The sequence below is a fragment of the Heterodontus francisci genome, chromosome 3 (genome assembly GCF_036365525.1).
Source record: "Heterodontus francisci isolate sHetFra1 chromosome 3, sHetFra1.hap1, whole genome shotgun sequence".
NCBI classification, from domain to species: domain Eukaryota; kingdom Metazoa; phylum Chordata; class Chondrichthyes; order Heterodontiformes; family Heterodontidae; genus Heterodontus; species Heterodontus francisci.
In genome coordinates this window covers 92,086,671-92,194,423 of record NC_090373.1, presented here as the reverse complement: position 1 = coordinate 92,194,423, position 107,753 = coordinate 92,086,671, and the positions used below count along the sequence as shown (strand labels likewise).

General features: G+C 43.9%; 1 protein-coding gene across 1 annotated transcript; it reads right to left on the bottom strand.

The window, feature by feature from the left end:
• Positions 1 to 19,290: 19,290 nt before the first annotated feature.
• Positions 19,291 to 97,829, bottom strand: mmut (methylmalonyl CoA mutase). Its single transcript, XM_068024395.1, has 12 exons — positions 97,335 to 97,829; positions 85,737 to 86,104; positions 83,776 to 83,933; positions 80,917 to 81,088; positions 75,247 to 75,495; positions 70,503 to 70,614; positions 51,058 to 51,173; positions 45,726 to 45,841; positions 34,255 to 34,386; positions 33,499 to 33,646; positions 23,961 to 24,128; positions 19,291 to 19,799 (listed from the first exon to the last, which is right to left on the bottom strand). Exons 1-12 carry the CDS (start codon positions 97,687 to 97,689, stop codon positions 19,671 to 19,673), a joined length of 2,223 nt encoding a protein of 740 aa, XP_067880496.1. The 5' UTR covers positions 97,690 to 97,829; the 3' UTR covers positions 19,291 to 19,670.
• Between the last annotated feature and the right edge of the window lie 9,924 nt (positions 97,830 to 107,753).

The window sequence follows — 107,753 nt, the reverse complement described above, 5'->3', positions numbered from 1 at the left end:
GATTTGCGTGCAAAATTAAAGCACATGGCATTGGGGGTAAGGTACTGACATGGATAGAGAACTGGTTGGCAGACAGGAAACAAAGAGTAGGAATAAACGGGTCTTTTTCCAAGTGGCAGGCAGTGACTAGTGCAGTACCGCAGGGAGCAGTGCTAGGACCCCAGCTAATCGCAACATATATGAATGATATAGATGAGGGAATTAAATGTAATATATCCAAGTTTGCAGATGACACAAAGCTGGGTGGGAGTGCGAGCTGTGAGGAGGATGCAGAGAAGCTCCAGTGTGATTTGGACAGGTTGAGTGAATGGGCAAATACATGGCAGATGCAGGATAAAGTGGATAAATGTGAGGTTATCCACTTTGGTGGCAAAAACAGAAAGGCAGATTATTATCTGAATGGTGATAGATTGGGAAAGGGGGAGGTGCAGCGAGACCTGGGTGGCTTTGTCCACCAGTCGCTGAAAGTAAGCATGCAGGTGCAGCAGGCAGTTAAGAAGGCAAATGGTATGTTGGCCTTCGTAGCGAGAGGATTCGAGTGCAGGAGCAAGGATGTCTTGCTGCAATTATACAAGGCCTTGGTGAGACCACATCTGGAGTATTGTGTGCAGTTTTGGTCTCCTTATCTGAGGAAGGATGTTTTTGCTGTGGAGGGAGTGCAGCAAAGGTTCATCAGATTGATTCCTGGGATGGCAGCACTGAAGTATGAAGAAAGATTGGGTCGATTAGGCTTGTATTCGCTCGAGTTTAGAAGAATGAGAGGGGATCTCATAGAAACCTACAAATTCTAACAGGACTGGACAGACTAGATGCAGGAAGGATGTTCCCGATGGCGGGGGAGTCCAGGACCAGGGGTCACAGTCTAAGGATAAGGGGTAAGCCATTTAGGACTGAGATGAGGAGGGATTTCTTCACCCAGAGAGTGATGAACCTGTGGAATTCCCTACCACAGAAAGCAGTTGAGGCCAAATCATTAAATATATTCAAGAAAGAGTTGGATATATTTCTTAGGGATCAAGGGATACGGGGAGAAAGCGGGAACAGGTTACTGAGTTTGGATGATCAGCCATGATTGTATTGAATGGCGGTGCAGGATCGAAGGGCCGAATGGCGTACTTCAGCTCCTATTTTTCTATGTTTCTAAATCTCAGAAAGGTATTAAAAATAATAGGGCAATAATAGTAGGGGATTTCAACTGCCCCAATATTAACTGGGATAATCTTAGTGCATAAGACTTAAAGGAGGCGGAATTCTTAAAGTGCATCCAGCAGAGCTTTTTGATCCAGCACGTAGAAAGTCCGACAAGAGAAGGGGCGGTACTGGACCTAATCTTAGGGAATGAAGCCAGACAAGTGGTAGAAGTGTCAGTGGGGGAGCATTTCAGGGATAGTGACCATAATTCTGTAAGATTTAAGGTTGTTATGGAAAAGGACAAAGATGACCGAAAATAAAGGTACTGAATTGGGGGGAAGGCCGATTTCAATATGATAAAACAGGATCTGGTCAAAGTGGACTGGGAGTAGCTACTTGTAGGAAAGTCTACATCAGACCAGTGGGAGTCATTCAAAAAGGAAATAGTTCAGGGCCAACATGTTCCTGTAAAGGCGAAGAGTAGGACCAATAAGTCCAGGGAACCCTGGACATCAAGGGATATAAGAGGATTGGATAAGGAAAAAAAAGTCGGCTTATGGCAGATTCAGAGGGTTGAAAACAGCGGAGGCCCTAGAGGAGTATAGAAAGTGTAAGGGTTAAAAAAGTAATTCGGAGAGCAAAGAGGGGACATGAAAAAACACTGGTGGGCAAGATAAAGGAAAATCCCAAGGCATTTTATAAGTATATTAAGTAGGGTCCATTAAGGACCAAAGTGGCAATCTGTGTGTGGAGCCGGAGGATGTAGGTGAGGTTTTAAATGATTACTTTTCATCTGTGTTCACTATGGAGAAGGACGATGTAGGTGTAGGGATCAGGGAGGGGGATTGTGGTATACTTGAACATATTAGCATTGAAAGGGAGGAGGTTTTAGCGGGCTTAAAAGTGGATAAATCCCCAGGCCCAGATGAGATGTATCCCAGGCTGCTATGTGAGGCAAGGGAGGAGATTGCAGGGGCTCTGACACAAATTTTCAAAGCCTCTCTGGCCACAGGAGAAGTGCCAGAGGACTGGAGCACAGCAAATGTGGTACCATTATTCAAGAAGGGTATTCGGGATAAACCAGGTAATTACAGGCCAGTGAGTCTAATATCAGTAGTAGGGACAGGATTAATCTCCACTTGGAGAGGCAGGGATTAATTAAGGATAGTCAGCATAGCTTTGTCAAGGGGAGATCAAGTCTAACAAATTAGAATTTTTCAAGGAGGTGACTAGGTGTGTAGATGAGGGTAAGGCAGTTGATGTAGTCTACATGGACTTCAGTAAGGCTTTTGATAAGGTCCTGCATGGTAGATTGGTCAAGAAGGTAAGAGTCCATGGGATCCAGGGCAATTTGGCAAACTGGATCCAAAATTGACTTAGTGGCAGGAGGCAGAGTGTGATGGTCGAGGGTTGTTTTTGTGATTGAAAGCCTGTGACCAGTGGGGTACCGCAGGGATCAGTGCTGGGACCCTTGCTGTTTGTAGTATACATTAATGATTTAGACGTGAATGTAGGAGGTATGATCAGTAAGTTCGCAGATTACACAAAAACTAGTGGTGTCGTAAATAGTGAGGAGGAAAGCCTTAGATTACAGGACGATATAAGTGGGCTGGTAAGATGGGCAGAGCAGTGGCAAATGGAATTTAATCCTGAGAAGTGTGAGGTGATGCATTTTGGGAGGACTAACAAGGCAAGGGAATATGCAATGGATGGTAGGACCCTAAGAAGTACAGAGGATCAGAGGGACCTTGGTGTACTTATCCATAGATAAGTAGATAAGGTGGTTAGGAAAGCATATGGGATACTTGCCTTTATTAGCCGAGGCATAGAATATAAGAGCAGGGAGGTTATGATGGAGCTGTATAAAATGCTAGTTAGGTCACAGCTGGAGTACTGTGTACAGTTCTGGTCACCACACTATAGGAAGGATGTGATTGCACTGGAGAGGGTGCAGAGGAGATTCACCAGGATGTTGCCTGCGCTGGAGCATTTCAGCTATGAAGAGAGACTGGATAGGCTAGGGTTGTTTTCCTTAGAGCAGAGAAGGCTGAGGGGGGGTGGGCTGTGGGGACATGATTGAGGTATACAAAATTATGAGGGGCACAGATAGGGTAGATAGGAAGAAACTTTTTCCATTAGCGGAGGGGTCAATAACCAGGGGGCTTGGTTTAAGGTAAGGGGCAAGAGGTTTAGGGGGGATTTGAGGAAACATTTTTCACCCAGAGGGTGGTTGGAATCTGGAATGCACTGCTTGAAGAGTGGGTAGAGGCAGGAACCATTACAACATTTAAGAAGTATTTAGATGAGCACTTGAAATGCCATAGCATACAAGGCTACGGGCCAAGTGCTGGAAAATGGGAATAGAATAGATGGCCGGCACGGACACGATGGGCCGAAGGGCCTATTTCTGTGCTGTATAACTCTATGATGCCATGACTCTACGTCAAAGCAGCCCGCTTGATTGACAACCCATCCACAAACATTCACTCCCTCCACCACTGACGTACAGTGGCAACAGTGTGTATCATCTACAAGATGAACTGCAGCAACGCACCGAGGCTCCTTAGACAGCACCTTCCAAACCTGCGACCTCTACCACCTCGAAGGACAAAGGCAGCAAATACATGGGAACACCACCACCTGCAAGTTCCCCTCCAAACCACACACCATCCTGACTTCGAACTATATTGCCGTACCTTCACTGTCGCTGGGTCAAAATCCTGGAACTCCCTTCCTAACTGCACTGTGGGTGTACCTACCCCACATGGACTGCAGTGGTTCAAGAAGGCAGCTCACCACCACATTCTCAAGGGCAATTAGGGATGGGCAATAAATGCTGGCATCGCCAGCGATGCCCACATCCCATGAATGAATAAAAAAGATAACAGTCTAATTTCCTTTTGAATGCCTCGATTGAACCTCCCTGCACCACACTCTCAGGCAGTATATTCCAGCCCTTAAGCATTCCCTGTGTGAAAAAGTTTTTCCTCATGCCACTTTTGCTTCTTTTGCCAATTACTTTAAATTTGTGTTCTCTCGTTCTCCTTTCGTAAGTGGGAATAGTTTTTCCCTATCTACTCTGTCCAGATCCCCATGATTTTGAACACCTTTGTCAAATCTCCTCTCAGCCTTTTCTAAGGAAAACAGTCCCAACTTCTCCAATCTATCTTCATAACGGAGGTTCCTAACCCTGGAACCATTCTCGTGAATTTTTTTTGCACTGTCTCCAATGCCTTCACATCTTTCCTGAAGTGCGATGCCCAGAACTGAATGCAATACTCCAGCTGAGGCTGAACTAGTGTCTTATCCAAGTTCAACATAACCTTGCTCTTGTACTCTATGCCCCTATTAATAAAGCCTAGGATATTGTATGCTTTATTAAACACTCTCTCAACCTGGCCTGCCACCTTTAATGACATATGCACATATACACCCAAGTCCCTCTGTTCCTGCACACCCTTTAGAGTTGTACCCTATTGTCTCTCCATGTTCTTACCAAAATGAATCACTTCACATTTCTCCGCATCTGTCACATGTCTACCCATTCCACTAACTTGTCTAGGTCCTTTTGAAGTTCTATACTATCCTCCTCACAGTCATTTTCACTTCAGTGTTTTCTGGTCTTGAAATTATTAATGTGGCCAATGTATTTTCAGTGATTGTAATTTTTGTATTATTGAGAAACCAAGGTCCTTAGTTCAGAAATAAAAACAAAGTACTGGAAATACTCAGCCAGTCTGGCAGCATCTGTGGTCCGAGAAATAGAGTTAACTATTTCAGGTCTGTTTCCTTTCATCAGAACTGGCAAAAGTTAGAAATGTAATAGGATTTTGAGCAAGTGAAAGGTGGGGGTGGGGTGGGGGGAGAAGAAGAAAGAGGAAGGTGTGTGATAAGGTGGAGGGCAGGAGAAATTAAATGACAGAGATGTCATGGAAGAAAAGACAAAGGGATTGCTAATAGTTGTAGTAAAAAACAAAGCATTCGTCCAGAGAGAGTGTTAATGGCAGAATAATGAACGACTCTGAAAACATGAAAAACAAGTTTAAGACAGAAATATGGTTAAAATAAATAAATAAATAAAAATGGCCGTCATGCCCTGAAATTGTTGAACTCAATGTTGAGTCCAGAAGACTTTAGTGTGCCCAATCAGAAGATGAGATCCTGTTCCTCGAGCTTGCGTTAATGTTCACTGGAACACTGCAGCAGGCCAAGGACGAAAATGTGAGGATGAGAGCAGGATGGTGAATTAAAATGATAAGCAACCAGAAGCTCAGGGTTATGCTTGCGGACTGAGCAGAGGTGTTAGGCAAAGCAGTCACCCAATCTGCGTTTGGTCTCCCCAGTGTAGAGGATACGGCATTGTGAGCAGCAAATACAGTAAACTAAATTGAAAGAAGTACAAGTAAATCACTGCTTCACCTGGAAGGAGTGTTTGGGGCTTTGGAGGGTAAGGAGAGAGGAGATTCAGATTTCCAGCATCTGCAGTATTTTGCTTTTATTTTCCTTAGTTCAGAACATTATCAAGATTGAAAAGGGTAGAAGCGAATGTGTGATAAATCAAGAGGTGTTGATGAGGTGATGCAAATCTTTGATTTTAAAAGGCTGTAGATTGTAAGAGAATAGGAGGACTTAGGAGTGTAATTTCACTTTGACATTGTGGGAAACAGCAAATTAGAGAGGGGAATGCTGCAACAGGATTTTTGATTTCACAGAGGAGTAACAGCAGGTAGAATGGTGTATTTGGAGATTTGAAAGAAGATACAAATATTTTTAAAAATCAATTGTCTTTATATATATATAAATATATATATATATAAAAAATATTAAGTTGAAATATCTCAAACCTGCCAAACAATTCATGACACTAACTGCTGTTATGTCAGCAAGCACAGTGGCCATTTTGTGCCAGCAGCAAAGCACAGGCAAGCAGAAAAGTTATGTTAAACATATTAATTAACATTGGTTAGATCAGATTTGGAGTACTTTTTATATTTGTGGTCACCATATTGAAAAAAGGATATAGATGCACTGGAGAAAGTGAAATAAAGGTTTACAAGTTGATAACGGAACTGTGAGGATGCAACTATCAGCAAAAGTTAAATAGGTGAGGGCTTTTTACTTTAGAAAAGAGAAGACTGAAAAGTGGTCTAATAGAGATCTTTAAAATTATGAAGGGGTTTGGTAGCATTGACGTGGAGATGTTTCCACTTGTGGGGGAATCCAAATTAGGGACCATAAATATACAAGAGTTAGCAGTAAATCCAATAAGGAATTCAGGAGGAACTTCACTCAGAATGTGGAATTTGCTGCCAAATGGAGTGGTTGAGACAATTGGCATAGATGCTTTTAAAGGAAAGCTAGGTAAGTATATGAGAAAGGAATAGAAGGATATGATGATAGGGCAAGATGAAATAAGATTGGGAGGAGGCTGAATGACCAGTTCCTGTGCTGTAAAATTCTATGTAATTCTGTGTCAGATTATTGACCAATGAATCTTTTTTTTTGGTAATGTTGGTTGAGGGAGGAATGCTGACTGGGACCTCAGGATAAGACTGCTCTTCAGATAGTGCTTAGGGATCTTTTACATCCACTTGACACAGCAGACTAGTCAATGAGATCTTCATTTGTAGGATGGCACCTGTACCAATGCAGCACTACCACAGTACCTTACATGATAAAGAAAGGCAATTGTACCTTTATTACTAGTGAAGATTGAAACCAATCTAATATAATACCCCTCTTGTTTTCAATTGAGACTACTAGTATTTCTGGTATGTGGAAAACTGTTGTACAGTTGGTAAGATTAACAATGTACATTTATATAGTACCCATGATATAAGAAAACATCCCAAGGTGCTTCACAGGGGCACAAAGAGGAAATGCCTCTGAGCAAGCCAAAGAATGAGCTATTCGAAGGAATGAGTAAAAGCTTAGTCAAAACAATGAGGTCTTAAAGGAGGAGAGCGAGGTAGAGACATATTGGTTTAAGAACATTCCAAAATGTTGGGCCTAGTCAGTTGAAGGCAAAGCTGCCAATGATGGGGGTTGCATAAAATGCTGGAGTTAAAATGGAGTATTGAGAGCCTTGCTTCACTGGAGCAGGATATGGAGATAGAAAGAGCAGAGATTTGAATACCAAGATAAAAATTTAAAATTTGAGGCATTGGGGGAGCAGGAGCTAATGTAGGTCATTGAAGTTAGAACAAGTAATGGGTGCCCGTGGATTTGTATGGAATTGGATGCAAGTTGCAGAGTTTTAGATGCGCTGACATTTATAGAGGATGGAGGATAGGAAGCTATCTAGAAGAACACTGGAATAGTTGACTCTGAAAATTACAAAAGCATGGATGAGGGTTTCAGTAGATGATAAGGAGATCGAATTAGGTGGTGTTTGTGATGCTTAGCTGGGGCTACAACAATCTGGCTCAGCTTAAAACAGTGTTAAAAGGGAATGGAGTTTGTGACGGGATGAAGATGAAGGCTTTAGTTTTGCCATAGTTTAGCTGGAGGAAGTTAAATATATCCAAAATTGGATGTAGGAGAAATAATGTGACACACAGAGACAATGAAAATGTGGAGTTGAGTGCCAGGATAAAAATGAAAGCTTACCACATGTCTGGATGACTTGTCAAGGGGTGGTATGTAAATTTGGAAGAGGAATGGAACCTATTGGGACTCCAAAGAATACTGCATAGGAATGGGAAATGAAACCATTGTTAGAGATACTCTGGCTACAATCAAATAGGTAAAAGTGCAAACAAGGAAGAGAAGTTTCAGCAAGCTGGACAATGGAAGAAAATGAAAAAGAATATCCAAAATGTATAAATATCCAGCAAAATACAAATAATGCATAGAACAAAAGGCAACAGATAGAACATGAAAAAGAATACTTTGAGAAATCTACCCTTTAGGAAGCCTGTTTCAACACGTGCCTGAACTCTAGTATTTATGGGGAAGCTTTTGACTGGACAGAGTCTCAGTCAAAGATGGCATGAGGTCTTGGCCAAATGATTTAAAACATATATATGAAGTTTGTAGCTGCAAGCAGCATGCCACTCTTTTCTGGTGCTTAAATCTCCCAACCAAAAATCAGACACACAAGGTCAGGGCTTGATTTTCCAACCAGCACATGCAACCCATGAGGCCTGGTATTAATTCACAAAATTACCCCACTGGAGCTTATATTATAAGATTTAATTATTAAGCAATCGGGGGGGGGGTTGGTGGGGGGGAAACACAATTATCGGGGTCACTCATTATGGATTTCTAAAAAGTAACTGTGTTTTTCCAACCATATGGAGCTTTTCAAAGAAATAAAAGTGGTATTTTACACAGATTTGAAAAACTATTTGATAAACTACTACTTAAAGGACTTATGGCAATGATAATGGCACTTGGAATAGAGGAAAATATGGTCATATTGATAGTGAGATGATTAAAGGGCAGAAAGCAAATAGTAGGTGCAAAAAGAAGTTTCTCAGATTGGAAAGATGAGCCAAATGGTATGAGTTGGGGCTACTCTTATTTACTCTGTACTAAGTGATCTGGACTTACAAATGGAGATTTACTGATGATATCAAATTGAGGGAATGGCAGATTGTGCAAGGGTTGTGAAATATTGCAAATGGACATAGATGGACTAGCAGGATTGTTCAATATGTGCAATTCAGAGAAAAATGGGAACTTATATAGTTTGGAAGAATACGTAAGATTTTAAATGGAGTTACCAAGCCCAGTTATCGTTCTTGATGTTAGCAGTTAATCTATCAAATCACACATTTCCTTGTGCTTGAATCCTTTCTTCAGAGCTTGAATGAGTGCTTGATAGCTTATGTTTTACAAGATATCTCATGCCCCTACATCTGACTGCACTGATTTTAGTGTTGATTAATTTCAAAGGTTTCATTTACAACATGTAATCATCTCACAGAGTACATGCCTCTTTGGCCGATGTTTGCATGATTTTGGTATTAAACACTATTTTATAGCTCTTAGGAACAACAATCTTTTTTTAACCTATTCTTGGGATGTAAGTGATACCTACAAGGCAGCATTTATTGCCCATTTCTAGTTGCTTTGAGGGCATTAAGAGCCAACCACACAGTGTGGAATTGGAGTCACATATTGGCCAGACCGAGTAGGAACAGCAGACTCCCCTAAAGGAACCAATTAGATTTCTACAATAGTCAAATATGGCTTTATTGGTCATTTTTATAGCCCACAAATTACCAGATTTATTTAATTCAATTTCATATTTTATTGGAGACAAAGCATTTGCTTACCATGTTTCCCTTTTTATACAGAATACAGTATACATACATATCAAACACATTGACATGTATGCCCTTAATAGAAACTGTCATGCTTTTTAGGGAATATCATTTTGTGGACTTTTCTGCTGTCAACTTGCTTTCCTATCCATTAGAATGAATGAATGGAAGGAATTATGAGCTGGCATGTATACAAGAAGAAAACTGATCCCATGTCTAATCTAACAGGTAGCCTTGACAAAGACAATAAGGTGATAAGATAACAGATAGGAAGTGGTTTTTCTCTAGCTACAGCCTCAATAAAGGAAAGAAAGGGATTCTATTTTGAAGTTTCAGGTGAGCATCCATTAATTACAGTTTCTTGTAATCAGCAAACCATGACTAATATCCCACAAGTAGTTAATTACTTATTTCATCTATTCCTTCCTTGTTTATATTTTTCATATAATTTTCTCCACTTATTTTCAAGTTAAGTGACATTGGGTTTTTGGATAGCTGCCTAATAATGCAGCTGAATCTCTTAGGATCCCGGTAATACATTTGATATATGAAATGCACAACTGCACTTGCTTTTGATGTAATCTGGGCAGTTTATTACATAGTTTAAACTAGTTATTTCCTTAAAACTTTTCATTGAAATTAACATGATGTTTGAATGGTAGATTAAATACAAGGACTATCTCCGTAACAAGATAAATGTATTATTTATAAGCTATAATGCTTTAAATGGCACAAATTCTATACATCAAATTCTGTGAAATAATTCCAGGAAGGGTGTCAAAATAGTACTATAGGCCTGTATGGCGAGCCCTTTGATGGCATTGCTAACATTAAGAAAGAGCATGTATTTAAATAGTGCGTTTTTTGACCTGAACATGCCTCAAAGTGCTTGTACAGCCAAGGAAATATTTTTGGGAAGTGTAGTCACTGTTGTAATGTAGGGAAACATGGCAGGCAATATATGTAAAAAGAATAAGGTTCCACAAACAGCAAATGACCAGATAATCTGCTTTAATGATATTGATATTGGTCAGTAAACGGGAACACCTTTGCTTGTCTTTAAATCAAGCCCTGGGATCTTTTACATCCACCTAAGAGGGGGAAAAGATGGGACCTCAAAAGATCTAAAAGATGAAAACTATGTTCAAATACATAAGTGCATAGGTTAATCCCTCCACGACTAACAAATCCAACAGAATATTAAAAGTTTGCATTACTTTAGCAGAATTAGGACAATTTCAATTTTAAAAAGTTTTTATGGCTTAGTACCACAATTTCAATGAATTTCTGGAGAATCCTTCTATTGAGAAGTCATGTCCCAGTTCACTGTGGGTCTACCTACCTCACACGGACTGCAGCGGTTCAAGAAGGCAGCTCACCACCACCTTCTCGAGGGCAATTAGGAATGGCAATAAATGCTGGCCTGGCCAGTGACGCCCACATCCCATGAATGAATAAAAAAAAACATTAAAACTACCTAACTTGCTGATTAATCTCTACAGTAATAGCTATCTATGATAGCAAATGACTACTGGTAACACCTATGCAGTCATATTCAGCTGGCCTCAGACACCGGAAACATCAGAGGAATGTATGATGGCATTAAGAGAGCTTTTGGGCCAACCATCAAGAAGATCGCCCCCCACAAATCTAAATCAGGGGACATAATCACTGACTAACACAAACAAATGGACCGCTGGGTTGAGCACCACCTAGAACTGTACTCCAGGGAGAATGTTGTCACTGAGACTGCCCTCAATGCAGCCCAGCCTCTACCAGTCATGGATGAGCTGGACATACAGCCAACAAAATCGGAACTCAGTGATGCCATTGATTCTCTAGCCAGCGGAAAAGCCCCTGGGAAGGACAGCATTACCCCTGAAATAATCAAGAGTGCCAAGCCTGCTATACTCTCAGCACTACATGAACTGCTATGCCTGTGCTGGGACGAGGGAGCAGTACCCCAGGACATGCGCGATGCCGATATCATCACCCTCTATAAAAACAAAGGTGACCGCGGTGACTGCAACAACTACCGTGGAATCTCCCTGCTCAGCATAGTGGGGAAAGTCTTTGCTCGAGTTGCGCTGAACAGGCTCCAGAAGCTGGCCGAGCGCGTCTACCCTGAGGCACAGTGTGGCTTTCGTGCAGAGAGATCGACCGTTGACATGCTGTTCTCCCTTTGTCAGATACAGGAAAAATGCCGCTAACAACAGATGCCCCTCTACATTGCTTTCATTGATCTCACCAAAGCCTTTGACCTTGTCAGCAGACGTGGTCTCTTCAGACTACTAGAAAAGATTGGATGTCCACCAAAGCTACTAAGTATCATCACCTCATTCCATGACAATATGAAAGGCACAATTCAACATGGCGGCACCTCATCAGACCCCTTTCCTATCCTGAGTGGCGTGAAACAGGGCTGTGTTCTCGTACCCATACTTTTTGGGATTTTCTTCTCCCTGCTGCTTTCACGTTCAAGTCTTCTGAAGAAGGAATTTTCCTCCACACAAGATCAGGGGGCAGGTTGTTCAACCTTGCCCGTCTAAGAGCGAAGTCCAAAGTACGGAAAGTCCTCATCAGGGAACTCCTCTTTGCTGACGATGCTGCTTTAACATCTCACACTGAAGAGTGCATGCAGAGTCTCATCGACAGTTTTGCGGCTGCCTGCAATGAATTTGGCCTAACCATCAGCCTCAAGAAAACGAACATCATGGGGCAGGACGTCAGAAATGCTCCATCCATCAATATTGGCGACCACGCTCTGGAAGTGGTTCAAGAGTTCACCTACCTAGGCTCAACTATCACCAGTAACCTGTCTCTAGATGCAGAAATCAACAAGCGCATGGGAAAGGCTTCCACTGCTATGTCCAGACTGGCCAAGAGAGTGTGGGAAAATGGCGCACTGACACGGAACACAAAAGTCCGAGTGTATCAAGCCTGTGTCCTCAGTACCTTGCTCTATGGCAGCGAGGCCTGGACAACGTATGTCAGCCAAGAGCGACGTCTCAATTCATTCCATCTTTGCTGCCTCCGGAGAATACTTGGCATCAGGTGGCAGGACCGTATCTCCAACACAGAAGTCCTCGAGGCGGCCAACATCCCCAGCATATACACCCTACTGAGTCAGCGGCACTTGAGATGGCTTGGCCATGTGAGCCGCATGGAAGATGGCAGGATCCCCAAGGACACATTGTACAGCGAGCTCGCCACTGGTATCAGACCCACCGGCCGTCCATGTCTACGCTTTAAAGACGTCTGCAAACGCGACATGAAGTCCTGTGACATTGATCACAAGTCGTGGGAGTCAGTTGCCAGCGTTCGCCAGAGCTGGTGGGCAGCCATAAAGGCGGGGCTAAAGTGTGGCGAGTTGAAGAGACTTAGCAGTTGGCAGGAAAAAAGACAAAAGCGCAAGGGGAGAGCCAACTGTGTAACAGCCCCGACAGACAAATTTTTCTGCAGCACCTGTGGAAGAACCTGTCACTCTAGAATTGGCCTTTATAGCCACTCCAGGCGCTGCTTCACACACCACTGACTACCTCCAGGCGCTTACCCATTGTCTCTCGTGATAAGGCGGCCAAAGAATAGCTATCTAGAAGATACCCCTGAGCCTGAGAGATTGGAGAATGTCTGGTTTTGATTCACTAAAGACACTATAGGGCCAATGACTTATTGCTCAGAGGGCTGGGGCTGCTGTTCTTGGCTTGGTGTTCACACACTTGTCTTTGAGTTAGGAGGTTGTGGGCTCAAGTCCTATTGCAGAGCTTGAGAGCATAATCTAGGCTGATACTTTACTGCAGTACTGATGGAGGGACTGCCTTGTTAGAGGATAAGTATTTTGGATGGGATATTAAATTGAAGCCCTATCCATCTGGATGTAAAAGATCATGGGACTAGCTTTGCCCAACATTTATCCCTCAACTAACACCACCAGAACAGAAACTCATTACTACTTGTGGGTCCATGCTATGTGCAAATTGGCTGCTGTATTTGATTATGTAGTAACAGTAACTACACTACAAAAGTAATATTGGCTATGAAATGTTTGGGTCATCTTGAGGACATGAAAGATCCTATAATCAATGCAAATACATTTTTTAATAAATACAAGGCTAGCTAATCTAAAAAAAAAATTCTCGGCCCACTTCCCTGACACTGTGCTAGGGGATGTTATGATTTATAATACGTTGCCTGAAAGGAAGTGCAAGCAGGTTCAATAACAGCTTTCGAAAGGGTATTGATATGCAGTTGAAAAGGAAAGGTTTACACGGATATGGGGATAGAGTGAGGGGCGTGGGACTAATTAGTAAGTTTTCAAAAAGCGGGTGTCCAAAATACACAATGGGCTGAATTTTATGTGGCCCTTGGACATGGGAACAGTGGTGGTGGCACATAAAATTGGGATGGGAGACATCAGGCCAGAAGCCCGACATCATGACATCCCATCCTGATTTTATCGATGGTGGCAAACATGGAGGGTGGAGAGTAGACACTGACATGGCAGGCAGGCAATTAAGGTAGCTAAGAGGCCTATTGAAAGAGATTTTATTCTCAGTTATAAATTTTAATAACAGCGCTCGGGGATCATGGGGCTTCGTCTAGTTGAGGGAGGCGATATGAAGGTGGGAGCTCATTGTTGGCTGCAAAGGGAGGCAGCATCAATTGCCAGACAGGATGGAGAAGGGAGGACATCGGGCACCATCTGAGGAGTGGGAGCAAAGGTGCCATCACTGCAGGCAGTCATACCAGAGAGGCAACAGGCAATTGCCATCTTCTTAGTGGTGTCAGGTTGAGGGGGGGTTGCCGTTGGCAGTGAAGGTTTTGGACTTGGGAGAGGCCATCTACCAAGGGCTTCAGTCATTCAGGCCTCTGCGACCTCATTGAAGAGGAGGTGCAGCAGAGGAGGAGGAGGGAGGTCCAAGCACCAGCAGTGGCACCACAATGACCAGTGAGCCCACAGGACGGTCCAGAGAGTGGAGATGGGTGCAGAGGGGAAAGCCAGCAGTCTCCTCTATGCAGAAAAAGCTACCGTCCAGAGAGGGTTTACTGGTTGAAACTCAACTACCTACCGACGTCTGAGAGCAGTGCCAATGAAGACTCTGCCTCTCCAGGGAGGCTGTCGCTGACCTAGGCGCTATGATGCAGGACAAGTTGAGCCCCAGAGGACTTGGTGGAAATCCAATCATGAGGGTCTAGACAGAGTAAATAGGGAGAAACTGTTCCCGTTGGTGGAAGGATCAAGCACCAGAAGACATCGATTTAAAGTGATTAGCAAAAGAAGCAACAGCAACATGAGGAAAATTTATAAATGAGTTGAGGGTTTTTGCCTCTACCACCCTTTCAGGAAGTGAGTTCCAGACACCCACCACCCTTTGGGTGAAAAATTTTTTTCCTCATCACCCCTCTAATCCTTCTACCAATCACTTTAAATCTATACCCTCTTAATCACTGACCCCTTTGTTAAGGTAAATAGGCCCTCCCATCCACTCTATTTAGGCCCCTCGCAATTTTGTACATCTCCTTCAAATCTCCCCTCAGCTTCTTCTATTCCAAGGAGAACAACCCCAGCCTATCCAATCTCTCCTCATAGCTGCATTTTTCCAGTCCTGACAACATCCATAACACGAGCAACCATAGAGCAAGCCATTGGTCTGTTCAAGATGAGAGTCTGGTGCTTAGTTCGGTATGGCAGAGCCTTTCAGTATGCCCCAGCGAGGGTCTCGCATATCGTGTGGTCTGCTATGCACTGCTCAACCTGTCGCTACAAAGTGGGGAGGCAATGAACAATGAGGATATCGAGGAGCATGATGCCCCCTCAGACGATGAGGATGCAGAGGAGGAAGCTGGCAAGCATCGCCATCTGAAGGACCCCAGGGACAAGGAAAGACGCCATCAGAAACGTGCTCGGGAGGCTCATGATGCCCTTATACATTCGTACTTCCTTTGACCTTTACTGCCAGTTGTAGTTTAACCAATAAAGATTTACCTTCATGCAGCCCCTGTTGTCGCCTTCCTTCAGGAAGCATTCCCTCAGTGACCTGGTGCACAGCGCTCAGCTGTTAAGGTTCCAGACTTGACCCCTTGCAGCATGATCCCTGGCTGGGAGCATGCGGTGTCTGCCGGTATGCTTGAGGCCTTCCGCAACCGGTGGGCACCACAGGGACTGGAGTGCATTGTCGACGCAGAGAATGACATTTTGAGTTTTATGTTTATTTATCTGTCTTTAATAAAATTTAAAAATATAAATATGTATATAAAGGGGGCCTGAGGAATAAAGGCCCCCTCGACATAAAATATATAAAAGGGGCCTGGGGTATAAAGGCCACCTGATAAAAAAAAAAGCGGAAAAAAAAATTATCCCTGGCTGCGAGCCCCTAGACAGAGGCAGTGTTAACATGAAGCCTCAAAGACAATAAATAAGAGGAAGGAGATCTTGTGAGTAGAAGCTTGTCTTTATTATCGCTTTCAACAAATGCTAGCCTATTTACATTAGACATTCACCTGTGAATCCCGAGTGCTATCAAGTGCTCTTTTATTCCTTTGCACGTGCTCCAACGTGGTGTTCAGCCTGCACGTCAACTGAGGTGGAGGCAGGCTGCTGACCTTGCTGCCCCTTGGCTAGGGATAACCTTGGTGGTCGGCCTCTGGATGCCTTAGGCCTGGAGGGCCCTGGAATACTGAAGGCTTCATGCACAGAAGCAGTACCACCCTCTGTCATCGGGGATGAAGGAGCCACTGCCGCACCAGGGGTACCCTGAGAGGCGCCCGCAGCTGCGGAAGGCACATGTGCCTTCCTGCTGACCAGAGAGGGTAGAGGACCTGGTGTTGACTCCAGACCCTTGACCCCCCTCTTGCCTTGTCACTACTGCCTTGAGCTCATGGTCAAGCTGAGGGTATGCAGGTCTGCACGAATCTCCTGCAGACACTCAGTGCTCTGTTGGATGTGCCTCTCCAAGAGAGCCATCAATCTCTCAATGCCAGAGACAGTGCAGCATTCAAGGCCTGGATGTACTCTTCCATTGTCTGCACGGGCACACGTAGCACCTGGCATGTGTCACATTTCCTGACCTCTCGCTGCAGCATTTCCCATGATGCTGGCGACACCAGAGGCACATCATGAAGCTGAGGCTCATCATGGCCTGGACTCCCACAGTCCTCTGACTGCCAGTGGCCTGGGCTGTCATAGCCTCTGTCAGCTCCTAGGGTGCATCTGTGCTGCGTTCACCCGGGTTGTGTGCCTGTATCTAACCATGAGGCATACCTGAAGACTTATGCTGGTGGTAGTCCAGCAGTTACTGATGGGGGCACACAGATACTTCCTGCATATGGTCCCTTTCCAGGGACTTTGTGAGGGTCTCCAATGACAAATGACTGTCTTTCAACACCATTTTGCCCTGCCTTAGGCAGCTTGTCTGTATGCCCTGCCCCTTTGCTCACATCTGGGTGGGCACTCCCTCTTCACCCAACACACCCTTCTCCTCTGACAAATGCAAGGTCCAAGAGCTAAATGCTTTAAGAGGTACTCACTTTCACTGCTGAATGAGGTCATCGAGCTGCTTGTGGCACTGAGGTTCTTGGGATGATGCCACAACCGCTGACCTCCACTCTCTGCAGCCAGGCTTGCTTGGTCAGGTGCCTAGGTTGCCTCCTCCCGTCCCCTGGGAAGAGGATCTCCCACTTTTCCCTCGCAACGTATAGGAGAACCTGGAGGGAAGCATCACTGAAGCATGGGGCCACCTGGCATCTTCCTTCTGCTACTGTTGCGCAGCCTCCATCTCCTGAAGAAATCCTTGCAGCTGCAGATCATGCACTGAATGCAGGACTGGCAGCCCTTTAAATATGGCACCAGCATCTGACGCAGTTTCAGCTGATGCTGGCGAATCCGCCATCATCCACTTCATTGGACAGCCCCCACACCTCATTCATCTTAATTGGCTAACCATCATTTGATCACATGTGGCCTGCCGCTCACAGCCCCGAAGGAAGCTGTTAGGATCTGCAGCTTCCAACTAAAATCCGGCCCAATGCCTCTTTTGCTGTAAGATTTTATGATTGAGTCTAGCTATTGTAAATTAGCCTTCATATAAAAAAAGCTACACCCTTTCCAGTTTACTTTTCCTATTTCTGGGGAGCTATTTATACCTCTTTAAATTCAACCTTTATACACATTATTTGGACAATACTACTTCATAATACTTGTAACATAGTAGCTTCCCCTCACTAATGTAAACCTCTAGATGCCCCTTTAAAACAGATTCCTAGTATTTGTGCACAGAATTTTGAGCATCTGTTACTATCCTCATTCTTTTGCCCAACTGTTTAATTCTGTCATATCCTTATATAACTGTCCATTTTCTTCCATTACTAACTACATTCTGCATCCACCATCCTCTCCTCAGCTCAGTTGGTAGGATTTTTGCCTCAGAGCAAAGCTGTAGGTTTAAGTTCAACTACAGGATTTAAACATATGAAACTAAGCTGACACTGAAGTGCAGCTCTGATCAGATGTTAAAATTGGGCTCCTTTGCAAGTTTCTGTGATTCAGCTGGACGTTGAAGATACCATGACAGTACTTAAACAGGACGTTTTCACAATATCCTGACCAACTTCCTTCCCTCACCCTACATCACCAAAAACAGATCTCATTGTTGTTTGTAGGACAATGTGCTCAAATTGGCTGCACATTTGTCTGCATTACAATGGTAACCATACTAAAAAGCAACTCATTGCTCTCACAGCACTTTAGGATTTCCTCAGAAAATTCAGGTTCTTCATTTATAACACCTGGCCTCTATCTTTTCTAGTGTCAGTGTTTATTTTCCTTGCTTTCAGTCTACTCTTCCCTCACCCTCCCACTTACGAGGTATAAACTTCAACATTGCACCCTCTTTGCAACAACACTAATACCAGCCCAATTCAAATAAAGTGCATCCTATTCAACAGATTCCTTTTGGCCAAGAATTTGTCTAAATGTCCTTAGAACCTACATCAGTCTCCAATTTATGCTGTACCACTTTTTGTGCTAGGTTGCTGGTGAAGTGATTATATATGACATAAAGACCGGTTACTTTTTACACACTTGCCCTGAAAGCATTATGTAGTAATTTCTCCTTGGGTCACTGAAGAAACCTGAAAATGAAATGCAGAAGCCCAGAGAAATTAGACAAATAACAGATTGTTTGATGCTTTCAATTGGTCTAATCTCACCTATTTCTGTAGAGTTATTGAAGACTCTATCTCAAACTTTTAACAATGAGAGATCTGATACAAGAAACAAAGGCACTAACTGGGGGAAAAAATGAAGTGGGATAATAGTGCAAGTCCAAGTACTTCATGCACATTGGCAGGAGATCATGCGCAATAGTACCCATCTACAACATCATGATGCCAATTGCATGCACTTACTCAGCATGTAGTTTCTCAGAACTAATAAATTAATCTATATTCCAGTGGTGTATGGAGAATGCAGAAAGGAATGTTCATAAATTTTTTGTTGGCCAGCAGACACAATGGAATGAATGGCCTCCTTCTGTGCTGCCAAATTTTCTATGTCTCTGTGAAACAGTTCACATTCAGACTACAACAAATCTGTTCCTCTAACTGTAGTTTTTGGACACATCCCTACTCGCCGACAATTATTTGCAGCCAGGTCTTCAGCGCTAAGTTCTACTCTGTGGAATTCCCTCCCTAGACTCATTTCTCCAACTCCCTCTGATCCTTTAAGATCCTCCTCAAATCCTAACTCTGAACAAGCTATTCTCCAATTCTCCTAATCTCGCCTCCTTTGGATATGTGCCAGTTTTCCTCATGCCTCTGTGAAATGACTTTTTAATGTTAAAAGATGCTTTAAAACACACAAAGTAGAAATAGAAATTTAGCCCAAAAATAATTAAAATATTTTCATAATTTTATTTGTCTGGCCGGAAATGAAGCTGTAACTGTTCACAATCGTTAATCATGTAGATACAATTGAATTCCAAAAATATATCGATGCTGGGCATTTAGCTTAAATTACTTATGTTTAATTACCAGCATGCCATTTACACGAGAGGATATATAATTTTCATAAAAGCTTTCAATGTGTGATCATAGTTTTTCCCAAGAAGCAAATTGATACAAATAGTTTCAGTATATGGATAAACTACACACTTTCCCAGAAAGTACAGAAGACAAATGTATTTCAAATTATTTTTGATCAACATCACTGAAAACAAGTTTCATAACATATCTGTAAAATACAAACGTATTCATTAGCAGCCACAATGACATTCACATTGATTGCTGCCGCTTGACTAAATTTCTTTCAATGTCAGCAAGCACCTGGACAGCTGCAACTGGAATTCTGGTACCTGGGCCAAAGATGCTGCAAACACCTGCCTTGTACAAGATGTCATAATCCTAGAGGAGTTAAAGAATTAAATGTTAGCACATAACGGTCACCAATACCAAATTTGAAAATGACAATCCTGTATTTGAGAATTTTCCTTTGTGGGTGTGCAGCATTGCTGTGCTTTCACCAATATATCGAATATTCCACATTACAACTGGAAATTATATTAAACATGGAAAAAGTGAAATTTTCAGGTTCAAAAAAAATAATATTTATTTGCTGAGCAGGACAGATTGGATGATCGCGAGGTCCACTCTCAAAGTTTTACTGAGCTTTGAGTTTCAGGCATCCAATATAAGTCAGAAAAGCTGTTCTTTTCCCTTAGTGGGATAAGGCTGTACTAAGTACCAAGAGATGTCTCTAATGACAGAGTTGTTTCTCCAATTTGGTTAAACTTGCTAAATCACTAGCCCAGTGGTTTTCAAACATTAGTGCATGCCTCACAAAGCAGCATTCATTAGGATTTTCTTTCTTTTTGTAGTTTTCTCACCTGTCTTTCCCCTACCATCACCATATTCATCTTGTGCACATTTCCTTGATTCCCTCTTCATTCAATTCCTGACAACTTCTGTTTCTGCTTCCATCCCCCACCCCCCCACACTTGCTACCATCATCAATGGTTCCCTTTCCTCAGACACCATTCCTCTCCTCTTTAGAACATCAGTCATCACCCCATTAAAAAAATCCACCCTTCCACTCTCAAGTCCACTCTATCTCTAACCTCTGCTTTCTCTCTAAAGCCCTTCAATACGTTTACATCGATCTCTCAGAAACTGGTCAAATACCTCCAATCCGGGTTTTGCTCTTTTCAGCACTAAAACACAAGCTATAAATGAAATCCTTTGTGACCATTGCCATGGTGCACTATCCATCCTCAAGCTTTCTTCAGTTTTCAATACAATTAATCTACCATGTCATTATCCTCCAATGCTTCTCCTCCATCATCCAGCTCCAAGGGACTGCTTGTGCATTGTTCTACACTTACCTAAAAGCACTTCATTGGTTGTAAAGTGCTTTGAGACGTCTGGTGGTCATGAAAAGCACGAGATAAATGCAATTCTTTCTTTATATTTCCTTCTAAATGTCCCGTTCCTCTTATTGTACCTCCCCTACATCTTTCCCCCCACCACTGGTGGTGCAGCTTTCAGCTGATTGTGCCATACTCAATCGAATCCTTGCCGAGAAATTTGCTGGGAGTTCTCCTAATCAGCCACTGTACCTTCAGCGGTAACCCCATAAACATGATTTCCACTAAGAGATCTGCTGAAACTCTGAGGCAATATCTCTGTGCCTCTACACTTCAAGATCCTTCAACTCCTATTCTTTGCTTTCTGACTCAATGGGCTTGATATTAACCTTCACATGACAGATGGGAGGAGATCAGTGGGAGGTGAGTTAAATGCTTAAAAAGGCAAAATGTAACCTAAACCAGTCATTGTTACAGCAGTGGGTACCATGGTGTGAGAGTATGCCATCTTTGCGAGAAGGGACACTTCATTGACAATTTACATCAGGCTCCCACAGCGCACAGTAAAGAAACAAAAGGAAATGAGAGTGCTGCAGTGCTGCTAATCAATACAAGTACACCAACGTTAAATCTCCAATTAAATAACTGTTACAGAATCAGGATTGCTGGAATGTCATGATTTCTGGATGTACAGTAAATCTTTCTTCATAATTATAACCTTAATTCTTGGCTGCATTCAAATAAATCAGGATTCCATTTTCCATGGCTTTAATATTATTCCTATAATTGGATGCCTCGAACTGTATGCAATAGTTCAACTGTAGCCTAACCAATGTCTGTACAAAGTTATCAATTACTCATTTTTGTATTCAATGTCTCGATGTTTAAAACTCAGAAACCTATTTATATTTTATGGTCCTTCTCACATCCCCACCTTTAAAGACTAACTTATTTGCATTCATAGAACTTGTCTTCCACTTGTTTAATAATCTTACCATTTACTATTTCACTGTTCAGATTTCTTGCATTGAACTGCACCTCAACCTGATCTGCCCTCACCATTAACCTGTCCATGTCCTCTAGCATTCATCCTCAGTTTCTCTTATTCCCTAATTTGGTTTCATCAAACTACACGGTCATACATCTTGCGCATATGCGGAGATGGAAAACAAGAGGTGCCAGCACAGGTCCCTGTAACATGCGCTTATCCACATCCTACCTATCTCTAAAATATCCGCTAATATGACGCCCCTATTCAAGAAGGGAGGGAGACAAAAAGCAGGAAACTATAGGCTAGTCAGCCTAACATCGGTTGTTGGGAAAATGCTAGAGTCCATTATTAAGAAATAGCAGGACATTTAGAAAAGCTTAACGCAATCAAACAGAGTCAACACGGTTTTGTGAAAGGGAAATCATGTTTGACAAATTTGCTAGAGTTCTTTGAGGATATAACAAGCAGAGTTGATAAAGGGGAACTGGTAAATGTAGTGTATTTGGATTTCCAGAAGGCCTTCGATAAGGTGCCACATAAAAGATTATTGCACAAGACAGGAGCTCACAGTATTGGGGGTAATGTATTAGCATGGATTGAGGATTGGTTAACTCACAGAAGACAGAGAGTAGGGATTAATGGTTCTTTTTTAGGTTGGAAAGACATAACTAGTGGAGTGCCACAAGGATCAGTCTGAGGGATTCAAGTATTTATTATCTATATTAATGACTCGGAGGAGGGGGGCAAAGTGTAATATATCCAAATTTGCTGACAATACAAAAATAGGTGAGAGGGCATGTTGTGATGAGGACATAAGGTTGAGTGATGGGCAAAAACTTGGCAGATGGAGTTTAATGTAGGAAAGTGTGAGATTATGCACTTTGGTAGGAAGAATCAAAAGGCAGACTATTATTTAGATGAAGAGAGACTTCAAAAAAGTACAGCACAGAGGGATCTGGGTGTTCTTGTGCATGAAACACAAAAAGTTAGCATGCAGGTGCTGCAACTAATTAAGGCGGCAAATGGAATTTTGGCCTTTATTGCTAGGGGGTTGGAGTTTAAAAATAGGGAAGTCTTGTTACAACTGTACAGGGTGTTGGTGAGGCCACACCTGGAGTACGGTGTACAGTTTTGGTCCCCATATTTAAGAAAGGATATACTAGCATTGGAAGCAGTTCAAAAGAGATTCACTAGGCTGATTCTTGGGATGAAGGGGTTGACTTATCAACAACGGCTAAACAGGTCAGTCCTTTATTCATTAGAATTTAGAAGAATGAGGGGTGATCTTAGTGAAACGGACAAGATCTTTAGGGGTCTTAACAGGGTAGATGTTGAGAAGATGTTTCCACTAGTGGGGGAATCTCAAACTAAGGGACATAGTAACAGAATAAGGTGACACTCATTTAAAACTGAGGTGCAAAGGAATTTCTTCAGAGGGTAGTGAATGTCTGGAATTCTCTACCCCAGAGAGTTGTGGAGACTAGATCACTGAAAGTATTTCAAAAGGAGGTAGAAAGATTTTTGAAATATCGGGAAGTTGAGGGCTATGTGGAGCTGGCATGAAAGAGGAGTGAGGTCTGGGGCAGATCAGCCATGATCTTATTGAATGGCGGGGCAGGCTTGAGGGGCCTACTCCTGCTCCTATTTCTCATGTTCTTTATTAAGTCTAATCTGATTTCTGACCCTGCATAAAAGCCCTGTTGAGGTACAAATACTAGAAGTTGATGCACATTTATTCTCCTGTCCCCTCCCCTCTAGTCAGAATACCTCAAAGCACTATCAAAATTGGCCAAATCCTCAACAGCTCTTCACGTGTCAACTAAAGCAGACTGAACAAATAAAAATGTCTTTCATGCAGTGATAACATTAAAAAAAAAATGAGAACCAGTAAGACTGTTCTTCCTGTTATAGGACACAGTATTTCAAATGAAACATCATTCCCTTTTCCATGGCAGAGATAGATTAGTATATAACTGTTTCATTTTGCAGGTTGTTTTCATAGCCACCCTCCCCCCCCCCCCCCCACCCATTCCTTTATGTCTGAATGATATTACAAGCAAAAGAATAGCATGCATCATGTATTTTTCTCCAACTGCCACTAAAGATCCTGACAAAAGAAGTGTGATTAAGGAAGCACCCACTCAACATCAGCATATGTATCATTATTCACAGTACAAGACAAACCCTGAAATTACATCTTAAATGTAGTACCTGAGGAGGAATTACACCACCACAGATGACCAAAATATCAGGGCGCCGAAGATTACAGAGCTCTTTAATCAGTTCTGGCACAAGAGTTTTATGCCCAGCAGCCAACGAACTGACACCCACACAGTGAACATCTGCATCTACTGCTTGCTGAGCCACCTCCCGAGGAGTCTAGAAGTAAAACAGCAGTAGTTTGGTAGAGTTCTGACGAGACTATACAATGATTGATTAAGATTTGAAATGCCTATATTTCACCAGGATAATATTTCCATTTTCTACTTTAAAACAAGCAGATTCTGAGATGACCTTACCAATTAATATCCTTCTGGCTACTTTCCAATCTGTAATGTCATAATATTTGCGGTGGAATCTTATATAGCCTGTTCACATGGCACCTGATCTCACTGAATAGCCAACCCCTTTTAACTTGTCTGTTGAGTGGTTAAAATCAACATGCTGCATGTACATGAGACAAATGGGGGAGGTCTTGATAAATGGATAATTTGTTTTAGTATGGAAATCCAGGATGGTATGTTGCCTCCCTGCTGCCAGGATCAAGGATGTCACTGAGCAGCTGCATAGCACTTTGAGGGGTCGGGTGAACAGCCAGAGGTTATGGTCCACATCGGTATCAACAACATAAGTAGAACAAGGGATGAGGCCCTGCAGGATTAGCAAGCTAGGAAAGAAACCAACAAGCAGGACCCCAAAAGATAGTAATCTCCGGGTTACTCCCAGCACCACGTGCAAATGAGCATAGAAATAGGAGGATAGAACAGATGAATGCGTGGCTGAACAGATGGTGCAGGACGGAGGGCTTTTGATTCCTGAGACGTTGGAACCGGTTCAGGGAGAGATGGAACCTGTACAGGCTGGGACCTGAAGGCACTGCATACTGCAAAAGCTATGGGCCCTGACAATATTCCGTCAACAGTACTGAAGATTTGTGCTCCAGAACTTGCCGTGCCCCTAGCCAAGCTGTTCCAATGCAGCTACAACACTGGCATCTACCCTGCAATGTGGAAAATTGCCCAGGTATGTCCTGTACACAAAAAGCAGGACAAGTCCAACCCAGCCAATTACCGCCCCATCAGCCTACTCTCAATCATCAGTAAAGTGATGGAAGGTGTCATCAAGCAGCACTTGCTCAGCAACAACCTGCTCAGTGATGCTCAGTTTGGGTTCTGCCAGGGCCACTCAGCTCCTGACCTCATTACAGCCTTGGTTCAAACATGAACAAAAGAGCTGAACTCAAGAGATGAGGTGAGAGTGACTGCCCTTGACATCAAGGCAGCATTTGACCGAGTATGGTATCAAGGAGCCCTAGCAAAACTAAGGTCAATGGGAATCAGGGGGAAAACCTTCCGCTGGCTGGAGTCATACCTAGTGCAAAGGAAGATGGTTGTGGTTGTTGGAGATCAATCATCTGAGCTCCAGGACATCACTGCAGGAGTCCCTCAGGGTAGTGTCCTAGGCCCAACCATCTTCAGCTGCTTCATCAATAACCTTCCTTCAATCATAAGGTCAGAAATGGGGATGTTTGCTGATGATTGCACAATGTTCAGCACCAGTCGTGACTCCTCAGATACTGAAGCAGTCCGTGTAGAAATGCAGCAAGACCTGGACAATATCCAGGCTTGGGCTGATAAGTGGCAAGTAACATTCGTGCCACACAAGTGCCAGGCAATGACCATCTCCAACAAGAGAGAATCTAACCATCTCCCCTTGACATTCAATGGCATTACCATCGCTGAATCCCCAACTATCAACATCCTAGGGGCTACCATTGACCAGAAACTGAACTGGAGTAGCCATATAAATACCGTGGCTACAAGCGCAGGTCAGAGGCTAGGAATCCTGAGGCGAGTAACTCACCTCCTGACTCCCCAAAGCCTGTCCACCATCTATAAGGCACAAGTCAGGAGTGTGATGCAATACTCTCCACTTGCCTGGATGGGTGCAGCTCCAACAACACTCAAGAAGCTCGACACCATCCAGGCCAAAGCAGCCCGCTTGATTGGCACCCCATCGACAAACACTCACTCCCTCCACCACCGATGTACAGTGGCCGCAGTGTGTACCATCTACAAGATGCACTGCAGCAATGCACCAAGGCTCCTTAGACAGCACTTTCCAAGCCCGCGCCCTCTACCAACTGGAAGGACAAGGGCAGCAAATACATGGGAACACCACCACCTGCAAGTTCCCCTCCAAGTCACACACCATCCTGACTCGGAACTATATTGCCGTTCCTTCACTGTCGCTGGGTCAAAATCCTGGAACTCCCTTCCTAACAGCACTGTGGGTATACCTACCCCAAATGGACTGCAGCGGTTCAAGAAGGCAGCTCACCACCACTTTCTCAAGGGCAATTAGGGATGGGCAATAAATGCTGGCTTGGCCATTGACGCCCACATTCCATGAAATAATTAAAAAAAAAAAAATTGCTAGTGCTATTGGGGAGGGGTTAAATTAACTTGTCAGGGATGTGGTAACCAGGTGGTAATATGAGAGAGGTAAACTAAGCTGCACAGAGAATTGGAGAGACAGATAGCAATAGAGTAGGAAATATTAAGGCATTAGATGGGGTCAGAGCAAGAAGGAATGTAATAAGGTCTAAATTAGGTTTACTGTGCATGTATGTGAATGCAAAGAGTACGATAAATAAGGTTGATGAGCTGCAGGCGTGGATAGCCACGTGGAAATATGATTAGAGATACAGCACTGAAACAGGCCCTTCGGCCCACCGAGTCTGTGCCGACCATCAACCACCCATTTATACTAATCCTACACTAATCCCATATTCCTACCAAACATCCCCACCTGTCCCTATATTTCCCTACCACCTACCTATACTAGTGACAATTTATAATGGCCAATTTACCTATCAACCTGCAAGTCTTTTGGCTTGTGGGAGGAAACCGGAGCACCCGGAGAAAACCCACGCAGACACAGGGAGAACTTGCAAACTCCACACAGGCAGTACCCAGAATCGAACCCGGGTCCCTGGAGCTGTGAGGCTGCAGTGCTAACCACTGTGCCACTGTGCCGCCCTTGCCACCCTTGTGGTGATAACTGAGACCTAGCTCAGAATAGGGCAGGAATGGATGCTAAATATTCCTGGATACAAGGTGTTTAGAAAAGATGGGGAAGGAGGAAGGGTAGCAGTACTGATTAAAGAGAACACTGAAGTGCTGGAGAGAGTGCATAATCTAGACCAGTCAAGGACAGAATCTATTTGGTTAGAGCTTAGAAACAATAGAGGTACTAGGTGTATTCTATAGGTCTAACTGGTGGGAAAGACATAGAGGAAAACATTTGCAAGGAAATTACAGAGAAGTACAAGAATTATAGAGTAGGTATAATGGCGGATTTTAATTATCCTAATATAGACTGGAATAGTAATAGTGTAAAGGGCAGAGAGGGGCAACAGTTTTTAAACAGTGTTCTGGAGAATTTTCTATACCAGCATATTTCCAGAGCACGAGGAAGGAGGCATTACTGGATCTGGTTCTCGAGAATGAGGTGGGTCATGCGAATCAGGTATCTGTGAGCGACCACTTAATGGACAGTGACCATAGCATCATAGGTTTAGGTTAGCTATAGAAAAGACAAGCAGCAATCCAGAGTAAAAATAATTAAGTGGGGGAGGGCCAACTTCAATGGGGTGAGAACGGATTGAGCCCAGTTAAATTGGAATCAAGGATTAGAAGGCAATCTTGTAATTGAACAATAGGCTGCCTTTAAAGAGGAGATAGCTCAAGTATAGTCAAGGTGCGATCCCATGAGGGGGAAAGATAAGGCAAACAAATCCAGAGCTCCCTGGTTGACGAAAGAGAGAGAGAAAGATGAAGCAGAAAAAGGGTACATGAGACAAATGTGAGGTGGATAATACAATTGGGAACCAGGCTGAATATAGAAGGTTCAGAGGGGGAGTGAAAAAAAACAAATAAGAGAAGCAAAGAGAGAATATGTGACGAGACTTGGCAGCTAATATAAAAGGGAATCCAAAAGTCTTCAATAGGTATAGAAATAATAAGAGTGGTAAAAGGAGGAGTGGGGCCGATTTGAGGAATGCAGGCAGGGGTCATGGCTGAGTACTAAATGAGTACTTTGCAAGTGTCTTTACCAAGGAAGAAGGTGCTCCCAAGTCATAGTGAAAGAAGAGCTAGTCGAGATACTGGATGGGCTAAAAATTGATACAAGAGGAGCTATTAGATAGGCTGGCTGTACTTAAAGTTTATAAGTCACCAAGACCAGATGAGATGCATCCAAGGATACTGAGGGAAGTAAGTGAGGAAATTGCAGAGGTACTAGCCATAATCTTCCAATCCTCCTTAGATACAGAGGTGGTGCCAGAGGCCTGGAGAATTGTAAATGTTACACCCTTGTTCAAAAACGGATGCAAGGATAAGCCCAGCAACAACAGGCCAGTCAGTTTAACCTCAATGATGGGAAAGCTTTTGGAAACAATAATTCAGGACAACATTAACAGTCACTTGGACAAATATGGATTAATTATGGGAAGCCAACACAGATTTATTAACAAATCGTATTTAACTAACTTGCATTAGTTTTTTGATGAAGTAACAGAGAGGGTTGATGAGGACAATGTGGCTGATGTGGTGTACATGGACTTCCAAAAAGCATTTGATAAAGTGCCACAAAACAGACTTGTCAGCAAAGTTACAGCCCATGGAAAAAGCGACAGTTGCAATGTGGATACAAACTTGGCTGAGGGACAGGAAACAGAGAGTAGTTGTGAATGGTTGTTTTTTGGACTAGAGGAAGGTATATAGTGGGTTTCCTTAGGGGTCAGTGTTAGGACTCCTGGTTTTCGTGATCCATATTTATGACCTAGACTTGAGTGTACAGGGCACAATTTCAAAATTTGTGCATGACACAAAACTTGGAAGTATTGTGAACCGTGAGGAGGATAGTGATAGACTTCAAGAAGACATAGGTGGTGGAATGGACAGACAAGCGGTAGATGAAATTTAATGCAGAGAAGTGTGAAGTGATTCATTTTGGTAGGAAGAACGAGAAAGGCAATATAAATTCAAGGGTACAATTCTAAAGTGGGTACAGGAGCAGAGGAACTTGGGGGGGTATATGTGCACAAATCATTAAAGGTTGCAGGGAAGGCTGAGAAAACTGTTAATAAAGCATGCGGGATCCTGAGCTTTCTAAACAGCCGCATAGAGAACAAAAACAAGGAAGTTATGATAAACCTGTATAAAATACTGGTTCAGTCTCAATTGCAGTATAGTGTCCAGCTCTAGGCACCACACTTTAGGAAGGATGTGAAGGCATTAGAGAGGGTGCAGAGAAGATTCACGAGAATGGTTCCAGGGACGAAGAACTTCAGGTACATGGATAGATTGGAGAAGCTGGGGTGATTCTTGGAGAAGAGAAGATTAAGAGGAGATTTGATAGAGGTGTTAAAAATCATGAGGGGTCTGGGCAGAGTAGATGGGGAGAAACAGTTTTCATTGGTGGAAGGATCCAGAACCAGAGGACACCGGTTTAAGGTGAGTGGCAAAAGAAGCAAAAGTGACATGAGGAAAAGCTTTTTTTTTTTACACAGTGAGTGGTTAGGAGCTGAAATATACTACCTAAGAGTGTGGTGCAGGCAGATTCAACTGATGGCTTCAAAAGAGAATTGGATAATTATCTAAAGAGAAAAAACTTGCGCGGCCAAGGGGGCTGAGGGTGGAGGGGGGGGGGGGGGTGGGGGGGAAGGTGGGAACGTGGGACTAAGTGAGTTGCGCTTGCAGAAAGCCAGCACGGACATGATGGGTTGAATGGCCTCCTTCTGTGCTGTAACCATTCTATCATTCTATGTACACCACTTAGGCAGAGGCCTTCAGGCAATCATACTTAGCTCCATTTAGTTTCTTGTCTTTATTAAAAACTGTAGTCTTCTCCTTGGTTAATATAAATCTTTCAAAAAAATGCTGTTAAAGAATAAAACTCCAGAGTATTTTTGTACAAAGTACTCCCCTGTCTGCAGAATTCTTGAAAATAATTACTGACAATTTTTAGTTGACTGCACTCTCAGGGAAGGCTCCCATTTTGAATTCTGTCAGCACTCAGCGTTGCTCGAATAAAATGGTTTCTTGTCTGATACCTATGCCTCTGAAAATGAAATAAAGTGCTAGTATATTCTGTTTTGACTCAGGAAACTCTTCCACACTGTCCAATAAGCAGTCAGAGATAAAACAACCTTTAAAAACAAGTCAAGAATTCTGATACCCTTATCAGCCAGTATAAGTAAGTGGAATTGGACATTACTCAAATGCAACCCTCTGCACTCATTCGAGTCTGGCAATTAATTTCTCCAGGCAATTAAGTGGGATTGTGGCCTCAATATTTATCTACACCTGACAATAGTAAGCATTGAATCTTAGAGGATAATAAAAAATTGATAGTGAGATTCCAACTTTCCTTTCACAGCAAGATGCTAGTTAGAACATCCATTTTTTTGCTTATACTCATTAGGTAGGCAGTCAACGTGGGTAGGATGGGAAGGAAGAGTTTTCAGAAATTACAACAGAACTAAACTCAACTTCAGGAGTTTAAGAGATAAAAAAAGATATGCATCTGCTGTGCTATCATTTAGTCCTAAGAACTACAGGGTGACCAAGACCGGGAAATGAATATTCAAGGATATTCGACATTTAGGAAGGACAGGCAAAAAGGAAAAAGAGGTGGTGTTGCGCTGATAAGGGATGGGATCAATGCATTAGTAAGGGAGGATCTCAGGTTGGAAGAACAAAATGTGGAATCTGGGTGGAGCGCAGAAACAGCAAGGGCAGCAAACATTGGTAGCAGTTGTTTATAGGCCACCACACAGGCATTAATCAGGAGATTAGAAAAGCAGGTAGCATAGGTAAGACAGTATTATGGGTGTCTTTAATCTGCATATAGACTGGGTAAACCTAATGAGTACTAATGCTGTGGAGGATAAGTTTCTGGAGTGTGCTAGGGATGGTTTTCTAGAGCAGTATGTTGAGGAACCGACTCGAGAACAGGCTATTTTAGATCTAGTATTATGTACTAAGAAAGGGCTAATTAATAATCTTGTTGTAAAAGAACCTTTAGGAATGAGTGACCATAATATGATAGAATTTTACACTACCTTTGAAAGTGAGGTAGTTCAATCTGAAGCCAGGGTGTTAAATTTGAACAAAGGAAATTATGAAGGTATGAAGGGCAAGTTGGCTGAGGTGGATTAGGAAAATACACTAAAAGGTATGACAGTACATAGGCAATGGATAGTCTTTAAAGAAATATTACATAGCAACTATACATTCCTTCAAGGTACAAAAACCCCAAAAGTAAAGGCAGTCAACCGTGGATAACAAAGGAAGTTAAGGATTGTATAAGGTGAAAAGAAAAGGCTGATAAAGTTGCCAGAAATAGTAGTAAACCTGAGGACTGGGAGGATTTTAGAATACAGCAAAGGAGGATGAAGAAACTGATAAAGAAAGGGAGAACAGAATATAAATGTAAGCTAGCAAAAAATCTAAAAACGGACTGTAAAAGCTTCTATAGGTACGGTAAAAAGGAAACGTTTGGCTAAGACAAATGTGGGTCCATTACAGGCAGTCGGGAGAATTTATAATGGGGAATACAGAAATAGCAGAGAAGCTAAATGATTACTTTGTGTCTGTCTTCACTGATACAAAAAATCTCCCAGAATTAAAGATCCAAGGGATTAGGGGGAATGAGGAATTGAAGGCAATTAGTATTAGTAAGAAGGTAGTATTGGAGAAATTAATGGGGCTGAAGGTTGATAGGTCCCCAGGACCTGATATTCTACATCCCAGAGTGTTGAAAGAGGAAGCTATAGAGGTAGCGGATGTATTGGTGATCATCTTCCAAAATTCTAGAGATTCTGGAGCGGTTCCTGCAGATTGGAAGGTCACAAATGTCACACCACTATTTAAAAAGGGAGGGAGAGAGAAAACAGGGAATTACAGACCCGTTAGCCTTACATCAGTCGTCGGAAAATGCTAGAATCTATTCTAAAGGATGTGATAAATGGACACTTGGATAATAATGATCTGATTGGGCATTGTCAACATGGAATTATGAATGGGAAATCATGTTTGACAAACCTGTGGAATTTTTTGAGGATGTTAATAATAGAATTGATAAAGGGGAGTCGATGGACGTTGTATACTTGGATTTTCAGAAGGTTTTTGATAAGGTCTCCCACAGGAGGTTGGTCAGCAAAATTAAAGCACATTGGCTAAGAGGTAATATATTGGCATGGATTAAGGATTGGTTAACAGGCAGAAAACAGAGAGTAGAAATAAATGGGTCATTCTCGCGTTGGCCGGCTGTGGATAGTGCGGTACTGCAAGGATCAGTGATTGGGCCCCAGCAGTTCACAATATATATCAATGATTTGGATGTGGGGACCAAATGTAATATTTTCAAGTTTGCGGATGACACAAAACTAGGGGGGAATGTGTGTTGTGAGGAAGATGCAAAGTGGCTTCAAGGGGATTTGGACAGACTTAATGAGCGGGCAAGAACATGGCAGATGGAATATAATGTGGAAAAATGTGAGGTTATCCACTTTTGTAGGAGGAATAGATATGCAGAGTATTTCTTAAATGGTAAGAGATTAGAAAGTGCAGATGTACAAAGGGACCTGGGTGTCCTTGTCAATAATTCACTGAAAGCTAACATGCAGGTGAAGCAAGCAATTCAGATGGCTAATGTATGTTGGTCTTTATCGCAAGACGATTTGAGTACAGGAGTAGTGAGGTCTTGCTTCAAATGTATAGAACCTTGGTTAGACCACACCTGGAGTACTGTGTGCAGTTTTGGTCCCCTTACCTGAGAAAGCATATTATTGCCATACAGGCAGTGTAACGAAGGTTCACCAGACTTGTTCCCGGGATGGTGGAACTCTCCAATGAAGAGTGATTGGGGAAACTGGGCCTGTATTCTCTAGAGTTTCTAAGAAAGAGAGGTGATCTCATTGAAACCTACAAAATACTTAAAGGGATAGACAGGGTAGATGTAGCTAAGATGTTTCCCCTGGTTGGGGAGTTTAGAACCAGGGGACACAATTTCAAAATAAGGGGGAAGCCACTCAGGACAGAGATGAGGAGAAATTATTTTACTCAGAGTTGTGAATCTTTGGAATTCTCTACCCCAGAGGGCTGTGGATGGCGGGGCAGGCTCGACGGGCTGAATGGCCTATTCCTGTTCCTATGTTCCTAAGAAGGAAACACCACAGCTTCAACCAGCTGGAACCACATGTCTTTTTTTTTCATCTAAGGAATCTTTCTTCAAATGTGATGCATTTTACTCGCTTATCTGTCCCAAAATAAGCATTGAACTAAACTTCAAAGTTTAATTTCAAACCTGCATGCAATATGCAATTGTAAAATCAAGACCTCCACCCTCTCAGGATAGAACTGACAATTTTTTTTCTTTTAAATAAATTCAGATTTGACGATTATAATGAGTTTCTGCTTCAATTTACTTGGGGAAATTAAAATAGTATCCATTAACCTACCTGAAACAGTGGTCCTATATCCACATCAAAGCCAAGATCAGCAAATCCTGTCGCAATAACTTTTGCTCCTCGGTCGTGCCCATCTTGACCCATTTTAGCAACAAGCAGACGAGGTCGACGGCCTTCATTTTTGGCAAATTCCTCAATCCTAAACATACAAGGAACAAAAAACATAATAAATTAATCGGCAAACTGCAGACAAGTTTCAGTTGACACATTAAGCTGCTTGTGAACATGTCAAGACACTTTAAGAATATGTATTACTTTGTACATTTATATTAGTCAGCTGACTAGACTTGAGAAGAGTGCAGTGCAGATTGACTGGAATGTCAGCAGGGCTTCATGGGTTAGATTGTGAGCAGAGATTAAATAAACTAGTCTTGTATTCCCTGGAATACATAAGGTTAAGGGGGTGATTTATTTGAGTTTTTTTTTTAGGATTCTCAAAGGCATTTCTAGGTGGGGATGTCTCGGTTGGGCAAGGGGACATAACACTGTGCAACCCTAATTGGAATCCCACTCCCCATTCTTCCAAGACAAAGACAAAAAATAAAATGACAGTCCTTATAAACTTGACAGTTGGACAAATTAACTCAAAATAATTGAAGTACATCTTAATTATATTAGCCGAGTAACTGTTCATGAAAATACTGATATTTTAGGGATTTTAATGAAAGCATATATAGTTCCTTTTAGATATGCCAGCAAACACAAGAAAACTATAAAAATTACTATAATTAACCATTTTTAACCCACCTGTTTACTGCCATAGACATTTCTTCATTATCCCCAAATTCATGTCGATATGCACCGCTCACCATGCGATTACTAGGTCGATGTTCACCGAACACTTTTTTCATTGCATCTGTAATTTCTCCAACAGTACATCTAATTAATTAAGTTAATATATTTAGTACATGCCAAGGCTCAAATAATTAGTCAGTTTATCAATAATTTCTGTTAGATTAAATCGACAAGGAAGTTTGCAGATAGTGTAAAAGACCTGTATAATCAAAGCTAATGCCTTGAACTCCAAATTCTTGGTATTACTTCCTAAAATATACCATCATGCTTGATATTTACATTGCCAATCCTTTCCTCTAGTGATGTATTAAAAGTATCCTTTTGATACCTTATCGTTCTAATGGTGCACTGGTGGCTTGACCCAACTTGCAATCACTTGCACCAAGGGAAGACTGATTTAGACAGTGCTCTATGATTACAATAACAAATTCTGGTAAAGTCTAGCAGCCCTCTTAGGTGACTAAGGTGAGCATTTTTCTCTCTCTGCACTTGAATCCAGAATCCCAATATCTAAGTCACCTCTAATCTTAATGGGCATGCTCCAAATTCTTGATTTTATCTTTTAAAGATTTCTTGGAAAGTCCATGCTTCTCACTTCTTCTCAGTGGCAAATTACTGATTTAGTGCTCTCCTTGAGAAAAAAAAAATCGGTGAGCCATACAATTGTCCATAAAACCCACTTTACAGAAGTTGTTTATGTTAACCCAAGAAACACACTCTGGGACACCAAAGACTCAATCTCTATCATTCTATCAACAGTTCTTGTTCTGTCAAAAGAGATAAACATAACTGATCCATTAACATAAAATTATCCCTATGCTACAAATGCAGATTGCAGAAGACAGAGCAAGTGGAGAAAAGAAAACCTCTTTAGAACAAAGAACAAAGAAAATTACAGCACAGGAACAGGCTCTTCGGCCCTCCAAGCCTACGCCGATCCAAATCCTCTATCTAAACCTGTCGCCTATTTTCTAAGGGTCTGTATCTCTTTACTTCCTGCCCATTCATGTATCTGTCTAGATACATCTTAAAAGACGCTATCGTGCCCGCGTCTACCACCTCCGCTGGCAATGCGTTCCAGGCACCCACCACCCTCTGCGTAAAGAGCTTTCCACGCATATCCCCCCTAAACTTTTCCCCTTTCACTTTGAACTCGTGTCCCCTTGTAATTGAATCCCCCACTCTGGGAAAAAGCTTCTTGCTATCCACCCGGTCAAGACCTCTCATGATTTTGTACACCTCAATCAGGTCCCCCCCTCAACCTCCGTCTTTCTAATGAAAATAATCCTAATCTACTCAACCTCTCTTCGTAGCTAGCGCCCTCCATACCAGGCAACATCCTGGTGAACCTCCTTTGCACCCTCTCCAAAGCATCCACATCCTTTTGGTAATGTGGCGACCAGAACTGCACGCAGTATTCCAAATGTGGCCGAACCAAAGTCCTATACAACTGTAACATGACCTGCCAACTCTTGTACTCAATACCCCGTCCGATGAAGGAAAGCATGCCGTATGCCTTCTTGACCACTCTATTGACCTGCGTTGCCACCTTCAGGGAACAATGGACCTGAACACCCAAATCTCTCTGTACATCAATTTTCCCCAGGACTTTTCCATTTACTGTATAGTTCACTCTTGAATTGGATCTTCCAAAATGCATCACCTCGCATTTGCCCTAATTGAACTCCATCTGCCATTTCTCTGCCCAACTCTCCAGTCTATCTATATTCTGCTGTATTCTCTGACAGTCCCCTTCACTATCTGCTACTCCACCAATCTTAGTGTTGTCTGCAAACTTGCTAATCAGACCACCTATACTTTCCTCCAAATCATTTATGTATATCACAAACAACAGTGGTCCCAGCACGGATCCTTGTGGAACACCACTGGTCACACGTCTCCATTTTGAGAAACTCCCTTCCACTGCTACTCTCTGTCTCCTGTCGCCCAGCCAGTTCTTTATGCTGACTTTAGTCAGAGGCTACAAAGATAAGCATACAAGATGAAATACAATGCTGCTGCATTACACTTTCTTCAAACATCCATCAGACCAAAATCTCGACAAATATGGGAAAGGCCTTCTGAGGGAGAGCATTCCTCATGGTCTGAGATTTGCACCTGGAATTTACACAGAGATTCCCCGAATCATCTACCATAACTTTGATGGAAATCACATAGAAATTCTATCCCTTGATGTTGAATGCTCGTCACTAAGCAAAGAGAAAACAAATCTCTGCCGCAATTCAATGTTGGTAGACACAGCAGATGGTGGAACCTTCTGGGCATAGGAAGTAAAAAAAAATGAAGCTTGTGCATTGAGTCAGGGAGTTGGAATAATTTATTCTATGTTAACTCACTTCTAAATAGACGAGCTCTCAAGTGTAATTAATATATTAACACTAGAGAGATAGCCATACAAAGTAGAGAGAGGCAGGGGGAGAATATGAAAGGGTACCCCTTGATAGTGCAAGAGAAGTTGGTTGACTGTGGCCGATTTTACAGTGGGAAAGAAAACAAATTAAGAAAAACTACATCAACATTCTTCTCCAATGATAAACATCCAGTTGCATTTATATAGCACCATTAATGTAAAAAATGTCCCAAGGTGCTTCACAGAGGGATTATAGAAAATGACACCCTGCAAGGCCAATTGAACTCCAATTTCCTTCAAATGAATGAATGCCATTAAGCAAATGCACCCAATCAAAATTAATCTAAAACGTAGGATGTGTTCACCCTATAGATGTAGCATCTATGCAAAGGTCAGAAATTCAAACATTCCTTTCTTGGTTTCTTAACCATAGTTTAGTGGCTTTTAGGATAATTTTTCACCAGTCCTGGGTATTAACCAATATAATCCCTCCCTCCCTCCCTGCCTTCAAAATAATCCTTTTTCTGTATGTTCCTGTTAAATTTCATCAAGTTATCCATTTCTTTTTGCAAGCCACTGTTCTGAAAATGCTTCACCTGTGATCTCATATGACCAAGCTAAACAGTGAATTTTTTAAACAAAAATTCGGACATATTAGATTAATCCATTACAGCTAAACAAAGACCTCAGTGCAAAGCCCAAAATAGAAAAAACAAATGTGGTAAACTATTTTCAGCAGCAGATCTTTAGTCCATTATCTCTTTTCTTGGTGTTATCAGCTTGACTCAGTTGTGAGCACTAAACAGGCTCCAGAAGCTGGCCGAGCATGTCTACCCTGAGGCACAGTGTGGCTTTCGAGCAGAGAGATCCACCATTGACATGCTGTTCTCCCTTCGTCAGCTACAGGAGAAATGCCGCGAACAACAGATGCCCCTCTACGTTGCTTTCATTGATCTCACCAAAGCCTTTGACCTAGTCAGGAAACGTGGTCTCTTCAGACTACTAGAAAAGATCGGATGTCCACCAAAGCTATCAAGTATCATCACCTCATTCCATGACAATATGAAAGGCACAATTCAGCATAGCGGCACCTCATCAGACCCCTTTCCTATCCTGAGTGGCATGAAACAGGGCTGTGTTCTCGCACCAACACTGTTTGGGATCTTCTTCTCCCTGCTGCTCTCACATGCGTTCAAGTCTTCAGAAGAAGGAATTTTCCTCCACACAAGATCAGGTGGCAGGTTGTTCAACCTTTCCCACCTAAGAGCGAAGACCAAAGTACAGAAAGTCCTCATCAGGGAACTTCTCTTTGCTGACGATGCTGCATTAACATCTCACACTGAAGAGTGTCTGCAGAAACTCATTGACAGGTTTGCGGCTGCCTGCAACGAATTTGGCCTAACCATCAGCCTCAAGAAAACAAACATCATGGGACAGGACGTCAGAAATGCTCCATCCATCAATATCGGCGACCACGCTCAGGAAGTGGTTCAAGAGTTCACCTACCTAGGCTCAACTATCACCAGTAACCTGTCTCTCGATGCAGAAATCAACAAGCGCATGGGAAAGGCTTCCACTGCTATGTCCAGACTGGCCAAGAGAGTGTGGGAAAATGGCGCACTGACACGGAACACAAAAGTCCGAGTGTATCAAGCCTGTGTCCTCAGTACCTTGCTCTACGGCAGCGAGGCCTGGACAACGTATGTCAGCTAAAAGCGACGTCTCAATTCATTCTATCTTCGCTGCCTCCGGAGAATCCTTGGCATCAGGTGGCAGGACCGTATCTCCAACACAGAAGTCCTCAAGGCGGCCAACATCCCCAGCATATGCACCCTACTGAGTCGGCGGCACTTGAGACGGCTTGGCCATGTGAGCCGCATGGAAGATGGCAGGATCCCCAAGGACACATTGTACAGCGAGCTCGCCACTGGTATCAGACCCACCGGCCGTCCATGTCTCCACTTTAAAGACGTCTGCAAACGTGACATGAAGTCCTGTGATATTGATCACAAGTCGTGGGAGTCAGTTGCCAACGTTCGCCAGAGCTGGCGGGCAGCCATAAAGGCGGGGCTAAAGTGTGGCGAGTCGAAGAGACTTAGCAGTTGGCAGGAAAAAAGACAGAAGCCCAAGGGGAGAGCCAACTGTGTAACAGCCCTGGCAACCAATTTTATCTGCAGCATCTGTGGAAGAGTCTGTCACTGTAGAATTGGCCTTTATAGCCACTCCAGGTGCTGCTCCACAAACCACTGACCACCTCCAGGCGCTTACCCATTATCTCCCGAGACAAGGAGGCCAAAGAAGAGCACTAAGTCAGAAGGTTGTGAGTACAAGCGTATTTTTTTTCCACCCCCCCTCCCACCAAGATTGGGGGCAATTGTCAGCTGTCAGCCATCCTTGTTTGTCAGGCAGTTAAAAATCGGGTCTGGGGGAGGGCAGGTGAGCCTGTAAATAGGGGAGCAGCACATTCCGTTTCTGGAGAGGGATTGCTTAACTATGCAAATCAAGATTCTACGCCAGTTACAGGACTTAGTTTGCAATTATCGGATATAAATAAGCAAAACGTGTGCCGTGCACACTCCACCCATTTTTACTTGGTGTTAGAATTATAGAAAGTTTAATGCACAGAAAAAGAGGCCACTTGGCCCAGTGTGTCTATGCCAGCTGAAAAATAATCCACCTATTCTAATCCCACCTTCCAGCATTCGGTCCATAGCCCTGCAGTTTATGGCACTTGAGGTGCATATCCAGACTCCTTTTGAATGAGTTGAGGGTTTCTGCCTCAACTACCCTTTCAGGCAGTGAGTTCCAGACCATCACTACCCTCTGGGTGAAAAGGTTTTTCCTCATCTCCCCTCTAATGTTTCTACCAATCATTTTAAATCTATGCCCCCTCGTCACTGACCTCTCTGCTAAGGTGAATAGACCAGTCACCTCCACTCTATCCAGGCCCCTTACAATTTTGTACATTTCAATCAGATCTTCCCTCAGCCTTCTCTATTCCAAGGAGAACAACCCCAGCCTATACAATCTTTCCTCATAGCTGCATTTTTCCAGTCCTGGCAACATCCTCGTAAATATCCTCTGTACCCTCTCCAGTGCAATTACATCCTTTCTGTAATGAGGTGACCAGAACTGCACTCAGTACTCAAGTTGTGGCCTAACCAATGAGTTATATAGTTCTAGCACAACCTCCCTACTCTTGTAATCTATACCTCGGCTAATAAAGGAAAGGATTCCATATGCCTTCTTAACCACCTTATTGACCTGTCCTGCTGCCTTCAGGGATCTGTGGACATTCACTCCAAGGTCCCTTACCTCCTCTACACTTCTCAGTATTTTCCCATTAATTGTGTATTCCTTTGCCTTATTTGACCTCCCCAAATGCATCACCTCACACTTCTGAGTTGAATTCCATTTGCCACTTTTCTGCCCAGCTGACCAGACCATCAATATCTTCCTGCAGCCTACAGCCATCCTCCTCGCTATCTACCACACGGCCAATCTTTGTGTCGTCCGCAAACTTCTTGATCACGCCCCATACACTTATGTCCAAATCGTTAATATACACCACAAAAAGCAGGGGAACTAGTACTGAGCCCTGCGGAACGCCACTGGAAACAGCCCTTCAGTCGCTAAAACAGCCGTCAACAATTACCCTTTGTTTCCTGCCACAAAGCCAATTTTGTAACCAGCTTGCTAGATTCCCCTGGATCCCATGGGATTTTATTTTTTTAACCAGTCTGCCATGTGGGACCTTGTCAAAAGCCTTGCTAAAAACCATGTAGACCACGTCAACTGCACTACCCTCGTCTATCTTCCTTGTTACTTCTTCAGAAAATTCGATCATGTTGGTCAAACAAGATCTTCCCTTAACAAATCCATGCTGACTATCCTTGATTAACCAGTGCCTTTCTAAGTGACAGTTTATCCTGTCTCTCAGAATAGATTCCAATAATGTGCCCACTACCTAAGTTAGACTGACTGGCCTGTAATTATTTGGTCAATCCTTCGCTCCCTTTTTAAACGGAGGCACAACGTTAACAATTTTCCAATCCTCTGGTACCACACCTGCATCCACTAAGGACTGGAAAATGATGGTCAGACCTTCTGCTATTTCCCCTCTTGCTTCTTTTAACAGCCTAGGATACATTTCATCTGGCCGTGGTGATTTATCAACTTACAAGGTTGCTGATTCCATTAATACCTCCTCTCTCCCTATGTTTATCACATCCAATACTTCACACTCTTCCTCCTTAACTACAATATCTGCATCGCCCCCCTCTTTTGGGAAGACATTGGGCGGCACAGTGGTTAGCACCGCAGCCTCACAGCTCCAGCGACCCGGGTTCAATTCTGGGTATTGCCTGTGTGGAGTTTGCAAGTTCTCCTTGTGTCTGCGTGGGTTTTCTCCGGGTGCTCCGGTTTCCTCCCACATGCCAAAAGACTTGCAGGTTGATAGGTAAATTGGCCATTAGCAATTGCCCCTAGTATAGGTAGGTGGTAGGGAAATATAGGGACAGGTGGGGATGTGGTAGGAATATGGAATTAGTGTAGGATTAGTATAAATGGGTGGTTGATGGTCGGCACAGACTCGGTGGGCCGAAGGGCCTGTTTCAGTGCTGTATCTCTAAAAACTAAAACTAAAACTAAGACAGATGCAAAGTATTCATTAAGAACCTTACCAATATCTTCCGCTCCTACACATAGGTTACCTTTTTGGTCTTTTATGGGCCCTACTCTCTCCTTAGTTATCCTCTTACTCTTAAATGTATTGATAAATCATCTTTGGGTTCACCTTGCCAATATTCTTTCATCCTCTCTCTTTGCTTTCCTAATTTCCTTTTTGATTTCACCTCTCCACTTTCTATACTCCTCTTGGCTTTCTGTAGTATTGAGTTCTCGGTGTCGGACGTTAGGTTTCCTTTTCTGCCTTATCTTACCCTGTAGGCTCCTTGACATCCATGGGGCTCTAGATTTGGCTGCCTCACCCTTTATCTTTGTGAGAACATGTTTACCCTGAACACCTTGAATCTCCCCTTTGAATGCCTCCCACTGTTCTGACACTGATTTACCTTCAAGTAGCTGTTTCCAATCCACTTTCGCTGAATCACTCCTCTGTTCAGTAAAATTGGCCTTGCCCCAATTCAGAACTCTAACTCCTATTCTATCAATGTCCTTTTCCATAATTATGTTAAAACTGACTGAATTATGATCACTACCACCAAAATGCTCTCCTACTGCCACTCCTTCCACCTGTCCATTTTCATTTCCTAAAACTAAGTCTAAAACTGCGCCCTCTCTTGTTGGACTTTTACATATTGGGCAAAAAAGTTCTCCTGAATGCACCTCAAGAATTCAGCTCCCTCAGTTCCTTTCACACTAAAACTATCCCAGTTAATATTGGGATAATTAAAATCCTCTATTACTGCCCTATTGTCCTTGGACTTTTCAGACATTTGCTCTTCATCCCCCTCTGACTGTTTGGAGGTCTATAGTACACACCCAGTGTGATTGCTCCTTTTTTGTTCCTTAGCTCAATCCATATGGCCTCATATGATGAATCTTCCAACATATCATCCCTCCTCACAACTGTAAGTTTCCTTGACCAAAACTGCCACTCCCCCTCCTTTCTTATCCCCCTCCATATCGCATCTGAAAACCCTGTAACCAGGAACGTTGTGCTGCCGTTCCTGTCCCTCCTTAAGCCATGTTTCTGTAATAGCTATGATATCATCCTACCACATGTCTATCGGTACCCTCAGCTCATCTGCTTTATTTGCTATACTCCTTGCATTGAAATAGATACCCTTCAGCACTGCCAAACTCTTTTTTTTATTTTCTAACCCTCATTTCCTCTGTCTTCCAGACTCATCCATTAGATTTCCACCTTCCATTTTAATTTCTGATTTTGTCCCAACTGAGTCTACCCTCAGGTGCCCACCCCCCTGCCAAACTAGTTTAAGCCCTTCCCAACAGCACTAGCAAAACGTCCCACAAGGAACTCAGTCTGACTCTGTTCAGGTGCAATCCATCCAGCCTGTACAGGAACAATCTCCCCCAGACCCGGTCCCAATGTCCCAGGATTCTGAAGCCCTCCCTCCTGCACCATCTTTACAGCCACGCATTCATCTGTCTTATCCTTCTATTTCTATACCCACTAGCGCGTGGCACTGGGAGTAATCCAGAGATTACTACTTTTGAGGTCCTGCTTGCTAATTTCTTGCCTAGCTCCCTAAATTCTGACTGCAAGACCACATTCTACCTATGTCGTTAGTTCCGATGTGGACCACGACTGCTGGCCGTTCACTCTCCCCCTTCAGGATGCTCTGCAGCCGCTCAGTGGCATCCTTGACCCTAGCACCAGGGAGGCAACACACCATCCTGGATTCACGTCTGCGGCCACAGAAACGCCTGTCTGTTCCCCTGACTACTGAATCACCTATCACTATGACTCTTCCAGTCTTCCCTGTACCCCCTTGTGCAGCTAGGCCAGCCATGGTGAAGCATCACTTTCCTCAGTATTCAGATCGGAGTACCTGTTGGAGAGTGAGATGCACTCAGGGGTCTCCTGCACTACCTGCCTGATTCTTTTTGACTGTTCGGTGGTCACCCATTCCCTCTTTCCCTGCATACTCTTAAGCTGTGGGGTGACCACATCTATAAATGTGCGATCCACATAGCTCTCATCCTCATGAATGGACCGCAGTGTCGCTCAAGTTCCAAAACCCGGAGCTCAAGCTGCTTCAATTGACAACACTTCCTCTACAAATGGTTCTCCTTGATATGGAAGCATCCTGCAGCTCCCACATAGCACAGGGAGGTGCAATCTTGAGGTTGAAGCAACCCTGCCATTCCTTTATTTATGAGTTGACCCTTTGCTACTGCTTCAACAAAACCTTACCAATACTACAACAGCTTAGAATTATTAATAAAACCTTACTAGTACTGATAAATCCTACTAAAATCAATACAGTTCACTACTCAAAAAGTAACCAGCTATTCACTTGTTCCTTATTATTAAGCTATTTACAGACACATCCTAACAGTAATGTACTAACCCAGCTATTTAGTTATTCCCTAACAGCAGTTACCAACCAATAACCTTGCAGCTTTCCTGTGCTGTCACTGCTCACTTTTGTTTTCAAACTCCAGCACGCCTGGACTCCTCTCCACTGCTCTCCCGAAAGGTAAGTGCTCTAGGCCGTGATCCTTGGGCTGTATTTATCCGCTCCTCACTCAGTGTTCTTCCCACAGGTCTGTTCCTCTCCTGGAAGGTAAGTGGTCTAGGCCCCAATCCTCAGGCTCTATTTATCCACTCCTTGCTTCGTGTTCTTCCTGCAGGTCCGCTCATCTCCACTGCTCTCCCGGAAGGCAAGTAGCTTTGGTCAGCAATCCTTAAAGGAGTGCTCAAAAAATGGAACAAACAATTTTCTGGGAGAATTTGTGTGTCTAGAAGGAGCAAGAGTACTCCTGCTCGCTCCACAAAATTACTATGAGCTACCATAAGCTGTGCTCGACCCCCCTGCAACATCAGTGCATGCCCCTGCATCAGCCCAAGTTACAGGCTGGCTCAGCGTGGCAGCCTGCTGATTTCCCACCCTCTCCCAGCTGGTGAGCTGCAACACTGCTCCTGTCTGGTACCTGCAACTTGCTGGCGGCAATAAAACGAGGGCCAAACCTGAAAATAGTTCTGACCTTCCAATGCAGGCTTTGGGCAGGTGGTCCAGCTGCTCTGCTGACATAGTACCCCATTTTGGGTGAAAATTGAGGATCGGATATTTTTATGTATAAAACGTGGAAGCCGACTAAAAAAATGCCAGATTGCTATTATTTATAATTGTCTTAAATTATACTTATAGCACCATATTTGCAAATCCACCATAATGAGAGCAAAATCTAAACCACAAGGAGGACAAAAAGAATCTCATTATATAACAGTTTGCTAAAAGGGCACTGAAGAACATATAATTTTACATAATGGAAAATTTATATATAGGTTGTAAGACAAGGATACATTTAAATTCCACAAATAAGCTGATCAAACCTGCAAGCCAGATAAGGTCATTTCATAGAAACATAGAAAATAGAAGGAGTAGGCCATTCGGCCCTTCGGGCCTGCTCCGCCATTCATTATAATCATGGCTGATCATCCAACTCAGTAAACTGTTCCTGCTTTCTCCCCATATCCTTTGATCCCTTTAAACCCAACAGCTATATCTAACTCCTTCTTGAAAACATAAAATGTTTTGGCCTCAACTGCTTTCTGTGGTAGCGAATTCCACAGGCTCACCAATCTCTGAGTGAAGAAATTTCTTCTCATCTCAGTCCTGAAAGGTTTACCCCGTATCCTTAGACTATGACCCCTGGTTCTGGACTCCCCCACCATCGGGAATATCCTTCCTGCATCTACCCTGTCAAGTCCTGTTAGAATTTTATAGGTTTTTATGAGATCCCCCCCTTACTCTTCTGAACACCAGCGAATATAATCCTAACTGACTCAATCTCTCCTCATACGTCAGTCCACCATCCCAGGAATCAGTCTGGTAAACCTTCGCTGCACTCCCTTTATAGCAAGAACATCCTTCCTCAGATAAGGGGATCAAAACTGCACACAATATTCCAGGTGTGGCCTCACTAAAGCCCTGTATAATTGCAGCAAGACATCCCTGCTCCTGTACTCGAATCCTCTCGCTATGAAGGCCAACATACCATTTGCCTTTTTTACCGCCTGTTGGACGTGAATGCTTACCTTCAGCGACTGGTGTACGAGAACACCCAGGTCTCGCTGCATATTCCCCTCTCTGTTTATAGCTGTTCAGATAATAATCTGCCTTCCTGTTTTTGCTACCAAAGTGGATAACCTCACATTTATGCAGATTATACTGCATCTGCCATGCATTTGCCCACTCACTCAACTGTCCAAAATCACCCTGAAGCCTCTCTGCATCTTGTTCACAACTCACCCTCCCACTCAGTTTTGTGTCATCTCCATGAAGTGGTTATGCATCAGACCTTAAATATTCATTTTTGGCATTAGGGAACCTTGCTTTACCTTGCGCGAGCAGCTTCCACTGCAACAGCCAGTAGGTTTTTCTCTCCGGAGCGTGAACATTCAATGATGGCATCAAGACACTGTTCTACTGCTGCTTGATTTCTGGATGCTTTTAACTGAGTTGAAGAGAGTATTCTTTGAATCAAGAACTGCGCTTACAGAACCATTGCATTAATCCAGTTAACAGGAATTTTAAAAAAGGGTAAACATTCTTTACTTGATCATGCTAGGCCCCCACCTGCTAAGAATGAGGCACATTAATTTTGTCATGAACATTGATTTTAAATTGTCGCTGGAGCAAGGAAATGACTTGTTAAACAAATCAACTGTGGCTGGAAAAGACATTTGCATATTAACAAACTGTGCTTGGAAGGACAAAGGACCATTCCCTGACACATTCAACCCACAATGGACCTTAATCACCAGGTATTATGCGTAAGAGGAGCATTCCAGAGACTGCTAAGGTGATACAATCCAGGACCGATCAGATCAGCTGGTCACATGACTGGCTGTTTCAGGGTTTTTTTTTGAACTAGCCACAGGGGAGTTTGCGGAGAAAGACTGTTTGCTCCTGGACTGAGAAGATCTCTCCTGTTTGCTCCCATCGCTTTCTCACAAGCCTCTGACTCCACTGAAGACACATGAATCCCAAGAGAGAAAAGTCTCCTACAGTAAATAAGGTTTAAGAATACTGGGCCCCAACGAAGAGCAAGATCTACCTACAATCAAGGACTCTACAGTGAGCTCGACGAACCGTAACAACTCTTCAGATATTGCCTCATACTTTTCCACTTTATTTCTTCTGCTCTTTTCTGTCTCTATTTGCATGTGTATCACGTATGCATGCTAGCGTGGGTGCGTTGTATATCTGTAGGCGTCAACCAAATTAGAGTTTAAGTTCAAGTTTAATAAATTTCAACTTTTCTTCTTTAAACCTAGGAAAACCTGTTTGTGCTGGTTTCTTTGCCTTATAATTGGAAAGCAGTGAACAAGGATTCACCAGGGGGGAGCTAAAAACACAGTTCATTTAAAATTAAACCTTGTTACGGTAAGACCAGGTGAAGGCTTTCTCACCTGGTTGTAACAGAAATTTGGGGCTACTGTCCTGGATTTTGCCTACAGACAAACAAGAGAAATTGGAAGTGGGAAGCCAAATTGTTTCCAATCAAAAATAAGCAAGATATCAATACAGGTTTTCTTGTGGTTTGTGTGCTTGAATACTAACACATCTGCAACTGAAGCTAGTAGCTCCCCAAGCCAGGGTGAATTAACTTGGGATAAGTTAAAAGTACTGTCTATGAAGGAGTTGAGGAAAATGGCCGAGTAGTGTGGATCACTGTACGTGGCATGGCTAGGAAGTCTGAACTCCTAAGGCTAGTGGCCAACCATTTTTCCCTTGACTCTGAAGAAGCAGAAACAGGGTTAGTAGTAGACCCAGACAGGGTATTGCTAGCAAAGCTACAAGTGGAACAGAGGAAACTTGAATTAGAGGAGAGGGAGAAAGAAAGAGCCTTCCAGAAAGAATGTAAAGAAAATGAAAGGCAGGAGAGGGAGAGAAAGAATATTCCAGAAAGAATGCGAAGAAAGAGAGCTGAAGCGGCTTGCGTTAATGGCCAATATGAAGGAGCGTAATTTAGGGCTGGATACAGAATTGTTAAAACTAGCTCAACTAATTCCAAAATTCAATGAGAAAGCCCATGAGGTTTATTCCCTGTTGCCAGATGAGAGTTCATCAAATTATGAACTAACCAAAAATGCTATCCTCGGGGCACATGAATTAGTACCAGAAGCCTATCGCCAAAAGTTTAGAACACTCAAGAAGCAAGCTAATTAAACTTACCTGGAATTTGAAAGAAGTAAGCAGCTGGCTTTTCACCAGTGGCTGAGGGCTCTTAAAATACAGCTCAACTATGAGAATCTCAGAGAAGTAATTCTGTTAGAGGAATTTAAACACTCTCTCCCACTCTCCATAAAAACCCATGTCGAGGAGCAGCAGGTTCAGAGAGCCTAACAAGTGGCCGTTCTAGCCGATGAGTTTGCTTTAATTTATAAGTCTGTTTCCCAGGGGAGAACCTTTCCTAATCGTCCCACAAATCCAAAAAAGACAAAGGGTGGGAAGGTGATAGGAGCCCAAGTAGTCCTGGAAGAGCAAGAAAAGCAGGAGACATAGGGGGTCCTCCTCTAGCCAAACAGGAAGGTGCTGGGAGCAGGAATGAGACCCGGAGACCTAGCTGCTTCCATTGTAATAAAGCAGAGCATTTAAGAGCTGACTGCTGGAAACTAAAGGGAAAACCGGTAGGGTTAATCAAGGCACACTCGCTCAGTGAAGAAGTGAACCTGATGGAATGCACAGCAGAACAAGCTGTGGCTTTAACTGCAGTAAGAGTGCAACCCAGGAAGCTTACTACAGCAAGTGCAGGAAAAGCTAATAGGATTCCTGAAGGTTATCAGGGTTTTGCGTCTGAAAGGAAAGTAACTCCATACCCCTGGAGTGTGGCAGGCAAGCCCATAGTGATTCTCAGGGACGTAGGGGCCACTGGATCCCTTTTACTGGGAAACAGCCTGACCTTTCCCCCAGAGAGTGGAGTAAACACCAGAATGGTGGTGAATGGTATTGGAGGGCAGCGTATGCCTGTACCTGTACACTGGGTGCACCTGGAGTGCGATCTAGTTTCGAGACCAGTGACCGTAGGGATTGTCCCTAGTTTGCCTGTGGACAGGGTTGACCTGCTCCTTGGTAATGATCTGGCAGGGATGAAGGTGGTAGCCCCCTCCAATTGTGAAAGACCACAGGAGGGCAGAGAGACAGGGCAATGGCAGGCGACGGACCCCTGCAGTTTCCCTGAATGTGCAGTGGATCAAGCCATGATCAAACCAGCTCCCCCAGAGGAGACTGAATTAGCACTGCTGGCAGATGACCAGGTCTGTCTGTCTGAGACTTTCTTTGGAAAGTTAGGAGACCCAGGAATTAAATGGATTTTCCCTAGCTGAGGCTCAGCAAACCGACCCAGTATTGCGAGAGTTAGCACAGGCTGCCCAGTCTGAAAGTGAAGCAGAGGGAGTTCCTGATTGCTACTATTTAAAGAATGAGGTACTGATGAGGAAATTGAGTTCTCCTCACAGACCTGAGAGCAAGGAGTGGACAGTAGTTCACTAGTTAGTGGTGCCGCAGAGGTATCGGAAAGAAATATTAAGAAGGGCCCACGAGACTACAGTGGCTGTACATGCTGGTATACGAAAGACCAAAGCCCGCATAAGACAGCAGTTTGACTGGCCAAAGCTTCACAAAGATGTGGTGGAATACTGCAGGAGTTGCCACATGTGCCTGGTTGAGGTGAAACCCCAACCTACAGTGAAACTTGCACCCCCAAGTCCTGTACCGGTGTGAGGAGGACCCTTCAGCAGAGGACTGGTGAACTGTAAGGGACCCCCACTGAGAACAAAAGGGTACAGGCAGGCACAGGGTTGGCAAAAGATTAGAAAGGGAAGGGAAAAAAGCAACCAAGAGAGCAGGTTAAAGGAAGTCCAGGAGGAATCCCGGATGAAAACCCTTACTGTCTGGTCAGCCAACCCTGAAAAATTTGAAATTTAGACCCTATATCCTCCTACATAAATGCAGACACTAGAAGCAGCCCACCAGAGTTGCTAACAGCATTTACAGGAACCTGCAGAGACAAAGACAGACCTCTAGGGGGCAGAGAAACCGTTAGGGTGATGCCTCACCTAGCCGAAGTACCACAGGGGTGTGCAGCAGAGTCTGCACAAATACCTGCAGGCAGGAGTGTCCCAGAGGACAATGGGGAGATTAGTAAAGAATCCTCCCCCACAGTCAGAACAAAAGCAAACCACCCATCCCCTGAAGTCAAAAGCTTTTGCATGACTCAGCAAAGCACTGAGTATTCAGGATAGACCTGCCCACTCCTGCCTCTTCTGAACAAAAAAAATTCCAACTCGGGGCTAATTAATCCTAACCATCTCAAAGACCGTAGGCAGCCATGGAAACGGGCAAACTGAAGAAAAACTTCCCCAAAGAACCATATGTTTATTGGGATGCCAAAAAGGGCGATTTTAATAAGTTTTAGGATTTGTGAATGAATGAGAGGACTGTATGTTTTTTTTCTCAGTATCTTATACTTCTCTTGACCCTTTTAATGAAATCTCATTTCATTCTGCTGGGTGTGGAGGTGCCATGCTAGGCCCCCACCTGCCAAGAATGAGGCACATTAATTTTGTCATGAACATTGATTTTAAACTGTTGCTGGAACAAGGAAATGACTTGTTAAACAGATCAGCCGTGGCTAGAAAAGATATTTGCATATTAACAGACAGTGCTTGGAAGGACAAAGTACCATTTCAGAGACTGCTAAGGTGATACAATCCAGGACTGGTTAGGCCATCTGATCACATGACTAACTGGCTGTTCCAGGGTTTTTTTTGAATTAGCCACAGGGAGTTTGAGAAGAAAGACTGTTTGCTCCTGGACTGAGAAGATCTCGCCTATCTGCTCCCATCTCTTTCTCACAAGCCTCTGAATCCACTGAAGACACATGAACCCCAAGAGAGAAAAGTCTCCTACAGCGAAAAAGGTTTAAGAAGAATACTGGGCCCCAACGAAAAGCAAGATCTACCTACAATCTACTCTACAGTGAGCTCGAAGAACCGTAACAAAAACTCTTCAGATATTGCTTCAAACCTTTCCACTTTATTTCTTCTGCTCTTTTCTGTTTCTATTTGCATGTGTGTATCACATATGCATGCTAGCGTGGGCATGTCATGTATCCGTAGGCATCAACTGAATTAGAGTTTAAGTTCAAGTTTAATGAATTTCTACTTTTCTTTCTTAAGCCTAAAAAAACCTGTTTGTGCTGGTTTCTTTGCCTTATAATTGTGAAGTGGTGAACAAGGATTCACCAGGGGGGAGCTAAAAACACGGTGTGTTTAAAATTAAACCCTATTACGGTAAGACCAGGTGAAAGCTGAGAGAGACCCCTAGACCCCTTTTCTCACCTGGTCCCAACAACTTCCTTCCATTAGTTTTCTACACTGTCTATGTGTGCATTTATACTACAACTTTAGCTTTGCTACAAAGGTGATTGCGAATAGAGGTAAAATTTCCAGTTTTCCAACCTGCAGCCATAATCTCCACCTGAAACTCCAGAGAAATAGTGTAAACAGCTGTTTATGCTGTTTTGTTGGGGTTTATGCTGCTCTTCCAATTTCTTATCTTAATCTTGTCTGAACGTTCCCATCAGAAATTACAACATTGTAATGAATGTCAGTACAATACTATGTTGTAGCTCTACTAGATATAACAATTGAGGAAGCACCTTACCTTCTCCAGCTTTGCAATCTGTTGGTTACGCACAGCAGTGTTGTCAATAACTAACACGTCAACAGTTTCCTCTTTTTCCAGACGATACTTGTTTACTCCTACGATAACCTTAGCACCTAATAAATGATGGGGAAAAAATGTTATATTCAGTTATTGCTCAAATGAACCACTGAATATTTGACTGTGAAGATAATATGCCTCATCTGATGTAAAGTCTACAGTTCATAAGGTGTCCTTATTGTAGATTTCAAAGCCTCAAATTTGCTCCCATCACAGCAGGTTCTGAAGTTAAAAGTTAGGATTCAAAATACCTTACCAACAAATTTTTTCTCAGAGGTCATCATTTTGGCTCTTAGAGGCATTTTAATCTAAAAAGGCAATCAAAGCTTCGAGACTTCAGACTCCAGAAGGATGAAGTATCAACAGAAGTATTTAAATTCATAGGATTTATTAACCGTACCAGGAAAATGAACTAATATTGCATCAATGGTAACAACCATATCTCTAAGCTTCCTCTTCATTAACTTTGCAGACTAGTTAACACATGATTAGTAAGAGTCACAGTATACATTCACAACTTGCATTTATCCACCACCTTAAACATAGTAAAACAGCCCAAGGCCCTTCACAGAAGAGTTATCAAACAAAGTTAAAGACCAAGCCACATAAGGCGATATTATGAGAGATGACCAAAAGCTTGGTCAAAGAGGTAGGTTTGAAGGCCCGTCTTGAAGGAAGAAAGCAAGGTAGAGAGATGGAGAAGTTTAGGGAGGTGAATCCCAGAGCTTAGGGCTGAGACAGCTGAAGACACGGCTGTCAAGAGTGCAGCGACTAAAATTGGGGATGTGCAAAAGGCCAGAATTTAAGGAGTGCAGAGATCTCAAAGGCTTGTAATGCAGAAATGGAGACTCATGAATGCACTGGACTGATTTCAGAGAAGAACACAATACTGATCCCAACTGTAAACAGGATGAGATTAAAAAAAAAGAGTTCAAAATCTATTAACTAAAAGTAGGAACCTCCTTGAGATACAATATATTAAATATAGTAAACATGAGATTACACATTTAAAATTCGTGAAATATTAATTTAGAACAACAGTTTAGGAAAAACATCTTTGTTTAGGGGATGATGACGTTTAGTATACTCTGCCTGGCAGGGTATTACAGCTGAATATTACAACAGGAGAGTAGGGCACAAGAGGGATGAGTTTTGACAAATATCATTTTTGCATCCTTTCTTTCTCTTGGCATCTCACACACACGGGGCCGAATTTTATTAGCGCGCTGCACATCGCCGAGGGGGCAGCGGCTCCATCCCCAGCAACAGCATCCAGTGCCACTGCGCAGGTGCCAGCGCCATTTTTAACTAGCTTCTAGCCCTTAGCAAAAATTAAACATTTTTAAAACGGAAATTACTTTGCATTTGCTTGTAAAAAATAATTAGAAGATGGAGGCCATTTCCCAACCCCCGCAATGGTTTTTTTTTTTATTGCTCCTATATTCAGAACTTATTTCATTCCCAACCTGAACTTCCCCTCCCCAACCTTCTCACATTTGCCCTTCAACCCCTTCCCACCACAACCACAGCCAATAAAGCGTTTTCCCTGCTCCCCCCACCCCAGTAATTTCACTCTTCCCGCCTCCCCACTCGTATCTCACCTCGGAGCTCCGAATGGAGGTCTGAAGGCACGTGAGGTGCAGCTGGCGGCCGTAAATTTAGTGTGGGACGGTCACTGGGACCAGGTAAGTTTATTTGCATTTTGTTTTAATTAATTTAAGTATGTTACTGAAGGCCCTGCCGCAGGCTACACCAAGGCCTTGCTGCTGCCTGTAAAATGCGGTGGGGCCTCGTTCGGCATTGGGAATGGTGGTGGGCTGCTCCCGCAAGTATTTTACCGGCCCCCCCCCCACCCCTCCACGCTCCCAGACGTCAAGGGGCTGGGAAAATTCAGCCCACAGATTCCTACATACCTGTGCTGGCTCTTGCCATTTAGTCCTAACCTCACAGCCACATACTCTCTCTTTCAGTCTCATTCTCTAACGTGTGCACACGCAGTCTTAAAATAATAAAAATGAACTGGAGAAAACAAACAAAACCATCACCCACAAGGTACTAAGTGGAATCAAAACGAGATAAATCACGACTGTTATGTCACATAGTCTCTAACTTATCTAAAATTCTGCCCTCCTCATCCTGTCCTGCTTGCCCATCACCCAAGTGCTCAATGTCCTTTTACCCCAAAATAGCAAAATTAAAATCCCACCACCCCCCCCCCCCCACTTCATTTACAAGTCCCACCACAGCCTGGGTACTATTCTAACCTTTTGAACGTTCTCAATCTATTGTCTTTTCCCATAAAACAGTGGTCTACTATGCATCTCCCACTCCGTTAACTTCATTACCAGTAGAAGAGACTTCAGTAACTTCACTCTGAACTTTAAATTACTCCCTAAACCCCTCTGTGTCTTTATAGCCTCCCAAGATCCCAACTCTGACCAATAAGAGTGAACACACATTTTTTTCAAAAAAAGGTCTGGACATCCTCTGAAAAATGAAGAGTAAGACTTTTGGAACATTTTAGTTACCATTTAGTCTATTCAGGACTGAGATGAGGAGGAATTTCTTCACTCAGAGGGTGGAATATTTGGAATTCTCTACCCCAGAGGGCTGTAGAGGCTCAGTCATTAAGTATATTCAAGACAAACATGGATAGATTTCTAGATATTAAAGATATTAAGGGATATGGGGATAGTGCGGAAAAATTATGTTGAGGTAGATGATCAGCCATGATCTAGTTGAATGGCGGAGCAGGCTCGAGAAGCCGAATGGCCTACTCCTGCTCCTAATTCCAATGTTCCCATGTAGGCGATGGCGTAGTGGTATTACATCAGAAACATCAGAGGAATGTATGATGGCATGAAGAGAGCTCTTGGGCCAACCATCAAGAAGATCACCCCCCTCAAATCTAAATCGGGGGACATAATCACTGACCAACGCAAACAGATGGACCGCTGGGTTGAGCACTACCTAGAACTGTACTCCAGGGAGAATGCTGTCACTGAGACTGCCCTCAATGCAGCCCAGCCTCTACCAGTCATGGATGAGCTGGACATACAGCCAACCAAATCGGAACTCAGTGATGCCATTGATTCCCTAGCCAGCGGAAAAGCCCCTGGGAAGGACAGCATTACCCCTGAAATAATCAAGAGTGCCAAGCCTGCTATACTCTCAGCACTACATGAACTGCTATGCCTGTGCTGGGACGAGGGAGCAGTACCCCAGGACATGCGCGATGCCAACATCATCACCCTCTATAAAAACAAAGGTGACCACGGTGACTGCAACAACTACCGTGGAATCTCCCTGCTCAGCATAGTGGGGAAAGTCTTTGCTCGAGTCGCTCTGAACAGGCTCCAGAAGCTGGCCGAGCGCGTCTACCCTGAGGCACAGTGTGGCTTTCGTGCAGAGAGATCGACTATTGACATGCTGTTCTCCCTTCGTCAGATACAGGAGAAATGCCGTGAACAACAGATGCCCCTCTACATTGCTTTCATTGATCTCACCAAAGCCTTTGACCTCGTCAGCAGACGTGGTCTCTTCAGACTACTAGAAAAGATCGGATGTCCACCAAAGCTACTAAGTATCATCACCTCATTCCATGACAATATGAAAGGCACAATTCAACATGGTGGCTCCTCATCAGAGCCCTTTCCTATCCTGAGTGGTGTGAAACAGGGCTGTGTTCTCGCACCCACACTTTTTGGGATTTTCTTCTCCCTGCTGCTTTCACATGCGTTCAAATCCTCTGAAGAAGGAATTTTCCTCCACACAAGATCAGGGGGCAGGTTGTTCAACCTTGCCCGTCTAAGAGCGAAGTCCAAAGTACGGAAAGTCCTCATCAGAGAACTCCTCTTTGCTGACGATGCTGCTTTAACATCTCACACTGAAGAATGCCTGCAGAGTCTCATCGACAGGTTTGCGTCTGCCTGCAATGAATTTGGCCTAACCATCAGCCTCAAGAAAACGAACATCATGGGGCAGGATGTCAGAAATGCTCCATCCATCAATATTGGCGACCACGCTCTGGAAGTGGTTCAAGAGTTCACCTACCTAGGCTCAACTATCACCAGTAACCTGTCTCTAGATGCAGAAATCAACAAGCGCATGGGTAAGGCTTCCACTGCTATGTTCAGACTGGCCAAGAGAGTGTGGGAAAATGGCGCACTGACACGGAACACAAAAGTCCGAGTGTATCAGGCCTGTGTCCTCAGTACCTTGCTCTACGGCAGCGAGGCCTGGACAACGTATGCCAGCCAAGAGCGACGTCTCAATTCATTCCATCTTCGCTGCCTTCGGAGAATACTTGGCATCAGGTGGCAGGACTATATCTCCAACACAGAAGTCCTTGAAGCGGCCAACATCCCCAGCTTATACACACTACTGAGTCAGCGGCGCTTGAGATGGCTTGGCCATGTGAGCCGCATGGAAGATGGCAGGATCCCCAAAGACACATTGTACAGCGAGCTCGCCACTGGTATCAGACCCACCGGCCGTCCATGTCTCCGTTATAAAGACGTCTGCAAACGCGACATGAAATCGTGTGACATTGATCACAAGTCGTGGGAGTCAGTTGCCAGCATTCGCCAGAGCTGGCGGGCAGCCATAAAGACAGGGCTAAATTGTGGCGAGTCGAAGAGACTTAGTAGTTGGCAGGAAAAAAGACAGAGGCGCAAGGGGAGAACCAACTGTGCAACAGCCCCAACAAACAAATTTCTCTGCAGCACCTGTGGAAGAGCCTGTCACTCCAGAATTGGCCTTTATAGCCACTCCAGGCGCTGCTTCACAAACCACTGACCACCTCCAGGCGCGTATCCATTGTCTCTCGAGATAAGGAGGCCCAAAAGAAAGTGGTATTATCACTGGACTAGTAACCCAGAGACCCAGGGTATTCCTCTGGGGACATGGGTTCGAATTCCACCACAGCAGAAGGTGGAATTTGAATATAATTAATAAATCTGGAATTAAAACTAGTCTAATGATAGCCATGAAACCAATGTCGATTGTTGTAAAAACCCATCTGGTTCACTAATGTCCTTTAGGGAAGAAAATCTGCTGTCCTTACCTGGTCTTTATATGCCCTCTGAAATGGCCTAGCAAGCCATTCATTTGTACCTAACCGCTACAAAGTCTATAAAAAGGAATGAAACCGGACAGACAACCCGGCATCGACCTAGGCACCGGAAAGGACAACGGCAAAACCAGCCCCGTCAACCCTGCAAAGTCCTCCTTACTAACATCTGGGGGCTTGTGCCAAAGCTGGGAGAGCTGTCCCACAGACTAGTCAAGCAACAGCCTGACAGAGTCATACACACAGAATAATACCTTACAGACAATGTCCCAGACACCACCATCACCATCCCCGGGTACGTCCTGTCCCACCGGCAGGACAGACCCAGCAGAGGTGGTGGCACAGTGGTATACAGTAGGGAGGGAGTTGCCCTGGGAGTCCTCAACATCGACTCCGGACCCCATGAAGTCTCATGGCTACAGGTCAAACATGGGCAAGGTAACCTCCTGCTGATTACCACCTACCGCCCTCCCTCAGCTGATGACTCAGTACTCCTCTATGTTGAACACCACTTGGAAGAAGCACTGAGGGTGGCAAGGGCACAAAATGTACTCTGGGTAGGGGACTTCAATGTCCATCACCAAGAGTGGCTCGGTAGCACCACTACTGACCGAGCTGGCCGAGTCCTAAAGGACATGGCTGCTAGACTGGGTCTGCGGCAGGTGGTGGGGGAACCAACACGAGGGAAGAACATTCTCGACCTCGTCCTCACCAATCTGCCTGCCACAGATGCATCTGTCCATGACAGTATTGGTAGGAGTGACCACCACACATAGTCCTTGTGGAGACAAAGTCCCGCCGTCACATTGAGGATACCGTCCATCGTGTTGTGTGGCACTATCACCATGCTGAATGGGATAGATTTCGAACAGATCTAGCAATGCAAAACTGGGCATCCACGAGGCGTTGTGGGCCATCAGCAGCAGCAGCAGAATTAATCTCAACCACAATCTGTAACCTCATGGCCCGGCATATCCTCCACTCTACCATGACCAACAAGCCAGGAGACCAACCCTGGTTCAATGAAGAGTGCAAGAGGGCATGCCAGGAGCAGCACCAGGCATACCTCAAAATGAGGTGTCAGCCTGGTGAAGCAACAACCCAGGATTACTTGCATGCCAAACTGCGTAAGCAGCATGCGATAGACAGAGCTAAGTGATCCCATAACCAACGGATCAGATCTAAGCTCTGCAGTCCTGTCACATCCAGCCGAGAATGGTGGTGGACAATTAAACAACTAACTGGAGGAGGTGGCTCCACAAATATCCCCGTCCTCAATGACGGGGGAGCCCAGCACATCAGTGCGAAAGATAAGGCTGAAGCATTTGCAACAATCTTCAGCCAGAAGTGCCGAGTTGATGATCCATCTTGGCCTCCTCCAGAAGTCCCCAGCATCACAGATGCCAGACTTCAGCCAATTCGATTCACTCCACGTGACATCAAGAAACGACTGAAGGAACTGGATACTGCAAAAGCTATGGGCCCTGACAATATTCCGGCAATAGTACTGAGGACCTGTGCTCCAGAACTTGCCGCTCCCCTCGCCAAGCTGTTCCAGTACAGCTACAACACTGGCATCTACCCTGCAATGTGGAAAATTGCTCAGGTATGTCCTGTACACAAAAAGCAGGACAAATCCAACACGGCCAACTACCGCCCCATTAGCCTACTCTCAATCATCAGTAAAGTGATGGAAGGTGTCATCAACAGTGCCATCAAGCGGCACTTGCTTAGCAATAACCTGCTCAGTGACGTTCAGTTTGTGTTCCGCCAGGGCCACTCAGCTCCTGACCTCATTACAGCCTTGGTTCAAACATGGACAAAAGAGCTGAAGTCAAGAGGTGAGAGTGACTGCCCTTGATATCAAGGCAGCATTTGACCGAGTATGGCATCAAGGAGCCCTAGCAAAACTGAGGTCAATGGGAATCAGGGGGAAAACCCTCCGCTGGCTGGAGTCATACCGAGCACAAAGGAAGATGGTTGTGGTTGTTGGAGGTCAATCATCTCAGTTCCAGGACATCACTGCAGGAGTTCCTCAGGGTAGTGTCCTCAGCCCAACCATCTTCAGCTGCTTCATCAATGACCTTCCTTCAATCATAATGTCAGAAGTGGGGATGTTCGCTGATGATTGCACAATGTTGAGCACCATTCGTGACTCCTCAGATACTGAAGCAGTCCGTGTAGAAATGCAGCAAGACCTGGACAATATCCAGGCTTGGGCTGATAAGTGGCAAGTAACATTCGTGCCACACAAGTGCCAGGCAATGACCATCTCGAACAAGAGAGAATCTAACCATCTCCCCATGACATTCAACAGCATTACCATCGCTGAATCCCCCACTAGCAACATCCTAGGGGCTACCATTGACCAGAAACTGAACTGGAGTAGCCATATAAATACCGTGGCTACAAGAGCATTTCAGAGGCTAGGAATCCTGAGGCGAGTAGCTCACCTCCTGACTCCCCAAAGCCTGTCCACCATCTACAAGGCACAAGTCAGGAGTGTGATGGAATACTCTCCACTTGCCTGGATGGGTGCAGCTCCAACAACACTCAAGAAGCTCGACACCATCCAGGACAAAGCAGCCCGCTTGATTGGCACCCCATCTACAAACATTCACTCCCTCCACCACCGACGTACAGTGGCAGCAGTGTGTACCATCTACAAGATGCACTGCAGCAATGCACCAAGGCTCCTTAGACAGCACCTTCCAAACCCGCGACCTCTACCAACTAGAAGGACAAGGGCAGCACATACATGGGAACACCACCACCTGCAAGTTCCCCTCCAAGTCACACACCATCCTGACTTGGAACTATATCACCGTTCCTTCACTGTCGCTGGGTCAAAATCCTGGAACTCCCTTCCTTACAGCACTGTGGGTGTACCTACCCCAAATGGACTGCAGCGGTTCAAGAAGGCAGCTCACCACCACCTTCTCAAGAGCAATTAGGGATGGGCAATAAATGCTGGCCTGGCCAGCGACACCCACATCCCATGAATGAATAATGTTAGACTATCAACATTAAATTGGTCAATGAGCTATTGTTTTAATTCTATAAAACTGATACACCACCAACAGACCCAATAATTATGGCAATAATATTAATGATTAATCTAGAATTACACTCTAACGTTCACAGAACTCAGCTGATTGGCATCAGGTCATATGAAAGCTTGACACATTTTGACAAATCACTCTGGTGACTTAGATTATGAGGAGATCCTCATTTAATCATGGATGGCTAGAATGATTTTAATTGATGTGCCTTGGACTGGTCTTGAAGTATTGCTGCATGCTGTACAATGCTGCCTTTTCGTAAGTTGCTGGATGGAAGAATGTTTTTGTTGGTAACTCCAAGGATGTGTTGCTCAGGTTACTCATTACCACAGCCAAATGAGCGATGAGACCTTAATTGTGCCAACAATGACAGCATAGTTGTCATCCAAATGGGAGAAATCAGCCTTTGTGGGACATTTAACTTCTGACAAATCTATACAAATTGTCAATTAAAGTAATTTCTAATATCTGTATGCTTAGGTGCAGTAAGACTAGAATCTAATCCATTTGCTAAACCTAGCATGGGTTACATACATACATACTAATTAGGAGCAGGAGTAGGCCACTCAGCCCCTCGAGCCTGCTCCACCATTCAATAAGTTCACGGCTAAGCTGATTGCTCCACATTTCCACCTATCCCCAAAAACCTTTCACCCCATTCTTCATCAAGAATCTATCTACCTCTGCCTTAAAAATATTCAAAGACTTTGCTTCTGCTGCCTTTTGAGGAAGAGAGTTCCAAAGACTCATGACCCTCTGAGAAAACATTTCTCTTCATCTCTGTCTTAAATGGGCAACCCTTTATTTTTAAAACAGTGACCCCTACTTCTAGATTTTCCCACAAAGGGAAACATCCTTTCCACATCCATCCTGTCAAGACCTCTGAGGATCTTATATGTTTCAATCAAGACACCTCTTACTCTTCTAAATTCCAGTGGATACAAGCATAGCCTGTCCAATCTTTCCTCGTAAGACAACTCGCAAATTCCAGGTATTAGTCTAGTAAACCTTCTCTGTACTGCCTCCAACGCATTTACATCCTTCCTTAAATAAGGAGACCAGTACTGCACTCAGTATTCCATATGTGGTCTCACCAACGCACTGTATAGCTGAAGTATAACCCTCCCTACTTTTGTATTCAATTCCCCTCGCGATAAACAATACCATTCTATTGGCTTTCCTAATTATGTGCTGTACCTGCATACTAACCTTTTGTGATTCATGCACGAGGACACCCAGATCCCTCTGCATCTCAGAGCTCTGCAATCTCTCATCATTTAGATAATATGCTTTTTTTATTCTTTCTGCCAAAGTAGACAGTTTCACACTTTCCCACATTATAAATGCTGTGGCTACAAGAGCAGGTCAGAGGCTAGGAATCCTGCAACGAGTAACTCACCTCCTGACTCCCCAAGGCCTGTCCACCATCTACAAGGCACAAGTCAGGTGTGTGATGGAACACTCTCCACTTGCCTGGATGGGTGCAGCTCCAACAACACTCAAGAAGCTCGGCACCATCCAGGACAAAGTAGCCCGCTTGATTGGCACCCCAGCCACAACATTCACTCCCTCCACCACCGACGCACAGTGGCAGCAGTGTGTACCATTTACAAGATGCATTGCAGCAACACACCAAGGCTCCTTAGACAGCACTTTCCAAACCCGCGACCTCTACCAACTAGAAGGACAAGGGCAGCAAATGCATGGGAACACCACCACCTGCAAGTTCCCCTCCAAGTCACACACCATCCTGACTTGGAACTATATCGCCGATCATTCACTGTCCCTGGGTCAAAATCCTGGAACTCCATTCGTAACAGCACTGTGTGCGTACCTACCCCACATGGACTGCAGCGGTTCAAGAAGACAGCTCCCCACCATCTTCTCAAGGGCAACTAGGGATGGGCAATAAATAAAATGGTGAGTTGAGTGAGTGGGCTAATGCATGGCAGATACAATATAATGTGGATAAATGTGAGGTTATCCACTTTGGTAGCAAAAACAGGAAGGCAGATTATTATCTGAACGGCTATAAACTGAGAGAGGGGAATATGCAGCGATACCTGGGTGTTCTCGTACACCAGTCGCTGCAGATAAGCATGCAGGTGCAACAGGCGGTAAAAAAGGCAAATGGTACGTTGGCCTTCATAGCGAGAGGATTCGAGTACAGGAGCAGGAATGTCTTGCTGCAATTATACAGGGCCTTGGTGAGGCCACACCTGGAGTATTGTGTGCAGTTTTGGTCTCCTTATCTGAGGATGTTCTTGCTATAGAGGGAGTGCAGCGAAGGTTTACCAGACTGATTCCTGGGATGGTGGGACTGATGTATGAGGAGAGATTGAGTCAGTTAGGATTATATTCGCTGGAGTTCAGAAGAGTGAGGGGTGGGGGGGGATCTCATAAAAACCTATAAAATTCTAACAGGACTTGACAGGGTAGATACAAGAAGGATGTTCCTGATGGTAGGGCAGTCCAGAACCAGGGGTCATAGTCTAAGGAAACGGGGTGAACCTTTCAGGATTGAGATGATGAGAAATTTCTTCACCCAGAGATTGGTGAGCCTGTGGAATTCGCTATCACAGAAAGCAGTTGAGGCCAAAACATTGTATGTTTTCAAGAAGGAGTTAGATATAGCTCTTGGGTCTAAAGGGATCAAAGGGTATGGGGAGAAAGTGGGAACAGGCTTCTGAGTTGGATGATCAACCATGATCAGAATGAATGTCGGAGCAGGCTCGAAAGGCCGAATGGCCTACTCCTGCTCCTATTTTCTATGTTTCTTCTCTCCCTTAAACTGCATGTAAAATTCAATCATATTATGATTGCTGCTACCTAGTGGCACCTTAACTATGAGGCCATTAATTTATCCTATCTCATTGCACAATACTGGAGTAGCCATATAAATACTGTGATTACAAGAGCAGGTCGGAGGCTAGGAAACCTGCGGCGAGTAACTCACGTCCTGACTCTCCAAAGCCTGTCCGCAATCTACAAGGCACAATTCAGGAGTGTGATGGAATATTCTCCACTTGCCTGGATGGGTGCAGCTCCAACAACATTCAAGAAGCTCGACACCATCCAGGACAAAGCAGCCTGTTTGATTGGCACCCAATCTACAAACATTCACTCCCTCCACCACCGACGCACAGTGGCAGCAGTGTGTACCATCTATAAGATGTACTGCGGCAATGCACCAAGGCTCCTTGGACAGCATCTTCCAAACCCGCGCCCTCTACCAACTAGAAGGACAAGGGCAGCAAATGCATGGGAACACCACCACCTGCAAGTTCCCCTCCAAGTCACACACCATCCTGACTTGGAACTGTATCGCCGTTCCTTTACTGTCGCTGGGTCAAAATCCTGGAACTCCCCTCCTAACAGCACTGTGGGTATACCTACCCCAAATGGACTGCAACGGTTCAAGAAGGCAGCTCACCATCACCTTCTCAAGGGCAATTAGGGATGGGGAATAAATGCTGGCCTGGACAGCGACGCCCACATCCCATGAATGAAAAAAAATATCAGGTCTAGTCTCGCCTGCTCTCTGGTTGGCTCCAGAACATACTGTTCCAAGAAACTATCCCGAAAACATTTTATGTACTCCTCATCTAGACTACCTCTGCCCCTCTGTTTTTTCCAGTCTATATGAGGGTTAAAATCCCCATAATTATCACTGTACCTTTCTGACAAGCTGCCATTATTTCTGTTTTTATACCCCGTCCCATAGTCTGGTTAATGTTCGGTGGCCTGTACACCACTCCCACAAGTGACTTCTTGCCTTTATGATTTCTCATCTCTACCCAAACTGCTTCCACATCCTGGTTTCCTGAACTTAGGTCATCCCTCTCTATTGTGCTAATACCATCATTAATTAATAGAGCTACCCCTCCACCTTTTCCTAGCTTCCGGTCCTTCCTAAATGCCATGTACCCTTCAATATTCAGGTCCCAATCTGTCATCCTGCAGCCATGTCTCTGTAACGGCTATCAGATCGTACTTATTTATTTCTATTTTCGCTCTCAGTTCATCTGTTTTGTTTCGCATGCTACATGCATTCAGATACAGAGCCTTTAGTTTTGTCCTTTTATTATTTTTGTAACCTCTAGCCTTATATGTTGATTTACTCTAAGATTTGTACACTCTGTCTTTGTCATAGTCTGTTGATCATTTCCCATATTAATATCTTTCTCTCTTGCCTTGTCTCTGCTCCTTGATTTACCATATCTTCCCAAATTTGATCCCTAGCCCCCACTATTCAGTTTAATACCCTCTCTACTTTCCTAGTTATGCGGCTCGCTAGAACGCCGACCCCAGCACGGTTCAGGTGTAGACCGTCCCAACGGTAGAGCCACCACTTTCTCCAGTACTAGTGCCAGTGCCCCACGAACCGGAACCCACTTCTACCACACCAGTCTTTGAGCCACGCATTAATTTCTCTAATCTTATTTGCCCTATGCCAATTTGCAGTGGCTCAGGTAATAATCCAGAGATTAATACCTTTGAGGTTCTGCTTCCTAATTTGGTGCCTAGTTACTCATACTGACTATGCAGAACCTCTTTCCTTGTGCTTCCCAAGTCCCCCTCCCACTGCAAGTTTCTCTCCAGCCCTGAGCAGATGTCCTGAACACGGGCACCGGGCAGGCAGCACTGCCGTCTGGAGACTCACTCTTTGCCGCAGAGAACAGTGTCAATCCCCCTAACTATACTGTCCCCTGCTACCACTACATTCTTTTCTTCTCTCTCCACTTGAATGGCTTCCTGTACCATGGTGCTATAGTCAGGTTGCTCATCCACCCTGCAGCCCCCACTCTCATCCAAAACAAGCCGAGAGAATCTCAAACCTGTTGGACAATCACGAAGGCTGAGGCTCCTGCACTCCTGCCCTCTGGGTCCCCTTACTTGCCTTAGCTGCAGCCACACTATCCTGCCCCTGACCACTGACCGATTCAGAAGACCCTATCCTAAGGGGTGTGACCACCGCCTGGTACAAAGTGTCCAGGTAACTTGCCCCCTCCCTGATATGTCGCAGTGTCTGCAGCTCGGCCTCCAGTTCAATGACTCTGAGCCAAAGCTCTTCGAGCCACAAACACTTACTGCAGACGTGATTGCCTTGGATCACACTGGCATCCAGAGGCTCCCACATGCTGCAGCTGTGACACACCACCTGTCCTGCCATCCTTAATGTGTTTTAATTAACTACTTAATTATTTTATTCAATTATTTTCCTTTTTTTAAAAAAATATATTTTATTAAGCTTACCACTAGTTCTTTTACCGTTTTAAACGTTAGGATTAGAATAGACCTTAACCACTCACCAGATACTCACCAAACCGGTAGCTTCTTCTCCAACCAATCCCCTACCTACTTGCTTGTGATGTCACACTTGATTTTCTTGAATGAGCTCGTTCCACTCAATAGAGGATCCAATAGGATACAGGATAGCCTCTCCCGGCACTCTGCGCTCTTTTCAATGAATCCTGATTACTCAATGCAAGCAGTAAACCCACAGTCAAATCTAACCAGCCAATTGGCTGGAGTGACATGACAGTAGATTGAACTGATCAAAGATCCAAAACACCATCTGCTGCATGAAATACTGCAAATCGTGACTCTCGCTTCTCTATCCTGATTGGGAAGCAAAAATTGTATTCTGGTAAATACAACTTTAAAAGAAAAAAAGTCTTGCATTTATATAGCGCTTTTCACAACCACCGGACGTCTCAAAGTGCTTTACAGCCAATTAAGTACTTTTGAAGTGTGATCACTGGTATAATGTAGGAAGTGCAGCAGCCAAGCAAATTCCCACAAACAGTATTGCAATAATGACCAGATAATCTGTTTTTGTGAGAGATTGGAGTATATGAAGTTAGTATACTGACTATACACATTCTCGGACCTGCAGTTTTAATCAGGTTCAAACTGATGGTTAGTGTCCTTGGTTTTGCCTTCTGCAAGGGTCTTATTTCCTTGTAGGATCACAGCATAAGACAGGTACTAATAACTTGTAACCTCATTCAGAGACCAATTTTGCATAGGACCACAGGAATGGCCAGTGTAGGAAATGGAATTTGTAATCAGATACAGCAGGGGTGTCCTCAAGGTTCGAGTTGGGGCATTTTGTTGGAGTAGATAAGAATGGGCTGACCTATATATGATTGGCTCTGTTAATTTTTCCTGGGAGTGTCTGATGCCGAAACCATGTGCCTGAAATGAGAATATGTTCCTATCTCGGTACAGTAGAAATATCCCCAATATTAATTTTAAAACAACTTGCATGAGTTTTGTGTGAATGCTTTTAACCCTATGATAAACAAAAACTCTCATTCCCAGTAGGAGATCAGCCAAGCTTTAGAAATACAATTTTTTTTAAGTTTCCTTCTAACAGGCAATGAGCTGCAGCAGCCAAGAGAGGGCAGAGCACTGTGGTAAGGTCTTTTGGTGCGTCTAAGAAAAAAAATTCTCCTCGTCTCGGTCCTAAAAGGGAGACCCCTAATTTTAAAACAGTGCCCCCTAGTTCTGGACTCACCCACAAGAGGAAACATCCTTTCCACATCCACCTTGTCAAGATCGTTCAGGATCTTATATACTTCAATCACATCTCCCCTCACTCTTCTAAACTCCAGTGAAAATAAGCCCAGTCTGTCCAACCTTTCCTTACAAGACAACCTGATCAATGCAGGCATCAATCTAGTAAACCTCCTCTGAACTATCTCCAACACATTTACACCCTTCCTGGAAGAAGACCAAAACTACACACAATATTCGAGATGTGGTCTCACCAATGCCCTGTATAACTGAAGCATAACATCCTTACTTTTATTTTCAATTCCTCTCGTAATAAAGGCTAGCATTCCATTAGCATTCTTTATTACTTGCTGTACCTGCATACTAACTTTTTGTGACTCATGAACTAGAACACCTCGATGTCTCTGCACCCCGGAATTCTACAGTCGTTCTCTGTTTTTTTTATTCTTCCTCCCAAAGTGAACAACTTCACATTTTTCCACATTATACTCCATCTGCCAGATCTTTGCCCACTCACTCAACCTATCTATAATCTGCCTGCAACCTCCTTATGTACTCTTCACAACATACTTTCCTACCTATCTTTGTGTCATCTGCAAACTTAGCTACCATGCCATCGCTCCCCTCATCTAAGTTATTGATACAAATTGTAAAAAGTTGAGGCCCCAGCAGACACCTGCAGGACTCCACTCGGCACATCCTGCCAATCAGAAAGGGACCCATTTATGCATACTCTGTTTCCTGCCAGCCAATCTTCCAACCATGCTAATATGTTACCATAAGCTCCTACTTTGCGCAATAACCTTTTATGTGGCACCTTCTCAAAGGTCTTCTGGAAATCCAAGCACAGTACGTCAACGGGCTCCCCTTTATCCACAGTGCATGTTATTCCTTCAAAGAACTACAAAAAATTGGTTCAACATGATTTCCCTTTCACAAAACCATGTTGCTTATTCCCGATTACCTTGAGTTTTTCTAAGTGCCCAGCTATAACCTCCTTAATGATCGATTCGAACACCTTCCCCACGACAGATGTCAAGCTAACTGGCCTATGGTTACCAGTTTTCTGCCTCCCCACTCCCCCCCAACCTTCTTGAATAGAAGGGTTATATTTGCTACTTTCGAGTCTGATGGAACCTTTCCAGAATATAGTGAATTTTGAAAAATTAACACCAAAGCATCTACTACCTCATTAGCCACCTCTTTTAAGACCATAGGATGAAGCCCATCAGGACCCGGGACTTGTCAGCCCACAGCTCCATCAGTTTGGTCAGTACCGCTTCCTTGGCGATTGCAATTTCACCTAGTCCCTCTCTTCCTTCTACCTCCTGTTTTACAGCTATTTCTGGAATTTTTTTGTATCCTCTATAGTGAAGACAGAAGCAAAATATTTGTTCATTTCATCTGCCATTTCCTTATTATCTATTAACTCCCCATTCTCAATTCCTAGAGGACCAACACTCACTTTACTTACACTTTTCCTATTAAAATACATGGAGAAACTCTTGCTATCTGTTTTTACACTTCTAGCTAGTTTCCTCTCATACTCTAATTTCTTACTCTAATGGTTAACCTTTTTAGTCATTCTCTGCCATTCTGACCAATCACTCATCCTTGCGCAACTATATGCTTTTTCTTTAAGTTTGACACTTTCTTTAACTTCTTTAATCACAGACAGTGGGTCCTCCTCTCAGAATTTTTCCTTATAGTAGGAATATACTTATTCTGAAATATCCCCTTAAATGTCTGCCACTGCTTCTCTATCTCCTAGCCTAGTAACCTAGTTCACTTCAGTTAGCTCAGCTTTCATGCCCACATCATTGCCCTTATTTAAGTTTAAAATACTAGTCTTAGATCCACTATTCCCTCTTTCAAACTGGATGTAAAATTCAACCATATTGTGGTCACTGCTACCTAGAGGTGCCTTTACTCTGAGGTAATTAATCAATCCTGTCACATTACACAACACCAAGTCTAATATAACCTGCTCTCTGGTTGGTTCCAGAATGTGTTGCTCTAAGAAACTATGAACCTCTCATCCAGGCTACTATTGTCAATCTGATTTTTCCAGTTTATACTTAGATTAAAATCACCTATAATTATTGCCGTCCCTTTATCACAAGCACCCAATATTTCTTCTTGTATACTTCGTTCAACATTGTGGTTATTGTTAGGGGTTATTGTTAGGATCAATCCCACTTGTGACTTCTTTCCACAACTATTCCTCATCTCCATCCAAACTGATTCTCCATCCTGATCTCCTGAACCAAAGTCATCCTTCATTAACAGTGCTACCTCTCCACCTTGAACGAGCTTCCTATTCCTCGAATGTCATATACCCCTCAATATTCAGGAGCCAATTCATGTTAGCCTGTAGCTACATCACCGTAATTGCCATCAGACCATATTTATTTACTTCAATGTGTGCTATCAGTTCGTCTACTTTGTTATGAATGCTACATGCATTCAGATAGAGTGTTTAGTTTTTTCTTTTTGTTATCTTTGTAACATCTGGTCTTGACTGTTGGTGTGTTCTTAGGTTTTTTTCTCTCTGTCTCTTCCTGCCATTCTCTGACCTTCATTTCCCATATTACTATTCTGCTCGCCTGCCTTGACTCTACCCCTCGACTTGCTACATCTACCCAAGCTTGATCCCTCACCCCCCCTTGTTTAATTTAAATCCCTCTCTACTTCCCTAGTTAAACGATTTGCTAGAACATTGGTCCCAGCACGGTTCAGGTGCAGACCATCCTAACGGTACAGCCCCCACTTTCCCCGAACACTGGTGCCAGTGCCCCACGAACTAAAACCCACTTCTCCCACACCGGTCTTTGAGCCATTTATTCGTTCAACTAATCTTATGTGCCCTCTGCCAATTGGCACATGGCTCAGGTAATAATCCAGAGATTATTACGCTTGAGGTTCTGCTCTTCAATTTGGTGCCTAGCTTCTCATACTGTCTAAGCAGAATCTCTTTCCTAGTCCTACCTATGACGTTGGTAAATCACGACAACTGGATCCTCCCCATCCTACTTCAAGTTCCTGTCCAGCCCTGAGTAGATGTCCCGAATCCTGGCACCAGGTAGGCAACACAGCCTTCTGGACTCACACTTTTGGCTGCACAGAACAGTGTCAATCCCCCTCACTATACTATCCCCAAGTACCACTACATTCCTTTTTGCTCCCCCAATTTGAATGGCTTCCTGTACCACAGTGCCATGGCCAGTCTGCTCATCCACCTTGCAGACCTCGCTTTCATCTACACAGGTTGAGAATTGCAAAGTCTGAGGCTCCTCCACTACTGTCTGCTGTCCCATTACCTGCCTCACTCACGGTCACATCCTCCTGTCCCTCACTGCTGACCAGAACAGATGACCTTGTTACAAGAGGCATGACCATCCTCTGGAACAAAGTGTCCAGGTATTTCTCCCCCTCCCTTATGTCGCGCAGTGGTTGCAGTTTGGCTTCCAGATCAATAATCCTGATCCGGAATTCCTCTAGCTGCTTACACTTTCTGCAGACGTGTTTGTCCTGGACCGCCTTGCATCCAAAAGCTCCCACATATCATAGCTGCAACTTAACACCTGTCATGCCATTGTTACTTATGCTATTAGTTAATCTAAGTTAATTAAGTAATTAAAGTAAAATAATTCCTACAATAATTCCTTAGAATAATTCCTATGTATAGTAGAATTTACTGTGCTTACTAAATGCTAGTACCACGTACAACTAAGTTTATACTTTTCTTAAATACACAGATATGTGTTTTAAGTATTTAATTTAATTATTTTATCTTTTATTTATTTTATTTGAAAGTGTTAGTTCTTTTTATAGATCTACCTTAACTCCGAAGTCCTTAGCTAGCTACTAACACACTGTCCCTTACATGAAGCACTTACCTAGCAAGAGCCAGCAAAATAGAACAGTAGACTCAAAGAGGTGCAAGTGGAAAGAACTATTCAGCAAACACAAAGTTGGGTGTTAATCATAATCCTTGAAACTGGAAAGTAAAAATGTTTGAATGCCAAGTACTTGTGCAATCACTAATTATAAATATCACACCAAATTTCTGTTCGCTTTTTGTGTATTCCAAGCTTGATCATATTGGCAAGATTTCTTATTTCATACAATCATAAAGAAAGAACTCAACGATCCCTCTTTGTTAAGTCATACATGGACGTTATAAACTTTGTTAAATGTGTTTTTAATTAATGCAGGGTATATTAAGGCAGTCCTGTGACATTGATCACAAGTTGTGGGAGTCAGTTGCCAGCGTTCGCCAGAGCTGGCGGGCAGCCATAAAGACAGGGCTAAAATGTGGCGAGTCGAAGAGACTTAGTAGTTGGCAGGAAAAAAGACAGAGGCGCAAGGGGAGAGCCAACTGTGCAACAGCCCCGACAAACAAATTTCTCTCCACCTGTGGAAGAGCCTGTCACTCTAGAATTAGCCTTTATAGCCACTCCAGGCGCTGCTTCACAAACCACTGACCACCTCCAGGCGCGTATCCATTGTCTCTCGAGATAAGGAGGCCCAAAAGAGATTAAGGCAGTGGTTAACTGAGTCAGAGTACTGCCCGTTCGCCCCTGGGAACTACATTTCAATATAGCAGAAATTGGAGGGATGAAAAAGTAATTCCTATTACAAACACTGGAACTTAATATATCTGGCCTACAGTAATAAGACTTGTTTTCTTCCTTTCATCACCAATAAATAGTTTTTGTTTTGTTTACCAGAGTCAATCCTTGCTTGGTTCCTGGCTGCACACTCTTCAATACGAAGTTTTGGAATACCATCGGCTACCGCTTTGGCCATACCACCCATTTCTTCAATCTCATTAACAAGCTAAAATTAAACACAATTATATTGTCAGTCTAGATGCCTGTAAACAATATTTTCATTTAATTGTAGTGTTGCACTGGATTCGATTGTGGGGATCAACCAGAAAAATGTGGTAATTTATTTAGGTTTTTAAAGAATAGATGAAAAGAAAACGAGTCCAAGATAAAAGGCGCTGGACTAGAAATTAGCCATCTTTGGTGGCATGAAATGCGACCTAGCCCCAGCTGACTGGAAAACAAAAGGCAGGTCAAAAAGTGGATAAACAAGGAAATATTTAAATCAGAGATGAATAAGGAACAGAAAAATATATTCCAACGAGGAAGCCAGTGTTAAATGAATAAAGAAATGAAGCACTTAAAAAAAAAAATAACTAGGGACATAATATAGAAATATATAAGAGGCATTGACCATAAATTTTCAAAAACATTTTGGAAGTGGGAATTGTGTCAAAGGACTGGAAAGTGGCAAACGCTGTATTCACTTTTCAAGACTGTAATATCTGGAAATTACTGGCCAATAAATCTATACTTGTAGATAAACTTCTAGTCATAATATTGGATGAAATTAGTGAATGCTTTGAAAAGGTTAATCAGGGACACATTCAGCATACATTTGTAAAATGCAAACTGTGATTGATTAATATGGGGTCATGTTCTACACATACACTGATGATACCCAGCTCTCTCAAACACCTCTGTTGACCCCTCCAATGCCTCTGTGTTGTTAACTGACATTCAACAAGAACAACTTGCATTTGTATAGTGCCTTTAACATAGTAAAACCTCCCAGGATACTTCACAGGAGAGTCTGACACCGAGCCACAGAAGGAGATATTGGGATCAGTGTCCAAAAGCATGGTCAGAGGTAGGCTTCAAGGACAGGCATAAAAGGAGGAGGGGAGATGTAGATAGGCAGAGAGGTTTAGGGTGGTAATTCCAGACTTTAGGGCCTAGGCAATTGAAGGCATAGCCAACAATTATGAAGCAAAATAATCTAGGGATGCACAAGAAGCCAGAATTGGAAGAATGCCAAGATCTTAAGAGGGTTGTAGAGCTGGAGGAGATTACACAGATAGGGTGGGGGTATGAAGAGATTTGGAAACAATTACAAGAATTTTAGAATCAAGGTGTTGCTGGGCCAGGAATCAATATCAGTCAGCAAGTTTGATAAGCTCAAGTTTATGGTAAGTACAAGGTGGGAGGCCAGCCACTGTACTGTCTAGAAGTAACAAAAGCATGGATGAGGACTTCAGCAGATGAACTGAGGCAAAGGTGGAAACAGGTAACATTAGAGGTAGAAGATCTTTATTTATTTATTTAGAGATTCAGCACTGAAACAGGCATTTCGGCCCACCGAATCTGTGCCGACCATCAACCACCCATTCATACTAATCCCATATTCCTACCACATCTCCACCTGTCCTTATATTCACCTACCACCTCCCTATACTAGGGACAATTTACAATGGCCAATTTACCCATCAACCTGCAAGTGTTTTGGCTGTGGGAAGAAACCGGAGCACCCGGCGAAAACCCACGCGGTCACAGGGAGAACTTGCAAATTCCACACAGGCAGTACCCAGAACCGAACCCGGGTCGCTGAAGCTGTGAGGCTGCTGTGCTAACCACTGTGCCGCACCATCTTGGTGATGGTGAGGATATTGGACCAGCTCTGGGTCAAATAAGATGTCAAGGTTAGAATGGTCTGGTTTTGCATCAGACAGTAGTATGGGAGACAGATGGCTTGGGAATGAAGGTTGTAGCAGGTTTTCAGTCTTCCCAATTTTTAATTGGAGGGAATTGCTGCTCATGTAATACTCGATGTTGGACAAGCAACGTGACAAATCAGAGGCAGTGGAGGAGTCAAGAGAGGTGGTGGCGAGGTAAAACTGGGTGTTGTCAGTGTACATCAAGTCTCAGATGAGTTTTAACTTCCTCCAGATAAACATTGGGAAAATCAAAGCCATCGCATCTTGTTCTGGCTGAACTTCGAACACCATAGCCTCTCTATTACAAAGACTGGCTACTTTCACAACACCTTTTCTTTGCCCCTAACTCAGCCCATCTACCGCTGAGATGCTCATTTATACCTTTGTCACCTTAATTACTCCACAGCTCTCATGGACAGCCTCACAAATTCCATCCTTCATAAACTTCACATAACAAACCTCTGCTGCCTGTATCCTATTCGGTTCAAAGTCATTCCTGCCCATCACACCTGTCCTCACCGATTTGTATCAGTGTCTAGTTCCCCCAACACCTCAAATTTAAAATTCCCAGCTGTGTTTAAACCACTCCATGGCCTTACTGCTACCTATCTTATTTCTATAGCCCCCTCCTGCCCTATGATCCCCTCCTCCTGCAGAACTCTATTCCTGACCCGTCATCTTTCCCTTCCCCCATATCTCCATGCTCTTTTTCTGCACCATTTATGGCTGTGCTGTAAGCTGCTAAAGACCTATGCTCTGGAACTGCTCCCTGAAACTATTTGCCTCTCCCCCTCATCTTTCTCCCTGAGGGCCCTCCTTAAAACCCAAAGCAGAAGCAGCTTATGATCAACCCTCATAATCTTTCCTTCTTGAACTTGGCAACCATTTTCCTTATGCTTCTGATGTGCCTTGGGATTTTTTCTGTTAAAAAGGTGTTATATAAATGCAAGCTGTGTTCTTGATGCGAGGAAAAAGGCATGGAATTGAAGTAGTTAGCTTCATAGAAGCATCAATGTTTACAGCAAAAAAGCAGGATATTCAGTGCATCATGTCTATCCAAGCAATTTGTTAAAACATCCAAAACTAATTGCATGGCCCCAAACCAACTGAAGAGTTAGCACTGGCAGACTCAATGGTCCCCTTCTATGCTGTAATTTCTATGGAAATATTCCAAGCTCCTAGGCTTCCCAGCAACATGAGCCACTCTTATGAAGAAAATGGTTGGATTCAATTATACTCAGAGTCATTATGGGCAGCTTTATTGTTAAGTATTTTACATATAGAAATGTTATTTGATAAAACCCGCATGCAGCATGAAAAGTAAACTGAGCAAATTACTCATAAACTTGTGAACCAATGGGTGAAGGTCACTGTAGCCACAAATATTCAAGAAACCAATACAATGGGGACCTTTAAACAATTACACAATAGTGGATATTTGGGTAGCCTAGGCAAGTGAAGACAATATTGAAATAGATGCCCTTTCCCTTATTTTGAGTCTTCAATCAACAGAATGAATGGTGGAAAGGGCAAAAGGATTCAGGGACTGGAAAAATTGGAATCACCCGTTGAAATAGATACTTATTTCTGAAATACAGAGACTGTGATTTATGCAAGAGGGACAGCAATAATGGGGTTGTACACTGTTTTTCAGTGTACTGTACCTTGAACGGAATGTACAAATATAGACCATTAAGCTATTGGGAGGGGAAGTTTGAACCAGAGGGATATAGCACATGGATGCAACTGATATAATAAACAGGTTCAAGGAGTTCATAGGCTTATTATGTCGCCTTTAGAGCAGTGTAAGGTGCCAGCCGTGGCTCAGTGGCAGCACACTTGCCTCTGAGTTAGAGGTTGTGGGTTCAAGTCACACTCCAAAGACTTGAGCACAAAATCTAGGCTGACACTCCAGTGCTGAGGGAGTGATGCACTGTCAAAGACATTGTCTTTTAGTTGAGATGTTAAATTTGCCTTCTCTCTCAGGTGGATACAAAAGACCTGATCAGGAAGTCAGACATAGCGAGCAAGAGTAAGTTTAGTGCTGACTAGTTTCAGAGATATTTCTAGTCAGAAAGTATATTTAGCCTGCTAATAAGGATAATAAGGACAGCATGATGTAATTTATTATTTTCTGCTCAAAAAACATTGTGATACAGATCAAAATTAATTGTAAATGCTCTATTTGTTCACAAAAACCAGTTGGTCCTCTCTTACTATTAAGTGTAACAATCTGCATTCTGGAAGATAGGAGACATATACATGATGGGGGAGGGGGAAGTATGTGATCACAGTAGATCTAGTTTGTATAGCAAGCGGTTTCATGGTTACTGCCCCGAGACTGCATGACTAGATATTGGGCAGTAAAGAAGGGATGTTCAGAAGGGATGAGAGGCTTGTAAACAAAGAGAAACCAGAGACATGAACCAGACAGAATATTTTGTGAGGATCAGAAATTTTGTAATGCAAAGGATAAGGGGAAAAGGTTGGAGAATTGTGATTAAAAAGAACTGCTATGCCTAAGAAAATGTCTTGTTCCAAATGGCTTAGTCTTGTTTCTAAATTTATTAGATGTAGGTCCCAGCTGCAGAATACGGCAAAGGTCACAGGAAGAACAAAAAAAGCCATATATTTAAAACTAAAACACGTTAAAAGCCATACTTTTAAAAAAGCTAAACAATCCCTAAAAGTAACAAAATTCAAAAATTGGCTTATAGACACAAGTTAGCTGAAGATTTCCAACTGTATAACTGTGACTTATGGAAGTTTCCTTTAAGACACGTTCTTTCAATGGTCTATTTCTCTATCTTATAAAGCAACATCTATCTTTTCAGCATCCTGCTATATTAATTTTCATAGATATGCTCCATGTCATTTACTATTACCAATACAATGTTTGTTGGCATACGGTGCATAGATGTACTGACCTCTAAAGCAGCATCATACACATCATTAGTCAGAGACTCCATCATAAATGAACCCGCCCAAGGATCTGCCACTTTTGAGATGCCAGATTCCTCCTGGATGATGATCTGAGTATTTCTGGCAATCCGGGAGCTTTGTAATGTAGGTAGACTTAATGCCTCATCAAAAGAATTAGTATGCAATGACTGAGTTCCTCCAAACACAGCTGCCATTGCCTCAATCACTGTGCGAACAATGTTGTTATGTGGATCCTGAAATTGAAATATTACAATGGCACATGAACAAAACATTTAAAAAATTGTGATTATTTTACTTAATATTTCACTTAATAACAGGCTCCAGAAGCTGGCTGAGCGTGTCTACCCTGAGGCACAGCATGGCTATTGAGCAGAGATTCACCATTGACATGCTGTTCTCCCTTCGCTAGCTACAGGAGAAATGCCGCGAACAACAGGTGCCCCCCTACTTTGCTTTCATAGATCTCACCAAAGCCTTTGACCTCGTCGTCATTCAGACTACTAGCAAAGATCGGCTGTCCACCAAAGCTACTAAGTATCATCACCTCATTCCACGACAATATGAAAGGCACAATTCAGCATAGCAGTGTCTCATCAGACCCCTTTTCTATCCTGAGTGGCGTGAAATAAGACTGTGTTGTCGCACCTACACAGTTTGGTATCTTCTTCTCCCTGCTGCTCTCACATGCGTTCCAGTCTTCAGAAGAAGGAATTTTCTTCCACACAAGATCAGATGGCAGGTTGTTCAACCTTTCCCGTCTTACAGCGAAGACCTAAGTACGGAAGGTCCTCATCAGGGAACTCCTCTTTGCTGACGATGCTGCATTAACATCCCACACTGAAGAGTGTCTGCAGAGACTCATCGACAGGATTGCGGGTGCCTGCAATGAATTTGGCCTAACCATCAGCCTCATGAAAACGAACATCATGGGACAGGACGTCAGAAATGCTCCACCCATCAATATTGGCGACCACGGTCTGGAAGTGGTTCAAGAGTTCACCCACCTAGGCTCAACTATCACCAGTAACCTGTCTCTCGATGCAGAAATCAACAAGCGCATGGGAAAGGTGTCCGCTGTTATGTCCAGACTGGCCAAGAGAGTGTGGGAAAATGATGCACAGATACGGAACACAAAAGTCCGAGTGTATCAAGCCTGTGTCCTCAGTACCTTGCTCTATGGCAGCGAGGCCTGGACAACGTATGTCAGCCAAGAGCGACGTCTCAATTCATTCCATCTTCGCTGCCTCTGGAGAATCCTTGGCATCAGGTGGCAGGACCGTATCTCCAACACAGAAGTTCTCAAGGCGGCCAACAGTCCCAGCATATACACTCTACCGAGCCAGCGGCCCTTGAGATGGCTTGGCCATATGAGCCGCATGGAAGATGGCAGGATCCCCAAGGACACCTTGTACAGCGAGCTCGTTACTGGTATCAGACCCACCGGCCGTCCATCTCTCCGCTTTAAAGACGTCTGCAAATGTGACATGAAGTCCTGTGACATTGACCACAAGTCGTGGGAGTCAGTTGCCAGTGATTGCCAGAGCTGGCGGACAGCCATAATGGCAGGGCTAAAGTGTGGCGAGTCGAAGCGACTTAGCTGTTGGCAGGAGAAAAGACAGAAGCGCAAGGAGAGAGCTAACTGTGTAACAGCCCCGACAACCAATTTTATCTGCAGCACCTGTGGAAGAGTCTGTCACTCTAGAATTGGCCTTTATAGCCACTCCAGGCGCTGCTTCACAAACCACTGACCACCTCCAGGCGCTTACCCATTGTCTCTCGAGACAAGGAGGCCAAAGAAGATGATGATGATTTTCAAAGTGCAAAAGAATAATTCACAAACTATTTTAGACAAACAAACTGGACAAAAGAACTAAGAGATAATTTGGTTCTAGCTTGAGAATATTCATAGTGTCCCTAAAAATAAGGAGAATGTAAAAACTTGGGTGTGATTCTACTTGAACAATGAATTTAAAAGGGTGTCCGAGCAATGGGAAATGAGGGCCCTTACATCATACCCTCTCTTTCCTATTATGCACATGACTGAGAATAATCACTTCCAATCCCATCTCAGATGAAGCTGATGCCAACTTTTATACCTTCCAGTTGGAGGCAATGAATTTGATCGAAATCCCTGTATAGCAGACAATGTACTTAAAAATAGCGTACAGCAACTCCCTCTGACCATCATAATGCTCCAACTCATTTTTAAAGTAATATTTCCCTTATGAGAATTTAGCACCAAATATTCCAGCACCTGCCAAAATTGATTGATCTGAAGATTCTTAAGATAGAAAGGGAGGAGGATAATTGATTAGCTAATCAAACTTGGACAGGATAAAACCCCTGGCCCAGATGGAACGTATCCAAGCATATTAGGGAAGCTAGGAAAGAGTCATCAAAGGCACTATGACAGATAGTTAACAAATCATTAGAAAAAGGAATGCCAGAGGATTGGCAGGTAGCTAATAGAATTCCAACATTTAAAAAGGGACACAGAACAAGTCCAGGGAACGATAGACCAGCTAGATTAACATCGGTGGTACAAAAGATAATGCACTCTTTATTCAAAGATGGAACAGAAAAACATCTAGAAATGGAGAAAATAATAAAGAGGAGTAAGCACAGATTTCAAAAGGGAAAGTCATGCTTGATCAACCTTGTTGAATTCTTTGAAGAAACAGAGAGATTAGATAAGGATAATTCAGTAGATGTAATATATATGTACTTTCAAAAGGCCTTCAATAAAGGTACCTCATAGCATATTCATGACGAAGATCAGAACACATAATCAGGCATAGGTAGCAGAATGGATGGAAAGCTGGTTACAAAAGAGGAAACAGAGAATAAAGTAAAAGGCAGCTACTCAGACTGACAAAAAGATGGGAAGTGGTGTTCCACTGGGATCGTGCTAGGATCACCGTTGTTCACAATTTACATTAAGAATTTGGACTCGGAAATCGGAAGGACAATCTCTAAATTTGCAGAAGACACCAAATTGTGACGTGCAGTTATGACTGAGGAGGACTGCGACAAAATGCAGGAGGACATTAATAAACTTACAGAATTGGCGTGTAATTGGCAAATGAACTTCAATATAGAGAAGGGTGAGTTTGTGAATTTTTTTTTTAGGAAGAATGAAGAAGCCACATACTCCTTGGATAATAAGGAGTCTAAATGGGGTACAGGAGCAAAGGGATATAGTGGTATAGATAGGCAAATCACTAAAAGTAGTGACACAAGTTAATAATGCCATATGTAAAAAAAACAAGTACTGGGGTTCAACTCTCGAGGGATAGAATTGAAAAGCAGGAAAGTCATGTCAAACTTGCATAATTCCTTAGCTAGACCACACTTGGAGTACTGTGAACAGGTCTGGTCTCCATATTATTAAAAGAATATAGAGAAATTGCAGAAGGTGCAAAAAGACTCACAAGCGTGATGCCAGAACTGAGAGGTTATAGCTGTCAGGAAAGACTGAACAGGCTGGGGATTCTTTTCTCTAGAAAGGAGAAGACTGAGGGTTTGATAGGGTAGATGTAGAGAAGATGTTTCCATTTGTGGATGAGACAAGAACTAGGCGCCATAAATATAAGATAATCACTAATAAATACAACAGAGAATTCGGGATAGACTTCTCTACCCAAAGAGTGCTAAGAATGTGGAACGTGCTACCGTAAGGAGTAGCTGAAGCAAATAGCATAAATGCATTTAAGGGGAAGATAGATAAGCATATGACGGAGAAAGGAATAGAAAAGTATGCTGAAAGGGCTGGATAAAGAGTGGGAGGAGACTCGTGTGGAGCACAAATAGACTAGTTGAGCCAAATGGCCTGTTTCTGTGCTGTAGACTCAATGTAACTCAATTTAGGTTCTGGAAAAGCTGATGTTTTCTCTCTGGCTATGCAAAGTAATACAAAATATGCCTTTACTAGTGCTCCTTAATGTAGTATTCTGAGGATTACTTGCGATCTACTCCAACATAAGATTTTGGCTATTCAAGTCTATAGTCCTGCACATTGTTTATTGTCAAGCACTCATTTCCTCAACTATTCCTTTAACAGTTTTAGCTAAGAGTACATCTGAACTACATCAATGTAAAAGTTGCACTACAGATACAAATTAGAGAGACACTCCTAAATAAATTTGTCCCCAGACAGAGCAGCAAATAGTATAGGGTAGAAGCGTTTACAAAGCCAGGAAACCACAAAATTTTAAGGTAGAAAAAAGCCATTTGATTTCCTGCTTCCCCTCCATTTTAAATAGATGATGTCAACCCTATCTTTCCAATAGCTCGCCCAGCCACATATGGAATCTATTTGTACAGTTTATTTCAACAGCATTTCCTCGTTCACACTCATTGCCCTTTAAGTGACACATTCCCCGTTTACTACCAATATTACTTAGGGATCATGTTCCTTAGTTCTTAAACCTTTTAGCACAGTAAAGTTTCTATCAAAGGTATCAATTCCCTTCATAATTATGAAAGTTTCGAATAGCTTACCTTCCTGTTTCCTCTTTAACAACTTTCATCATTACTCACAACAAATTTCAAAAATGTTCTCATATCTCAAAACTGTAGCTTCTGGAATTGGAATTTTTTGAATAAATAGGCTCACACTTACAGTTGCATTAGGGTTATCTGCAATAGACTGGCTTCAATATAAAGACCAAATAATAACTACATGCAAGTTCATAGGATTGTTTTTTTTTTTGCAGTTTTAACTTTTCTACATTACAAACAAAATGACCAGCTTAAGCATGTGTATGGATAAAAGAAAAAAAATCTCCACTGGGAGGGAGAGAAATAAGGCCGTTTATACTTTCTCTGTTCGAAGCAATTATTAAAAGTCTAGTCTCAACATATTGGCCCCGAGTCTGCAGTCAGCAGCGAAGTAACAGCACTCATTGCTGATCTCAAAGAAAGATGCCCACAAAGACCTAGTGGTCTCTTGGGCGTGGAGTTCACCTTTCCCGATGTTACCATGATTCTGGCATCAGCTCAAGGGAATCGCTAACATCCAGCAACAGTGATGTCATCATGCAGGGGAAGCACATTGAAGAATTCTCATAGATAGCAAAGTGGGAAGTAAAAAACTCTGATTATCCTTCACTTTTTAATCATTTTACAGACAATGAAATAAAGAGTGGGACATACATATGGGATTAAGTTAGAAGCTGAAATATCATAAGCTGTAAAAATGGCAAACATCTATGGAATTTTATCATATTGGAGAAATTTGACATTCTACAAATATAAATTTAGTTTTTCAGGGTCAGAGAAGTTGTTCAGTTGTAATTATCAACTTAGTACGCCATTAAAATTTCTGTTACACCTCATTCAACAAGGCATAACTTTTCCAAGGGTTTTTACTCTGAGACTCAGAGTAAAGGTGAAAGTTCACATCAATTCAAGCGATTTCAAGAGATGTCCACCTGTGGGCATTTCAAAAGCACACCCGGTGGCCAGGAAAGGGAATCACTGACTGTAACTTCTGGATTTCACATTTAACTGCACATGTGCAAATATCAGAAATTGCTTTCAGTTTCATAGTTGTAATGGTGAAACTGTTTGTGTTTGCTGTCATCATTACAACCATAAAATCTGGGCCACCGTTTTGGTACCTGCAATACCAGATTTCTATTAGGCATACTAACCTGCTCAGTGAGGGACCAACCAGAGGTCTGGCAATGAGCTCGCAGCAGCAAAGATTTTGAATTTTTAGCATTAAATTTTTCTTTTATTAAATGAGCCCAGAGTCGTCTACCTGCTCTCAGCTTTGCTATTTCCAAGTAAAAGTTCATACCGATTCCCCAAAAGAAAGAAAGTCTGTAATATAAAGGTGACAAAATTAATCTCTGAAATAATTCTCCACCTTCAAATTTCCCACTAAAATTACAATTACTTCCCAATACTACCAATTATTTTTTCTGTTGTATATCGAATGGTCTAGTTAATTGTCTCATACTGATTCGATTATCAGTATAATTTTCTGAGCTGGGGAGAAACAAAATTAGCTACTAAATAATGGTATGCTTATTCAAAGTTAAAAATACTTTTTCAAGTAAGGAATCGTAAATTGCCACAATTTACATATTTGTAGCATGGTGATTTTTCATGAAGATTCAATTAGAAATAGACTTGCTAATGTGAAATCTCTAGTGACCAGCTTTCCTCTGAATAAACATGTTGATTCACCTATGCTTTTATTACACTGTATTTCATACAGTACCACTAATAATTGAGCAGTATTAGTTGGAAATGCAGTTCCTGTTTACACTTCTATACAACACTGGTTAGTAAATCTCCAGTTAAAATGGAGTCCTGTTTTTCATTTTCTGTTAATAAATTTGGTATTGCTCTGGTCAGCCGTAGCTCAGCGGTAGCACTCTTGTCTTAGTTAGAAGATTGTCTATTCAATTCCCACTCCAGATACGGGAGCACAAAATCCAGGCTGACATGCCAGTACAGCATTGAGGGAGTGTTGAAGTGCTGTCTTTCAGATGAGAGGTTAAACTAAGGTCTTGTCAGGCCCTATCTGCAGGACGTAAAAGATCCAATGGCACTATTTGAAGAGGAGCAGGGGAGATTTCCTGGTGTCCTGGCCAATATTTATTCCTCAACCAACATCGCTAAAACAGGTATCTGGTCATTATCTCATTGCTTTTTCTGTGTGCAAGTTGGCTGCCACATTTCCTACATTACAACAGTGACTTAAACTAAAAAATGCTTCATTGCCTTTAATGCACTTTGTGACGTCCTAAGGCCATGAAAAACGCTACATAAATTCAAGTTCTTTCTTTCTTCATTGGTAGATAATAGAAAGATAATTTCTTATACAAAACTTTATTTTAAAATGTACAAAAATGATGCAAGACCATATCTCATTTACATTACCGTGGGCAGAAGCTGAGGGCACCATAACACTCTTTGGGAGCTAGTGCAATGAAAATGTCATCACAAGCGACAATTGAACAGCATTATTAGAGAATTGGAGGCATGGCCCAGATATTTTCTATGATGCAAAAGAGGGGGGTAAAGAACATCTTCAGAAATTCAATACAAGAAAGAATTCGATTGGATCCAAGAGGCCAAAGGGCTCTGCATTTTAATTGACCGTGATAATGTGCTAGACCCAACAGAAAGCACATTGAAGATTCTATCCTAGAGACTAGATCAAAATATACAAGATGGAGCAGTTTCACCTCCACTACTATTTGTTTCAACTACATGGCTTGAAATATTTTAATCTGAATGCCATTTTTACAATGGCAAAGATATACTATATACATTGCATCAATTATGAAGTAGTGCTAACGTCATGCTGACACAAAATGTTCAGTACAAATGCTGCCAAACTGGCACTATTCAGAATATTTCTGCATGAAGTTTAAAACCATGTGAAGTACTTACACTGCAAAGCGAAAACAAAAAATCAAATTAAAAGGTTAGAAACAAAGACTTGCAGGTTGATTGGTAAATTGGCCATTATAAATTGCCCCTAGTATAGGTAGGTGGTAGGGAAATATAGGGACAGGTGGGGATGTGGTAGGAATATGGAATTAGTGTAGGATTAGTATAAATGGGTGGTTGATGGTTGGCACAGACTCGGTGGGCCAAAGGGCCTGTTTCAGTGCTGTATCTCTAAATAAAAATAAAAAAAATAAAAAACTTGGATAGTTTGCTGGACCATTGTTTAGTATTCCAGAACCAATGGCAATTGCTATATTAACATGCATTCAATTACACCTATGCAGTGTTAAATCAGAAAGTGTTTTTTTTTCTTTCATGGGATGTGGGCATCGCAGGCCAGGCCAGCATTTATTGCCCATCCCTAATTGCCCTTGAACTGAGTGGCTTGCTAGGCCATTTCAAGGGCATGTAAGAGTCAACCAGATTGCTGTGGATCTGGAGTCACATGTAGGCCAGACCAGGTAAGGACAGCAGATTTCCTTCCATAAAGGACATTAGTGAACCAGATGGTTTTTGTTTTTACAACAATCGACAATGGTTTCATGGTCATCATTAGACTAGCTTTAAATTCCAGATTTATTAATTGAATTCAAATTCCACCTTCTGCTGTGGTGGGATTTGAACCCATGTCCCCAGAGCAATACCCTGGGTCTCTGGGTTACTAGTCCAGTGATAATACCACTAGGCCACCGCCTCTCCAGTAAATATACATCCTAGAATATTTAATATTTGTAAACAAGGGAGACTTTGACAGTGCACACAAATCTTTACCTTTTGTGTTAAAACAATCTTTGTCAATAATTGTGCTCCATGCACTTCCCAATGGTTGACATCTTTCTTCCATACATTATATAGTTAACATTTCCCCATTAAAATATTTCTGAAATCAAAAGGTAACTAAAATATCTTAATAAATACTATGCTGCATCAAGTAAATGCATGATTTAAAGATGGTCTGATAAGATCAAGGAAACAAGTGACTTTTAAATAGACAAGCTGCTTTTGTTTTACTATAAATACAACAATATGTTGCTAAATATTACCGTGGTGCAAAGTCATCAATGTTAAGTCCAACTTGGATACCAGTCCTGCAGTATTCTAAACCATTCGCTATTGTATAAGCTAATTCCAAAACAGCACCAGCACCAGCTTCTTGGAGGTGGTACCCACTGATAGAAATGGAGTTAAATTGAGGCATATGCTATGGAGGAAGAAAACAGATTTTTAAAATAAAACCATTTAGAACAGTGCTGCTTCTATAAAGATACATTAAAGAACAAGAAAAAAAAACTGTTTCTTTATTGACCAATACGGAAATTGAACCTGAAGCTAAAATAAAGAGAATTCTTTGGTTATTCCATTTTGTAGCAGAGAATTATATTTAAGTCTACCTTGATTATGCACGAGATTCTTTCCTTCACTACTTAAGCACTTTTTTCTTCTGTATTGTTCATGATCAAGCAGGCAGCTAGGCTTCGAGCTTTTAAGATTAGATTAGATTAGATTAGAGATACAGCACTGAAACAGGCCCTTCGGCCCACCGAGTCTGTGCCGACCATCAACCACCCATTTATACTAATCCTACACTAATCCCATATTCCTACCAAACATCCCCACCTGTCCCTATATTTCCCTACCACCTACCTATACTAGTGACAATTTATAATGGCCAATTTACCTATCAACCTGCAAGTCTTTTGGCTTGTGGGAGGAAACCGGAGCACCCGGAGAAAACCCACGCAGACACAGGGAGAACTTGCAAACTCCACACAGGCAGTACCCGGAATCGAACCCGGGTCCCTGGAGCTGTGAGGCTGCGGTGCTAACCACTGCGCCACTGGTAAGTCTTGTTCTTACTTATTTTCTTTGCTGAGAAGTAGTGCTTCCCAGCACAGAATATTCAGTTAAAATAGAGAACAAACTGCATAAGGAATATCAGAATTGTACTAATAATACATCACACCATCAGGACATAACTTTTTTTAAAATTAAGAATTAACTTGTTTGTGATTAACTTCTACACCAGTTGCAGTTTTGCAACTGAATACCTTTTTCTGCTATTCAGGGTATTACTCAGCAAGCCTATATATTTCAGTCACTAAAGCATTAGCACAACTTTCAACAAATGAAAAAGCTGGTTCACAAAATAATTCTCTCTAACTTGTGCTTATTATGTATCTGGTGAAGCATGTTCTACTGAAAACATTAATCTATCCTTTTCCAGCAGACCTATATTTTCTGTTTTAATTTTTTTTTTTAAATGTTTAATCCAACTGCTCAGAAAATTCTCCCCTGTAAAAATCCATGACATGTTTAAGAGCATGAAACATACTGGAAACCAATACAGTTATATAAAGTTCATGTTGGACCTCATTTAGTTCAGTTCTGCGCACTGCATCTCAGGAAAAATATATGTTTGCCTTAGAGGGAGTGCAGCACAGATTCACTAGAATGATAGGCAGGGCTGAAAGGTTCAAATTATGAGGACAAGTTGAATAGACTAGGCTTGTATTCCCTTGAGCATAGATGATTAAGGGGTGAATTAATTGATATGTTTAAGATGATGAAAGGAGCTGATATGGTAAACTATTTTCTCTGGTGTGGGAGTCCTTAACAAGGGGGCATAACCTTAAAAATAGAGCTAGGCCTTTCAGCGATGACATCAGGAAGCACTTCACACAAAGGGTGGTGGAAATCTGAACTCCCCCACAGCCCCCCGAATTACTGGTGAGGCTCAATCAATTCAAAACAGAGATTGATAGATTTTTGTTAGGCAAGAGTATTCAGGGTTGCAGAACCAAGGCAGATAAACAGAGGTGATACACATCAGCCATGATCTAAGTGAATGGCGGAACAGTTTGAGGGGCCAAATAGCCTACTCCTGGTCCTATAACCAGTGTGGCTCAAGGGCTTGCCTTATGAATAAACTTTTAGAAATAATTAACCACATTCCTATGCAGCAACAATTGAACATTTTTGTTATATCAAACAAAAACATACTAACTTGAGCAGTATACTGGAATATATCAGCTATAATCTTCATGGAAGGTTCAGGTTGGAAAATGAAAGTGTTCCTGACCATGAATTCTTTCAGTATGTCATTCTGAATGGTGCCTGTTAACTTCTCTTCAGGAACACCTTGCTCTTGCCCTGTCACAATGAACATAGCCAGGATTGGCAGCACCGCACCATTCATAGTCATGGAAACAGACATCTTGTCCAATGGAATTCCATCAAACAATAACTTCATATCTTCAACACTGTCGATTGCAACCCCTGCCATTCCAACATCTCCACGAACACGAGGGTTGTCTGAATCATATCCCCTGTGAGTGGCAAGATCAAAAGCCACAGAAAGTCCCTGTTGGCCAGCTTTAGAAGAAGAAGTGAATTAGGATCATCAGTCAGGATTGTCTACATTAAGATACACATTGAAACATACATATAAATACAACTGATAACATAATAGGCCAGATCTTGTTGGAGCATGGCACCTTGTGGCGTGCAAAGTGACCAAGGTTGGGGACTAAATATTCCAGGATACTTGACTTTTAGAAGAGGTAGGCAAAATGGAAAGAGAGGAGGGGTAGCCCTGATATTAAAGGATAGGGTAAAGACAGTAAACAAAAAGGATCTTAGCTCAGAAAATAAAGTAGAATCAGTTTGGTGGAGCTAAGAAACAGCAGGTGGCAGAAAACATTGGTGAGAGTTGTTTATAGGCCCTCTAAAAGTAGCGTGGTGTAGGGCAGAGGATAAATCAGGAAAATAAAGGAGCATGTAATACAGGAATCATGAGGAACATGAATCTTTATAAAGGCAGGGCAAACCAAATTTACAATAATAGTTTGGAGGATGAGCACATGGAATTTTTTTTTTATTCCTTCAGGGGATGTGGGCGTTGCTGGCCAGGCCAGCATTTACTGCCCATCCCTAATTGCCCTGGAGAAGGTGGTGGTGAGCTGCTTTCTTGAACCGCTGCAGTCCATGTGGGGTTGGTACATCCACAGTGCTGTTCGGAAGGGAGTTCCAGCATCTTGGCCCAGAGACAGTGAAGGAATGGCGATTATAGTTCCAAGTCAGGATTGGTGCATGGCTTGGAGGGGAACTTGCAGGTGGTGGTGCTCCATGCAAATGGTGCCCTTGTCCTTCTAGGTGGTAGAGGTCACGGGTTTGGAAGGTGCTGTCGAAGGAGCCTTGGTGAGTTGCTGCAGTGCATCTTATAGAAGGTACACACTGCTGCAACTCTGCGTCTGTGGCAGAGGGAGTGAATGTTGGAGGTGATGGATGAGGTGCCAATCAAGCAGGCAGTTTTGTCCTGGATAGTGTTGAACTTCTTGAGTGTTGTTGGAGCTGCACCCGTCCAAGCAAGTGGAGAGTATTCCATATTACTCCTGACGTGTGCATCATAGATGGTGGACAGGCATTGGGGGACCGAAATAAAATTAAAACCCGACCCAACAACAGCCAACCCGAACGCGACCCGGGCCAGAGTCCTTTAATTTTTTTAAATGCCCGTCCCGAACCGAATCCAACATATGTCATCAGATTTGGTCGGGTAGCCAGGCTTTACTGCAGAGTGTGAAGTCCACACTGCACGTTTCCCGCCTTCACGGCCTGAATGTTCATTTGAAGATTACTTCCTGGAACAAAGCAGTACTGTTCACGTCCAGCCCGACCTGACCAGAGTCCAAATGCTGGCCCCGGAAGAAAGACCCAACCCAATCTGAACCTGACCCTTGCTATAAGGCCAGAAAAATAAAAGCAAGTACTGGGGTTCATTTCTGGAGGGATAGAACTGAAAAGCAGAGAGGTTATGTTAAGCTTGTATAGAACCTTGGTTAGACCACACTTGAGTACAATGAACAGCTCTGGTCTCCGTATTATAACGAGGGCACAGAAGGCATTGGAGAAGGCGCAAAAAAGCATTTACTGGAATGATAGCAGAACTGAGAGGATACACCGAGCTTTTTTTTAAATATTCATTCAGGTATGTGGGCAGCGCTGGCGAAGCCAGCATTTATTGCCCATCCCTAATGGCCCTTGAGAAGGTGGTGGTGAGCTGCCTTCTTGATCCACTGCAGTCCATTTGAGGTAGGTATACCCACAGTGCTGTTAGGAAGGGAGTTCCAGGATTTTGACCCAGCGACAGTGAAGGAACGGCGATAAAGTTCCAGGTCAGGATGGTGTGAGACTTGGAGGGAAACTTGCAGGTGGTGGTGTTCCTATGCATTTGCTGCCCTTGTCCTTCTAGTTGGTAGAGGTCGCAGGTTTGGAAGGTATTGTCTAAGGAGCCTTGCTGCATTGCTGCAGTGCATCTTGTAGATGGTACACATTGCTGCCACTGTGCTTCGGTGACGGAGGGAGTGAATGTTTGTAGATGGGGTGCCAATCAAGCAGGCTGCTTTATCCTGGATGGCGTCGAGCTTCTTGAGTGTTGTTGAAGCTGCACCCATCAGGCAAGTGGAGAGTATTCCATCACACTCCTGACTTGTGCCTTGTAGATGGTGGACAGGCTTTGGGAGTCAGGAAGTGAGTTACTCATAGAACATAGAACAGTACAGGCCCTTCGGCCCACGATGTTGTGCTGAACCTTTAACCTACTCTAAGATCTAAGTAACTAACTACCCTTCATTCTACTATCATCCATGTACCTATCCAAGAGTTGCTTAAATGCCCCTAATGTATCTGCTTCTACTACCACCGCTGGCAGCGCATTCCACGCACCCACCACTCTCTGTGTAAAGAACCTACCTCTAACATCTCCCCGAAACCTTCCTCCAATCACCCTAAAATTATGCCCCCTGGTGATAGCCCTTTCCACCCTGGGAAAAAGTCTCTGACTATCCACTCTATCTATGCCTCTCATCATCTTGTACGCCTCTATCAAGTCACCTCTCATCCTTCTTCGCTCCAATGAGAAAAGCCCTAGCTCCCTCAATCTTTCTTCGTAGGACATGCCCTCCAGTCCAGGCAGCATCCTGGTAAATCTCCTCTGCACCCTCTCTAAAGCTTCCACATCCTTCCCATAATGAGGCGACCAGAACTGAACACAATATTCCAAGTGTGGTCGAACCAGGGCCTTACAGAGCTGCAGCATAACCTCGCGGCTCTTAAACTCAATCCCCCTGTTAATGAAAGCCAACACACCATACATCTACTTAACAACCCTATCAACTTGATGGCAACTTTGAGCGATCTATGGACATGGACCCCAAGATCCCTCTGTTCCTCCACACTACCAAGAATCCTGTCTTTAAGCCTGTATTCCGCATTCAAATTCGACCTTCCAAAATGAATCACTTCACACTTTTCCAGGTTGAACTCCATCTGCCACTTCTCAGCCCAGCTCTGCATCCTGTCAACGTCCCGTTGCAACCTACAACAGCATTCCACACTATCCACAACTCCAGCAACCTTCGTGTCATCGGCAAACTTGCTAACCCAGCCTTCCACTTCCTCATCCAAGTCATTTATAAAAATCACAAAGAGCAGAGGTCCCAGAACAGATCCTTGTGGAACACCACTGGTCACCGAGCTCCATGCTGAATACTTTCCATCTACTACCACCCTCTGACTTCTATGGGCCAGCCAATTTTGTATCCAGACAGCCAACTTTCCCTGAATCCCATGTCTCCTTACTTTCTGAATGAGCCTACCACGGGGAACCTTATCAAACGCCTTGCTAAAATCCATATACACCACATCCACTGCTCTTCCTTCATCAATGTGTTTTGTCACATCTTCAAAGAATTCAATAAGGCTTGTGAGGCATGACCTGCCCCTCACAAAGCCATGCTGACTGTCTCTAATCAAACCATGCTTTTCCAAGTAATCATAAATCCTGTCTCTCAGAATCCTCTCCAATAATTTGCCCAATACCGACGTAAGACTGACTGGTCTATAATTCCCAGGGTTATCCCTATTCCCTTTCTTGAACAAGGGAACAACATTTGCCACCCTCCAATCATCTGGTACTACTCCAGTGGACAGCGAGGACGCAAAGATCATCGCCAAAGGCGCGGCAATCTCTTCCCTCGCTTCCCGTAATATCCTTGGGTATATCCCGTCTGGCCCCGGGGACTTATCTGTCATCATATCATTCAAAATTTCCAGCACATCCTCCCTCTTAACCTCAACCTGTTTGAGCATATCAGCCTGTTCCACGCTGTCCTTACAAACGACCAGGTTCCTCTCACTAGTGAATACTGAAGCAAAGTATTCATTTAGGACCTCCCCTACCTCCTCCGACTCCAGGCACAAGTTCCCTCCACTATCCCTGATCGGCCCTACCCTCACTCTGGCCATCCTCTTGTTCCTCACATAAATGTAGAACGCCTTGGGATTTTCCTTAATCCTACCCGCCAAGACTTTTTCATGTCCCCTTCTAGCTCTCCTAAGTCCATTCTTCAGTTCCTTCCTGGCTACCTTGTAACCCTCTAGAGCCCTGGCTGATCCTTGCTTCCTCAACCTTAAGTAAGCTTCCTTCTTCCTCTTGACTAGCTGTTACACATCTCTTGTCATCCAAGGTTCCTTCACCCTACCATCCCTTCCCTGCCTCATCGGGACAAACCTATCCAGCAGTCGCAGCAAGTGCTCCCGAAACAACCTCCGCATTTCTGTCGTGCATTTCCCCGAGAACATCTGTTCCCAATTTATGGTCCCCAGTTCCTGCCTAATAGCATTGTAATTCCCCCTCCCCCAATTAAATATTTTCTCATCCTGCCTGCTCCTGTCCCTCTCCATGACTATAGTAAAGGTCAGGGAGTTGCGATCACCATCACCGAAATGCTCTCCCACCGAGAGATCTGCCACCTGGCCTGGTTCGTTGCCAAGCACCAAGTCCAACATAGTCTCCCCTCTATAATAAAAGCAAAATACTGCGGATGCTGGAAATCTGAAACAAAAACAAGAAATGCTGGATTCACTCAGCAGGTCTGGCAGCATCTGTGGAAAGAGAAGCAGAGTTAACGTTTCGGGTCAGTGACCCTTCTTCGGAACTGACAAATATTAGAAAAGTCACAGATTATAAACAAGTGAGGTGGGGGTTGGGCAAGAGATAACAAAGGAGAAGGTACAGATTGTGGCCTGGTCCAATCTGCACCTTCTCCTTTGTTATCTCTTGCCCAACCCCCACCTCACTTGTTTATAATCTGTGACTTTTCTAATATTTGTCAGTTCCGAAGAAGGGTCACTGACCCGAAACGTTAACTCTGCTTCTCTTTCCACAGATGCTGCCAGACCTGCTGAGTGAATCCAGCATTTCTTGTTATAGTCTCCCCTCTAGTCGGCCTATCTACATATTGAGTCAGAAAACCTTCCTGGACACACCTGACATAAACTGCTCCATCCAAACTATTTGCACTAAGGAGGTTCCAATCAATAGTAGGAAAGTTGAAGTCACCCATGACAACAACCCTGTTACTTCTGCACCTTTCCAAAATCTGCCTCCCAATCTGTTCCTCCATGTCTCTGCTGCTATTGGGGGGTCTATAGAAAACTCCCAACAAAGTGACTGCTCCTTTCCTGTTTCTGACTTCCACCCATAATGACTCAGTAGACAGACCCTCCTCGACGACCTCCCTTTCTGCAGCTGTGATACTATCCCCGATTAACAATGCCACTCCGCCACCTCTTTTACCTCCCTCCCTATTCCTTTTGAAACATCTAAACCCCGGAACATCCAACATCCATTCCTGCCCCTGTGATATCCACGTCTCCGTAATGGCCACAACATCGTAGCTCCAAGCACTGATCCATGCTCTAAGTTCATCACCCTTATTTCTGACACTTCTTGCGTTAAAATAGACACACTTCAATCCAACATACTGGCTGCAACTTTGCCCTGTCAACTGTCTACTCGCCACAGGATTCCTAGCCTCTGACCTGCTCTTGCAGCCACTCTATTTATATGGCTACTCCAGTTCAGTTTCTGGTCAATGGTCGCGCCTAGGATGTTGATAGTGGGGGATTCAGCGATGATAATGCTGTTGAATGTCAAGGGGAGATGGTCAGATTCTCTCTTGTTGGAGATGGTCATTGCCTCGCACTTGTGTGGTGCGAATGTTACTTGCCACTTATCAGCCCAAGCCTGGATATTGTCCAAGTTTTGCTGCATTTCTACACAGGTTGCTTCAGTATCTGAGGAGTCACGAATGGTGCTGAACATTGTGCAATCATCAGCGAATATCCCCACTTCTGACCATATGATTGAAGGAAGGTCATTGATGAAGCAGCTGAAGATGGTTGGGCCGAGGACACTACCCTGAGGAACTCCTGCAGTGATGTCCTGGAGCTCAGATGATTGACCTCCAAAAACCACAACCATCTTCCTTTGCGCTGGGTATGACTCCAGCCAGCGGAGAATTTTCCCCGATTCCCATTGACCTTAGTTTTGCTAGGGCTCCTTGATGCCATACTCGGTCAAATGCTGCCTTGATGTCAAGGGCAGTCACTCTCACCTCACCAAATATTCAGGAAAGATTGAACAGGCTGGAGGCCCCTTTCTCTATAAAAGAGAAGAGTGGGGAGTTACCTGACAGAGGTCTTTAAGATTATAAAAGAGCTTGATAGGGATAGATGAAGGGATGATGTTTCCACTTGTGGGTGAGATGAAAACTAGGGGCTATAAATATATGACAGTCACTAATAAGTGAATAGGAAATTCAGGACAAACGTCTTTACCGAGTGTGGTAAAACATGGAACTCACTACTACAAGGAGTATGTGAGGCGACTAACATACATGCATTTACAGGAAGCTAGATAAGTACATGGAGAGGAAGGAATAGAAGAGCATGCTGGTGGGGTTAGACAAAGAAGGGTGAGAGAAGGTCTGTGTAGAGCATAAATACCAGACCTATGGGGTGAAATGGCCTGCTTTTGTGTTGTAAATACTTTGTGACCCATAAAATTTAAGGATTGAAAAAGAAATAGGAACAAGGGAGAAGGAAGGGGAATTTGAGTCAAATCAGGTATAGAAAGAGAAAGAGAGAGGGGGGGAAAGATCAGATTGAGAGAGAGAAAGAGACGAAGGAAAAGTAAGGCAAAAACAAAGATCTAAAATCTTATACTTTTTAACAAATGCAGAAATGAGATGAAACAGCTTATACTGTCCAATTTCAAGGCCAGAGAGGTTGATGTGATCATTGTTAATAGAATGCCAATCATTTACAGTATTTATGGTGTTAAAATCATATCTGTAACTTTCTGCAACAACTTTAATGGGCAATGAAAGTGCAGATCCAGCAAAGGTGGTGGGACATATTGAGACTGGTTAGCAAAGCACAAATAGAGGCATGGAATACAAAAGCAGGGAAGTTATGCTGACCCTTTTTAAAGCTCTGGTTTGGCCCCAACTGCAGTACTGCATCCAGTTCTAGTCACCACACTTCAGGAAGAATGTGAGGGTCCTTGAGAGAGAGTGCAGAGGAGATTTACCATAATGGTTCCAGGGATGGAGGATATTAATTACAAGGTTAGGTTGGAAAAACTGGGGTCGTTCTCCTTTGAGCAAAAAAAGAGATTGAGGGGAGATTTGATAGATGTGTGCAAGATTATGACAGGCTTAGATAAGTTAGACAAGGAAAAACTATTCCAATTAACTGATGGTACAAGGGCTAGAGGACACAGATTGAAGGTTTTGGGCAAGAGATGCAGGGGGAATGTCAGAAAGAACTTTTTTTTTAATGCAGTGAAGTGAGTGGTAATAAACTGGAACTTGCTGTCTCCAAGGGTGGTGGAAGTGGAGGCAATCAATGTCTTCAAAAGGAAATTAAACGAACACTTGAAGGAAATAAACTTACAGGACTACAGGGTTCGAGCAGGGGAGTGGGACTGACTGGATTGCTCCGCAGAGAGCTGACATGGACTCGATGAACAGAATGGCCTCCTTCTGTGCCATAAATGACTATGACTTTAATTCCTTAAAAATGACAGGGAGGGTAAAGGTCAGGTGCCATGTGTGCAAAGTAAACAGCGAACGGCATAAATCAACCAGCAAGTTCTGGAGATTCACAGCTCATGGCAAATCTCTTGATCCCCTGGATTTCCTGGCCGATTTGTGCATTATTAATGGCATGCCCTGTTAACACACCGTCATTTTTCCAGCAAGATCTGGCCTATGTTCTGTACAGATGGAAGTCTTTAAATATAGGAAGGTAGTCAAGCAGATAGGCTTTGTTTTTTTTTTATTCGTTCAAGGGATGGTGGCGTCACTGGATCGACCATATAGATATCAGTACATTTAAAGAGGAACTGAAACGAAGCTTGCTTATTTGGCATTGGTACAATGCAGTTCTGTAAACCATAAGAGACAGGCTGCATTTACTGAAGGATAGTTCAAACACATTTATCCCAAATGCCCAATCCTGTCTTTTTATTTTCCTCCTCGGGAAATATTGCGGTGCACCTTTAAGGCTGTAAAATATCAGTACTTCTTTAAGGCAGCAAGCTCCGGAGACTGTAAGCCAAAGTGCATTCTGGTTGCCTGGCAACAACCACATTGTACTGGAGACGGTGCAAAGGAGATTCACCAGGATGTTGCCTGGGCTGGTGCATTTCAGCTATGAAGAGAGACTGAAAAGGCTAGGGCTGTTTTCCTTAGAACAGAGAAGGATGAGGGGGGACATGATTGAGGCATACAAAATTATGAGGGGCATCGATAGGTTGGATAGGAAGAAACTTTTTCCCTTAGCGGAGAGGTCAATAACTAGGGGTCATAGATTTAAGGTAAGGGGCAGGAGGTTTAGAGGAAATTTTTTTTCACCCAGAGGGTGGTTGGAATCTGGAACGCACTGCCTGAAGAGGTGGTAGAGGCAGGAACCCTCACAACATTTAAGAAGTATTTAGATGAGCACTTGAGCATACAAGGCTACAGGCCAATTGCTGGAAAATGGGACTAGAATAGTTAGGTGCTTGATGGCCGGCACGGACTCGATGGGCCGAAGGACCTGTTTCTGTGCTGTATAACTCTATGACTGTATGACAATCAACAGAGAGAGCAGGGAAACAGAGAGCTGCCGGGGTGAGTACACAGGTAAGCTTTAAATTTAATTTAATTTAAATCAAACATAGCTTCAAACATCACAGGCAAGCAGGTAGGTGATTGGTTTGGGAAGAAGCTACCTGTTTGAAGGAAGGGCAGTGGATGTTATCTATATGAACCAGTAAAGCCTTTGACAAGGTCCCTCATGGCAGACTGGTACAAAAGGTGAAGTCACACGGGATCAGAGGTGAGTAGGCAAGATGGATACAGAACTGGCTCAGTCATAGAAGACAGAGGGTAGCAGCGGAAGGGTGCTTTTCTGAATGGAGGGATGCGACTAGTGGTGTTCCGCAGGGATCAGTGCTGGGACCTTTGCTGTTTGTAGTATATATAAATGATTTGGAGGAAAATGTAGCTGGTCTGATTAGTAAGTTTGCGGACGACACAAAGGTTGGTGGAGTTGTGGATAGTGATGAGGATTGTCAGAGGATACAGCAGGATATAGATCAATTGGAGACTTGGGTGGAGAAATGGCAGATGAAGTTTAATCCGGACAAATGTGAGGTAATGCATTTTGGAAGGTCTAATGCAGGTGGGAAGTATACAGTAAATGGCAGAACCCTTAGGAGTATTGACAGGCAGAGAGATCTGGGCGAACAGGTCCACAGGTCACTGAAAGTGGCAACGCAGGTGGATAAGGTAGTCAAGAAGGCATACGGCATGCTTGCCTTCATCGGTCGGGGCATAGAGTATAAAAATTGGCAAGTCATGCTGCAGCTGTACAGAACTGCGGGGCGGCACAGTGGTTAGCACTACAGCCTCACAGCTCCAGGGACCCGGGTTCGATTCCGGGTACTGCCTGTGTGGAGTTTGCAAGTTCTCCCTGTGTCTGTGTGGGTTTTCTCCGGGTGCTCTGGTTTCCTCCCACAAGCCAAAAGACTTGCAGGTTGATAGGTAAATTGGCCATTATAAATTGTCACTCGTAGAGGTAGGTGGTAGGGAAATATAGGGACAGGTGGGGATGTTTGGTAGGAATATGGGATTAGTGTCGGATTAGTATCAATGGGTGGTTGATGTTCGGCACAGACTCGGTGGGCCGAAGGGCCTGTTTCAGTGCTGTATCTCTAATCTAATCTAAAAAACTTTAGTTAGGCCATACCTAGAATATTGCGTGCAATTCTGATCGCCATACTACCAGAAGGACGTGGAGGCTTTGGAGAGGGTACAGAAGAGGTTTACCAGGATGTAGCCTGGTCTGGAGGGCATTAGCCATGAGGAGAGGTTGGATAAACTCGGATTGTTTTCACTGGAACGACGGAGGTGGAGGGGCGACATGATAGAGGTTTACAAAGTTATGAGGGCATGGACAGAGTGGATAGTCAGAAGCTTTTTCCCCCCAGAGTGGAAGAGTCAGTTACTAGGGGACATAGGTTTAAGGTGAGAGGGGCAAAGTTTAGAGGGGATGTGCGGGGCAAGTTCTTTACACAGAGGGTGGTGAGTGCCTGGAACTTGCTGCCGGGGGAGGTGGTGGAAGCAGGTACGATAGCGACATTTAAGAGGCATCTTGACAAATACATGAATAGGATGGGAATAAAGGGATATGGTCCCCGGAAGTGCAGAAGGTTTTAGTTTAGGCAGGCATCAAGATTGGCGCAGGCTTGGAGGGCCGAATGGCCTGTTCCTGTGCTGTACTGTTCTTTGTTCTTTGTGTGTCAAACTTGGTGTAGTTAAACCAGGGGAAGAGTCTTAACAGACAGCAGTATTTGGATCATTATTGTTTTCAATCAAAGAGGCATAACTGCTGAAAGCACTGACCAATGACGGAGGGAGATGCACAGCAGACAAGAGGCAGATGGGAAGTGGAGCCGCTACATAATTTTAAAGACAACTGCAGAGCTGGGATGGTGTGCGACACAGGGTAATTTCCAAACTAAGACAGGAGAATTCATACAATGGAGGGTTAGATAGCCTGTGCAGTTTGAGAAAGGGATCCACATGGGAATTCTAGATAAGTTTGAATTTTTGTTGGGTTGAACTTGAAAAGGGAATGAAGAGGCATGGGAGAAAATGAAGCTTTGAATTGAACAAGATATGGATGAGGATTTCAGCAACAGTAGCATGCAGAGACAGACAAAGCTAATATTAGAAAGGAAGGACACAAATGGAGGTGAATGAAGAAAATAAACTTCGAACATGTATAAAAGATATTTACTATTAATCTATCAGGCAAATGAATAGAGGCAAAACAATCGGGCCATTCAAAAGATTGAACTACTCGAGGAATGAGCTGGATAAACTTAAGAAAATACAGTTAGCCTAACTTTCCTAATGTTCCTTGTGTGGCACCTTCAGTACAGCCTATGGGTGTGCAGGTGATGCAACAGTGGGCGAAAAAAACAGTTAAATGTTGGGAACTGGCAACACAAACAAGGAAGGTCAGGGTGCACCTGTTAAAAAAAAGCCGGCTTAAAGTTTGGGTCTAATGTTGGCTGCACCCACGACCTTGTCCCTGCAGCTGCCGGGTGCCCCGCACCGCGCGTGACGTCACAGACGGCGAGTTGTTGACATCACAATGTTTACGTATCGAGCCCACCCCCCCACACGCACCACCACAAGCTGACCTTTGATGTTGTCTCGGTAAAAACGATTGCTCTCCTCCACCGTACTGAAGCCGGCGTATTGCCGGATGGTCCAGGGCCTATAGGTGTACATGGTCGGGTAGGGGCCTCGGGTGTAAGGCCACATGCCCGGCAGCTCATCGGCAAGGTCTGCCGTATCCACCTTGGTATAAACTGGTTTGATGGCGATCCCATCCGGCGTTTCCCAGATCAGATCTTCGGCTTTCTTCCCCTTCAGCTGCTTCTCGGCTAAAGCGACCCATTCCGGGTGCAAAGAGTGTCGGTCCCGGTGTGAGGCCTCCTTGCCCGAGCACCGCAGCCTCAAAAAATGACAAAGCGGTCGGCGTGCCCACAACATGTCGCCAGCTGCTGAGTGAGAGCCCCCCTACCCCACTACCCCACTACCCCGCCGTCACTCTGGGCAGCAAGATCCGGCCGCACTGCGAGTGCTCCCCTCCAACAACAACAACAACCCCCCGGGCGAAGAGTAACTGCGACCAATCGAAGCCTCCGCAATCACACGTGATCACAATGGAACTTACCATCAGCTACTGGGTGCACAGGGTGGGCGGGGAATGTGTAGTGTCACAGACCAATGGAGCAGGGATGGAAATGGAAAGTGCTGGAAATACTCAATAGGCCAGGCAGTATGTGTGGAACTGGGAATAGTTAAAAATGTAATCTTTCTTTGCTCTCCTTGTCTCGAGAGACAATGGGTAAGCGCTTGGAGGTGGTCAGTGGTTTGTGGAGCAGCGCCTGGAGTGGCTATAAAGGCCAATTCTAGAGTGACAGACTCTTCCACAGGCAAAGAACAAAGAAAGAAAATTACAGCACGGGAACAGGCACTTCAGCCCTCCAAGCCTGCGCCGATCCAGATCCACTATCTAAACCTGTTGCCTATTTTCTAAGGGTCTGTATCTCAAATAGCTCAATAGGCGCTGCAGATAAGGTTGGTTGTTGGGGCTGTTACACAGTTGGCTCTCTCCTTGCACCGCTGTCTCTTTTCCTGCCAACTGCTGAGTCTCGCCACACTTTAGCCCTGCCTTTATGGCTGTCCGCAAGCTCTGGCAATCGCTGGCAACTGACTCCCACGACTTGTGGTCAATGTCGCAGGACTTCATGTCGTGTTTGCAGATGTCTTTAAAGCGGAGACATGGACGGCCGGTGGGCCTGATATCAATGACCAGCTCGCTGTATAATGCGTCCTTGGGGATCCTGCCATCTTCCATGCGGCTCACATGGCCAAGCCATCTCGAGCACCACTGGCTCAATAGGGCATATATGCTGGGGATGTTGGCTACCTTGAGGACTTCTGCGTTGGAGATAACGGTCCTGCCACCTGATGCCAAGGATTCTCTGGAGACAGCGACGGTGGATTGCGTTTAGAAGTCGCTCTTGGCTGACATATGTTGTCAAGGTCTCGCTGCTGTAGAGCAAGGTACTGAGGACACAGGCTTGAAACACTCGGACTTTTGTGTTCCGTGTCAGTGCGCCATTTTCCCATACCATCTTGGCCAGTCTGGACATAGCAGCAGATGCCTTTCCCATGCGCTTGTTGATTTCTGCTTCGAGAGACAGGTTACTGGTGATAGTTGAGCCTAGGTGGGTGAACTCTTGAACCACTTCCAGAGCGTGGTCGCCGATATTGATGGATGGAGCGTTTCTGACGTCCAGTCCCATGATGTTCGTTTTCTTGAGGCTGGTGGTTAGGCCAAATTCATTGCAGGCAGCCGCAATCCTGTCGATGAGTCTCTGCAGACACTCTTCTGTGTGTGATGTTAATGCAGCATCGTCAGCAAAGAGGAGTTCCCTGATGAGGACCTTCCGTACTTTGGTCTTCGCTCTAAGACGGGAAAGGTTGAACAACCTGCCATCTGATCTTGTGTGGAGGAAAATTCCTTCTTCTGAAGACTTGAATGCATGTGAGAGCAGCAGGGAGAAGAAAATCCCAAACAGTGTAGGTGCGAGAACACAGCCCTGTTTCATGCCACTCAGGATAGGAAAAGGATCTGATGAGGCATCGCTATGCTGAAGTGTGCCTTTCATATTGTCATGGAATGAGGTGATGATGCTTAGTAGCTTTGGTGGACATTTGCTAGTAGTCTGAAGAGACCACGTCTGACGAGGTCAAAGGCTTTGGTGAGATCTATTAAGCAAACGTAGAGGGACATCCGTTGTTCGTGGCATTTCTCCTGTAGCTGGTGAAGGGAGACCAGCATGTCAATGGTGGATCTCTCTGCTCGAAAGCCACACTGTGCCTCAGGGTAGACACGCTCTGCCAGCTTCTGGAGTCTTGTTTAAAACAACTCAAGCGAAGGCTTTCCCCACTTTGCTGATCAGGGAGATTGCATGGTAGTTGTTGCAGTCACCGTGGTCACCCTTGTTATAGAGGGTGATGATATTGGCATCGCGCATGTCCTGTGGTACTGCTCCCTCATCCCAGCACAGGCAAAGCAGTTCGTGGAGTGCTGAGAGTATAGCAGGCTTGGCACTCTTGATTATTTTAGGGGTAATGCCATCCTTTCCAGGGGCTTTTCCATTGGCTAGAGAATCAATGGTATTGCTGAGTTCCAATTTTGTTGGCAGAGACTGGGCTACATTGAGGGCAGTATTTTCCCTGGAGTACAATTCTCGGTAGTGCTCCACCCAGTGGTCCATTTGCTTGCGTTGATCAGTGATCATTTCCCCTGATTTAGACTTGAGGTGGGGGGCGATCTTCTTGATGGTTGGCCCAAAAGCTCTCTTAATGCCATCATACATTCCTCTGATGTTTCCGGTGTCAGAGGCCAGCTGAATATGACTGCATAGGTGTTGCCAGTAGTCATTTGCACAGTGCCTGGCTGTTCTTTGCGCGGTGCCTCTGGTGACTTTAAGTGCTAAGGATGTTAACTCGCTGGGGGCTTTCTTGTAGTTCAGCAGTGCAGTGCGCTTAGCGGCTGTAACAGGTTCCATCTCTTCAGAGTGAGATTGAAACCAGTCTGCATTCTGCTTCTCACGTTTGCCAAAGGTGGTCATTGCTGAATCATCAATGGTGTCTGTAATGTGGGCCCACTTGGTCTCAGCATCCCCTGCAGGAGCGTTTTGAAGAGCTTTCCCAAGTGAATTAAAAAACTTTTGTGACAGCTGTGGGTAAGAAATTCTGAGTGTCGATTCGCGGGCGGTCCTTCTGCTTGGATTGATGTAGCTTCTTTGGTTTGAGTCTAACTTTGCTGCACACCAGGGAGCGGTCGGTGTCACAGTCTGCACTGTGGAAGCTGCGTGTGATTTGAACAATGTTTATAGAGGCTCGCCTTGTGACGATGAGGTTCAGCTAGTGACAACAACGTGATCTTGGGTGTCTCCATGAAACATGGTGACAGGGTTTAGTTTGAAAGAACGAGTTGGTGATGCAGAGGTTGTGATAGGTACACAACTCCAGCAGTCTCTGTCCATTCTCCATTCTGTCAATTATTTTATTTTATTTCATCTTAGTTTGTTCAGTTTGCTTACCCACTTTTTTTTCATGTTTGTACTTGTGGCTGTTCAATTTTCAGTACATTAACTCCCTATCTGTACTAATGTTTTGTCTTTCAACACACCATTAACATATTGTTTGCCTTTGCTCCATGACCTCTGGTCAGCTATTCTGTGACCTTGTCCTTTTTACACCTTCTCCTTTGTTATCTCTTGCCCCACCCCCACTTTACTTGCTTATAACCTTTTACATTTCTAATATTTGCTAGTTCTGAAGAAGGGTCACATACCTGAAACGTTAACTCTGCTTCTCTCTCCACAGATGCTGCCAGACCTGCTGAGTATTTCCAGCATTTCTTGTTTTTATTTCAGATTTCCAGCATCCGCAGTATTTTGCTTTTATTTTACTCTGTCCATTCTCATTCATCCTTCCAATGTCATAGCGCCAAAGGCAGGAGGGCCATGAGTCATGGTCAGCCCCAACTCTGGCGTTAAAGACCGCCAGCAGGAACAAATGTTCGGTATTAGGAATGCTACTAATGATATTATGGAGCTCCTCAGTAGAACTGATCTTTAACTTCAGGTGGGGAGCAGAGTGTTGGAGCATAGATGCTGAGTAGGTGTACTGGACCAGAGGCGGTGAGCAGTCGGATGGACAGTATGCGTTCCGAGCCATTTGTAGGTGGCTCTATCATGCTGAGCAAGGAGTTTCTGATGGCGAAGCCCACTCCAGGCTGTCTTGGTTCTTCTGGATCCCTATCCTGCCAGTAGAAGGTGTAGTCTTGCTCTCTTAGTGATCTGCTCGCAGGGAGGCATGTCTCCTGAAGTGCTGCAGTGTCCACATTGAGTTTCCTGACCTCGTTGTTAATGATGGCGCTCTTCCGAGAGTCGTCGATTTGTGTAAGGTCTTCCGACAGGACACATAGTTCTGACGTTCCAGCTTGCAAAATGAAGGGCTGGTACCTTCTTTCCTTTTGTTGTCGTGCTGTTTAGTTCAGGCAATGACCCTGAGCTCCAAGCACCCATTGAAGCAGGTGGACTGTGGCGGGACAGAACCTTTCTGATGGGGGACTGCCCGGTTTGAGGCGGGCAGTAGCTGTCCAGTGAGATGCGATGACCTCTCCCAGCGACAAAGGCAACCTGTGGCGCCCAATCTCTACGCCAGTTCAGCTGGACCTAAAACCCGTAACTGCTACCTTCCGTGTTGTTTTGGTCACTGTGAGGGGTGGGGGAAAGTGGGGGAGGGGTGGGGGGAAGGTGGGGGGGAGGGGGTGGGTGGAAGGAGATGCGAGGGGGTGTAATCGCTTGCCATGGAAAGGCAGCCATGGAGAGCAGTGGATAAGGGAAGAGGGGGAGTGAAAGTTATTGTTGGCCAGTGGCTCTGGTCCTCCCGCAAGGTTGGGCACTCTTTGCTGCAAGAGTAGGGTGGCCACAGTCTCGGGTGCTGGGCTCTCTGTAAGGATGAGCACTGAGGAGCGTTAGCATGTATACAGAGGGGAGTAACAATGCAAAGGTCCCAAGGCAAGTTCGTCTCTGCAAGGATAGCACATGGCAGGGGTGAAAATCAGCTGGCATGGGTCTCATACACACTGTCTTTGTGTACCTCCGTGCCATGCAACAGTTGCTCAGAACAGAACATAAGAAATAGGAGCAGGAATAGACCATATGGCCTGTCAAGCTTGCTCTGCCACTCAATACGATCATGGCAGATCTTCAGCTTCAGTTACACTTTCCTGCCCACTTCCCATATCCCTTGATTCCCTTAGGGTCCAAGTATTTGTTCAACTCAGCCTTAAATATATTCAGTGATGGAGCATCCACAACCTTCTGGGGTAGAGAATTCCAAAGATTCACAACCCTTTGAATGAGAGGATGTAATTGCACTCGAGAGGGTACAGAGTAGATTTACGAGGATGTTGCTGGGACTGGAAAAGGGTAAATATGAGGAAAGATTGGATTGGCTGGGATTGTTCTCCATGGAACAGAGAAGGCTGAAGGGAGATTTGATTGAAATGTACAAAATTGTGAGGGGCTCAGATACAGTGGATGTGAAGGGCCTATTTACCACAGCAGAGAAGCCGGTGACTAGGGGGCATAGATTGAAAGTGATTGGTAGAATGATTAGAAGGGAGATGAGGAAAAATATTTTCACCCAGAGGGTGGTGGGGTCTGGAACTCACTCCCTGAAAGGGTAGTAGTGGCAGAAACCCTTAACTCATTTAAAATTTGTCTGGAAATGCACTTTTTAAAATTTATTCATGGGATGTGGGCGTCGCTGGCTAGGCCAGCATTTAATTGCCCTTGAGAAGGTGATGGTGAGCTGCCTTCTTGAACCATTGCAGTCCATTTGGGGTAGGTACACCCACAGTGCTGTTAGGAAGGGAGTTCCAGGATTTTGACCCAGCGACAGTGAAGGAACGGCGATATAGTTTCAAGTCAGGATGGTGTGTGACTTGGAGGGGAGCTTGCAGGTGGTAATGTTCCCATGCATTTGCTGCCCTTGTCCTTCGTAGAGGTTGTGGGTTTGGAAGGTGTTGTCTAAGGAGCCTTGGTGCATTGCTGCAGTGCATCTTATAGAAGGTACACACTGCTGCCACTGTGCGTCGGCGGTGGAGGGAGTGAATGTTTGTAGATGGGGTGCCAATCAAGCGGGCTGCTTTATCCTGGATGGTGTCGAGCTTCTTGAGTGTTGTTGGAGCTGCACCCATCCAGGCAAGTGAAGAGTATTCCATCACACTCCTGACTTGTGCCTTGTAGATGTTGGACAGGCTTTGGGGAGTCAGGAGGTGAGTTACTCGCCGCAGGATTCCTAGCCTCTGACCTGCTCTTGTAGCCACGATATTTATATGGCTATTCCAGTTCAGTTTCTGGTCAATGGTAGCGCCTTGGATATTGATAGTGGGGGATTCAGCGATGGTAATGCCATTGAATGTCAAGGGGGGATGGTTAGATTCTCTCTTGTTGGAGATGGCCATTGCCTGGCACTTGTGTGGCGCGAATGTTACTTGCCACTTATCAGCTCAAGCCTGGATATTGTCCAAGTTTTGCTGCATTTCTACACGGACTGCTTCAGTATCTGAGGAGTCACGAATGGTGCTGAACATTGTGCAATCATCAGCGAACATCCCCACTTCTGACCTTATGATTGAAAGAAGGTCATTGATGAAGCAGCTGAAGATGGTTGGGCCTAGGACACTACCCTGAGGAACTCCTGCAGTGATGTCCTGGAGCTCAGATGATTGATCTCCAACAACCACAACCATCTTCCTTTGCACTAGGTATGACTCCAGCCAGTGGAGGGTTTTCCCCTGGATTCCCATTGACCTTAGTTTTGCTCGGGCTCTTTGATGCCATACTCGGTCAAATGGTGGTATGATGTCAAGGGCAGTCACTCTCACCTCACCTCTTGAGTTCAGCTCTTTTGTCCATGTTTGAACCAAGGCTGTAATGAGGTAAGGTGCTGAGTGGCCCTGGCGGAACCCAAACTGAACGTCACTGAGCAGGTTATTGCTAAGCAAGTGCCGCTTGATGGCACTGTTGATGACACCTTCCATCACTTTACTGATGATTGACAGTAGGCTGGTGGGGCGGTAATTGGCCGGTTTGGACTTGTCCTGCTTTTTGTGTACAGGACATACCTGAGCAATTTTCCACATTGCGGGGTAGATGCCAGTGTTGTAGCTGTACTGGAACAGCTTGGCTAGGGGTGCGGCATGTTCTGGAGCACAGGTCTTCAGTACTATTGCCGGAATATTGTCAGGGCCTATAGCCTTTGCAGTATCCAGTGCCTTCAGTCGTTTCTTGATATCGCGCGGAGTGAATCGAATTGGCTGAAGTCTGGCATCTGTGATGCTGGGGACTTCAGGAGGAGGCCAAGATGGATCATCAACTCGGCACTTCTGGCTGAAAATTGTTGCAAATGCTTCAGCATTATCTTTCGCACTTTGTGGAGCTAAGTAGGGCATTGACCCTCTTGTGACATTAGACCCATTTACATGGCCGGGGTGGACTGCCCCGATGATGTGGAGGGGCCGGGCGCTCCATTCCCGGCAATGGCGTCTGGTGCCACTGTGCAGGTGCCAGCACCATTTTTAAAGGGCTTCAAGCCCTTACCTTTCATTTAAAGCTTTAATGGCACATTGCTTTAAAGTTTCTTATAAATTATTAAATTACTGTTCCCAGATTAATGTTCCCAGCCCCTCTCCCACCTCCCCAATAAACTTATATTTCATCCCTTGCCCTCTCTCCCCACAAAATACTCACCTTGCATACCTGTCCTCCTCCCACCACCCCCCGCTTCCCCCACCCCCCCAAAGGTCAGAAACTTTTAACTTTACCCTTTCCCATCACCCCCTAGACCAATCAGGTAAGTTTGACCCCGCTCCCCTCCTCCCACACTGATATACATACCTCCTCCCCCTTCTCTACCAGTGTTCCGCCATCCATCACTGGTCAGAGATTGGACGGCATGGGAGCGCCGGCTGCCGACCACAATATCGGAGCGGGATGGCCGGCGGCACCAGGTAATTCATTAATTTACATTAATTACCATTTGTAAATGTGTCTCCCATCGCCGAGCGGCTGGGGGGGTGCCGCCACGATGCCTCACCGCTGCCTGTAACATGGGGCAGGGACTTCCAACTTCGAGGCCCGTGGCGGGCCTCTCCCGGAGGCATTTTCTGGGCCCCCCCTACCACGACCCCTGATGCCGGGGATGGGGGGTGGTGGGGGGGTGGGGGTGGTGGTTCTGTAAAGTTCAGCTCAGTATGTCCTGAAACTAACAAGGTCATATTAGATTTAGTAATGAGTACTCAGTTGAATTTAGTTAAGTTGCTAAAGGTGATGAATATTTGTCGAATAGTTATCATAATATGATGGAGTTCAATGTAATGTTTGAAAGGGTGAAACGTAAAACTGCTATTCAGATTTAGTTTTAGGTAAAACTGACTTCAGTGGATGAGACAGAGACTGTCCACAGTAAATTGGACAAGTCTGTTAATGGGTAAAACAACAGAAGATCAGTGGGAGGTGTTCAAAAAATAATTTAATGTGATACAATACTGGTTTATACCCCTAAGGGGCAAGAGCTCAACTTTCCAAAAAAGAAAACCTGGAGAACTAAAGAGGTAAATGACAACATAAAACTAAAAGCATACAAAATGCAAAATATAGCACAGGCTCTGGCGACAGGGAAAGAAGCAAGGAACAGCAAAGGGTAACAAAACAGAACTATAAAAAGGGAGTATGAAAAGAAACCTGCAAGGGATATCAAAATTAACACAAATCTTTTACCATTTTTTTAGGAAAAAGACGGTGCTCGGGAGCAATGAGAAACTGATGATGGCAATATTGTCAATGAAAATAAAAAAATGGTGGACATGTTGCTTAATTATTTTGTGTCAATATCTACAGTAGTGGAAGAGGTCAGCAAGCTCTAAATCCCAAGGAAACTAATATTAAATCAGATACAGGGGGCTGAATTTTTTTTATAAGCACCCTGACGTTGAGGTTTGTGGCAGGGGGACCCGGAAAATCCTTCTGGGAGAGACCCGCCACGGTAAAGCCTGGCTACCCGAGGTGAACCCAACGAAACCCGACTACATGTATCAGGTTCGGTTGAGGTGGGTCTGTATTCTGTGTCGGGCTCGGTTCGGGTCAGGTCGAACTGGACTGTACTGCTTTGTATTGTTTTTAATCTATGTTTTGACACGATTTTTTTCTGTTTCAATAATATGTTTGATATTTCCAAGTCGGGTCGGGCATGAAAAAAAATGAAAGGACTCTGACTCCAGTCGGGTTCGGTTTGGCTGTGGTCGGTTTGGGCCTGGGTCGGATTGTAATTTTATACCTGACCAGGCCTTTGCGCCACGGGCTTTGACGCCAGGAAGGCTCCGCTGCATTTTATCAGTGGTGGCAAGGCCTCAGGGCAGCCCCACCCGCTGCTCAGAAGCGGTACTTTCATTTCAATAAGCAAAAACACCTACCTTGTCCCGATTGCCGTCCCATGCCGATATTCCAGCCAGTGGCCGGAACTCCCACGCCTTTGGATCTCTGAGGCATGGCACTGTTGGGGAGGGGGGGAGGAGTGAAATTTCCAGGCCGGGAGGCATGGTAAGAGGGGGATGGAGTGGGGACAACTGTTTCTATTGGCTGAGGGGATGGTGGGAAGGGATTGAAGGGTGAAGGTAATGAAGTTCGGCGGGGAGAAAGTTTGGGTTGGGAAGAAAAATTTTTTTTTGGTGGGATGGGCCCAAAAATAAAGTGTGTGGTCATTCGGAGGTGGGGTGCTGTGGGAGAGGGGTATCCAGCTTTTATTTAATTTTTTTATCCCACTGTGAAATAAATTTGTCTTTAAAAATTTAAATTTGACTGAAGGGCTTGAAGCCCTTTAAAAATGGTACCTGCATGGTGGTGCCAGACGCCGATGCCGATGCCCGGCGGCTCTACGGCGCACATCTCACACGTGGGCCACGCACTGTTTCAAGCTCGTCGCCGAGAACGGGGACTTTCAGGGCTGAATTTTAATAGCGTGCTGCAAATTGCAGCGGTGCACTTTGAAGTTGGCGGTCCGCCCGCATGGTGCGGCCGCCGCTGAGCTCCCGTGATATTTTGGGCGGGGGCTCATTTAAATGGAGGGGGCAGAGCGGCCACCCCAATGTGTAAAGGGGGCAGCCACTCCATCCCTGTCAACAGCATCTGGCACCACTGCGCTGGCGCCAGCGCCATTTATAAAGGGCTTGATGCCCTTAGAAAAAAATTAGCATTTTTAAAGGGAAAATCTGAAAGGTCAGAATAAAAAAACAAGCGAGGCCCCTCCTCCCCATTGACATAGAAAGGTTTCATTTTCCTTCTCCCTCCAAAAACAATGCTTTGCCGGTCCCAACCTTTCACCCCCAAACTTCAAAATCTTTAGCACTTCAACCCCTCAGCCAATGAAACAAGTTTTCGCTGCTCCTCCCCATGACCTGA

Coding starts and splice junctions, on each gene's coding strand:
- mmut (XM_068024395.1), bottom strand. CDS start 97,689: ATGTTGTGGGCACGCCGACCGCTTTGTCATTTTTTGAGGCTGCGGTGC. Junction 34,387..45,725: donor GTGGAAGCTGCTCGCGCAAG/GTAAAGCAAGGT, acceptor TTAATTAATTAG/ATGTACTGTTGGAGAAATTA. Junction 19,800..23,960: donor GTGGTGTAATTCCTCCTCAG/GTACTACATTTA, acceptor TAACTCCTCTAG/GATTATGACATCTTGTACAA.